The following is a 144,179-nucleotide window of genomic DNA, read 5'->3' as shown; positions in this document are numbered from 1 at the left end:
CTCCATACATACGCGGGTGTGGGTGCGAGCCGTACATACACGGTTGGGGTGGGGGTACGGTCCGTACATACACTGTTGGGGTGGGGGTACGCTCCATACGTACGCGGGTGAGGGTACGGGTCGTACATACACTGTTGGGGTGGGGGTACGCTCCATACGTACGTGGGTGAGGGTACGGGTCGTATATACACTGTTGGGGTGGGGGTATGCTCCATACGTACGCGGGTGAGGGTACGGGTCGTACGTACACGGTTGGGGTGGGGGTACGCTCCATGCATACACGGGTGAGGGTACGGGTCGTACATACACGGTTGGGGTGGGGGTACGGTCTGTACATACACTGTTGTGGTAGGGGTACGCTCCATACGTACGCGGGTGAGGGTACGGGTCGTACATACACGGTTGGGGTGGGGGGAACGCTCCATACTTACGCGGGTGGGGGTACGGCCGTACGTACACTGTTGGGGTGGGGGTATGCTCCATACGTACGCGGGTGAGGGTACGGGTCGTACATACACGGTTGGGGTGGGGGTACGCTCCATGCATACGTGGGGTGAGGGTACGGGTCGTACATACATGGTTGGGGTGGGGGTACGGTCCGTACATACACTGTTGGGGTGGGGGTACGCTCCATACGTACGCGGGTGAGGGTACGGGTCGTACATACACAGTTGGGATGGGGGTACGCTCCATACATATGCGGGTGGGGGTACGGGCCATACGTACGGGGGTGTACATACACGGGTGGGGGTACGTCTCGTACATACACGGGTGTACATACACGGGTGTACATACACGGGTGTACATTCACGGGTGGGGGTACGTCTCGTACATACACGGGTGTACATATACGGGTGTACATTCACGGGTGGGGGTACGTCTCGTACATACACGGGTGTACATACACGGGTGTACATACACGGGTGTACATTCACGGGTGGGGGTACGTCTCGTACATACACGGGTGGGGATTCGACTCGTACATAGGAGGGCTGGGGGGAGTGTTGGGCACGTATGCGGGCACATGTCTCCATGGTTGCTATGGGAGTTCGGTGCGGACGGTGTTTTTTCCATCCGGTTGTAACATCGGATGCACGGGATGGATCGTACTTGCGCGGTCGGACTTCACTTTTCACATTTGTACGGTAAATCGTCCGAGGATGTGTCGGACACATTTTCCGAGCCGAGGACGTGTGGGGAATAATTCCCATTGGGATTCGTATGGACTTTTTCCCATGCGAATCGTACTTGGCAGTTTGTACGGCACTTGTACGATTCGTACGGTAAAAAGACCGGATACGAGTCGTACGGGGAATTTTTTTACAGGATCGTAATCGGCACCTAAATCTGCTGCCTGAGACCAGAGAAGAGCCTAGAAGACTGGGCCTGCTCTCCCACTCATACCAAGGACAACGATATGGACTCCAATGGTCAAAAGGCTGACATCCTGTCAAAGCTACAGGAACCCGACAAGCTACAAGAGACCTTTTCTTGCAACTGCCCAGTGGAAACTGGACCTGGACTGAATCCTGCTGTGGCCTCTGCCTAACACGCTGTGAGTATGAGTGCCTCCTCTGAAGTTCTGCTGGGTTTTAGAAGTGTGCTCCTGTGAAGGATTGGGACTTAACGGACTAAAGTCAGAAGGTAAAATCTTTGACCAGAGCAAACCTGGTTAGTGTATCCACCCTTCACTCTATTGCGGTTAGCATCAAATTACGCCCATGTTCTGTTCTACCATAACCATCATTGGCACTTTGTGCTTCTTGACCCTGTTTCTACTTAAAACTTTACATACTCCTATATCTGGTTCTCCTTATTGGATTCTTGTTATTTTCTTTTTATTTATTAAGTTTTAGTCTATTTTCTTAATTCATTTGGCATTCTTTTATTGTTTTGCTTTTCAGCTTCATTACTGTTTGAGGTGGGTACTAACTCGTCTCAACTAATAATCCAATTTCTTACAGAAGGTACAATAGAATTGGATTTCTATAAGAACACATTTAAACTTGAGGTCAGTTTTTGACATAAAGTAAATGTGGTATTAGAAAGGCATACGTTTTTCAGGATCCAAGGAAAAATGAAAAAGTCACAAATTACGTTGCTATCTTCAGAGGACTATCAAACACTTGTGATTTTGTTACCCTATGAGAATCTTTGATACTTGACTAGTTGGTGAGATGCACGAACAATGCTTGCATTCAAGACAAATTGATATCCGGAAACCATGTTTAAAATATGCAACTGATATCGCTTAAAGTGTTGAACATACTGATGATGTGTTAAAGAGATTAAACAAAATGTTGAACCAGTGTTTGCAGTGCCCACGTGTAATAAAATACAGGAAGCTCATATCCTAAAAAGTACAGACTATAAATGTTAAAAGAAGGCATAACCAGGACAATTTAAAACTAAAATGTTACATATGTCCTGCATTGAGCGCAATGCTGCACAAAGAAAGTGTAAAAAACAAAGAGGACATTTTGCTACAGTGAGCAAAGAGCTATATTCAAAACAAATACAATATATTCTATCTATCTATCTATCTATCTATCTATCTATCTATCTATCTATCTATCTATCTATCTATCTATCTATCTATCTATCTATCTATCTATCTATCTATCTATCTATCTATCTATCTATCTATCTATCTATCTATCTATCTATCTATCTATCTATCTATATATATTCCTCCAAATTGCTCCTGCAGCTTTTGAAGAAGCACTCGACAAGCAGGTAAGTGAAACCACTTTATTGCAGAAGATGGAAATGTCTTTTCATCCGTTTCTTTTCGTCTTTCTGCCTACGCGTTTCGGAGTTGTGCACTCCTTCTTCTTGGGCTGGTTGGTGAGAAGCGGAATTAGCAGTCTTAGATGGCTTCCCGTGATTGGTTGCACTTAGTAGTGAGCAAGTCCAATTAAAACTGTAGTAGCTGCAAAGTATGCTGGGGCGTGTAGTTTGCCATCTATCATGCTTTCAACCCCACGTGGGTCCCGCAAGCCACCAATACTTTTAAAAGGTTTCAGGGATTAAGTACGAGTCCTCTGAATTTTAAAGCGCTCCAGTGCGCCCCGGATGAAAGGGCACATCCATTAGTGTAATGCCCCTGCTGTGCCGGTTAAAGCAGGACACTACCTGCTTTCACGGCCCCTGTTTCATCGGCTCCTGCCCTCCATAGGTGGTGCTCCTTCCACGACCAGAGGCAGCCGTGTTAACATATTCCTCCAAATTGCTCCTGCAGCTTTTGAAGAAGCACTCGACAAGCAGGTAAGTGAAACCACTTTATTGCAGAAGATGGAAATGTCTTTTCATCCGTTTCTTTTCGTCTTTCTGCCTACGCGTTTCGGAGTTGTGCACTCCTTCTTCTTGGGCTGGTTGGTGAGAAGCGGAATTAGCAGTCTTAGATGGCTTCCCGTGATTGCTTGCACTTAGTAGTGAGCAAGTCCAATTAAAACTGTAGTAGCTGCAAAGTATGCTGGGGCGTGTAGTTTGCCATCTATCATGCTTCCAACCCCACGTGGGTCCCGCAAGCCACCAATACTTTTAAAAGGTTTCAGGGATTAAGTACGAGTCCTCTGAATTTTAAAGCGCTCCAGTGCGCCCCGGATGAAAGGGCACATCCATTAGTGTAATGCCCCTGCTGTGCCGGTTAAAGCAGGACACTACCTGCTTTCACGGCCCCTGTTTCATCGGCTCCTGCCCTCCATAGGTGGTGCTCCTTCCACGACCAGAGGCAGCCGTGTTAACATATTCCTCCAAATTGCTCCTGCAGCTTTTGAAGAAGCACTCGACAAGCAGGTAAGTGAAACCACTTTATTGCAGAAGATGGAAATGTCTTTTCATCCGTTTCTTTTCGTCTTTCTGCCTACGCGTTTCGGAGTTGTGCACTCCTTCTTCTTGGGCTGGTTGGTGAGAAGCGGAATTAGCAGTCTTAGATGGCTTCCCGTGATTGGTTGCACTTAGTAGTGAGCAAGTCCAATTAAAACTGTAGTAGCTGCAAAGTATGCTGGGGCGTGTAGTTTGCCATCTATCATGCTTTCAACCCCACGTGGGTCCCGCAAGCCACCAATACTTTTAAAAGGTTTCAGGGATTAAGTACGAGTCCTCTGAATTTAAAAGCGCTCCAGTGCGCCCCGGATGAAAGGGCACATCCATGGAGGGCAAACTACACGCCCCAGCATACTTTGCAGCTACTACAGTTTTAATTGGACTTGCTCACTACTAAGTGCAACCAATCACGGGAAGCCATCTAAGACTGCTAATTCCGCTTCTCACCAACCAGCCCAAGAAGAAGGAGTGCACAACTCCGAAACGCGTAGGCAGAAAGACGAAAAGAAACGGATGAAAAGACATTTCCATCTTCTGCAATAAAGTGGTTTCACTTACCTGCTTGTCGAGTGCTTCTTCAAAAGCTGCAGGAGCAATTTGGAGGAATATGTTAACACGGCTGCCTCTGGTCGTGGAAGGAGCACCACCTATGGAGGGCAGGAGCCGATGAAACAGGGGCCGTGAAAGCAGGTAGTGTCCTGCTTTAACCGGCACAGCAGGGGCATTACACTAATGGATGTGCCCTTTCATCCGGGGCGCACTGGAGCGCTTTAAAATTCAGAGGACTCGTACTTAATCCCTGAAACCTTTTAAAAGTATTGGTGGCTTGCGGGACCCACGTGGGGTTGAAAGCATGATAGATGGCAAACTACACGCCCCAGCATACTTTGCAGCTACTACAGTTTTAATTGGACTTGCTCACTACTAAGTGCAACCAATCACAGGAAGCCATCTAAGACTGCTAATTCCGCTTCTCACCAACCAGCCCAAGAAGAAGAAGTGCACAACTCCGAAACGCGTAGGCAGAAAGACGAAAAGAAACGGATGAAAAGACATTTCCATCTTCTGCAATAAAGTGGTTTCACTTACCTGCTTGTCGAGTGCTTCTTCAAAAGCTGCAGGAGCAATTTGGAGGAATATATATATATATATATATATATATATATATATATATATATATATATATATTTTTTTTTTTTTTTTTTTTTTTGCACAGAAGTTCCTCTCCACAGGTCCCCGGAAAAGAAGACGAGCCACACCAGTCTTGCTAGAAAAGTGTAAGTTTATTTTACACAGGGGGCAGAAGACGCGTTTCGGCTGACAAGCAGCCTTGGTCACATATATATATATAAATATCGTCAAAACCTTCTATAGTAAAGGAGCCGGCACTCGTCATCATGGGTTTGCTCCTGTTTATTATGTCAGTCACATCAGACACAAGAAACAGAACAGGCACTGGAGGGACGCGTTTCGGCAGACACGCTGCTTTCTCAACCTATATATATATATATCATAGAATAAGAAACAAAAAACGGGCTGCAAGTTAAGGATATTGAGGAGATGGGAGAAATTAGTTACCCAAATATATATGGTGTCCACGGATGGAAGTAATGTTTCTGCATATGCTGATTCTTGTTCTCTGTTTACCGTGCTTGATCATGAAATGTTCATTAACGCTTTTTGTGATAAATGTTTCTTTTTGTTTTAGTACTGCCTGAAATGGGTGGGTATACCAAAGACCAACTCTGACCATACGGTATGGTTAGGATGCTTATTTCATTTAAGGGAAGATTCACTGTAGTAAAGATTTACATCACAAAGCAGGGTTCCAATTTGTTTGGTTGGTGGCATCAAAAGTAACTGGTGATAAAACTTGTTACCAACAATATTGAACAAGTTATTTTGGTTGGAAAATGCATGAGCAAAGACCAAATTTGTGAAGAATTTCCAGACCAATTTTCAGGCAAATTGGGTAATTTGCATAATTCCCAAAATAAAATAAAGCTGAAAACCGATGTGCTAACTGTAGGTCAATTACAGACGTTAATGGCAAATTGCTTTGAATGGTTGGCCCCCAGTTGTGGTATGAATAAAAAAGGCAGAGGAATCCAATTATGTGCAGATCTACATAATCTTAACACAAACATATGAATTAGGAGACCCATGTATCCCAGGATATGTTCAGTATCATGCTGAATGTAATCTGTTTTAGTGTCATAAATGGCATATCATCAGGTAGAATTAGATCCTGATTCAAGATCTCTCACCATTTATTATCACACCTTTGCAGGCATGTAGATTCTGCAGGATGCATTTTGGCCTTATTTCAGAAGATAATTCAAAAGCAGTTAAAAAAGAAACTATGTTTTCAAGAAGATATCATAGTGTATGGAGCTTCTGTAAGTTAATGTGATGTCACACTGAGAAAAGTATTACCCAGACTCTACAAGGCATGAGTCACTATTAATGCCAGATGGGTATGGGTTCAGTAGATTACTGGTGCCACACAATCTCAAAAGATAGTGTGAAACTTAAATGTGGTTGAGGCAGGCAGGAATTCCTCACAGCTCACCAATGTGGATTAATTGAAATCATTTTTGGGTTTAGTGGAGAACATGTCTAAATATATAAAGAGTGTTTCAGGTATGGCTGACCCTTTAAGAATGCTACTCTAGGAAGGAATCCAGTTCTCTTGAAAAAATAAATGACAATTAGCTATTGAACTAATTAAATAAACTAATTAAGGAGTCTGTTATCACAGCACCCTCACTGGGTACCTTTGACCTCAATCTTAGAACTATATTAACCACAGCTAGTAAAAAAGGTTAGGTGCCACCTTATCCCAAGTGGTGGAGAAAGAAGGAAGAATTGTAGCATCTTACTCCCTGCCCTAAAAAAAGTGTTGAGCAAAATCATTCTACGATTGAGAGAGAAGCACTTGCATGTTATTGGGCCATGAAACATTTCAGTTATTTTTATGGGGATAGAGATTCACTTTTAGAGCCGATCACAAGTGACATACATGTTCACCACCAAAGGAGCTGAACATGCCACTCTAGAAATTGCTAAATGGATACTTGTTCTGGAATAGTAGAATTTCAATTTGGAATTTGTTCCTGATATAAGGAACTTTTCAGCAGATTATTTGTCTCAGATGCAGTTAGAGTATCAGCAGGATGAGGACAAGAACAGAGAGATAAATGCTGTTCTAGTTATGAATATTCCAGCCATTATGAAGGAAAACTGTGAAGAATGTATGGAATGTTAGAGTAACTAAAAGAAAGTGCTCTGCATGGGTGGCCATCTAAGTATTGTGATGTCCCTAAAAATGTTCAAAAACATTTGGTAGATAAGAAATCCATTCAGTGTGATTGACAATGAACTATTCACAGGAGACAAATTATTTCCAGCAAAAGAGTTATGGAATACAATTGTGGAGTTATCACATGAGGGGAATTTAGGCAAAAATATGACAAAATCTAAGTTAGGAGCACATATCAGTTGAGAACTGCACAAAATGGTCCAAAGGGTCTAGGTAAAACAATGAGTCAGATGATGAAAGAATGTATTCAGAGAATCCGTGTATCGAATTTTTCGATTCAGGCACTTGTTCAGGAATTAGTATGGCCATATCACACAACCCCTTACAGTATTACGGGTGTAGCTTCTTTTGTTGCAATAAAAGTGAGGTTACCTAGCACGAGTTTATCGCCCTGCTGGTTGAACGGTGGGGACCAGGTATGGGTTAAGAGAAATGAAATTATTAAAAAGTCAATGAATCACCAAATTAAGTATAAAATTACGTTCATGGGATCAATTCTTACACTTTGAATATAAGAGATTGTGTGTTATTGAAAATACCAGAAAATTCTAGTGAAAAATGTTCTATATTTTCTAGTTTAATGCAAATATCTCAAGTCAAACTGAATGTAGTGATTCTGGACAATGATGAAAAATGTAACATGCACAGGTTGGACAAGTGGCCTTTTCAACCAATATCTAGTCAAGAACCAGTGATTGCAAGAGCAACCAACAACAGGCAAGGAAATGAGTGTCCAGCCAACCGCAGTTCTCATTGGTTGTACGACAGAACAACTCAGGGAAACTCATTGCATGCCTTTACCACACATTTTTTACCTCACATTTTTTTTACCACGAATATGCTTTTACAACACATGCCATTACAACAGATTGTTTTTATATATAAAAACAATTTATTTGCAGGGGGACACCCTCCAACTTAACTTTGATGCATGGTAAAGGCATGCGTTGTAAAGGCATACACGTGGTAAAAACATGCATGGTAAAGGCACAACCTAGTAAAATCCTTGTTGTAAAGGCTGTTTACCATCTCATCTACCTCCACACAAAGTGTCCCATATATTTGGGATGTGTTGTATTTTATCTGCATACTCTTACAACACATACTGTTGTCCTTTATTGAGAGCTTCTTTCATCGTATCTATATAACCGCAATCTGTGTTCGTTTGTTCCTCCCTTTCTCCCCCACCCCTGACTTTGACATTCCACAGCTTGTGGCAGTTTAGAATGTTGGTTGCTGTACCTCAGAACTGGCTGAGGAGTGCTTGGAGTTGGATGTAATAAATCGCTATTCTTCACTACAATCTGTGCCTTCTTCTATCACTGATCAATGACAATTTGTCCTGTGGCAGACTGCTTTCCTTTCCCCACTCAGAGCTGACGGTAGTGATGGATGTCTCTTTACTAGGCTGAGATGTTATTTGGGGGAGGTGAGGATCAGAGGCCTATGGTCTCTGGTGGAGAGCCAACTCCACATCAACCTACTGTAGCTATGGGCCAGTCGTCTGACCCTGAAGGCTTCCTGCCATCCATTAGGCGGAATCTGGTGCAGTTTCTCACAGACAACACCTCTCCCATATGGTACTTCAACATGTAGGGCATAGTAGAGTCCTAGGCCTGTGTCAAGATGCTTTGAGACTCTGGAGGTGGCTGGAATGGCAGGTCGTCTTCTGAGTCTCCAACCGCCTGACGGTGTCCCTGATGGCCAGAGCAGATGAACTGAGCATAAGTCACGAGGCAGATTACGAGTAGTGGTTGCATCCGAAAGGGCATTCGATCAATGCGGACAGCCCTGACCAGATCTATCCATCACTGTCTAGAGCATGCAGTGTCAATGTGTTTTTGCATTGCTGTTTCCTCAAGAACACTTGTTAGGAGATGCCCGACTGGTATGGAAAAAGTAACTCCTATATCCATCCACGCCGCTGTCTCTTCAACCACAAGTTCTGAAGAAGATTAAGAACGACCAGAATCAAATCATGATATCTGCCTGGAATTAAGCTGGGAGAGTTTGGTACCCTGAACTCCTGAGCATCTGTCCTCTGATGAGGCTACCACTCCGGGGGGGACTGCCTGCCTCAGCAACAGAGCAGAGGGTCATCTGAACCTCTGCAACTTACACATACAAGTGGAAATTGAGCTGGGGCAATTGACTGGTTTGATGTGTTTTATGAGGTGGTGGATGTCATCTTCGCTACCAGATACCCTTCCACAAAATCAATCTAGGATGGAGGTGGTGACAATTGCATAACTTGGTGTGGTCTCCAGGACACTGACCATTACAAGTGAAGCTGTCAGACATCCTTTTGCTTGTTCCCTATCTAGCCCAGCAAAGTATTACACTGACACTTAAACAAATTATTTGTTAGCCCTTTTGGTCTTTTTACGTTTTCCAGACCAAAATCGCCAATTGTGATGCAGTTTTTTAAAGGTTTGTCACACATGTTCCCTCCCAAACCGAATGTGATGCCCCAGTGGGGCCTTAACTTGTTCTTGACATTCCTTATATGTGTACACTTTTCAAACTTATCCACAGTTACCTGCTGTGTTTCTTGTTTCTAAAAATATCTTCTTCATTGAGATTATGTCAAGGTGTCACCTGAACAAACTGCAGGCTCTTTCAGTGCAACTGCCCTACACCACCTTCTTCCTGAAAAAATTGGTGTTAAGGGCTTGGTTGCTTTTTGGCCTAAGGTTGTGACTCCATTCCACTTTGGGAAGTTTATATATTTTACAACTATTCTTTGCTCCCTCTTATCCCACGAAAGAGGAGGATACTCAATTGGCTTGAAACCAAAAAAAGACTTTTCGTTTTTTTATTTATAGTATTTGTAGACTGCTCAATCATCTCGGAGAGATATCCTGGCACTGGGCCACACTCCAATTAAACTCCATAAATCACGAGAAAACAATTAATAAGGGAAAAATCAAGTCTTCATCATCCTCCAGTAAATTAAGAAATTAGAAGTCAAATGTAGGTTGAAAGGGATTGTGTTAAGCCCCATCAATTGAACAATCAGGCTTTATGGGGTTTTCTTCAGTGAAGAAAGGGAAGGCTGTGCAGATGAAGACCCTATCATGGTAGATAGTCCTCTACATCAACATCAAGAAACAGGCCCCTGGGGGTCTGAGAGTCCCTCCCGACATGGCTAAGGCTTCTACGACTGGGTTGGTGTGAGGGGTGCCTGTCCATGAAATCTGCTAGGTTGCAACATGGCCATCAATACATAGGTTCACAAAGCACTTCTGCCATGGAAGCCAGGTCCTGCAGGACAAAACTTTGCCTGCTTAGTCCTACATGATGTTTTGATCTGAGTCCAATCCACAGACCCTCCACCTTTGCTTTTAGAAGTATCGATCGGAAGAACAGGACACATACCTTCGATAACAATTCCTCTGATGGATACTCTAACGTCAAATTCCTCATTGCACTCCCACCTCCCCATTCTGTGAAGTGGTCTCTAATAGCTAATAGGATCCCAAGATAGAGATCAACACACTGTCACCACCAATTGTTTTACGCTTCATATTTGAGGCCATGGAAAGGGAAAAGACAGAAAATTATTTTGACGTGCAGGTGTGTGCTTAAATGTGGCTCTGCTCTGTCACGTCCGGACCGGTATCGAGTCAGTATGGAGCTGCGTGATCCCACTTAACCCTAACAGTGGGGTGTTGCAGCAAAATTCTCCAAATCTAGCCTCACCCCTTAGGAATATTTCACAGGTGAGGAATCCGCTCCCGCTCTTACCTGTGGCCGTCGTGGCAAACCCTGGGATTGCCAGCCCCCCACGACCCCCCTTCGGGTGGCAAAAGGTCTAGCTACGCCACTGGAAAGTCCCAAGTACATTGTGGACAATATATGTTAAAAAAAAAACAATAATAATAAAAACAACCATGGAGGTAAAAAATGAACTCTGCAGCAGGTAGTCGGTATTGTGAAAGGAAAAGCCAGGTGGCCATTTTTAAAAGGGGAGGGATCAGGAAGCAGCATTTAAAATGTGGAAGGAGAGCAAGAAGAGAAGGGAAACTGCTTCTAGCAGAGAATGGTAAGAAAAGCCCAATCATTAGTTTATTAAATTATATTTTTTATAGCTTGTTGATTTTACTAATTATTTGTTAAAGTTGAAAATGAGTCATTGTTAGAAGCTAATAATAATCTTTATTTGTAAATCATGAACATATCACCCCTTAAGGTTTCAAGGCCCTGGGGGCCATCAGGGAGATTAAGTGAGCTATTGCCCAGAGTCACGTGCTGCTGAGCTGCCACTGGCGCCGGGGATCGAACCGTCAGCCCTGCGCTTTGGAATCAGGCATTCTGGCCGCTGTGCCACACCTCACCCCACGTTCATTGGGATCATTATTTTTCATGGAGATACATTACTCTGACCCAAGCCAGACAGCAATAGTGAATAGCTAGTGATCTCTGTGTGGTGAATCCAGGAGAGGTGCCAGTTGGGGTATAGATGTGCAATGATAAAGAAAACTGCCAGCACTAACAATCTACAATCTAGGCTATATCACTTCCATAATTTCCAACAGGTTGGTCTCTGTGTATATGAAGAGGTGGCTACTTCTGCGCACGAGAACCCCTCTGTGCAAGCACCTCAGGCTTGAGGCATTTAAACGTGTGACGTCGTTACTGAGAACTTGTGTGTCCGGAAGTCCATGGTAATTCCTGATAGGTCTGGGCTAGGTGTTATAAAGAGTACAGGTTGTAGCCTACGGGTGCATATTTGGACAAATTTAACTTTGTTCAGCTCAGGTGACATGACCAAGTCCATGATATGTCAGCTCTCTCACAGAGAGGCATATGTACAAGGAAATGGCGTCGACTTCTGAGACCTTTGTGGATGCGATGCGACAGTTCCGCTGAACACAGGGTAGCGGTGCGTCGGCTCCGGTCTGTAGGGGGAAGCGAGGCGTCGATTCTGAGACTACTCCAATCTGTGGTTGATGCGTCGGGGAAAACTTGCCGCACAGGGACGATGCGTGGAAATCCGGGATGCGACAGCGAACGATGCAGTGGCATCAAACGGCGCTGCATCGGTTTCCTCAGCCATGATCCTTCGATGCGTCGATTCTTGCAGCGGTGACAAGCGCTGTGTCGGTTTCAGCAGCAGCGCAGCGGGCGGGGAGATTCTTCTCACACCACGGCGTTGCGTCGGAAAAACTTTGCAAGACGAGCGATGAGTCGATTTTCTTTTTGTTGCATTGCTTTCCACCTCCCAACAGCAGAAACAACCTCCGGAGGCCTCACACAGTCACAGGCACTCCTGGCAGGTCAGAACTCCCAGCAAGGAAGTTCAGGGGAGTTGGCGGTGAAGTCTTTGTGTTCCTGAGACTTCGAAATAGAAGGCAAGCTCCACTCAGGCCCTTGGAGACTTTCCTCAAGCAGGGGACACAGCACACAGCAAAGTCCTTCTCCTTTCCTTGGCAAAAACAGCAACTGCAGGCCAACCTCAGACAAACAGCAAAGGGGCAGTACTTCTCCTCGGTTTCTCCAGCCCTTCTCCTTGGCAAAGGTTCTTCTTGATTCCAGAAGTAGTCTAAAGTTCAGGGGTTTTAGGTCTAATACTTATACCCCAAAATGTCTTTGTTGTCATCTCTGGTGCAGCTGCCCGGCAGGAGGTGGAGACTGCATTGTTCAAGTGCAAGGGAAATATCCTCCCACCACTCTAAATGCAGACCAGGCTTATTAAGGTGCTACTCTGAATGTAGCCCAGGTCTATTCAGCACAGCCCTGACTCATTCAGGAAAAGCAGGACACACATCAACCCAACCCCCATGGTGGCTGTCTGAGAGAATGCACCTCCCCAGCGCCTGTCACTCCAAAACTAGACAGTCCATACACAAACAGGCAGAAGCACACAGAATGGTTATACAAGAACATGCCTACTTTCTAAAAGTGGCATTTTCAAACACACAATTTAAAAACCATCTATAGTAAAAGATGTGTTATTAAATTCTGAGTTCAGAGAGCCTAAACTTTATTTTTCTATCTTGTCCGTATGGGAAGATATGCTTGTAAAATGTTACAAAGCATTCCCCTTTCTGTCCTATGGGCCAAGATAGCATTTCAATATTGAAAAACGAAATTGGCAGTATTTCACTATCAGGACATGTTACACACATCAGTACATGTCCTTCCTTTCACATACACTGTACCCTGCCCAGGGGGGTAACTTGGCCCTACCATAGGGGTGTCCTGTATGAAAGAAAAGGGATGGTTAGGGCCTGGCAAAGGGGTGCACTTGCCAAGTCGACATGGCAGTTAACAACTGCGCACAGACACTGCAGTGGCCGGTCTGAGTTACTGTTTCAGAACTACTTATGTGGGTGGCACAATCAGTGCTGCAGGCCCACTAGTTGTATTTGATTTACCAGCCCCGGCACACTCAGTGCACTTTACTAGGGACTGACCAGTAAATCAAATATGCCAATCAGGGAGAACCAATCATAATAACAATTTACACAGGGAGCATATGCACTTTAGCACTGATTAGCAGTGGTAAAGTGCCCAGAGTCCTAAAACCAACAAACACAGGTCAGGAAAAAATAGGAGGAAGAGGAAAAAGTTTGGGGATAACCCTGCTAAAATGGGCAAGTCCAACAGTCGGTAAAAGTGATGTTCCAGTTGCGGAAACTCCTTATACATATGCCCCAGAGTGTCTTGATTAGAACACGCATTGTGAGTACAGGTTGGGTGGGAGGGCATCTCTTCTCAGTAAGCGGCACGGGGCATACGGAAGTGAAGCCAAAATACCAGTAGAGGCCAAGACTGCCTGATCTTTGGACCGCAGGTGATACCGGATGAAAGGATGGAGTTTGCACCGAGTAAATTTGGTACAAATTCCAAACTCCAGTATACCTTCTTGGATGAGTCTTTACCTCTAACTGAAGCCTAAAGTAACAAATATACCAACATATCAATGACAGTGAAGAATATTTTGCCCCACAGTAATAAGCAAGAGGAGTACATTTTCAAACCGTATAGGTTTATTAGCACATTAGTAAAGTTAATTTCAAATCTGATTAGTCATAAATCAATAATCATCTGAATACAGCAGATGTGAATGTAATCCAGGCAAGTCAAAAGGCAAATGCAAGTTTGTTTATTTAACAATAGAATGGGCAAATTATAACAGATTCTGTTCCCCTGATGAGAGACTCTCTAATACTAAACTAAAATTGCAGGCAAAGTCAGGCAATTCATAAGCAGCAGGTGTCACCAAATATACAATAGAACAAAATGAAGGTTCCAATCAGGCAAAGAAGAAGTATGCTCCCTCGAGTAGCTATCCCAATGACCAGGAGCAAAAGGAATATGGGATCTCAAGAGTGGGAAAGGAAACATCCGCCTGCAAGGATGGACAGAAAGAAGTCTAACTGTGTAATACCACAACATACAATTAAAACATAACATTCAGAAGAAAGAGAAAACCCCTACGGTTTCCAAGAAGATGGGAACCAATCAAAATAAACATTCACAATGGGCTTGGTATCGGCCCACTTCTCATGGTTACTACAATGCAGAGTTTTATGGTAAGGCCCGGAGGCCAATATTATGCACAATCCTTTATTGCTCTCAAACACAGCAGCAACAACAAAAACTAGAATTAGAACCACTTAAAACCCTAGAACACTGAACATGCATATTACATCAGAACAGGCAGCCATCTTCCTCTTTTGTTGCTGCTCAAGCACAGATAAGTCCATTCATATCTCATAAACTTTTTATTAATGTCTGGGATATGGTTTGAATGGGAGAAAATATTATAAATGGGAGTGAGTTGTTTTGACTTGCGTGTGAATGAAATTAGATAGAGATTAAGTTTTGAATCCATGCAGGTTTTTTTAAGATTAGTTTATGTGATTAGTCAGATTAAAACGCTTGAGTATTGTGTATTTAAAATTAGGCATCTGATTATGCTTCGGCATGTTTTAAGGTTGAGTACGTACTGAAAATGACTTGTTAGCCGAGAAGTAAGTTGAACTTACAGTTGCGGTCGGGTGGTTTGAAATTAGACAGCACGCTCTTGAGCGCGTGCTGAGGATGGCGTTCGCGAGGCTGGTCTCGAGCCGGTAATACGCTCAAGAGCAGGGAAGCGTTGTGGCATTGTCGCACAAGCGCGTCAGATCCCTCTTGCGTTTCCCGAGTTATGGAGCTCAAGGAAAGGGCTTAGAATAGAGTTTTTGGTGAAAGGAGGCCGCCGTACTTACGTTACGTGTGGCAGCCATCTTTGATCATTGGGAGAATAGGTATTGAATGAATTACACTGTGGTCGGACATATTTTGGGACTACACGATGATTGCAAACTGGCAGAGGTTTGTCAGTTTCAGTCATGGTTTTTTTTTTGCAAGAGTTCAAACGGAGTTCGTTTTGCACGGGGAGACATTCCTAGGTATTTTGGGTTTCTTAGAGAGCTAAGGTGGAAAAGGATATTATAGATTGTTTGGTTATTTGATTGGAGTGTTTAGTGGTGTTTAGCATTTTAATAATTTATTATTTTAAGATGGAAAATAGTGAGGTAGAGTGGCCAGGAGAGGATCAGGTGGAGTGGGCAGGAGAGGGCCAGGTGGAGTGGGCAGGAGAGGGTGAGGTAGAGTGGACAGGACAGGGTCAGGTGGAGTGGAGTGGACAGGAGAGGGTCAGCTGCAGTGGGCAGGAGAGGGACAGGTAGAGTGGGCAGTAGAGGGTCAGGTGGAGTGGGCAGGAGAGGGCCAGGTGGAGTGGGCAGAGAGTGTGAGGTAGAGTGGCCAGGAGAGGGTCAGGTGGAGTGGGCAGGAGAGGGCCAGGTGGAGTGGGCAGGAGAGGGTCAGGTGGAGTGGGCAGGAGAGGGTCAGGTGGAGTGGGCAGGAGAGGGCCAGGTGCAGTGGGCAGGAGAGGGCCAGGTGGAGTGGGCAGGAGAGGGTGAGGTAGAGTGGGCAGGAAAGGGTGAGGTAGAGTGGGCAGGAGAGGGTGAGGTAGAGTGGGCAGGAGAGGGTCAGGTGGAGTGGGCAGGAGAGGGCCAGGGGGAGTGGGCAGGAGAGTGTGAGGTTGAATGGGCAGGAGAGTGTTAGGTAGCGTGGGCAGGAGTGGGCCAGGGGGAGTGGGCAGGAGAGGGTCAGGTAGAGTGGACAGGAGAGGGTCAGGTGGAGTGGGCAGGAGAGGGTGAGGTAGAGTGGAAAGGAGAGGGTCAGGTGGAGTGGACAGGAGAGGGTCAGCTGCAGTGGGCAGGAGAAGGACAGGTAGAGTGGGCAGGAAAGGGTGAGGAGAGTGGGCAGGAGAGTGTGAGGTGGAGTGTGCAGGAGAGGGCTAGTTGCAGTGGGCAGGAGAGGGCCAGGTGGACTGGGCAGGAGAGGGTCAGGTAGAGTGGGCTGGAAAGGATGAGGTAGAGTGGGCAGGAGAGGGTGAGGTGGAGTGGACAGGAGAGGGTCAGGTGGAGTGGCGGAAGAGGGGGAAGTAAAGTGGACAGGAGAGGGTCAGGTGGAGTGGGCAGGAGAGGGTGAGGTAGAGTGGACAGGAGAGGGTCAGGTGGAGTGGACAGGAGAGGGTCAGCTGAAGTGGGCAGGAGAGGGACAGGTAGAGTGGGCAGGAAAGGGTGAGGTAGAGTGGGCAGGAGAGGGTAAGGCAGAGTGAGCAGGAGAGGGTAAGGTAGAGTGAGCAAGAGAGGTTAAGGTAGAGTGAGCAGGAGAGGGTGAGGTAGAGTGGGCAGGAGAGGGTGAGGTAGAGTGGGCAGGAGAGGGTCAGATGCAGTGGGTAGAAGAGGGTCAGGTGGAGTGGGCAGGAGAGGGCCAGGGGGAGTGGGCAGGAGAGTGTAAGGTAGAATGGGCAGGAGAGGGTGAGGTAGCGTGGGCAGGAGAGGGCCAGGGGGAATGGGCAGGAGAGGGTCAGGTAGAGAGGACAGGAGAGGGTCAGGTGGAGTGGGCAGGAGAGGGTGAGGTAGAGTGGACAGGCGAGGGTCAGGTGCAGTGGCAGGAGAGGGACAGGTAGAGTGGGCAGGAGAGGGTGAGGTAGAGTTGGCAGGAGAGTGTGAGGTAGAGTGGGCAGGAGAGGGCCAGGTGGAGTGGGCAGGAGAGGGCCAGGTGGAGTGGGCAGGAGAGGGACAGGTAGAGTGGGCAGGAAAGGGTGAGGTAGAGTGGGCAGGAGAGGGTGAGGTGGAGTGGGCAGGAGAGGGCCAAGTGCAGTGGGCAGGAGAGGGTGAGGTAGAGTGGACAGGAGAGGGTCAGGTGGAGTGGGCAGGAGAGGGCCAGGTGCAGTGGGCAGGAGAGGGCCATGTGGACTGGGCAGGAGAGGGTCAGGTAGAGTGGGCAGGAAAGGTTGAGGTGGGGTGGACAGGAGAGGGTCAGGTGGAGTGGCGGGAGAGGGTGAGGTAAAGTGGACAGGAGAGGATCAGCTGCAGTGGGCAGGAGAGGGACAGGTAGAGTGGGCAGGAGAGGGTGAGGTAGAGTTGGCAGGAGAGTGTGAGGTAGAGTGGGCAGGAGAGGGCTAGGTGCAGTGGGCAGGAGAGGGTCAGCTGCAGTGGGCAGGAGAGGGACAGGTAGAGTGGGCAGGAAAGGGTGAGGTAGAGTGGGCAGGAGAGGGTGAGGTGGAGTGGGCAGGAGAGGGCCAGGTGCAGTGGGCATGAGAGGGCCATGTGGAATGGGCAGAGAGTGTGAGGTAGAGTGGGCAGAGAGTGTGAGGTAGAGTGGCCAGGAGAGGGTCAGGTGGAGTGGGCAGGGGAGGGCCAGGTGGAGTGGGCAGGAGAGGGTCAGGTGGAGTGGGCAGGAGAGGGTCAGGTGGAGTGGGCAGGAGAGGGCCAGGTGCAGTGGGCAGGAGAGGGCCAGGTGGAGTGGGCAGGAAAGGGTGAGGTAGAGTGGGCAGGAGAGGGTGAGGTAGAGTGGGCAGGAGAGGGTCAGGTGGAGTGGGCAGGAGAGGGCCAGGGGGAGTGGGCAGGAGAGTGTGAGGTTGAATGGGCAGGAGAGTGTTAGGTAGCGTGGGCAGGAGTGGGCCAGGGGGAGTGGGCAGGAGAGGGTCAGGTAGAGTGGGAAGGAGAGGGCCAGGTGCAGTGGGCACGAGAGGGCCAGGTGGAGTGGGCAGGAGAGGGTGAGGTAGAGTTGGCAGGAGAGTGTGAGGTAGAGTGGGCAGGAGAGGGCCAGGTGGAGTGGGCAGGAGAGGGCCAGGTGGAGTGGGCAGGAGAGGGCCAGGTGGAGTGGGAAGGAGAGGGACAGGTAGAGTGGGCAGGAAAGGGTGAGGTAGAGTGGGCAGGAGAGGGTAAGGCAGAGTGAGCAGGAGAGGGTCAGATGCAGTGGGCAGGAGAGGGCCAGGTGGAGTGGGCAGGAGAGGGTCAGGTAGAGTGGGCAGGAGAGGGTCAGGTGGAGTGGGCAGGAGAGGGTGAGGTAGAGTTGGCAGGAGAGTGTGAGGTAGAGTGGGCAGGAGAGGGCCAGGTGGAGTGGGCAGGAGAGGGCCAGGTGGAGTGGGCAGGAGAGGGACAGGTAGAGTGGGCAGGAAAGGGTGAGGTAGAGTGGGCAGGAGAGGGTAAGGCAGAGTGAGCAGGAGAGGGTTAGATGCAGTGGGCAGGAGAGGGCCAGGTGGAGTGGGCAGGAGAGGGTCAGGTGGAGTGGGCAGGAGAGGGCCAGGTGCAGTGGGCAGGAGAGGGCCAGGTGGAGTGGGCAGGAGAGGGTGAGGTAGAGTGGGCAGGAAAGGGTGAGGTAGAGTGGGCAGGAGAGGGTGAGGTAGAGTGGGCAGGAGAGGGTCAGGTGGAGTGGGCAGGAGAGGGCCAGGGGGAGTGGGCAGGAGAGGGCCAGGGGGAGTGGGCAGGAGAGTGTGAGGTTGAATGGGCAGGAGAGTGTTAGGTAGCGTGGGCAGGAGTGGGCCAGGGGGAGTGGGCAGGAGAGGGTCAGGTAGAGTGGACAGGAGAGGGTCAGGTGGAGTGGGCAGGAGAGGGTGAGGTAGAGTGGAAAGGAGAGGGTCAGGTGGAGTGGACAGGAGAGGGTCAGCTGCAGTGGGCAGGAGAGGGACAGGTAGAGTGGGCAGGAAAGGGTGAGGAGAGTGGGCAGGAGAGTGTGAGGTAGAGTGTGCAGGAGAGGGCTAGTTGCAGTGGGCAGGAGAGGGCCAGGTGGACTGGGCAGGAGAGGGTCAGGTAGAGTGGGCTGGAAAGGATGAGGTAGAGTGGGCAGGATAGGGTGAGGTGGAGTGGACAGGAGAGGGTCAGGTGGAGTGGCGGAAGAGGGTGAAGTAAAGTGGACAGGAGAGGGTCAGGTGGAGTGGGCAGGAGAGGGTGAGGTAGAGTGGACAGGAGAGGGTCAGGTGGAGTGGACAGGAGAGGGTCAGCTGTAGTGGGCAGGAGAGGTACAGGTAGAGTGGGCAGGAAAGGGTGAGGTAGAGTGGGCAGGAGAGGGTAAGGTAGAGTGAGCAAGAGAGGTTAAGGTAGAGTGAGCAGGAGAGGGTGAGGTAGAGTGGGCAGGAGAGGGTGAGGTAGAGTGGGCAGGAGAGGGTCAGATGCAGTGGGTAGAAGAGGGTCAGGTGGAGTGGGCAGGAGAGGGCCAGGGGGAGTGGGCAGGAGAGTGTAAGGTAGAATGGGCAGGAGAGGGTGAGGTAGCGTGGGCAGGAGAGGGCCAGGGGGAATGGGCAGGAGAGGGTCAGGTAGAGAGGACAGGAGAGGGTGAGGTAGCGTGGGCAGGAGAGGGCCAGGGGGAATGGGCAGGAGAGGGTCAGGTAGAGAGGACAGGAGAGGGTCAGGTGGAGTGGGCAGGAGAGGGTGAGGTAGAGTGGACAGGAGAGGAGAGGGTCAGGTGGGGTGGACAGGAGAGGGTCAGCTGCAGTGGCAGGAGAGGGACAGGTAGAGTGGGCAGGAGAGGGTGAGGTAGAGTTGGCAGGAGAGTGTGAGGTAGAGTGGGCAGGAGAGGGCCAGGTGGAGTGGGCAGGAGAGGGCCAGGTGGAGTGGGCAGGAGAGGGACAGGTAGAGTGGGCAGGAAAGGGTGAGGTAGAGTGGGCAGGAGAGGGTAAGGCAGAGTGAGCAGGAGAGGGTCAGATGCAGTGTGCAGGAGAGGGCCAGGTGTAGTGGGCAGGAGAGGGCCAGGTGGACTGGGCAGGAGAGGGTCAGGTGGAGTGGGCAGCAGAAGGACAGGTGGAGTTGGCAGGAGAGAGCCAGTTTGCGTGGGCTCTTCCATACTGCCTACACGTAGAAGGCACTCACAGTTTCCAGCCATGAGAAATACCCGCTTAAACCGAAGCTTTTTAGGTTAAAAAAAAGTTACAGTCACGTGACCTACCACTGGACTACAAGATGGTCAAAGGAATGCTGTGCTATATATAGTGAATCACACGTCTCTGGAAAGTCGAGTATTCCGGCCTCTCTTAAAATGTCCTTGCTAAAATGTGGGCAGGAATCGCAAAATGAACAATCATTGGCAACACCAATGGACATGAATTTACAATTGGAGGATCAACAAAAGTAACAAAAATGCACGCTCCAGTCCAAAACAATTAAAACAAAACGAATGCACTGTTTATACATTGGAGGATGGGATGAAGAGGTAAATGAAGGTTGAAAGGGTTTGCTTTTCAGATGTTAAATAAATTCCCTGTGCATTATTAATAAGGCAAAAGACAACTCTCAAATAGCCAACAGAATAAGGGAGTAGATGAAGAAGACGCAACCAAAGAATATAACAGAGAAAATAATATATTTACCATGAACGGCACAAGCACAATTAAAAGTCTTGTCTAACAAACATTGGCAAAGTCAACGTTCTTGAGTTTAATACAGGTTTGTAGACATACTGGCTTTGCCATTGCCTGCTTGATTTGCCAAGCTTTCTCGATCCAATGTGGCCACGATGGGTAAACGTGTGTGCAAATGCACCGGCAGCCATCTTGCACAGGTTTTAGTCAGTCTGACAGAAACCGTTCCAAGACGGCCACCCATGTACGTGACCGCATGAATATGCCTGCAGCTAAGACTAACCTAGGACGGGTTTGTCAAACGATCACAAAATCAATGTACGATAGCAACAGCTTTTTTTCAAATGATAAATAAAAAAATTAAGTAAGTACATGAAACTGCCAAAAGGGCAAAACTGAGCAGACGGGTAGCAGTGAGCAGCTACTGGGCCATTATATAATATTTATTGATATATATATATTTATCATAAATGTTTTAGCTGATCATTCTGAAATAATAATATATACATATTTATATGGGTATTTTTATTCTTCAAATGTCTCTATTTTATGTCCAAAGCATTATGCAGCCCAAAAACGATTTGTATTTTCACATTATTCATAAGAAAAGCAATGTATATTTACAAAGTCCAAAACAAACAAAAAATACCGGTTGTTTTTTACAATATTTCTTCTATGTCTATGTAATTGTGATTGACCAATGGGTGGACACGTAGCATTTGAAAAAGTTGGCAGACATTTGCTTTCTCGTGTGATCAAGGGCACAGGGTGCTCGAAACGCGTCGCAGAGGGAGTTAATAAACTACATCAACTGCCTACCTGTTTGGGTCCGTCTTTCTCTGTTCGCCGCAAAAAGAAGTACGAGGAGTTTTGGAGCATATATATATATATATATATATATATATAATTATCTACAGATGTCATCAGTGATGTCATCAGTGATGTCACTGACCATGTCATGAGTGATGTAATATGTGACGTCATCAGCAGTGCATTGCGGGGGTGCGAGTTATAGTTAGCTGAACTAACTATAACGGGGGAATTTCTAGGGTTTTGTATGAGAGAAATGTTCAGCTAACTATAACGCCCCTGAAACCTATGTTTTTTTCAGTGAATTTCTAAGTTTTTTTAATGCCAATACCTAACTATAACGCCCCTGAAACCTATGGTTTTTTCAGTGTATATATATATATATATATATATATATATATATTCACTGAAAAAACCATAGGTTTCACACATGTTATAGTTAGTGGAAATTTTACTGATAAAAAACCAATGAAATTGCCCCGTTATAGTTAGTGCAGGCAACTATAACTCACGCGACCACAATCCTCTGCTGATGCTAATACTGTATTTAGACACTTATTTGCCCATGTCTTCTTCCATACATTTTTAGCTATACATATATTACAAATATTTTTTTTTCATAAAGACACATATGTCATCAGCAGAGGATTGCGGTCGCGTGAGTTATAGTTGCCTGCACTAACTATAACAGGGCAATTTCATTGGTTTTTTATCAGTAAAATTTCCACTAACTATAACATGTGTGAAACCTATGGTTTTTTCAGTGAATTTGCAAGGTTTTTTAAATGCTAATTCCTAACTATAACGTGTGTGAAACCTATGGTTTTTTCAGTGAATTAGTACGGTTTTTTAAATGCTAAGTTTTTTTCCCTTATAATAAGCCCTGTACATTTGGTGGCCTACGGCCACCAAAAGCACAGGGGGTGGGGTAAGTGTGGATAGTGTTTTTTTCCATTGTAATAAGCCCAGCACATTTGGTGGCCTTCGGCCACCAAAAATACAGGGGGTGGGGTAAGTGTGGATAGTGTTTTTTGCCCTTAACATAAGCCCTGTACATTTGGTGGCCTTCGGCCACCAAAAGCACAGGGGGTGGGGTAAGTGTGGATAGTGTTTTTTTTATTTTTATTTTTTTACCGTACGCTTACGGTAAGCGTACGGTAAGCGTACCCCGTGAAATTGCCGAAAAAAAAATAAAACCGTTTTTGCACTTGGGGGATGTTTGGGGACTCCCTCAACATGACTATGTGGGAGGGAGTTGTCAAAACAGCCCCGTAACATGTTTTTGGCCATCATGTTTGATAAACAACACTCAGTGCGAGAGACAAAATGGCGGCCGCCGCTTCCTGGTTTCGGCCGATTCGAATGTTTACTAAGATCTAAGAGCCAATCAGAATCGCGCTCGCGCACGCCACCGTACGCTTACCGTAAGCGTACGGTAAGCGTACCGTAAGCTGGCTCAGATATATATATTGATTTAAAGGCTATTTTCTCAGAATCTACTGAACAGATTTACACCAAACCTACAAAAGGCACTTCCTTGACCTAGGGACTACCTCTCTGCCAAATTTTGAGTAATTCTGTTCAGCCGTTCGGGCTGTAGCTCGTTCTAAAGGTCCTATGGAAAAATGCATGGGAAAAACGCGTTTTGGGACCCCCCTTTTATCTCAGCCCCCGCTTGACGAATCCCCCCGAGACTTTCAGGGTAGGAGCGGAGCGTAGCGCCCCACCTATTTTGAGAAATTCGCGAGGATTCGTCGACCGGCGCCAAAGTTATTCAAAATAGAATGTTGAGGTTTTCCTATGGAAACGTGGTCCTAACTATAACTACCTACTGGCTATCGCCAGTAGGTAATATATATATATATATATATATATATATTCAGTGAAAAAACCATAGGTTTCACACATGTTATAGTTAGCTGGACATTTTACTCGTAAAAAACCAATGAAATTCCCCCGTTATAGTTAGTTCAGCTAACTATAACTCGCGCGCCCGCAATGCATTGCTGATGACGTCACATATTACATCACTCATGACATGGTCAGTGACATCACTCATGACATCACTGATGACATCTCAAATGACATCACTGATGACATCACTGATGACATCATCCTTGTGATAGAGTGGCAGACCTCCTCTCACCCTAATATATCCTTTGATACACACATTCAAAAATAGAGACTAAAATGTTCAAAACAATGGATATACCAATATCAGTTACAACAACCTATTCAGTAATTCTAAGATCCACATACACATCCACTCATTCACCAACAGTCCTATACAGTCACTCATACATGTACTCACTCATCATATGTACTCATGCACCTATACATCCTGTTACAAAATGCCACTCATCCATAGAGTTACTCACACACATAGTCACTCATGCTAATAAGGAATCAAACATACATTTACTTGCATATACAGTTATACACACACCACCACACTTACTTCTACGGAAACTTACACATACTTAGTCTTTTAAACATTCACTTATAGAACCACGTACTTATTCATACAGGAACCCTTTCAATCTCTCTCTCTCACATATACTCACTTATATACACCAATAGTCACATATACTAGTTTAAAACATATGTAGTTACTCATAAAGACACTATTGAGACAGTCATTCACTCACTAACACACCCGTACACACACTCATCCACCCATAGAGTCCTGCACACATGCTGTCTTCAACACATACAAACAGTGAGTCACTCATTCATGCACCTATGCACTACGTAATACCCCCCACCGAACCATGCAGACACTCAGACTGATACTCAAAAAACCAACTAACACCTTTACAGACACCCATGTAGCTACTCACCAACCCATGCAGCCACTTATACACAAAGTGAGAAACTGATACAGATATTTACATATTTAAACATTACTCACTAAGCCATGTATTCACTAAGTTACACTTAATCAGTCAGTTACACAATCAATTTTTCAAAAACAAATCATCCATTTAGACACTTATATACTCATTTATTCTTCCATCGACCTGGAGATATACATATATAAAACATATGTAATTTTCAGAAAAACACACATTCACTGGATGATGTCATCAGTGATGTCATCAGTGATGTCATTTGAGATGTCATCAGTGATGTCATAAGTGATGTCACTGATCATGTCATGAGTGATGTAATATGTGACGTCATCAGCAGTGCATTGCGGGCACGCGAGTTATAGTTAGCTGAACTAACTATAACGGGGGAATTTCATTGGTTTTTTACGAGTAAAATGTCCAGCTAACTATAACATGTGTGAAACCTATGGTTTTTTCACTGAATTTGCAAGGTTTTTTAAATGCTAATTCCTAACTATAACGTGTGTGAAACCTATGGTTTTTTCAGTGAATTTGCAAGGTTTTTTAAATGCTAATTCCTAACTATAACGTGTGTGAAACCTATGGTTTTTTCAGTGAATTTGCAAGGTTTTTTAAATGCTAATTTCTAACTATAATGTGTGTGAAACCCATGGTTTTTTCAGTGAATTTGTATGGTTTTTTAAATGCTAATTCTTACCTATAACATATGTGATTCCGATTTTATTGATTTTGTATGATTTTTTTATTATAAATTCTTATATTAAATGTGTTTTTTTTTAAAAAAAAACAAGTTTTTTTTAAATCTTTTTTTTCTCTTAAAATACTATGTTTTTTTTAAAAAAAATCTGCAATATATCAATTTTTCTCTTTTTTTTTTTTACCAAACAGGTAAGATATATTAGTATAACTTAGAAAATATATATATTTTTTTTTTTTTTTTTTTTTAGTGCGCATACGGTAAGCGTACGGTAAGCGTACGGTTTACGCAATGTTCGTAATTTATCTACTCTGTTTGCGTATAGTTACGCAATTTGCGTAGCCGTGCGTACTGCGCGTGGGGCGCGTAGGCGTGTACGCTACACGCGCACGTTACGCGGAAGTGTTGTGGAGTGACTGTTTTGCGCATGCGCGCGAGCGCGTGTCTTTTTTACGCGCATGCGTACTTTTACCATAAGCGCACCGTAAGCGCACCGTAAGCGTAACGTACGCGCACGGTGGGTCATGTGATCATGAAACACAACTTTTGATTGGTTGAAACTACTTTCAGTTCTAGAACTCTCCTACACCACACCCATTCCCCTCATTTCTGCTTGTGATCCCTTTGGAGAAGGAGCTGAGTTGTCTTTGTGATACGATGGCAGAACAGCAGACCTCTTCAGAGAGTGAGGCTAGCAGCACTACCTTGAGGCAGAGAAGGAGGAAACAAAAGAGCTCTTTCATATGGGAGTATTTTTCTTTTCCAGAGGGTAAGAAAAAGGTAAATGCACCTTTAGTGACTTGTAAGCTGTGTGACCGTGTACTTTCAAGAGGGAATCCTAACAAGAAGTATTCCTTCGGGAATCACACTATGTTGAGACACCTTCATGATGTACATGGTAGGACATATGCTCGACATACTGGAGGAAACCCTTCAGTAAGTCAACCAAGCACATCCACAGCAGCTCAGCCTGGTCCATCATCTGCAAGGCCGAGTCCATCTTCGGCAGGTCAGCTGAGCCCTTCATCTGTGGGGGGAGCATCTCCTTTTTCTGGTCCTCTGGAAACTAACCCTCGGTTTGCGAGGGTTACAATGCGGTGTGCCCATTGTCATGGTCTAATTTGTCATAGGGAGACCAGTGTTGCCCTAGTTAACAATAAAATAGACCAGCACATTTGTCCTACCGACTAATATTCCCATTCTTTCTTTCCTCTGTCCCTGTACGAACACAACGGCTCTTTTAAGAGCCAACCTTACCTTTCAACTTTTTTTTATATATTTTTTTAAACTTTTTTTTGATGTTATTTTTTTACCGTACGCGTACGGTGCGCGTAATTTTATTTTTTTATTTTTAAAAAAACACTAAAAATCAATTATCACATTACAAGGTCCTTGAGAGATTACAATGAAAAACTGAAAATGTGATTGTGGAGAAGTGGAAAAAAGGGACCATAAAATTTCTGACTTACCATACCCACTCAAAAAATTATTTATTAATTAAAATTTAATTATAATTGCTATAAAAATGGTTCAAGTTTTCGTAAATTTTCTTTCTCAATCTGAAAAAAAAGAAAAAAGTATTAATATTTAATAAAACATTTTATAATACAGTACACATATTTACATATTTTCCAAAAACAATTTTTTGCCTTTTTTTGCTGTTTTCAGAATATATTGCATTTCACTATAAATCGCTGGGTGACTGACTACACTCCAGCAAGGGCAACCAGCCTTAGTGATGGTAAATGTATTTGCATTACTGACTGCAACCTCAAACCCCACTCGGTTGTGAATACTGTGCATGATGAGACAGGATAAGCAGCTGGCTGTGTGCTATGAGTCTGCTTCTGCATAAAAAAATAGCTCCCCCTTTCCATCTAATGCAAATGTAAAATCACCAGAGCAATACCAAAAAGCTTTCTGAGACCAGCAACATGTGTAACCTGGGTGACTGACTACACTCCAGCAAGGGCAACCAGCCTTAGTGATGCTGAATGTATTTGCATTACTGACTGGAACCTCAAACCCTAAAAGTATTCCTTATTTATACCAGTACACCTTAATTTATCGTAAAAACATAGTCCATATTATTTTACATGTTCCTCACATTTAAATTTCTCCCAAAACACAAAATAATAAACACAACTTCAACAAAAGGAATTCCAATTCTATTATAAATTTCTTAATTTACCATATACATCCCCTCTCAAACTCTTAACTCACCTTTAAAATTAGTTAGCTGTGAAAGAAATGTGGCACTCAAACAGCAGATTATCAGAGCCAGGATCTCTGTTCTGTACACCTCTCTCCTCTCAGCAGAACCAGATAATGGCAAAGTTTCCCTCTCTTTTTCCACACATATACATGTAAGTTTCAAATCTCAGTGCTTCCCCCTTTTTTTCAAATGTAATCACACATTTCTATTGGTTGAAAACCAACCCTTTTCCAAACGTACCCTTCCCCCAACTTGACTTCTGCCTAGTACCCTTCCCCCAACTTGACTTCTGCCTGCTACCATAGCAACAGCTCTTGAAACACTGCTGTGTAGAGTTAGGTCAGAAGTTCACCAAACAATGTTTCATTTCCAAAGAGCAGGAGTGCTTGACTTTTCAAACCTAACAGCAAATCCATAGTACTGTTCTTTGGTAACACATTTTTCTGTACCAATACAAAACATGCTTCTATAAATTTACACATACAGCCTAGTTTTTAGTGTAGAATGGTATGAAACAGCCAATGAGTTCATTTTATTTTTAAAAAATATGTATGCCTCCATTTCCAAACTGTCTTTCATTTCTTTTTACCATTCTACTGAATTACACCTCCTGAGTGCATCCAGTTCTCCTTTGAAGATGTTCACAGTGTGGATTGTAGGGCACAGCTATGTCTTCTGGAGTGAAAAGTATGCAGAGAAAACAGGTATGGTGAGAGACCTTGCTTTGCCAAATGTAGACATTAAATGGATTGGTCAGAGAGGGTTAAAGTGGCACCAATTGATGCCATTGGTGAAATCCTTCATGCAAATCCAACACCCTGACCTCATAATAGTGCACTGTGGTGGCAATGACCTAGGCACTTTGACTGGGGTAGGTCTGGAAATGCTTATGAAGGAGACCTTTGCACAACTGTTTTCACTTTTCCCTAAAACTGCCTTTGTGTTTTCTAACATATGCCAAAGGCAAAAATGGAACTGGTTCAATAATTTCTGTCCACAGATTGACAAAGCAAGAAAGCACGTCAACAAATCTGTTTCTCTATTCGCTCGGTTGCGTCCGGCAAGGCCATGGGCCCCAATGGTATTCCCATTGAGCTATACAAGCTACGCCCGGATGTGTTGGCGCCCCACCTGCGTGCGATGTTCCTGGCGGCCCACTCGCAGGGTTCCCTCCCGCCGGACCAGCGTCTGGCCACAATTGTTGTGATCCACAAGGAGGGGAAGCCCCGTGAACGGGTCACATCCTATAGGCCGATTTCGCTCTTGAACGCGGAGCCCAAAATCCTCGCCAAGGTGTTGGCCAACCGGTTGGTTGGCGTGGTGGGCGATTTGGTCCACCAAGACCAATCGGGCTTTATACCACACCGCAACACGGCGCTTAATCTGCGGCGCTTACACGGGGTGCTCGCGCGTGTCCCATTTGTGCGGGAGCCGGCCATCCTGGCGTCCTTGGACGCCACCATGGCGTTTGATACGCTTGAATGGCCATACATCTGGGCGATGCTGGCGAAATTTGGGTTTGGCCCGGGTTTCATTAGCTGGGTCAAATTGCTATATACGGGCCCATTGGCGCAGGTGGTGGTGAATGGGCGAGTCTCGGCCCCATTCGCGCTGGGGCGGGGCACGCGACAGGGTTGCCCCCTGTCGCCTCTCCTGTTTGCCCTGGCCCTGGAGCCCCTGGCGGAGTGGCTGCGGTGGCACCCTTCTATCCGTGGTCTCCGCTGGACCCCCGAGCATGAGGACCGCGTGTCCCTCTACGCTGACGATATCCTTCTGTATCTCGCCTCCCCGCGTAAATCACTGATCGTCCTGGTTGATGTGTTGCGCTCATTCGGTCGCAACTCAGGACTTGTCATCAACTGGGCGAAATCCTGTGTATACGTACTTTCCGGGGAGGCTCCGGCCTTGCCACGGGACTGTCCGATCCAGATTGCCTCCCAGGGGTTTCGGTACCTGGGTATATATATCACTCTCGACCCGGAGGCCCGCTATGAGCGGAATTTGTTGCCCCCCCTCCAGCGCCTAAAGGAGGACGTGGTGCGATGGCGGCGTCTGCCGCTTTCGCCGCTCGGCCGAGCGGCCTTGTTTAAAATGATGTCCTTGCCGCGCTTCCTTTACGCCCTCCAGAATACTATGGACTTGGTTCCGGCACGCTATTTCCGTGAGGTGGAGGGCCTCCAGCGGCGCCTGTTCTGGGACGGGAGGCCGCGCATTGCTTTAGCTAAACTGACGCTCCCGTGGTACGATGGGGGGGTCGCCCTCCCGGACATCAAACGGTATTACTGGGCCTCCCAACTAGCTGCAATCAATCATGGCCTTTACGGGCCCGCCTTGAACCCGGCATTTGAAATGGACAAGATGCTCCTGCCCGGTGGCGATTACAATCGAGCGCTCTACTCTGGCGCGCCCGACTCCCGTCTGACGGGACCGACGCGTGTCATGGTGCGCGTCTGGCACGCGGCCAATGCAGCTATGGGGTGGAAGGACCGCTTGACCCGGGCGTCACCGCTATATGCGTCTGAGAGGTTGGGCTCCCTGTGGACGTCGAAGGGCTTCGAGAAGTGGGACACGATCGGAATCAGCACGGTGGGAGATCTCTGGACGAGGGGGGGATTCAAAACTTTTGAGACGCTGCAGGCGGAGTTTCAGCTGCAGGGCAGTGAGTACTTTCGGTACCTACAAGTCCGCCATGCGCTGGGCTCCGTCTTCCCGGATGTCGCATCCATTCCAGAGTCTTCCCCCCTAGAGGACAGAGTGCTAGATGGCCATGTCCCGGACAGCACGATCTCCCTCATATACAAAAAACTGATCAACGATAGATCGTGCCTGCTGACTAGCCTCCGCGAGGCTTGGGTTGCCGACGGGCTGGAGCTGGACGACGAGGATTGGATTTCCGCGGTGGCCTCTCCGAAAGAGGTGGCCATCCCGGCTCGCCTTCGTTTCGTCCAGCTCAAGATCCTTCACCGGGTTTACGTGACGGGGCCAAGGCTTCTACGTATGGGTTTTGCTGGTGACGGAATGTGTAAGCGTGGCTGTGGTGCGTTGGCGACCTTCATGCATATACTGTGGGAGTGCCCGAAGGTGGAGCGATTCTGGCGTGGTGTGCATGAGGTTCTGCGAGTGGTCACGCGTGTCGTGCTGCTGCCTGAAGCGAGGAGATGCTTGCTGAATGTATGGGAACCAAATGACTATTCGGTCCAGCAGACGCGGTGGGTGACTCTGGGATACATGATAGCCAAGCGTGACATAGCCCAATTGTGGGGATCCCAGAGGCCCCCTGCGGTGTCGGCCTGGAAAGAGCATATGGATTGGTGTATGTTTCATGAAAAGGTGGTGTATGTGGCGAGGGGTAAGCCTGGGGCGTGGGTGAAACTCTGGGGCCCCTGGAACGCCTACCGCGGGGGTATTTGTGAGCCGCCACTGCTACCGGCTGCCTCGCCTGCTCCATCTCCCTAGACGGCCCCCCTCCCTCGGCCGCGGACGCGCGGTCCCCCAGTCCCTGATCTACTCCCATTCCCCTCTTCAGAGTTTTGCTGCTGGTTTGGATCCCCCACTTATGGAGCACGTGTTGTCATTTGGTATTGCGGGTTGCCTTGCGGGTGTGGTTTTTTGGTGTTGTTTCGCTTTAAGAAAATGGAACCGTACTGTGGACATGGAGCTGTGTGGCCTGCACCATTGATTACTCCTGTTTTACTACTCTGTACTGCTGAGATACTTTTATTGTATGTATGCACTATGCTTTTGACACTCTAGCGGCCGGCCGGGTGGTTGTAGGCCCATACCTGTAACTTTTACAAACTGCAATAAACGGTTTAAAAAAAAAAAAAAAAAAAAAAAAAATCTGTTTCTGCTTTCCTCCGAGACTATGGTATGGGTTCCATTTACCACAACAACTTGCGTTACGACATGCAAGACATTTATAGAGGAGATGGTGTACACTTCAATGATGAAGGGAACAGAGTCTTCCTCTTGAACCTTAGACTCTGCATCGGTACTTACTTGTAGCTACCACTAAAAAATCACTTCATAAACACAACGGCTCTTTTTAGAGCCCCCTAATATCTAAACACTTAAATCTGCATTTCATTTCTTTTTTTTCTTTTTTTTCTACCGTACGCGTACGGTGAGCTTACCGTACGCGTACCCCGCGATTTTTTTTTAAATTAATAAATGTTTTTTTTGTACTTTTCTGTCCTTCTTTGACCCCCTTTCAAATGTTATGGGGTCTGTAACTCTATTCCTTGCCCCCTTTTCAAGTTATCACCCTTTTTTTTCTGAGTGAAACACACAAAATGGCGGCCGCCGCTTCCTGGTTTCGACCGATTCGAATGTTTACTAAGATCTAACAGCCAATCAGAATCGCGCTCCCGCACGTCACCGTACGCGTACGGTAAGCGCACCGTAAGCGCACCGTAAGCTGGCTCAGATATATATATTGATTTAAAGGCTATTTTCTCAGAATCTACTGAACAGATTTACACCAAACCTACAAAAGGCACTTCCTTGACCTGAGGACTACCTCGCTGCCAAATTTCATTTAACTCTGTTCAGCCGTTCGGGCTGTAGCTGTGTCTAAAGGTCCTATGGAAAAATGCATGGGAAAAACGCGTTTTGGGACCCCCCTTTTATCTCAGCCCCCGCTTGACGAATCCCCCCGAGACTTTCAGGGTAGGAGCGGAGCGCAGCGCCCCACCTATTTTGAAAATTTGGCGAGGATTCGTCGACCGGCGCCAAAGTTATTCAAAATAGAATGTTGCGGATTTCCTATGGAAACAGGGTCCTAACTATAACTACCTACTGGCGACCGCCAGTAGGTAATATATAGACACACATATACATTTAAATATATATACACACACACATAAATATACATGTATAAATATATCTATGTATCGATATTGGTACACACACATACACACACAATATATATTAAGGCAGTGGGTGAGTAATGGGTGGGCGATAATGTGATGAGGGAATAGCGTGGGTTGGGAAGCAGGGAGGGATACAGACACTGGAAGCAAGGAAAGAGGAGACGGGGGAAGAGAGCGAAGAAAGTGATATATTTCCATGGAGTGTTAAAAGGCACTTTTTTTTAAACAAATGGTCACCCAGCATCATGGAAAGACACAACTCCTCCAGTCAGAAAGGACACGAAGCAGACATGCTTCATGGGTGAGGTAAACTCAAGAATAGGGATGAAAGCATCGAATCTTGAGCAGGGAATAAGACAGACATGAAAGCCACCCCCATGGAAATGACTGTACAAAACATGCTAACGACTCCACACACATGGATATTCGACTACTGAGCATTTTATAGTGCTGCGTGCCGTTCAAACGTCGCTTCATGGCACTCGTCCATCGTTATCGCTTTGGTACAGGGAAGGAAAACTAAACACAACCTGAACGGAATTCAGAAAATAATTTTGTAAAAAAAACAAAGCTAGAAGACATCAGTGTTCTAAAGCAAAACACAGACTATATATTTATAAATATTCGTGCAAAATATTATATTGCATTGCATTTTTTTACGATCTGTAGTCACCGAAACGCAAATCGATAACATTCTTATTTTCATTTCTTAAGTGTGTGTGTGGTAGTTTGTTTTAAAATGAATATTTACTTAGAGAAGACGCGCTGATGTGTAGCCCTGAAATCCTCAATCAGTTCTGTTTTTGAAGAAAAAAATTAAGAAAACAAGGATGCGATGTAAAGAAATAAAACCTGGTGCTTGCCATTAGGTTTCCGCTTTGCTTTGTTCGGAATGCCACTGTTTATTATATTGCATTTTCTCTATGTGGTTCAAACCGCCCTGGGCTGCATGTTTTTTCCGTTGATCCCTCGGTTTGTTCCTAATCATACATATTTTGGTCTTTTTATGTTACGCATTAATTAACACAGTTCATTCTTTTTCCGTTGCATCGTATGACCTGGCTGAACACGGAAGTGTCCGTGTGTGCCCTCCATCATATCTAGCGACACCTTGTTAAACTGAAATGATAAAAAGATCAGCAGGGCTCACATTGTTTTTTTGCGTTTTATTTCAGATACAGACAGAAATGAAGTCGGACGGCCCTGGTGGCAGTATGTAGTAAACAGAACCCTGAAATTTCACTGTACAATGTTGAGTTTTTGGTAGCCATGTACTGGAAAAAGAAACACCCCTAATGTGAAAAATACTGTAACGTCTGGTGAAGTCATTTCAGAAGCAGTTTGGCGGCCGCGAAAGTGAAAGTAATGGCCCGGCGGAAGAGATAAGAAAGGCAGATGGCGAAGTAATGGCGCGGAGGAAAAGATAAGAAAGGCAGATGGCGGCTGCGCGTGCACGCGAGCACGCACGCAAGCTTCAGGCCAAGAAAAGCTTGTGGGTAGCACTTTGAAAAGCCCCTTACTAAAAGTCGAGCGAGCAAGCAGTGCATGCGCTGCTCTAGGCTCGACCTAAAAAGGACACAAAAAAGGAAAAATGTGGAGAAAGAGGATGGAAAAAATTGCTGAACGTAAGGTTCAGAAATATGATGATGCTATAAAGGCAAAGAGTGGCGCTATAAAGGCGCAAAAGAGAGGCCACAGTGTTATGGCTTATGATTCGTACTCTGCCAGTGGAGATGTAGAGTTGACTTGCTCTACAAGTTTTGATGAATTGAATGAGGTAGAGATTCCGTACAAGAGAAGGAAGGTGGCAGAGAGGAAAATTAAATTAGAGATAGGAGATTTTGTGGATAATCACGGAGAAGAGATGTTTGATCCTCTCCTGATTCAACATTCTCTGTCCCCTCAATGGACTCCTGCAGAGCATGTTGCTAAATATGTGAGGTACTGGATTAGAAGGGAGATTCCCAAAGAGGTGCGGACAAGGCTTAGTTTGGATTGTAAGGTGGTGTGTACACCTGAATTGGACCCTAAAATGATGACCATCTTTAATAAGTCAGGTAGAGATCAGAGAAGGGGTCTAGATAAGGGTCTGAAGGGATGCCAGGCTGCTTGACGTGCTTGGTCCTCTAACTAAAATATTTGATTTATGTGAGGAAGCACATACAAACAACACAGGTGTGGACGTAGTGAAATTACATCAATGAGTGCAGAAAGCAATTTGCCTTCTAGGAAATTCTAATGCAGCCCTGTGTGTGTTGAGAGACGTAAAAGCATCTTGTTTAAAATTGACCCTAAGCTGAAAATAAAGAATTTGGAGAGCAAAGCGAGGGAATGCTATTCGGAGAAGAATTTGTGAAGGAAATGTCGAGGTATGTTGGTACCATTAATTCTTTACAGAGGGCTCAAAAAGATATCCAAAGGGTTTTTGGAAAGGCCAGGAGAAAGCGGGTTCGATTACTCGGCCATGGTCAAGGGATTACCAGAGGATCTTTTAATAGAGGTTATAGACCCTATTGTTCGAGTTACGGATATGGTTTCATGAGGACGGAACAGGGTAATTTCTACCCACAGAGGCAAAGATCCAGGTCGAGAGGAATGCGGGCAGAGAGAAGGACAAGAGGTGCATCAGGTAAGATGTTTCACAGACCCTATTTCTATCCATGAAAATTGGGCGGCAGACTAGCCCAGTTTGTTTCAAGGTGGAAAGAAATAACTCAAGATCCATGGGTCTTGGATACTGTGGCAGGTTATCATATAGATTTTTCTAGAGATGCCAGTACAAAGGAGGTGTCCCGCTGCTTTACGGTTCTCAAAGGAACTGGGAGATCTTGTTACAGAGGAAGTAGAAGCTTTGGAAGTGAAAGGGGCAATAGAGTTTGCAAGGATGGTACCAGGGTGTTTCGTGAGCAATATATTTTTAGTGGAAAAAAAGGAGAAGGGTATGAGACCTGTCATAAACCTCAGAGAGTTGAACGATTGGGTGTGTTACAACCATTTCAAAAATGGAAGGAATTCATATGTGAAGGGATTTGCTAAGGAAAGGGGATTGGTTGACCCGTTTAGATTTGAAGGATGCTTATCTAACTGTTCCGGTGTGTGTGGAGCAAAGGGATTTCCTTCAGTTCAGATGGAATGGAGTGCGATGGAGGTACAAAAGTCTCCTGTTCGGGTTGACGTCCGCTCCTTGGTGCTTTACCAAAGTAATGAGGCCTGTAGTAGCGTGGTTGAGGTCCAGGGGAATTCGATTCATTGTTTATCTGGACGACATTCTAATTATGGCCGAGGAAAAGAGTTTAGCAAAAGAGCAGACGGAGTTTGCAATGATGTTTCTGGAGAAACCAGGCTTTGTGGTGAACAGGGAGAAGTCATGTGTGGAGCCCGCGCAAGTGATGCCGTTTTTAGGTTTTCAGATTCAGACATTGGAATGTGTGTTGAGATTGCCAATGGAGAAGGTGAAGAAAATTCAGAAGGAGGTAAAGGGAGTGAAGAATGCGGAGTGGGTCACATTACGTCAGTTGGCAAGACTGCTGTGTCTATTATCAGCGTCTATTTAAGAGATTTTTCCCGCTCCCCTTCATTACAGAGCACTGCAGAGGTTGAAGACTTTTCATTTGAGGCAGGGGGTGAAATACTCACAGAAAGTGAGGATGAATCAGGAGACTCAGGAGGAGTTGGATTGGTAGTTAATGAGCCTTGAAGCGTGGAATGGAAAAGCAATATTTGGAGAAGTTCTGGAGATATGATAGAGTCGATGCAAGTCTGCACGGTTGGGGAGCAAGCTGTTGTACAATGTCGACTGGGGGACAATGGTCCAAGGAGGAAAGGGAGATTCACATACATTGTCTGGAGCTCCTGGCAGGTTCGTTTGCGATCAAGAGTTTAATGAAGGATCAAGTAAAATGTTGTGTTCCGTTAAAGATGGGCAACATTTCGTTGGTGCGTTATGTGAACAAGCTGGGGGGTCTTTGGTCAAGTGGGCTAGCGGAGTTAGCAAAAGAATTTTGGAGGTTCTGTTTGGAGAAAGAGATTATGGTTCAGGCCCAGTATATTCCGGGGTTGAGCAACACGGATTGGTATTCAAGGTATCTCAAGGATGTGAGCAATTGGAGATTGGGCAGGGGACTTTTCCAGAGGTTACAGCAGAGGTGGGGTCCTCTGCAGATGGATTTATTTGCGGACAGAATGAATGCGCAGCTGATGGATTTTAACAGTTGGAGACCGGATCCGGAAGTGAAGGGGATAGATGCTTTCCTTCAAGAGTGGAGTGTGGGGGGGCTTTATGCCTTTCCTCCGTTCTCCATGATTCAGAGAGTGTTGATGAAAGTAAGGAGAGAGAAGGCAGAGTTGGTTCTGATGATGCCGTTTTGGCAGGCCTAAGTGTGCTTCCCAGATGTGATGAGTTTAATGGAGGATCCTGTTTTGTTGCAGATTTTCCCAGAGGTTCTTTTGGATGCGCAGGGGAATGTAAACGTGTTGGTGGTGACAGGTAAGTTGAGGCTTATAGCTTAGCTGATTTCAGGAGAGTTTGGTAAGTGCATGGGTTATCAAAGGAGGCTTCGGATCTCATCGCAAGTTCGGGGGCTACAGGAACAATAAGGGTCTACAAGTCAGCTTGGAGATAATGGTGTGGTTGGTGTGTTGAGAGGGGTTTGGATCCCGTGTCAGCTCCTCTAGTGGAGGTTGTGAATTATTGATCAGATCAGTATAAAGGTGGTTTGGCATACAATTCAGTGAATTTGAGCAGGTCTACGATTTTGGCTGGGCATGTTTTGGTGATGGTGTGCCCGTGGTTCAGCATGCTTTGGTTAAAAGGTTGGTAAAGAGTGTTCGGTTGGAATTGCCACCTAGGGTTAGGGCCCTGCGAACATTGGAGGAGATGGCAGAAGAGTTTGTGATTAGGTCGGGGTTTCTGTTAAAGAAAGCTAAAACCCAAGTTTTGATTAATAGTCATACGCTAGCATCTGAAAGCAGGATCATAAGAGAAGCTACTTATCTTGGTATATGCATTACCCCTAAGGTGGGGCTTATAATTGATTTAAATTTGATCCCTTTTCTTGAGAAAGCCAAACAGGATTTTACACGGTGGGACAATCTGAGATTGTCTATAATGGGAAGATGCAACTTAGTTAAGATGATTTTTCTCCCTTAACTGATATATGTGTTTCGATCTGTCTCATTGGAATTCAATAACGATTGGTTTAAGAAAATTGATAGATTAGTAGCAAGCTTTATTTTGGCATATGGGAAAACCAGAAGAGCCAATGTCTTTATGTGTTTACCCAGAGAGAGGGGTGGGTGGGCACTTCCGAACTTCAGACTATACTATCTTGCTGCTGCTATGCAGTGTTATAAGATATTGTTTAGCTCTCAGGCAATGGAGCTGGCAATCGTGTACCCTCCATCTACGTGCTACTGATCGGTAAGGCTGCCCATTTTTTAAGTACTTACAGATCAGGGATTTTTTGTGTGAAAAAGATTGGGGGAATAGCTGGCTTTGTTCAAATACCTTTGCTGGAAGTGATGATAAAGAAAACTGCCCCTTTCATTTCTCAGTTATATGGATGTTTGTTGGACTTGGTCCCTGACGATCTGGAGAAACAGTGTGGGAAATGGCAGGAAAGACTTGAGCTGGCCAACTCTGGCTCTTTGGAATCATTGGAGCTAGGGGGTACAATGGTGTTTGCCTTGAATTTGCAGTCACAACACTATAAGACGCTGTTTGATCTTTATATAGCTCCAGCAAAGATTGCGAAATGGGGTGGCGTGGCGGGGACAAGGTGCCCTGGATGCCAGGCGACAGAGGTGGATCTGGCTCATATATTTTACTCCTGCCCCAGTTTAAAACTGTTAGAATTAGAAATTGTGGGCTTTTTAGGGGAGGTATTGAAAAGCAAAATCACCCGATCTCCGCAACTTATGTTATTAGGAGTGGACAAGACAGACCTAAGGCAAAGTATGCTGTTCTTTGGGATGTTTCGGTTGTTCTAAAGGAATTGGACAGTTGGGATGCAAATTAGACTTCGAATCTGAAGTTTTTGCCTTGGAAGTTGGCGATGCTTTTGTGTTTGGTCTCTTTTAGGAGGGTTTCAGATATTAGAACTTTGGAAGTGAAGTCTAGAGGTTACCACCCGGATGGGGGGTGTTTTGAGTTGCGAAAAAGAACGAAGACTATGTCTAGGACTATTTTTTATCATCTTTTAGAGGGGCATAGTTTTTTGTGTGTGGTTCGTTGTTTGAGAGAGTATGAGTTGAGAACAATTGGTTTAAGGGAGTGTGGGGGTTCTCAGTTGTTGATTTCTTACAGAAGACCTATTAGGGCTGTTTCTGCTCCAACCTTGGCTAGGTGGGTGAAGGAGTTGATGTGTAAGGCTGGTGTGGATGTGAGTGTTTTTGGGACACATTCTGTTAGGGGTGCTATGGCTAGTAATGCGTTTATGAGAGGTTCCAGTTTGGGTGGTATTTTGAAGGTGGCTGATTGGTCAAATGATTCAAGTTTAAAAAAAAATCTGTTTTAAACCTGTGGAAAATGTGTTGGGAAGAGTTTTAGAAGAACTTTGAATATGCATAATATTGGCCTCCAGGCCTTGCCATAAAATGGATATTTTCTACCGTTTTGATGGGAAGATAATCATGATTTTATTAAAGGCATGGAGGTTAATATTATCCCTCTGCTTGCCCACCCTTTTAATACTTTTTTGTTCTTTTTTATTTAAGTTAAAGCAGAGGAGATAGCTATCGAGTATGAGTCTCTGGAGTCTCTGGAGGACGCAAATGAATTGACCTTTTTGGATCAACAGATGGGACTTTGTTTATTTCGCAGCAGTTAAAAGAGGAAGATGGCTGCCTGTTCCGATGTTATATGCATGTTCAGTGTTCTAGAGTTTTAAGTGGTTCTAATTCTAGATTTTAGGTCTCGCCTGAGTCAGTGCATGCGCTCCTCTGGTGAGACATTTAGGAGTGGAGTTTTAAAAGTCCGACCACAGCTTTGTGTGGCATACAGTGTGCGGTTACGCGCACAGGCACGAGCAGAGGCGCCATCTGGCTTTTCTCTCGCTCGGCCAAGCGCGCTCACGCCTCGCCTCAATGCCCCTCCCCACCACAGAGCGTGTCTCGCAGCGTGTTTTTCCTTCTGCACGAGGCACCGCCTTTCATGTCAGGCATGCATTGTCTAACTTCCCACAAACATGCATCCCCTGTGTACACGCACCCATATGTAGCCCTCACTCACAACTTTTAGATAGGGCATATTTCGCTTTCACAGCCGTGCGGCCGCGTTATTTTCACGGCCGCGCGGCCAATGCTTGTTTTATCTTGCCTTGTTGTCGGCATACACCACCTCCTACTTTGCCCATGTGCAGGAGAATCGCATCATTGAAGTTACGTTTTTTCGAGCGAACCCTAAATCCTGTGTGAGTGGTTTGTCCTGTTAAATACTGACTAACTTTACTGTCTAGTGCATTTTAAATGCACAATTCCACACATATCACCAACAGGAAACTCCAGCATTTCTTCTCCTACACAGACATGCTCACTGACAGCCAATCGTCTTTCAGTCGTGGAATGGGTGGCTGTAACTGGACCATACCAAATCTATATGTGGGGGAAGATAATACGCTTTTTTTAATTCGCATTTACTATCACAGCATGCCTCTCTGTGAATGTTTATCATATAGATAGATACACGTCAATTAAAAGGCAACAAACTTGTGTCCTTGGTCAAAGGGGAGCAGTATTTTTAGCGGACTGTTGGAGCATCAGCATTTCACCTCCGCCTTAGTCTCCCTGCATTGGTAGATCCCGCAGCCAGCTCTCTTCTTCTGGGGACCTCTGGATCAGAAAGTGGCAGCTGGATAGCGTAGACTGACTTGGGTTTCTTGGCTGGGCTCTCACTGCTGTTGTTGCTCGAAGGTCTTTGTCACATAAAGGAGTCAGAGCTTTTCTATTCCTCACCTTCCAACCCACCGCAACCTCTGGTGAGTGGCAGTAGGGGTCAGCTGGAGAAAGCGCCGCCTTGTCATAGGTCCGTCCGAAAAGGCGTCTTAATGGTTTTTTTAATCAGAAATCTCTTGCAAGACTAATTGTAATCCACATTAACTGGTTTATTTTGGTTGATGGTCGTTTGAAGATTTGGGGGCTAATTTGATCTTTGCTCGCAAACTGGCATTTTGCTTTGATCGGAGCTGCGCTCTCTGGGGTTGGCTTGGCACAGTTGTTGGGGTGTGGCCAGCTCCTGCGTTGTGTGCCATAACAGCAGTAGAATTAGGAGAGACTTCCTTTGATGCTAGTTTGCATTATTGTTCCCACTTATTTGCATCTAAGTTGATTATTTTTTAAGCAAGAGAATGCTGATATAGTATGTTTGCTTGCTTTGCGATTCAGGAGTTTCCACAGCATCTCTCAGCACCACCACAACATTACTCAGCGCCACCACAGCATCACTCAGCACCACCACAGCATCAACCAGCACCACCACAGCATCACCCAGCACCACGACAACATCACTCAACGCCACCACAACATCACTCAGCGCCACCACAACATCACTCAGCGCAACTACAGCAACACTCAGCACCACCACAGCGTCACTCAAGCACACAACAATATCGCTCAGGGCCACAACAGCATAACTCAGCGCCACCACAGCATTGCTCTACGCAACCACAGCAACACTCAGCACCACCACAGCATCACTCAGCACCACCACAGCATCACTCAGCGACACCACATCATCACTCAGCGACACCACATCATCACTCAGCGACACCACATCATCACTCAGGGCCACCACAGCATCAGTCAGCACCACCACATCAGTCAGCACCACCACGTCATCACTCAGCACCACCACAGCATCACTCATGGCCACCACAGCATCACTCACCTTCACCACAACATCACTCGGCACCACCACAGCATCACTCAGGAAAACCACAGCATCACTCAGTACCACCACAGCATCACTCTGCAGCACCACAGCATCACTCAGCATCACCACAGCATCAGTCAGCACCACCACAGCATCAGTCAGCACCACCACAGCATCACTCAGGGCCACCACAGCATCACTCAGGGCCAGCACAGGATCACTCAACGCCACCACGGCATCAGTCAGCACCACCACAGCGTCACTCAGCACCACCACAGCATCACTCAGGACCACCACAACATCACTCAGCGCCACCACAGCATCAATCAGCACCACCACATCATCACTCGGCACCACCACAGCATCACTCAGGGCCACCACAGGATCACTCACCTTCACCACAGCATCACTCAGCACCACCACAGCATCACTCAGTACCACAACAGCATCACTATGTGCTACCACAGCATCACACAGCGCCACCACAGCATCACTCAGCACCAACAAAGCATCACTCAAAAAAACACAGCATCACTCAATACCACCACAGCATCACTATGCGCTACCACAGCATCACTCAGCGCCACCACAGCATCACTCAGCACCACCACAACATCACTCAGTGTCACCACAGCATCACTCAACACCACCACAGCATCACTCAGCACCACCACAGCATCACTCAGCACCACGACAACATCACTCAGGGGCACCACAACATCACTCAGCGCCACCACAACATCACTCAGCGCCACCACCACATCACTCAGCGCCACCACAACATCACTCAGCGCAACTACAGCAACACTCAGCACCACAACAGCATCACTCAACGCCACCACAGCATCACTCAACGCCACCACAGCATCACTCAACGCCACCACAGCATAACTCGGGGTCAGCACAGCATCACTCAGTGCTTCTTACACTTTTTAATTACAACTTCTCAGCATGCTGCACAGCAGCCACACTTCTCTAGGGTGCTTGTTTCCAGTCCAGGGAGGACCTGGCCTGGCAGTTCGGGCTGGACTGCTCCTATTGGGTGCAGGGTCAAGACTGATTTGCATATGGCTGGGTCCAAACTGGAATGGCATGGTGAGCAAAAAAACGATGGATTTAGGCCCAGATCTCTGTACTGGGGTGAATGTATGTCATTGTTCTGCATTCTGTCCATCAATAGTTATTTTCACACTTCTCTACAGCACAGCTTAGAAGCATTGCCAAAGTCAATAGCTCTACCTAAACATTTATAAGGCCCCCCAATGCATAGCCAATAGGTCTCGCCTTTGGGACATTATAAATGTTTCGTTATCCAGCGCAATATCCTAGATTAGACAACATCAAGTGTTGCATGGCTATTCACTTATTAGGTCCCAAAATCGAGACCTATTGGCTATGCCAATGCTTGTTGAAGTTGCTGCTGTGATTGAGAGCAATAAAGGATTGTGCATAATATTAGCCTCTGTGCCTTTAATAAAATCATGATTTTCTTCCCATTAAAACTGTGGAAAATCTGCATTTCCCCTCACTGTGGCCTTCATAGATATTGGACAAGGGAGGTTTCTCCTTTTCCGTCTTCCTTCTCACGCTGGTGCTGAGAATCACCATCCAACTCGTTAAACTGCAATGGCAATGACTTTCACACAGAATTCTAACAATAATATTACGATTAACAAGATCACAGCAACTCTTGGTGCCTGCAGCGAGAAAGTTTATGCACAACAAGCAGAGATGAACATTCCATTTATTATTGAGTCTTTAACTGAAGCCTGCAATGACTCCTGCTAACTTCATGTGGCTATGCTCTCTGTATAGTCATGTCCATTGGAATTATATGATTATGCGGCTGCACGTTCTTCGTATAATTTTGAATTTATTACATTTGCCATGTAGTCCATTATCTGCTGCAATATGTGCTGAGTTTAAAAAAATTGTTTCTAGCTCAAACGGATCAAAAGTTACTAAAAATGCAGCGAAACGTATCGCTGCACAGAGGAAGACCTAACACCAGTGGTTCTCAACCTTTTGACTTCTGGGGACCCCCAATTAATCCATCCTGGAACCTGGGGACCCCCTGAATCATTATTGGAATCTGGGGACCCCCCACTGAGCATGACTGCTGGGCGAGGGCCCTATCCTAAGCACTGTCGACGATTTGAACCTCAAAACAATACACAAAAAATACAGAAACAAGCATCCAAACAAATACAAAAAAGATGAAATTTTATTTCATTTGCAAACACATCTAAATAAAATAAAAAATGAAACATTTTAATTTTAATATGAAGGTTGGAACTTTTCTAGATTCAATTGAGGCCACTCATCATCCATATTATATTTTCTGATGCACTTGCACAGCTCCCGCAAATCAATCTGAGGAGTCTAATTTAATTTTTAGTTTCCAATTTCAAATTCCTTCACGTTTACAGTACATTTTAAAATTTTCAGTTGTACATTTAGTGTCTTTATATACACGTTATGAATCCGTTAATATTATTTAATTTTCTAGGTAGTCGCGCCCCCTTCTCCCCGAGGAGCCTTCACAGACCCCCAGGGGTCCCCCGACCACTGGTTGGGAACCACTGCTCTACCCAAAGGTTGACTGGTGACCTTTCAGTTTCTTGTTGCAGGATTTAGATACTAAACTGGTACTAATGCGATGCTAACTTCTAGAGCTCACCGAATCACCCGTGAGGGTATCCAGGCGCTGAGTGGGGCAGGGCTGAGGTGGGGGGTGTGTAGATCATGCCTGTTTCGTCTGGAAGAGCATGTCTTGAGGTTCCTTTGGAAGTCAGTGAGGAAGGGGGAGGTCCTGATGTGTGGTGAAACCTGTGCCTGGACAGTGTTAATATGTGCAATGATTGCAAAATAATAATATCACAAAATGTGCTGCATTATGCCGCATAATATTTTTTTCATACTGCTCGGTTTAGTGATCCCTGCCACCTAATTTGGCCCTCCCCTTACAGTTCTAATGGCCCTGACTATAGTTAACTGTTAATGTAAAAAAAAAAAAAACACACATTACGGTCAGTCAACATATAACATTAAACATGAGCATATGAAATAAATGGGTTTCAGTTTTCTATATTGGCATGTCATTAAATGAAAACGAAAAAAGTGACTGCGTCACCAGAGGTGAGCTGCGACCGGGCACCTACCGTCTCGGCTTTTTATGGGTAAGCTTGTTGTGGTGTGTCTGGTCAGAGGAAAACATGTGACTGAAGAAACCTGTATCGCATCTCAGTCTGTGAAGGCCCTTGCGCTGGCAAGATAACGAATAGGGAACGCCCCTTCACTTTGATGTTCCGGTGTTATGCATGCTATTGACGCACCAGTATATGTAGATCAGAGAGTCTTTTCCATAACGGGTCACGCAGCAGATTACTGAAGGGACAGGACTGGGCTCATTGGTGCGCAATCAGAGCGCGCAAAGCTCATTAGAGCCCACCCCGAGACTTAATCACATCTTACCGAGAACCTTTCTGCTACTGCTGCAGGAGTTGCACCAGACGCCATTTTCAAGAACGGATGATCCCGGCGCGAGCCCGGTATGCTGGCCACCATGATGACCGCACTCTTTCTCATGGTCCGCGTCTTCGGGCAGGTGAGTCGACGGCGGCTTGATTTGGAAACAATGCGCGTGTCTGAAAGGCTGGCAAATGGAGATTCTGTATGGAACATGTGTCTCGGAGGCCAGGAGAGTAGGGCAGTCAGCCCCATGCGAGGCTAGGACCTTTCTTGACGAGAAGGCGTTAGAACGTGGGCCGGTTCGACTACATGTGAAGTTGGGGAAGTCATTTGCGTCAATCGTGGCTGTGACAGAGCCCCTAACCTGTAGAAGCGAGGCTAGGTAATGCCTGGCCTTTCGCCGGACCCAGGTCAGAGCCAGGCAGGCGAATCTGGTGTGTTCTATGCGGGATCAGTCACATTATGTAGAGATTGTCTCATGTGTGAGTGTGACTGGTGGCTTCAGCCATACGAGCCCAGGCCGACCAGCCCATTTAGATGCGAGGCACCCCTGGTGTTCCTAAATGGTATGACCATCCACTTATGATGTTGCAGTGAATTGGATGAGGTTTGAAGTCCGAAACCGTAGTTCCCATCTTAGAGACCCCTCTACGTAGGTTCTGTTCCAGAGACCAGTTCTGTATGCTGCTAGACAGAGTTACACAGGATGCTTTCAACTGAATTCGTAATCCGGCTTGTGTGCCTGTAAGGATGTGCCAAGTAGGCGTGAATAAACGAGCGAGTTGAAGGTGTCTGCAAGAACATGCTAACAATCGGGTGCCCATGGATGAACTTACCTGCAGGTGTGTTTATAAGAACATGTTAACCGACTGGTGCATTAAAAGAATACCCCAGGAGATTTGTAAATTAAATGTAAATGTCAAGGTACTTATAGAGCGCACTGTCACCAGACGGCCACCTTGCGGTGTCGCCTTTGCGGTTTCCTGGCGCTGATACTCATACCGCTGTGGAACCCCTCCTGGCTTTCCCTGTGAAGTGTCCACTCCTGGGCACCCCCAGGGTGAAGCCAGGCATCCTTAGCGCTGTTGGGGCCGGTGTGGAGGCTAAGCAAGCTATTGCCCAGAGTTGCAGCGTGGGGCCCGTGATTAGAATAGGCACCGAGGCGAGAATAGACAGGTCCGAGGAAATTGAGCCTGAGCCCCGCCAAGGCGGGAATCGAACCCTGGTCCCTGGCCAGAACTCTGCCTCAGGGTCTGCCGCTCTAACCATTGAGCCACACTCCAGATTTGTCTGCACTAACCTGCTAGCAAGCAATGTGTATGTAAGAACACACCAGCAGGCATGTTTGTGAGAATGTGCCATGGAGGCACGTCGGTAAAACATGATACCTAGGTGTACCTGCAGTAACACGCTTAGCAAGGTTGTCTGCTCAGTAAAACATACTAAGCATGGCTTGTTTTTAAGAATGTAGGAGCAGCCTGGTGGCGTACGAGAGTAACCGCAGGCAGCCAGCAGAGGGCGCTGTTCTGACATGAGTTTAGCTGGCTGACTACTGGCCACTTGGTGATGTCTTGCAGAGTATGTGTCGCTCAGGGATGCTCACAGCAGCCCCTGTCTAAGCCCACGTCTGTCTGATGTCCCCAGATGCCTGTCAGTGATGTTTATTTCATTATAATGCATGGCATTCTGTAATCCTTGCATAAACAACTGTCAGTAATTTCTTTATATTCGGGGACTTGAGAGCGACCAAGCCACTGATTAATAAAGAAAAGAGGTCAGAACTCAACCCTGTCCTGTTCTGATGTCACAATGCCTACTGCCAGAGACAGCAGCAGAGGTGAAAAGCAGGTCATGTCAAGGAGTATAACTTGAAGCAGCTGTTTAAAGCAACAAACAGAAGATTGCTTTTCTTTCTTCTGCTATATTTTAATAGCTTACAGTGACAAGCAGAGAGAATATGTTTATTTTTTGCACTCCTTAGAAAAAACCTAGAATCTTTCTGCATGTTTCTGCACGTTCTGAGTTACTGCAGTATTTTTACTGAATGTATTGAACTGTTTCTAATATCCATTGCAACAGATATTGAACAGGTTTTTGATGTGTTTAATTTTGCAGTAGAGGTTTTATTTTTATGATTGATGTTTTCAAACATGCTCGCTCATTGTGAGAGCTATGCATCAAGCTTTTAAATTGTTTGTGTGAAAGGGGATGGTGTGACCATGTATTATAAAGTACCCCCTGGCGTACAAGAAAGGATATTGCAAGCTACCTTGGAGTTCCTTCACCTCACAAAAGAACGAGGCTGAAGGGGGTACTTTATCTCAATATACTTTTCAACAATCACATGTATCTGTTTCGCTGCCCTTTGGAATTCTGACCTTTCTTTGTGATGTTTCTTTGTGTCCCTTCCTTCTCACAGCTCGGCACACGCCTTTACCAGGAAGAACGTCTGCCTTATGTGGCCTATCAGCCCCACCCGTGGCAGTTGCAGTATGTGACGGCCAACCGGAGAGCCAGCAGAGACAGTGAGGTATGGCAGTGAGGTATTGTAGTGAGGTTTGGCATAGTGGCATAGCAGTGAGGCGTAACAGGCTGTGTCATAGTGTGATGTCTTATTGTGCTAGCATAGTAGTTGCGTGTTTGGCAGTACAATTTGGCATGGCTGTGTCATAGTATGGTGTGCCATTGTGCTATAATAGGAGTGGTATGTATGGTAGTACATTGTGGCAGGGCTGTGTCATAGTGTGGTGTGACTGTGCCATCATAGTAGTGGTATGTTTGGCAGCAAGGTGTGACAGGGCTGTGTCATAGTGTGGTGTGACTGTGCTATAATAGGATCTTAGTACTCTTTAAAAATATAGACAGATGTGGCTGTGGCCTCCCCTCGTGAGGGGGCCATCTCCTCCCGGCTCCGTTTGATCCAACTGAAGCTTCTCCACAGAACGTACCTGTCAGGGCCTCTGCTGGTCAATATGGGTTATGCTGTGGATGGAGGTTGTGTGCGGCACTGTGGGGAGGAAGGCACTTTTATTCACACACTGGGAATGTGCAACAATCGAGAGATATTGGGAGCGGGTGGTCCGCAGAATGGAGGAAGCACTGGGGCAACTAATTTACTGCAACATAAAATTGGCTTTCCTGAATATCTGGGATCCCACAGATTTAAACTCTAGGGAGCGAGTGTGGGTCACTCTTGGATTTATGGTTGCCAAAAGGAACATCGCGCGGCTCTGGCGGGCTCCTTACCCACCTAAAGTGGGTGATTGGGCCAATGACATGGACTGGTGTATGGTGACAGAAAAATCTATCTATGAAGCCAGGGGGTGCCCGATCAAGTGGACACAAATATGGGGGCATTGGAACACCTACAGAGAACAAACTGGTGACTACACTTATTAAGAAACCTACAGATAGGAACAAGGCTTTACATTTTAAGAGCAACCACCTGAGGAGTCTAAGAGACAGCCTGCCCTTTTGGCAATTTTTAAGGATCAAACACAACTGCTACTACAAAGATGAGTATATGTACCATGCTCAAAAATTGTCTGAAAGATTAAAAGACCGAGGTTACCCTAAAAAATTGCTAAAAAGAACTCTTAAAAGAGCATGGTGGACTCCCAGAGAAAGTCTATTGCAGAAAAAACAGAAAGGCACAAAATGGACAAAATCGTGTGCGTTACAACTTTCTGTCCTAATTCAAATTCACTGAAGAAAATTGTAAAACAAAACTGGCATCTGATTGAAAACTTGAACCCAGCATTTAAAAACCCTCCTCTGTTTGGAATGAGAAAGGAGAGGAGTATCTCCAATCAAATTGTAAGAGCATCGTTACCAAATAGTCCATCTAAAAATACGATACGGGACCACCTAGGATTACCACCAGTTTTAGGACATCATAAATGCGGCACGTGTATTTGCTGCGAGAAAACTATTGAAGGAACATTTTTCTCCCACAATAATATAAATTGGAAACATGAGAGCTTCACTAATTGTAAAATGAAAAATGTGGTCTATGGGATTCTTTGTACATGCCCGAAGTTGTATATTGGTAAAACATCTCAAGAAGTACGCCACAGAATTACCCAACATAAATCACGTATTAAGACAAATGTACTAACAGCTCCATTAGTCAACCATTGGCCTAACTGTGAACATCAAGAACAAGACCTTACCTGGACAATAATTTCTAAAGTTGAAAAAGATGCTTGCGGAGGCGACATTGAGCAAAAACTAAGCCAAAGAGAAGCCCTACTTATTGTGAAATTCAATACAGCCGTAGACGGTCTAAACGAACTCTCTGAAATTTACAAACTGTAGTTCCATGCCTATTGTTATTTACTCAACAAATGTAACCAAAAAGTATGAGGCACTTTCAGTTACTTTTTTTTAAATGGAACACTCCGTTTGGTCCTCACCTTTTAAACAGTGTTAAAGATCAACAAGTAATTGATATTCACTAGGTAGCATTTCTTCCATCGACTATGTTTCAATCAAAAAGTTGCTCACAAGATGAAAAATTCATCTACTTTTGATATGCTGTTTTTTTATTAACAACTTGAATCTCACACACCACTCTGGACCATGCAGAGTACAGCGCATTGAATAAACTTTATTATTCCTCACGAAGACATTCAGTCCATCTGGCCGTATTGCTTTAAGTTTCGTAGATATTTATTTCAACACCGGTAGGCTTCCCAGCCAATCACGCGATGGATACTTTCCCAGCCAATCATGCTACGGATCTGACCAATGACAGAGGTTTAACCCGGAAGTCTTTCTCATAAATAAAGTACGCGCCTCTACTCAGCCCGGCTATTTTTCGAGATTCCTCCAGACGCGACCCTTTGAAGTAAAAGGTATGTGAGCTTTGAAGTGCAACTTTCTCGATCGCGCAGCCATGCATATTATACGTGTTTCGGAATTAGGTCCATTGCAGACTAAAACATTCGTACTGTTTTTTCAGGCATTGTTTACCACAGGTAGGCTGACCATATGGCTAAAACGAGGAAAACAAGGTATGTCTCGTTACTCCCCTATACCAAACTAGAGGAGAAGATATTCAATTAACTAAGGGGCTCATGAGTTTATCTTTTTTACCTTCACAGGGCTTTGCTAGCCTCTAAAACATTTGCGAATCTACGCATGCCCCTTGCTTGACAAGTAAGTGCCTGAGTGCATGCGTTTGACAATTTTTATAGATGAAGATTCTTATAGACGAAGATTGGACAATTTCTTCTAAGACTTTTTGTTTGGTTATTTTTTTCTGTTTACTTCTCTTCCTATAGAAAGCTAGTGAAAACCAACATAACTTTTAAGTTTAAATGGGAAATCGGCTGATTTCGCCTAATAGGTAAGCGTTCCGCTTAAAGTTTGAGCAATCCACTAGGTTTATGCGATGCCTGGCGATTATGGCACCCTCACTCTAAACAATTCACACACACACACCTCAGCGGCGCACCACACACAGGCATGCATTGACGCCATCTTCGTTCCTTCGACGGACTCTCTGCTGATTCAAGATGTCTAGCTTCTCCCGAGAGGTATCTCTGACCACTCGCCAGTGATGATCCGCACGGGTCCCCCCCGCCTCTGTCTGGCAAACTTGGAGGTTCAATGCCTGGTTTCTTCAAGACAAGGGTTTCAGGAAGGTGGTGAGGCAGGAGCTAACACAGTACTTTCTCTCTAATGAGGGCTCCGTGTCCTCCCCAGGCACCCTATGGGAGGCGGGAAAGGCCACGATTAGGGGGGTCGCCAAGGGTCAACTCAAGCTCCAGCGACAAGCCCAACTGGAACAGATTACCTCACGGGAGGCACTGGCTCTGCGCCTCGAACATGCCTTGGCCCGATCCCCAGATGCTTCCGACACAAGACTTCTGACCCAGCTCTGGTCAGAGATCAAGCAGCTGTCGCTGGACGCGGCCAAACTCCTTTGGTGCTCCTCAGTGGCCAGGGTGTATGGATGGGCCGACAAGAATGGCTCGCTCCTTCACCGCCTGGCTAAGTACCCAAGGGCAAACCGTAAAATCCCTGAAATAGCGGCACCAGACGGGTCAACGTGCCGTGCCCCATTGGAAATGGCGCAAGTCTTTGCCGCCTACTACCGTAAGCTATACGAGGCCCGAGCCCCAACCCTGTCCCTTACGGATCTGATGGACGTGGAGGGTGGCCGCCTTCCATGTGTGGACGCCGCCGCTCAAGTCGATCTGGATCGCACCATTTCCCGTGAGGAAATTGGTGACGCAATTGCTCTTGTGTCATCTGGCAAGACACTGGGCCCAGATGGCCTTCCTCAGGAATACTATGCCCAATACTGGGATGTTCTCATCCTCCACCTGGACGCGTTATTTTGCGAGTCGGTGGAGAAGGGCTCCTTCCCTCAGGAAACAGACATAGCCACCATTGCAGTCCTTCCAAAATCCCAGCCCCCCTCACCACAGGGCGCAGAATACCGCCCCATTTCCCTCATCAACACTGAGGTCAAACTGTTCGCCACCCTCCTTGCCCAGCGCCTCAAACCCCATCTGTCTACGTTGGTCCACCCTGACCAATGCAGGTTTATGCCCTCTCGCGGCACCCAACACTGTCTTCGGAGACTGCACTCTGCCTTGGCTCATCGCCACCTCCTCACCCCATACCTAGCGCTTCTCCTGGTAGACTTTGAGAAGGCCTTCGACTCGGTGGACTGGGGCTTCCTTCAAGATGTTCTTGACATGATGGGACTTGGTCCCCGCTTTCGGGCCATGGTCAAGGTTCTGTATGTCCTCCCGAGGGCTCGTGTTCTAGTAAACGGAGTCCTGTCGGAGCCCTTCTCGGTCTGTAGAGGGACGAGGCAGGGCTGTCCCCTTTCTCCCCTGCTTTTTGCTTTAGTGATGGAGCCCTTGGCAGCCTTGATGCGGTCTTGCGGTCGGGTGCGGGGATGGGAATGGCCCAGCGCTGAACTGGATAAAATCGCCCTCTACGCGGACGACGTCCTCATCTACTTGGCAGATCCTGCCCGGTCCGGCCCCCACTGTCTACATATCTTGCAGTCCTTCAAACAGGCCTCAGGCCTCCTTTTGAATCCCAACAAATTGGTCCTAGTTCCCCTTCACCTCTCACGGGAATGCTTTGACTAGCAGTCCGAAATACCTCTACGTCGTCAATTATTCAAATACCTGGGGATCTGGGTGACCTTGCTGCCTGAGCTCATCTGGGCCCTCAACGTCACTCCACTGGTGAAGCGGGCCAAGGTGGACCTCCAGCGGTGGCAGTCGCTGCCCCTCAACCCCATGGGGAGGGTGGCCCTTTTTAAGATGATGGTGCTTCCCCGCTTTCTTTATATGCTTCAGAACACCCCCATGTGCTTTCCCAGGGCCTGGTTCCGTGAACTTGACGGCTTAGCCAGTAAGTTCTTATGGGGAAAGGGTAGGTCCAGGCTAGCGCTCAGTACTTGCAGAATCCTCTTGTTCGACGGGGGTTTGGGGATGACTCACCTTTACCTATACTACTTAGCCACACGACTTCTTACCATACATGACTGGTTCAACGGGGGTGGTCTTATCCGGCCTATAGGCTTGAACTAGGGGTGCTGGGCCTCGCCAGAATCCAATCCTTTCTATATGGGACCCTGATTCCCTCCCGTCTTCCGGCGGTGACGTGCTTGGTGTTACTGGCCTGGCGGGCAGCATTGCGACACACCAACTGGACACACACACTGACCCACAGTATACCCCTGTGGCACGGGACCTGGCTCAAGGAAGTGACCGGGCTTCGGGGCTTCGAAGCTTGGGACCTCATAGGCATTACGCAGCTTGGGGACGTTTGGGTGGGGGATCATATGTGCTCCTTCGAAGATCTCCAAACCAGGTACTTACTGCACCACTCACAATTTTTTCACTACCTCCAGCTGCGACATGCCCTACGCTCACACCTCACAACAGGCACGCGGTTGCCAGATCATAGCCCGCCTGAAGCCCAGATTATGTTTGGGAACCTGGGGAAAGGTGGCATTTCCCGCATTTACCGTACACTGATTAACAATACCCCGTCTTCCTTGGACTGACTGTGGACGCAATGGGTGGACTAGGTGGGCCCCTTGGAGGAAGAAGACTGGCGTGATGCCCTTATTTCCCCTAGAATGGTCACCGCCGCCGCTTGGCTTCGCTTGGTGCAGCTCTATTATCTGCATGCCGCATATCTCACCCCTGCACGCCTTCATCGCCCAGGGTTTAGTCTGTCCTCAGCCTGTACCAGGTGTGGATATGACCCTGCTGACCTCCTCCACATGGTCTGGGCCTGTTCCCTCTTGGCGGGATTTTGGCAGGGCATCGAAGAAGAACTCTCTGAGGTTCTGGGGTGGGGGGTTCCACACGACCCTTAACACTCGCTCCTGGGCATCACTGATGGACTGGATGGGTCACGCAACGAAAAACTGTTCTTTACTACAGCTATGGTGATAGCTAAAAGAGACATTGCGGCCTCTTAGAAATGCCCCGAACCCCCAAGTGTGGGGCATTGGCGGAATGGGGTGGACTGGTGCGCCACACAGGAGAAAGTTATGTATGCAGCATGGGGTTGCCCCAAGAAATACCGCAGAATTTGGGGGAAATGGTTGGGAGGGGGGGTCTAACTGAGAGGCTTTCAACTGTTTACATCTCACTTTTGCCTTATTAATGTCTGTACGTTGGGTATTGAGAAATTGTGATTGTAATCCTCGATGATCATTGCAATACGGTGCGGATTGGCTGGTGCATTCCTTTTGTAAAATGAATAAAAATTTGTTTATCAAAAAAAAGTCTGAGCAATCAGGTTATTTTAAATCTTCCCTTTAAAAACGCATGTGCATTAATGACTTTTCTATCCATTATTCTCTTGTAGTGATTGGTCCTGAAGAGAACCCCTATATGTTAATCTACAGGGTTTCGAAACACGTCAACCTTTGTTCATAGTTTGGTCTCGAGACTTGATTATCTAACAAGTGTATTGTGTATAAACAGGTTTTTTGTGCCTGGTTTAAATAAATTGGGAAAGAGTATCCCTTCAAGAGCACGTTTCAATACATCCTATTTAGAATACTTTAGTTTTCGTTGGGTCTTTTATTTAACTGTTTTGACTCTGTAAATATATTGCAAAAAGATCAGACCACTATGTCACAAGTTGTTGTTTTATGTTGTGTTTGTCAGTGACTTGTCCTAAATGTTTTGCACTATTAATGTATGTAGTCGCAGTAATTTATTGTGTGCTGTATGGTTATTATATATTTTTTTTGTGTGTATAAATGTTTCAAAAAATAAGAAATGTATAAAAAATTGAATTTCTGAAAAAACTCTGAAAAAGCAAAAACAAAAAAAATTCTGGATTAAATCTTTTGGTTGTCAGTATTTGATTTATTGACACCTATATGAGTTGATTCAAAAATAATTATCAGTACAGGCATTTCCTTTGTTGTTGATCTGGTACATGCATGGGCATCTTGATATATATCAATCGTTATAGCAAGAGTGATCCCCACCTGAGTTATTAGGTAGTGTTTTATCTCTTTAGCAAATGGATTTTTAAAGGTCCATAATGCTAAGAAATGGCATGATCTGTAAGAAGGATATCATTATTTACTCCAATTCCTCTGGGTTGTTTAAGAGAGATACTATTTTTATCATTAAGTCACAAATTAATAGTCCAGTATATGTTTGATAGCCCGTTAGACAGGCAACAGTAAAAAAGAAGGACCGTAACAATAGCTAATCATATACGAGGTGAGTAAACATTAAAACTTTACATAAAATAAAATAAAATAGATGGCACTAGAATTGGATTCTTTGTTCAATGTTGGTCTGCTTTTTATGTGGAGATTTTGGTAGTTTTGGCATTTTGGTTGTACTTGTAATCAATCAGTCAAATAGCATTTGTAAGGCTCAACACTGTCACCCCAAGTGGTATCTGGGCACTGTGTCTCCGTCGAAAAGCAATGTCTTGAGTCTCTTTCTTAAGTCTGCTAGTGAGGGAGCTGTATTGAGCTGGAGGGGAAGGTCTTCCAGGTCTTGGCAGCGATGTAGGAGAAGGAGCGGCCACCTCTGTTGCTGAGACAAATGCGGGGGGTGTGTTGAGAATAAGAGAGGAGCGCAGGTATCTAACCGGTTGGTGAAGGTGCAGTCGATGGTTGAAGAAGGCCAGCACTAGGTCGTGGAGGGCTTTGTAGGCCTGCATGAGGATCTTGAACTGGCATCTTTTCTAATGGGGAGCCATTGGAGGTCTCTCAGGTGGGGGGGCAAGGTGGGTTCGTTTGGGGAGATCCAGGATGAGTCTGGCTGCAGTGTTCTGTATGGTCTGGAGTCTTCTGAGGAGGTGGGTGCAGATGCCGGCGTAATGGGTGTTGCCGTAGGCAAGGGGGCTGGTGTCAAGGGCCTAGGTGACGGTCTTTCTGGTGTTGGTCGAGATCCATGTGAAAATTCTGCAAAGCATGCAAAGCGTGTGGAAGCCGGAGGAGGCGACTGTGTTAACTTGTCGTTTCATGGTCAGTGGACTGTTAAGGATGATGCTGAGCTTGCATGCCTGGTCGGTAGTTGTAGGTGTGGGTATCAGTTCTTCCGGCCACCAGCTGTAGTCCAATGCAGATATGTTCTTCCTGAAGATCAGTACTTCAGTTTTGTCAGAGTTGAGTTGGAGGCAGTTGTCTCTCATGCATTCAGCTACATTGGTCATGGCGTTGCAGAAGTTGGTTTTGGAGTAGGAGGAGGCCACTGTGAGCGAGAGGATTAGTTGAATGTTATTTGCGTAGGAGATTATGTTGAGTGTTTGGGATCTGACAACGTCTGAAAGGGGAGTCTTGTAGATGTTGAACCGTATGGGGCTGAGGGATGATCCTTGTGGTATGCTGCATTTGATGTCTTTGGGTACGGAGGTGAAGGAAGGTAGACGGATGCTCTGTGTGAATCCTGTAAGAAAGGAGGCGATCCACTTGAGGGCATCTTGCTGTATGCCTATGTTATAAAGGCTGTGGATGAGGTTGTTGCGGGAGACAGTGGTGAATGCTATGGAGAGGTTGAGGAGGACAATCAGTGCGGTTTCAGTACTGTGGTTGGCCTGGAATCCTGATTGTGTGGTGTCCAGGAGGTGGTTTTGTTCTAGGAAGTCAGTGAGCTGCAGGTTGATAGCTTTCTCAAGTACTTTGGCCGGGTAGGGGAGCAGGGAGATTTGGCAATACATTTTGAAATTGCTGGGATAGGCGTAGGCTTTCTTTGGGAGGGGTCTGACATCCGTGTGTTACCAACTGTTCGGGAAGGTTGCAGTGGAGATGGAGGTGTTGAGGATGCTGGTGAGCTGCGTACTGATTGGGTTTGTTGCGAGGTTAAAGAGGTAATGGTGTCAGGGGTCAACGGGCGCCCAAGAGTGTATGGAAGACATGATGGTTGAGGTTGTCAGGGCAGTGAGCGGAGACCAAGTGGTGATGATATGGCTGATGTCCGCTTGATGGTTGAGGGTCGTGGGTTGGATGGTGAAATTGTTGTAGATGTTGGTGATCTTGCTGTGGAAATATCCTGAGAGGGGGTTGCAGAGTTCTTGGGAGGGGTGGATGGTGTTCTTTATAGCTTTAGTGTTGCAGAATTCCTTGACCATTTTGAAAAGGTGCTTTGTGTGGATGGACACGGAGATGATGCGGGTGGTGATGGCTGCTTTCTTGGCTTCCTTGATGTGCTTGTAATAGTTGATGAAGGCTGCTTTGTGAGCTGCTCTGTCGGCAGGGTGCTTAGTGGTGCACCATACTTTCTCCAGTTAGTGGTAGTTGCACTCAGAGGTCCTGAGTTCTGGGGTGTACCAGCTGGCATGTTTGGAGATCTTGTTGTATTTTCTGGGTTTCATTGGGGCAACTCTGTTGGCCCAGTCAGTTATTCAGTCGGTGAAATTCTGGACACGTTGGTCGAGGTCTGATAAGGCTGCAGGTTGGGAGTTGGTGAAGGCCTGAGACCACTGAGTTTTGATGACCTTGCTCCAGTTGCAGAGGATCTGACGCCTGGTGATGGTGTTCAGGGCATCGGCGATGGTGAAGTGTAAGATGATGTGGTCAGTCCACGTGAGTTCTGTGGTGTGACTGAATTTGGGGTTGAGTGTGTGCCTGGCTTTGTGCGTGGGTTTGGTGACCAGTTGGATGAAGCCAATGTTGTTCAGGGTCTCTAGGAGGGTGATGGAATTAGTGTAGTTGGGGTCGTCGATGTGGAAGTTGAGGTCACCATGTAGGATGTAGTGGGGAGAGTCATTTGCTAGGGGGGCGATGAAGTTTGAGATGGTGTCGCAGAATGTTGTTCGGAGTTCCAGGGGTCTGTAGGCAAGGGTGCCTCTTATCGTGGTCTTCACGTCAGTTTGTAGTAGGAAGTTGAGGTGTTCCATGAGGGGCATGGGTTCGTCACTGATAATGGTGCATCTGATGGCTTCCTTGAAGATGATCGCAATGCCTCCACCTGGATTGTTGATGTGGTCTCAGCATATCACCTTGTAGCCTTTGCGAGTGGCAGTGGTGATGTCCGGGTTTGATGAGGGGTTGAGCTAAGTTTCAGTGATGAAGGCAACATCTGTGGAGAGGGTGGTGATTGTGTCCCAGATTTCTATGGCATGTTTGCAGAGGGAGCAGGCGTTGAGCAGGATATATTGGAGTAGTTGCGGGGTGTTCTTGATCCTGTGTGCACGAGAGGTGTGGGATCTTTCGCTGGTAGTGTTGCAGGAAAAGTGGCAGTGGCAGTGTCGGCAGGTTAAGGGTCCTTTGGTGGATCGTAGGAAGGAGGCAATGCAGCTGTCATTTTGGCATCCGGGGTCCAGGTCCAGGAGTTCCTTGGTGGTGTAGTGTCGGGTGGCGGTGTGGCCAGGGATCCTGGCACTGGGTGTTCTCCAACATGTGGTGCGTCAGCAGCACGCATGCTTGGCTTCCATGGGTCGTCCTAGTGGTTGGTCCTGCACGCTCGGCACGTGTCTGGGTGGGGGGTTGGCCACAAATGGCAGGGAGAGCAGGCAGCATGTGGCAGGCAGAGCAGGGGCAACAGGCAGGCAACGCAGGGACAGGGATGCTTGTTTCCGGTCCAAGTAGGACCTGGCTTGCCACTTCCAGGCTGGACTGTTCCCATGAGGAACAGGGTCAAGACTGATTTGCATATGGCTGATTTTAAACTGGGGTGGCATGGTGTTCAAAAGAAAGATATATTTAACCCAGATCTCTTGAATGGGGGTGAATGTATGATATATTCAGCATGCCGTCCATCATATGTTTGCCTAGCACAGGAAATGTAGTCAGCCATGAGATCTCTGATGCAGTGCGGGAGCGGTGCTGGGTTTTAAAGCACCTGGGCAGGAAGATCAGTCCAAAGGGCTTGGCTCTCGTCCTAGCAGCAGAGGCTGCTGGGAAATGTAGTCAAACAGGAGGGCTCCAGTAGGGTCCCGCGATGTAGGTGCGGCGCTGGGTTTTAAAGCGCTTGCGTGGGAAGATCAGTCCAAAGGTCTTACCTCTCGTCCCAGTAGCGGAAGCTGCTGGGAAATGTAGTCAGGCAGGAGGGCTCTGGTACTTCAAGACGTTTTCAGGAACAAAACAATGTGATAAGTCGTGGACACTTGTTTCTATAATCCATCATTGGCTGTGATGTGTATGACCGTCGCTGGAAATGTTATTCATTTTTGGGGTTGTTGCTTACAACGTAATATCAACATGGAAATTAATACAGGCCAAGCGTACAAGGGGTGGTACAGTATTCCAAAGGTTTATGAAGCTAGAGACAGCCAAAGAGGACGTCTGATTACGCCATTTGCTGTTTGCAATCAACAAATTAAGTTGCTTGAGTTTAGAAAGGTCCTGTTGTGGTATTTATTTTATTCTTTATTAATCAAAATATGATTGCTTCATTATCTGCAAGTCTTAGCGGTTCCTTTGGAAAGGATACATTTTTATGTCAAAGCCTACCAGACAGCGCACTTGTCTGATTTGCGAACGGTTTCTTGTGGAGACTCTGAAAGCTTCCCTGGGGATGCATTTCGTCCATTGCTTACAATTGGCCTTGTGGTTTGTAACTCACATTTGCCTGCTTTCTATTTGCTGGTTTAATTTGTTTTAGGCCAGGCTTCTCCAATTAGTAGCTCATGAGCTACAGGTAGTTCTCCAGCTACTTCTAGCTAGCTCTCCTCTATACATCCCAACTTGCTAAATTGGAACCTCTCGCTTGGTTGAATTGATGTATGTATTCTAAAATTGTGTATTCAAGAAGAACATGTGTGTATTTTCAGAACTACCAGATGATGTTTGGATAAAAATGGCTGAATTTCTAAAATAAATTAAAAGCTGATTTTTTTGTGATAAACCATACGGCAACTCTCTACTAATATTATGACTTTTGTGTCAGTGGCACTGTAGCTTTGACTGCATCTATTACCAATGTTGAGGCCTCCCCAATTGACAAATACTTTTTTACATTCATTGTGGCAACTGAACAGAGGTGATCACTGCTGGTAATCTTGCCTGTAGTCTTGTTTGATGTGGTCGCTATTACAACCCTACAACAGTAATAATATTAGTAACTTGCAATGATGTTCATTGAACCTAAGTAGCTTTGAATGCCAAAAGGTTGGAGACCCCTGTTCTAGACTGTCCAGCTTGATTTCCTCCGTCTGGTAGAGCATTGCTTGTTTACTGTATCCTTCATTTTCTGTAAACAGGCCTTTAAATTCTGTTCTTGTAACATTGTGCATTCAAACACAGAGATCAAATGTCAAGCTCTGTCTTCAAAGGGAGCTTGGTGTTTACTGTTCTTTCTCTGACTTAAAAGTGAACACATTTATGTGGCAATCTTGCAGTGAAATGAAAGGCTTTTTTCTAGCACTCTTTGCCACTCCACTCTACACACCGTCACTTTACGCTCCTCCACTCCACTCTACCCCAATCCACTCCAATCCACTACAAATTACTCCACTCCAATCTACCCCAATCTACTCCAATCCAATCTACTCCACTCAACTCCAAACTTCTCAACTCCAATCTACCCCATTCTACCCCAATCTTCCCCACTCTACCCCACTCTAATCTATCCCACCCCACCCCACCTTACCCCACTCCAGTCTTTCCCATTCCACCCCACTGCAATCTACCCAACTCCACTTCAATCTACCCCACTTTGCCCCAATCTAACCCACCCCACACCAATCTACCCCACTCCAAGCCAAGCTACCCCACTAAAGTCTACTTCAATCCACCCCAATCTAACCCACTTAAATGTAACCCACTTATACCTAACCCACTCAAATCTAGCCCACTCCACTCTACCCCAATCCACCCTACCACAATCTACCCCACTATACCCAATCTATCCCTCTCTACTCCACACCACTTTATTCCAATCTACCCCACTCAAATCTAACCCACTCCACTCTAACCCACGCCACCCCAATCTACCTTACTGCAAACTGCCCCTCCCAACCCCACTCTAAAGTACCCCACTTCAATCTATCTCACTCCACCACAATTTACCCCACTCCACTCCACCCCAATCTATCCCACTGTACTCCACTCCAGTTTAACCCACTCCAATCTAACACACTCCACCCCAATCTACCCCATTCCACCCCATCCTACCTTACTGAAAACTGCATCTCCCAACCCCACTCAAATGTGCCCCAGTTCAGTCTACCCCAATCTAACCCACTCTACTCCAATCTACCCCACTCCCATCTACCACAATCGTCCACACTCCACTTCAATCTATTTCACTCTACTCCAATCTACCACACTCCACTTTAATCTACCCGACTCTACTCTAATCTACACGACCCCACTCCAATCTACCCCAATCAACCCCAATCTAACCCACTCCAATCTACCACACTCGAATCCAATCTAACCCACAATCTACCCAACTCCTCTCCAGGACAATCTACTACCACTCCTCTACACCACAATCTACCCCACTCAACTTCACTCCAGTATATTCCAATATACCCCACGCTACTCAAATCTACCCCAATCCACTCCAATCTACTCCATTACAGTCTACCCCAATCTACCCCACCCCACATTGTACCCCATTTCACCCCACCCCACTCCAATCTACCCCACCCGATCTATCCCACATTACTCCAATCTACCCCTCTCCAATCTACTCCATTTCAAGCAAATCCAATATACACTAATCTACCCCACCCCAATCTACCCCAATCCACCCCACCCCACTCTATGCCACCCCACTCCACTCTACCCCAATTTACCCAACTCCACTCCAAACTATCCTACTTCACCCAGGGCTGGCTTTAGCGCTGGTGGCGCCCTGTGCAACAACGTCTGTTGGCACCCCCCTAATGACCACCTCTGCCACGGATTCCCGCACCACCTTCCTTTAACAGTGCCCCTCAAGTCTCCAGAACCACTGTCTCTCGGATTCATTTAGTTGTAAAGCACCACTTATACCAGTGTAAGGTGTCTATAGCACTTTACATCACACACACATTGCACAGAGGCTATCATATGTGTGTAAATCAGTGTATTGGAAATGTTACATCAGACAGGACTACAAGGTGTAGTGTAGGAGTAACATGTCATCGATACTGATAGGCAATATAGTTTGAGTCCTTATTCTGGAAAAGCACAAATTCAGAATTTAAAATGTAACACCATTGTCAGGGGTTCTCTTTAATAACAATAATTGTTTTCCACCCAAATGAACTCTTTTGGCAAGATTAGGATAATGAAAGACGGGGCTAAAAAACATATAGCTCTACCATATACCTTGCATTTTACACACAGCTCTTTGATGACAGTTAATAGCTCAATGTTCTATATTATGATTTTGACTTACAAACAACAAGTAACACAAGGAGCTCTCTTAAAGAAGCAGCAACCCACTGACCTATTTACATTACATGCACGTTGTTATCTGCATGGTACACCTTCTTAACAGCAGTCATTTTAACCCTCTGCACTACCATTGGTTTAGTCAAAACTTCCACTAGACAAACCTCTGGTCTCTTTCCAGGAAGACGATAAATCACAGAGTTATCTTGATGTTTTAATTGATGCCTACAAAAATTACTGGAGGCCAGGAACACACGTGCCAGCAGGTTGGTGCTTTTAAAATGATAATATGACTTGTAAAAATGACGCCCCCACCCCAAGTCAGCGCCCGGTGCGGTGGCACCGATCGCACCGCCCTAGAGCCGGCCCTGACTCCACCCTAGTCTACTTCACTTCACTCCAATCAACCCCACCCCATTCCACTCCACGCTCCCAAATTCACCCCACTGTGCCCCAATCGACCCCACTCCAATCCAGTCTACCTCTTTCCATTCCAATCTACTTCACTCCACTCAAATCTACCCTACTCCACCCCAATCTTCCCCAATCCAATCTACACCACTCCAATCTATCCCACTCCAATCTACCCCACACAACTCCAATCTACCCCGCTTTATCCCACTCTAAAGACTCTGCCCCACTACAATCTACTACAAACTACGCCGCTCTACCCCACTCCACTCTCCCCAATCCATCCCACTCCACCAACTTTTAGTCATGCTGAACAACTGCCTCACTGGTATACAACATGACTAAAACACATTTCCAAAGCCAATAGTACGGTGCTTCAATGGTGTAGATAAATTCCGTTGCCATGTGAGGCATGTCAAAATGGCATCCTCTCCGCAGGTGCGACGGGCTCTGTTGAGCAGGATCTGATATCTTTCAACCTGTAGCTGTTGCAGTTGGTGCCCTTAATCCTATGGTTTGCCTATAGGTACACTTTGAACCTATCACAGGAAACATGAGGGTGTTTACATGCTTGCACCCTGTAGCTGAAAAATGGGCTAAGGCCAGGGTCAGACAGGCCTATAGGGTAACTGGCAGTGCCCAACAGGTTGTCTTACAGGTCAGTGTATGGGCCGTTTTTTTGCCTGTTTGGGGGCTGGTTTTATAGCCTGATGGGCCGGTTTTACTGTTGATTTTCCTGATATTAAAACAACCATTGCCTGTAGTAAGTTCAAAGCTCTGCAATTTTCCGGATCATGCAGAACGCTTATGTAGTGCGTCTTTACAGGTTCACAACTGCCTCCCTTTGCGAACATGCATCATTTATTTTAGCTATTGAATTCATTAATGTGGGCCACTTTTATTTTGGTGACCAGGGCTATTTTCTGCTCCAGTTCAGCACTGGTGAAGACCCTGCCCTTCTTTGATCCCTTATCTAGTACAGCTGGTGAGGAACACTTGAAATTAATCCAGAACTGGCACCATTGGTGCGGGTTCCCCCCCTCCCCCCCAAAACTGAAGCTGGCACTGTTGGCGAGGTTCCTACATCCCTTTGTACCTTTAGCTCCTTTGATGCAACCAGTGTTGGGAACCTGTAGTTCCATTAGAAAACATCACAGTACAGCCCCTTCTCCTAGAGGGGTGCCTCAAACAAATCAGCACACCCATCACTCACAGGAGTCACAAGTCGCATGAAACTGGTAAAAAAGGAAACTGGGTCGTAAGTACCCCTCACTCCAATCCTACCCCACATCTGTGTCATTCTTTCTGCAGGGGGCCTTCACCACACACAGGACGCTTTGTACCCCATCAGTAGGCTTTTTTTTTGCAGTTTTTTTTCATATAACACAAACTCAATGCAAAGGTATTAGCGTGCTTTACATGAGCACATTCATTAGGGTCGAGCCTGCGAGAGGGTATGTCCTTGCTTGCGACACTATTGTTTGCAAAAAGGGCTTGGAGCCCGCCTGTTGCTCTCCATGAGCTGGCTTCAGCCTTCGTCTTCTTAGCAGCCTACGTATGCTGACCAAACATCACTTCCGATGCTTGCTATGGAGCAGGGACCAAGCACAGACTGATTAAACTTAATCAGTGCCCGTCTACTGAGCTACTATTTCTCCCCCCCTCCCGCTGTGCCTTTTTAAAAATTGTTTGTTCTTCCCCCGTCATCAGTTTCTCCTCGTCTTTGCTTGTTGAACTGGGCCCCCCTTTGTTTTTACGCTCCATCTCAGGTTTTGCTGCTCTCCTCTGCACTTGAAGTTTCTTGTTTTCTTCAGTCTTTGATTTGGTTCCATTAAAGGCCAGGAGCGGCCGATGGGGCCGGGTTGGGGGGGATTCAACAGACGACCAAGAACGGAAATTAAATAAATAATTAATTTTCCCTTGTCGTCATCTGTCGAAATACCCCTCCCTTCCCCACCGCTCTTACCTGCACGGGCCGCCGCTGCTTCGTCATTGAAATGCTTTATGTGAGCAACAGTTACATTGTAAAAGGTCATTTTTACTTGTTCTGCACAGATGATGTGGTCAGGATCAGAGGATAATGAGTCGACACGAGGAAATTTACTTTTTCACCCAGTCCCCTCCCTCTCCCAACCGCTCTCCATATTTCGTGTGTGTGCCTGTGTGTAAGAAAGCGGTAGGGTCGAAATGAGTGAGGCGCCTTTTTTCTCTTTTCATTTTTGACTACAGTCTCATTCAGTCTCATTAAAGGCAGCTCAAAGTGTTCTGGGGAAACATACCCGAAAGTCACAGACTCTCATGAGCAGACTTACAGCTCCAGTCACACTATACAGGTCAGCAGGGCTTTAAGGGGGCCGGGTCTGTCGGCGTCTGAGCACCGGCAGTTATTTTCAGGGGGCCTTGAAACGGGTCTCTATTGGGCTCTATTTTCGGGCCTCGCAGAGGTAGTTCGCGTTCCCTTTTTTTTTTCTTGCACCAAACTTATTTTGCTCTAGCTGGAATTGCCAGGCTAGATCCTGAGGCCGCTGACCTTTGTGCACTATGTAGATCCTTTTATGCAGATTTTTATCATATGATGCAGGACTGTGGGGAAGTATCACAGTTTAGGACAGAAAGTCCTCTCTTTAATTAATGACTTTTCAGGCACCTATCTCCGAGTCATTCTGAGTAAAGCTTTGTTTGTTGGGTAAGTTACCTAGAACTAAGGATAATTTTTAAAACTTGTAATTGCATAGATTTAGTGCCTTATTTTTGGTAAGCGTAAGATTGCAATCCTGCAACCAGCCCCAAACACACAGCAGCACCTGAGTACTTCACAGGTCTTTAAAAACCATTTGCTTGTTAATGAGGCTTTGTTGTTTTTCACCCCTTTGTAGAGCCCCTGCAGCTCCACTCTGCCTATTGCTTGAAGAATTAGCCCACCCCCGAAATGTTTTCATAGCGCCCCCCCCCCCCTCGAAATTTGGCTCTACTTGCGCCTTTGGGGAGGGTGTATGGCGTTATCCATACATATCTTTATTTAGACCACGCTCCTACTAGGATAGGCCACACCCTTTTAAGAGGTTTGCCCCGCCCCTTCTACAGCACCCCCAGTTTTCTTTTTCCCACTTAAAGCCCTGCAGGCCAGTATTCAGGAGAAAGTTACCTCCCAAAAATGAAATTTCTTTGTTGGGACTAAAAAACATGAAGAAAAGGTTCCTCTCCAGAACAGGACGGTTAAGAAAGGGGGGATCTCAGAAGGAGAAGGTATTTATCTTTAGTGCCTTCTTAGAGGCTTTAATGCAATGACAGTAAGGTAGAAGGCGCCTGTAATTGTTGCAGCCTCGCGTGCCTAGTGTTTTCACTTTATGGAATTCAATGTTGCCATCTAAATAAGGTTGTACTGTTGTCAAGACCTGTTTTATGCATATTTTGCCCGTTGTTTAACAGAATGCCGGTATTTTATAACGACTTGCCCCAGCTGAGCAGGTACAACTGCGAAGTGCAGCTGACTCTTGACATAAGTAAAAGATAAGCCTTTTTATTTTGGCATATTATTAATGAATGTTTTCATTGACACGTGTATGGCAGACACTAAACAGATCTCTCTCAAGTGACCACTTGTAATGTAGCCGTCTTCCTTTCACTAATTTGGACATGTACAGTTACTGCATTTTGCCAATTGTATGTCTTTCTCTTTTTTTTTTTTTTGAAAAACTTTATTGTGCAGAGAGTCAAAATTACAGACATGGGCCTACAACCACCAGGGCCGGCCGCTAGTTTGTGCCAGTCAATTACATAGCGTCGCAGAGCAGCAACTGATCTCCAAAGGCACAGCAGGAATATAGAATTATTCTCGGCAACTCAAAAGTTAGACAGGATACAGACATTTTTAAATTTTGAAGAGAACTAAAAAAAAAAATTAAAAAAAAAAAACTCAAGGCGAGAAACAATCTAAATGGTGCCGAGCGCCGACGGGGGGACCCCACCATACCAGATAAAAAATCAGGAGGTCAATAAAGTCAACCCGGGGGGGAGGGGAGGCAGCGGGGAAGTCAGAACCATCCACATAACAAATACAGTATTCCTGGAACCCCAGGATCAGGGGGACAGAGGAATGTCATAAGTATCTTCAAAAGGGGGCGTACAAATGTTACCTCGGTAGGCGTTCCATTGACCCTAAATTTTACCCCACGCCCCAGGCTTGCCCCGAACCAGATATACCGTCTTCTCTCTGAACATGCACCAATCCATGTTCTCCTTCCACACTGACACGGTGGGAGGCCGTCGGGAACCCCAAAGCTGCGCGATATCCCTCTTTGCAATCATGTTCCCAAGTGCCGCCCACCGGGCCTGGGCAACGTTGTAATCATTAGGCTCCCATACATTCAGCAGACATCGACGAGCCTCAGGCAACAGAGCGACCCCAGTGACATCCTCCATCACCGCATGCACACGGCGCCAATAAGCCGCGACCTCGCGACACTCCCAAAGGATATGAAGGAAGGTGGCACTCAATCCACAGCCGCGCTTACACAGCCCATCCGAAGAAAAACCCATCACAACCAACCGAGGACCCGTCACATACACACGGTGAAGAATTTTTAGCTGGACAAGACGGAGACGGGCCGGAATGGCGACCTCCTTCGGGGAGGACAGTGCAGACTGCCAGCCCTTGTCGTCCAACTCCAACCCGTCTCCGGTCCAGGCCTCCCGAAGATGCACAAGGAGGTCTGCCCGATTATTAATTAACTTCTTATAAATTAAGGAAATCGTACTATCGGGCAGATGACCATCAAGTATACGGTCCTCGAGTGGGGAAGCTGCGGGGATCGTGGTACCTGCCCCAAAGGCCGACAGCAGAGCGTGGCGAATCTGTACGTACCTGAAGAACTCCCTCTCACTCAACTCATACTCACTCTGAAGCACCGCAAAGGATTTGACCGCACCTTTCACCCAGAGGTCACCCACTCTGCTGATGCCAATCATATCCCAGTTCTCAAAGCCTTTCGTTGTCCAGAGGCATCCCAATCCGTCCGACGCAAACAAGGGGGTCGCTCGTGCCAGGCGCTCATTCCAACCCAAGGCAACATTAGCATCCCTCCACACACGTACTGCAATCTTAGTGGGTCCCGTTAGGTTCCTCCCAGCCGCCCGAGAATAGAGTGCTCTGTTGAAGTCGCCACCAGGCAACTGATATTTATCCATCTCGAAAGCCGGATTCGGACCCGGTGCGTAAGTAGCATGGTTGATAGCGGACAGCTGGGAGGTCCAATAATACTTCCTGATATCCGGGAGCGCGATGCCCCCGTCGTACCAGGGGAGAGTCAATTTTGCGAGAGCTATACGAGCGCGAACATCCCAAATGAGTCTCCTCTGCAAACCCTCTACCTCCCGGAAATAAGCCGCCGGAATAATGTCAAAGGAGTTCTGGAGTGCGTCGAGAAATCGGGGCAGTGACATCATTTTAAAAAGTGCCGCTCGACCGAGTGGCGACAACGGCAACCTACGCCAGCGGGCCACATCCAACTTCAAGCGCCGAAGAGGAGGAAGGAGATTATGCTCATGGCGGACCGCCGGGTCCAGCGATACATAGACCCCCAAGTACTTGAAACCGGATTGCGAAATTTGGATGGGAAACCTATTCGGCAGGGGGGGAAGGCCACCGGAAATGACATACACACAAGATTTGGACCAATTAATAGTCAACCCGGAGTTTTTCCCGAAAGAAGTGAGGACATCAAAAAGGACATTAAGGGATTCACGCGGGGAGGTGAGGTACAAGAGAATATCGTCGGCGTACAACGAGACTCGGTCCTCAAAGCCAGGGGCCCACTGAATACCCCTTATCGACGGTTCCCATCGGAGCCAGGCTGCGAGCGGTTCTAAAGCAAGAGCAAAGAGCAGGTGGGACAACGGACACCCCTGCCTAGTGCCCCTCCCGAGAGCGAAGGGCTGGGACACCCTCCCATTGACAACAACCTGAGCTAGCGGATCCGTATATAAAAGTCTCACCCAACTGATAAATCCCGCCCCGAAACCGAACTTCGCCAGTGCGGCCCAGAGGTATGGCCATTCGATCGTGTCAAAGGCCTAGTGGCGTCCAACGAAGCCAAGATGGCCGGCTCGGAAAGAAACTCCGCCCTGGCGAGAACGCCATGCAAACGCCGCAGGTTGAGAGCAGTGTTCCGGTGGGGAATGAAACCGGACTGATCCGGATGAATCAAGTCACAGATAACAGCGAGTAAGCGATTAGCGAGGACCTTGGCAAGAATCTTCGGTTCAGCGTTTAATAGGGAAAAGGGCCTGTATGAGGCACAACGATCACGTGGCTTGCCCTCCTTAGGAATCACAACTATGGTAGCCAGACGTTGGTCACTAGGGAGGGAACCGAGCTCAGCGACTCCAAAAACATATCATGGAGAAACGGCGCCACTTTATCAGGGCATAATTTGTACAATTCAATGGGCAAGGCATTGGCGCCCATAGCCTTACCAGTACGAAGGGAACGAATCGCGGCTGCGATCTCGTCGGCTGACAACGACGCATCTATGCATTCTTGATCCTCTTCAGACATGCAAGGCAGCGCAATATCCCTCAACAGGGAACAAGAGTCAGCCACATCTCTGTCGGACACCGGGGAGTAGATCACACGAAAATAGTCAGCAAAACACTCCACAATCTCGCCAGGGTCAGTCACACGCACCCCGTTGGGGTTCTGAAGCAGAGGGACCACGCGATTCACTCTCTCCTTCTTATCCAGCCAAGCAATCAGTTTACCCGCCTTATCCCCGACATCATACAGTCTACCTTGCTGTTCCCTGTACCATGTCTTGGCGGCATCAGTGACAAGGGATTTGTATTCAAACTGTTTCAAGCTAAGGGCAGGAAGCCCCTCATGAGTAACACCCGAGTCTAGCTCAGCCTCCAACTCCAGTATTTCAGCCTCAAGCCCCGCGACCTCCCCATTCCTAGATTTCTTGGTCTCAGCTATTAAAGAGAGGGCCTGGCCCCGTATGACCGTTTTAAAGGCTTCCCACAAGGACACTGAGGACAAGACAGACCCCTCGTTCTCCAAGAAGTAGTGGTCGAGCGACTTCAGGAGGCTATCGCGAGTCTTAGGGCTACGGAGATGCCAAGGGTTAATGGGGGCGATCCGCGACGCGGCCTGCATCCCCGTATCGAAATGCAGCCACACAGGGGAGTGATCTGAGATGCCCCGGGCCAAGTGTCGAACCTCACCAATGTGGGTGGCCTGGGCCGCGGGCATAAGGAAGTAATCAAGCCTGGAGAGACTCCCATGCGCCCCGGAGTGGAAGGTGTGCTGACACTGCGTCGGGTGCATCAACCTCCAACAATCCACCAGCCCAAAAGTGTCCAAGAACCCACCAAGCCATGATTGGGAAACGGGAAGGGCCCTGGGGGGATGACGATCCAGGTCACCGGATAGCACAGAATTAAAGTCACCACCCATGAAGAGAAGACTATCCGGGAGTTCCAGCAACATCCGACCAACATCAGAGAAAGTGGAGGTCTGGAGGCCCGGGGGGACATATATCGTGACTAATGAAAGGGTCCTACCCTCCCACCTCCCAGTTAGGGCTGCATAACGCCCTCTGTCGTCAAGGATGACGTTGTCAATCTCTAGTGGGAGGGAAGACCGAACAAGAATACCGACCCCCCCTGGAACCGGTGGTGAAACCGGAGTGTGCAACCAGTCGGTATCCCCACCTATTCATAGCATGACACACATTGCCAACCAAATGCGTTTCCTGCAGGAGTACAACATCAGGCGGCAGACGACGCAAATATTGTAGTACAACACCCCGTTTGATACGATCCCCCAATCCATTGACGTTCCAAGTTAGCAACCTCAACCCACTACCCCCCATCCCCACAAAAGTAGCAGGAGTCTCCCCACAGAAAGCAGGACACCGGAAACAAAGAAAGAACAAATATGCCGCCTTGAGAGAAAAAAAAACACCCCCAAACACAAACACCCCCACCAAAACCCGTTACAACTCCCCCCTCCCTGCACCCCTGCAAACTGTAAAACCACCCTAAAATGCAGTGTGCCTGTCGCCCTAACAATCCCATTCTACAAAAAGACCCCGGAGGAGGAGGAAGGCCAGCCACCACCCGCCACCCAGACGAGAGCTACTATAAAACAAAATATACAAGAGAGGTAGAACCCAACTGAGTAATGTCCGATTATCAAGGTTAGGGACCGAAAAGTCAATTCTGTGGAGGCTCACCACCCTCGGCACCGCCAGAGTGCCCCGCTCGATCGCCCCGACCAGGCAGGGAATCCAACCAGTCACTCACATTGTCCGGTCGTTCAAAAAAGAAGGTCCGCTCCTCATGCTCCACTCGAAGCCTGGCAGGGAAGAGCATCGCATACTTCAAGCCCAGGTCCCGAAGACGTCGCTTAACCCCCTGAAAGCCCATCCTCTGTCTCTGAACGAGTTAAGTGAAGTCCGGGAAAAAATTGACTGAGGAGTTTTCGAATTTCACCGGGCCGTGCACCCTCGAGGCCTGCAAGTTCGCATCTCGGTCCCTGAAATGGAAAAGCTTGGCGATGATAGGCCTGGGGGGAGCGCCAGGCCTAGGCTTACCGCCCGGGACACGATGTGCACGCTCCACAGCAAAAAACTTGCTAAGTCCAGACGGGGCAAGATGGGTGAGGATCAGCTCTTCGATCAGGAGGTCAACAGAACGAGTCTCGGGATTCTCCGGAACACCTATGACGCGGATGTTGTTGCGTCTTGCCAGGTTCTCAAAATCCTCCAACCGACGGGACATCAAGTCATTTGCCGATTTCAGGGCGCCAAGGTCTGTTCGAAGTTCCGACACATCGGCCGTGAGGCTGGAGGTCGTCAAATCCAATGACTTCACCTTCTCGTTAGTTTTGGACAGGTCAGCCCTGATTAAAGTGACATCGATGGCGACCGTGTCAAGTTTACGAGCCAGGGCCTCATACTGCTGGCCGATGGTCTCCTTCATACTGGTAATGGCGCCCATAATGTCCTGCAGGGACAAGTCGACAGGGACAGATGGGCCGTCTCTAGCATCCTCCGGGGTATTGCTGGAGAGCCCTAGGGATCCCTTGGCTTGAGTGTAGCGGTCCATAACATTTGTCTGGAACTGTCCCCCGCGAAGAGACGTCTTGGTCTTCCGCTTCTCGGGTTCACCCCTGCCCGTCATGGTGGGAGATACACCCCGGAGGGACCCGCAGGACCGAGTGAAAATGGCTGCCGGTCGGCCGGGCACCAACCGGCCGAGAAGCTGTGCCGAGGGGTCCGGAGAAAGTCACGACTTGACTGAGTACTCCGTAGGGAGAAAGCAGTGATGACACCAGACTGGACTGGTCCCCGGCAGAGCGGAACAGACCCTCAATCAGACCGTGTCAGAAACCAAAAGCGAAACTGAAAGTGGGGGTACGCCCACTGGTGAGGTCCCAATGCCGTTGTTATTCAACTACGTCCCGGATCCACAGCTCACCAAGTCCCCGGCACTGCCCCGAGATGGGCCTCGAAAGTTCAAAATGCTGTAATTTCGGTCCCCCAAGTCCGATTCAAATTCTGAAAGGAGTTATGGACTCAGTCTAGGTTCACCTTCAAAAGCCCCTCCAAGAAATCAGGATATCATCAGGATAAATTGCGAGGAGTGGCGAGGGTCCGGGGAGCCCTGTGCTCACGCGACCATCTTGGATGCGCGCTAAGCTCCTCCTCCTTTCTCTTTTTTTTATTCTAAAAGTCATCAGCTATGTGTCCCAAGGTATCAATTTAATGTGTCACTATGGCAAGATTGCTCCTAAAAAGGCTGATGTGTGTGTGTGTTTCAATTGAAAAAGGAACATCGAACTAACAAAATGACTGGATGTTTGCAAGATGTCTCAGCGAGTGCTTATATCTGATATCGCTCCTCTTAATTCATGGCAAAGCCTGGTAAGACTTCCTCCCAATACTGTAAATTCCGCTCCATTACATTTAATAGCAGGGCCACATTGGCAAAGCCAATAGTCAGCACTCCCCTGTTATGGCGAGACCTATTGGCATTGTCAATGCTTCGTTTTTGTAGGCACTGGGAGATTGCGTGGATTACCCAGAATCACAGGATGTTGAGCCGAAGCTGAGATTCAAACCACAGGGTGTTGAGCCGACCTGAGACTTGAACCCAGTTCCAAAGTTCCAAAGTTGGCACTCTTGTTGTGACGAGGGACATCTTAAGGATTTGGGGGGCCCTGGGCCAAGTGTATTTTAGGGGCCCTGGTTCAGAACAGCTTTGATTTAATGATCCAGTTTCAGCTCTTTCATGCACTCTTTGGCCAGGTCACCGACAGTTCACAGGCACAGGTCAATATTCAGGGTTAACAACTTGAGTTTTCATTATTGTAACACGGCAGCAGCTCACTAATACTGCAAATATTCTCTGTGACACCCTCCCATGTGAGGTCCTCTTTTGATGTAAAAGATTTTTTTTATAAATGTTGTATGAAACATAAACAAACATTTTCTGCCAAATCTCTGTAATATACTCTTGCACATCGCCCACGTTAGAAATAAACTAAAGAAAAACTGTATCTAAAACATTCGGTTTAAGTTGTATTCAAGGTCATCAGCAGGACAAGACTCTCCGCAAAGCAACGTTGTCTCTATCAGGACCCACCTGAAAGGCTGGGGCCATGGGCCAGAGCCCACTTTGCCCATGCCTAAAACGTCTCTGGTTGTTACGCCACATCCTCTTTGTACCATCTGTTCCCTTCCTCACCCCCTCCCTTCTTGGTCGTTCCTTGAAGGGAGGGGTGAGATTGATGATGCGCTGCAGGCGAGTGACTGCATAAGTAGGCATTGAAATAAAATAAAATCCAGTGTGAAATTGGCATGAAGGCATCTTTATGCCAGTAGAAAGGAGAGAGCCGGGGGGAACGGCAGATTGCAGCAATTACCAGCCGGTCGCCATGTCTGCAAGAGAACTCACAGGAGGCGGAGTTCTCTTTTGCATGGGCAGGGAGCCCCACCTCTGCCGTTCAGTGCAGAGACAGGCCTCTACCACAACACCTGAAGAGGGGAGACATGTCCCACACCCCTCAGTACAAGACTCTATGGATGATCATGTGAAGGGCATTAGAGAGCTTCACGAACAAGCATTTGCAATGCAATAGGTCTCGCATTTACGCGAGTTCGAGCTACTGATATTGCAAATGACAATGCCTTTTATTTTTGTTTTCCTTTTTAAAACATAACTAAAAGGCATTGTCATTTACAATGCCAAAAGCTTAAACTTGTGTAAATGCGAGACCTATTGCATTGCAAATGCGTGTTAGAACTGCTGGTGCTAAGCACCGGCAACACCCGGGCCATGTAAAGCCCTCCCGGTATTCATATCTTACTACGGCGCACGCTCTTTATAGCAGATCTCGTCAGCAGGAAGGTGCGTTTACTGGAAAAAATGCTAAATTCCCTTTCTAATTAACGTGGCGGAATCAGTTAAATATTCAGCGCTGTCTTCGAAAGGTGGGTAGGGCCGATTCAGAGCCCGCCACCTAGCGAAATGTTGCCACTGAAAGGCCGGTAGTGAGGACAGTATGTCATATGCAAGGAGGGCAGGTCTGGGGCAATGTTAATTATGTTAAACCAGTGCCTCCGAACGGCGATGGAGGCTAGAGCAGACATCACAGGATAGAGAAGTGGCTTTAAAAGGCAGAATGGGCTGGGGCAGAGTCTGTCATGTGCCATGCTCGTGTCTGTAATGGAAGCCCGTCCCTTGTGACACCTTTGCCTCTGAACAGTGGCGTTGTGAACCCCCTCGGGGTGTTGTTGACAGTTGTTTATGAGCCTTCCCTGTTTGCAGCTCTGTAAGCAAAGGGCTTCAAAGGAACAAAAGCAAGAGGAAAACTGTGACAGAGGTCAGGAATGCAAAGTTAACCACAGCAGAGAAATTAAAAGAAATCAAGAGAGAACAAGGCAAACGTGTCTGTGATTGATGAATACCTTTGAGAGATACCCATCTTTCTCATTCATAGGGGACTTGAAAGTACTACTTTAGGAGAAAACAATGTTCAGAGTATCCGCTTTAAAATATTTTTTAAAACCTGTGGGAGTAATTCATTGGACTACATTATTGATGCAAAGGAAGAAAAGGCTTTAGCATTGTGCTGTAAATTCAACTTCACTCTCGCTTCATTCAGTAAAACAAGCCAAGCCACGAAAGTGAAAGTTAAAGTGATAGGGCGGAGGCAGAGGAGAATGCAACTTAATGACCCGTGACGAAGGAGACAGATGGTGGCTGTGTCCGCGAAAGTGATCAGGCAGTGCTCTTCAGGCTGCCAAATGGTGCGCGCGCCCGGCGCACATGCACTGTATTTGGAGGCCTGAAAAGCACTAGTTTGCACTTCCAGATCCCCCTTTTACAAAAGCTCTCGCGAGAGCAGCGCTAAAGCGCTAGCTCAGACGAGACCTAAAAAGGAAAGTAGGTTACAAAAACCACAAAACCCATTTGCAATTTCAGTAAAAATCAACCAACCGATAAGAGAGAAGCTACAGTAGGAGAAGGAATGACTAGAAGACTAGCAAGGCAATGGAAGAACCAAGAAGAGTCAAAAGATGAAACCGGGAGAGGGTCTCAAAAACATAGAGAAGGCTATAAACATTCAGAGGGCATTGAAATATTTGAGGTGGGGATGAATTTGATGGTCCAATCCACGGTAAGCCAACAGGGCCAATGGGGCTCTGATTGAAGAAGGGTAGATCATTTTCTCAGTATCAGTCAAAGTATTTTTGGAAAAGAAGAATTTTCACCTTTTTTGGTTTCAATATTGTTTAGTAGACATTTTATAAGTGCACAAAAAACAGTTAGGCAAATGTACCCTACCCCACCCAGTTCTCTCCATCTACCACTCACAACTCTACCATTAAATTGAAACAGGTGTCATGTCTCACTCGTTCTGGCTCTCAGTGACCCAAAGTGAGAGATTGTCGTATAATCAAGTGTCCTAGGGCCCTTAACAACTGAGGGTATGTGGCACCCCTATAGTCTTTATTCAAATAGGAAAGGACTGGATTCTAAAATTTGTTGAAGTAGCTAATTCTCCCTGCTAAGTCATAGGAGACTGTAGTGTAGTTCCTATACCCCTGATAGGCTCTGCGCATTGGAATAATATACACTATAGATTTGACATAGGACTGAGATCAGTATGTCTCTATCGAGTACATTAAACTTAATTACTTTTGTGTGCCAGCTAACTAAGAGGTCACTAGAAACTTCTCGAATAAACAAGAAGGGATTAGTTTCTGACAAATGCATAAACACCACAACTTTGTTTCCCTTAGAGTCGGAACAATCTCAGAACCGTGGAAACAATAGATAACAGTTCTACTCAGTCAATCGTGTATGCTTCGTTTCTACAGAGCTGCACAGAAACAGAGAGACAGGCGTTTCAATAAAAAGGGTTTATTGAACAGTCTTATTTCTCATGCAAGAGATATGAACTGCTACAATCGTAAGACCGGCTGCGAAGTACAATATGTACAGGGTTAGCAGTAAGATAAAATAAGACTGCAATAGCATGCTTTGTAGCTATGACATATATTTATAAAATACATACATAAATAACACAGGCTAAAATGTGAATACTCATCTGATGCTTCTAAATAGTTCTACCCCAGTGTACCTAACCTAAGTGCAGTACGAGGTAAGAAGTAGGTGCTGTTTTCTAAAGTATAGCTAGCTATAGCTATAGTTTTCACAAGAGTTGCCAAAAGTTTCTCTAAGTTCTAGTCTGCTCCATACCTTAGAATGTGCGAGGTTGAAATCTCTTTCCGGGACTCGATATCTAACACCCCGCAAGGGGAGTCAGAAACACTGGAGCTGGATTCTCTGCGAGGAGCATGACAGCGTCTGGTCAGTGCATCAGGCTGGAACTCGATCTCCTTCCGAACTTGCCGTGGTGAACCGCAAGTAGGCAGTCGAGCTGGACCGTACCGGAACCGTGGTTTGCCAGGGCAAGTGCAGGTATATTTATACCTTGAAGGTGTTTAGGAATGCCTATATTGTCATAAAAGTCGGGCATCGGAACGTCATGAATGAAGCCCTAAGGAATAGATGTTCATGCATAATAAATGAGTTCTTGGAGAAATCAATATCCAAGCAAGGGAAATTCCTAAAGGCTTAAGAGTCTGGTTTTCCAAGAACTCGTTGTGACGTGGGTGGACGGATGTAGGAGACCATGCCTGTATTTGGTTAGCATGGACAATGCCTAAATAAGGGCTGGATTTTCTATGCTTAAATAAGGGCAATATGAATTGTACCTATATAAGGGCATAAATCGGGAAACCTATATACGGAATCTAAATCTACACACAACAAGACCTTTTCATGCCCAGTAACAACCAAAGTTTGTGTAGCCCAAGCTCACAGAATGAAGTAGTGATTGTTCCCAAAGCGACAAAATTGTATCTTTAGCTGCCAAAATTAGGTGTGAGATATGCTTGTCTGCCAGGAAGTGTAGGGGAAATATGTCTTCTTCTATTATGCCCAGTAGGGGCAAATTCGGACAATTGATCTATAGTTAGCCGCGAACCGGTGAAACTGCTAAGACAATTCTGTGCCAGTAGTCCTCCAGTCCTGGGCATGGCCAAAGAATATGTATCGGGGAGACAACCTCACCACAACCCCCCTAGCAAGAGTTAGAGGGGTTCTGGTTGATGACATTGAGCAGCACTGGTGTAAGGTACCGCTGGAACAGGTTTTAGTAATGGCTGTCTCTGCCTAAGCGTGGGCAAAATTGTTGGTACAAGTAAATATTTCCAGCCACTGTTTTACCTCAAGGGAAATACCAAGGTCCCTTTCCCCTTGTATCTGGAATTGGAGCTTACGTGTTTTAGTTGGCTGCTTTGAAGAGAGCATATATTTTAGACACGAGGTGTTTGGTAGAGGGAAGGTGTTGGAGGAATTTATTTTAATGCATTCATTCTCTAGTAGACCCATTTCTGATGCCATCCCGGAAATCCAGTATCTAATTTGTAGGTATGTAAAGCGTTCAGTCTCGGGTATCCCATATCCCTGTTTAATATATAATGATTTCAAAACGTCATTTGTAATCCTTTTGCCTCCAGATTTGAAACTTCAATGTCTACATGCCTGGTGACAAATCGAGTTTGCTGACTATCGCCATGAGAGGTGATGGGAGAGTGGGTAGACTATCCCTCTCTGCAATGGAGTCTTACATCCCTATTGTAGCTCTAGTTATTGGGGAGACATAGAAGATGACATTGATTATGCGCAGGGACCAATGGTACCTCCCCCCATGGCCTGGCTCCTAAGTTCTGGACAATAAAGCACCAGTGCTTGTTTGTTTCCTCTTTCAGCCATTCAATCCTGTATCTTCGGTGGGAGGCTGGTGGTAGCACAGTAGATGTAGAACCCCAAAACCCTGCCCTTTGAGTGTCTCATGCAGGTTTTGGCAGGTAATCTTGGCCTCCTGTTTGCCCAGTCATATGCCTAACAAACCGCTTGTCTTCTTTTCCTGGGGAAAGGTGTAGGGTTTGGAACATATGCAAGATTTGAGGCAGTAGTGTTAGCTTTAATGCGGTTACCTATCCACGTGTAACCATTTAATGTCCTTTTTTCTCAGGGGAAGAGCTAGGATTTGGAGCATTTACAAGATTTTTGGCAGTAGTGTTAGCTTTAATTCGGTTATCTACCCACCCAGAAGAGTGTGTGGTATTCCAGGCAGCCAAAGTGGACCTCGACTCTTGCAGCAGTGACTAAAAATTTGTTTTGGTGCAGGCCTGCAGCTTGGGCGTCAGCTGGATCCTAGGTATTTGAGAATATCTTGGTATCATGAAATGGAGTTGCCTGTGCTAATTTAATAATAAGGGTATTTCCTCCCACCAACTCCGGTCTTTCACATATAGTCATAATAATTTGAAGCCCTGGTACTGATTTACATTTCTAATATAAGAGGATAAGGGTGTGAAACGATTGTAAAGGCTTGGTGAGGATGAAGAGGATATCATCAACAAAAGAAGATAGTTTAAATGTGTTGTGGCAAAGTGATCGCTCTAATTTGGGGGTGTTCTCTGATTTTCTGCTAAAAGGAGTTCCAGAAAGTGGTCAAAAAGAAGTGTGGATCGAAGGCACCCCGTCAAGTGTCTCTGGTAATATGTAGAAATCCAAAGGGTTGGCCATTCATTGTAATCCTTGCCATATGGTTATGACGAAGAGCTGTGATCCTGTCAAGGAAACAAGTGCCCAATAGGCTCAAGACATCAAACGGCATTTCCTAGTCCACCTGATCGAACGCGTTCTCTGCATTCATTGTCTGGACGACTGCCTCCTTCCCCCTTTCCCTGGCGATGTGTATGAGGTGTAGGACCTTTTTGGTATTGTCTCTTGCTGTGTGGTGGAGTATGAAACAGATTGGGGTGTATTCAATCGTGCAAGAAGTTATCTAGCTGATCAGCCAGAATTCTAGCAAGTATTTTAAGGAACAGATTAAGCAAAGAGTGTTATGTCGTTTCCTGAATTGGGGAGCTATCTGATGCTGGCCTTGGTCATCCCTTCGGAGGAAGACATTCTTTGGAGTTAAATCACTGTATAGCGTGGTCAAGATAAGGAGGAATTGGGGCAAACCTCCTATAAAACAGGGCTGTGCTCCTTTCAGGCCCTGGGTCTTTAGAACATTTCATTTGCCTGATTGCCTTTAGGACCTCAGCTGCTGTGATGGGCATATGGAGCGCAGAGGACTCTGAGGGGAGTTTAGAGAGAGAGTGAATCCAAATATGCTGCTCATGGTAGATGTAACCTCTGGTGTACAAAGACTGGCACTATGTATGGCAGGCTAGCCCTTGGCGTCGGTCATGGGACATATCATGCCTGTGGCATCTTTGATCTCTCCAAGGCTTTGGTGAGCCTCAGAGGCTTGCAACTTATGTGCCAGGAGAGTGCCCAGTTTATTTCCCTTGTGGTGAAAGCACGTTTCCATTCTAGTCCGTGTATAATTTGCTCTTTCTATGTCTAGTGTACAGAGTTGTCCCCTTATGGTTGTTCCTTTTCTCCATTTCTTGTTTGTGGGGGGGGGGGGGTCATTTTATGTTGGTGTTCTGCCTCTTTCAGTTCGATTGCTAACTTCACCCTCGTGAGGACATGTATGCTTTTAAGAGTTACAGCTGCTTGAAGAGTCCCTCTAATGGTCTCCTTAACGTCATCCCAAATGACGCATTCCTCTAACTCTCCTGTGTTGTTAAAGGCCAGGTATTCTGTAAGCTTCATACGGACTTCAGCCAAGACTAGCAATGAATCATTCAGTTGCAAGAAGCCTCGGTGAAGAGATCCCACCTTATACTCTCTCTGAAGTGTGAGTTCCACAGGCCATGATCCCGAAATGTTTGGAGCAGTCCTTAAGAGAGGTTGATCAGCTTCCCCAGGCTCTTATCTAATGGGATTGAGCTTATTCTGGCATATGTGTAGTGCACATTGGACTAGTGGGAAAAACCTATGGAAAGTGGGTGTCTGGTGCGCTATGCAGTCACTTGGCCTCGGTCATTCACCCAACTTCACCTCTCGACTGATAACATTGTGGTTCTACCGCGGCGCTGTTGGGATCTGTCCAGAGAGGCGTTCAGAACCAGATTGAAACCTCCTCTGAATTTCAGAAGAATTTTGTGGGTGTCTTTCAGGAACTCCTGTCCATTATTAGGGGCATAGATGGACACAAAATTCGCTGGGCTGCCCTTCTAGAGGCCATTAACCATCTTCCACCAACCATATTTATCCATTTAATATTTCCTTTCAGTGAAGGAATTATAGTGCTAAGGAGTATTGCCACTGGGCTCTCTTAGAGGTGGCAGTTACGCGATGTTAGTTGGGACAAAGTTGAGATTATAACCTAGCGCTATCTCCAAGCAAGAGATGGGTTTCTTGCAATAAACAAATATTAGCTTTAGCTGCTCTAATTTCCCCCTAATTTGTTTCAAGGGGTTTAGAGGCCTCGGACATTATAGTGTACTACTTTTTGTGTTGTATGGCGGGCTCACATGGGGCAAAATTTAGTGATTGCGGGCAATTTATCAGGGCTGCAGGTATGTGGCATGAAATCATGCATTCTTCAGTCTACTTTTTCTCCCTCTCCCTAAATTCGGATCCAAGAATAATAGCAATCAAAATTATTAAACTGACTAGACAAAATGTCTAAACAGTGCCCACAAATGAGCAGTGTACCATATAAACCACATTGTGGGGGATCTCGGCTGTGTTGACATCCCCATAAGTTTCAACTCCTCCATCCCAACCTTAGTCCCTGCCCGACATTTATAGTCATAGGGGCTTATTTACAAGCCCCTTGCGCCACTTTTGTGTCATTTTTAACATGGGAAAAGTGACGCAAAAGTGGCGCAAGGGGCTTGTAAATAAGCCCCATAAATTGTAAGGCCTCAGCCTGGAATAGTAGTAAGGTGTGGGCCCAGTTCGGTTGGTTTTCAGTTGTTATTCAACTTCTTTTTAAACGTTGCAGGACATATAGTGGTAAATAAAGCTTGTGGAAGGGAATTCCAAATTCTTGTGGTGCTGCCAGAGAAGGATTGCTGCGTATACCATTCTGTTTTTAATGTAGGAGGCTAAAGGAGAAGGAATTCTGCATTTCTAATCCCGGTTGACTGCCTGAGATTTTCGATTTATCAGCCAAGTAGGAAGGTGTGGACCTGTGTAGGGCTTTGGTGGTTTTGTAGGCGTCTTAACGTGTGCTCCTACTTCACAGGTAAGCCACCGCAGTATTTTACTAATAAGTGCATTGTGGCCACATTTCTTGTATTAAGAAAAATATTGAGCTGCCCCATTGTGCACAGTTGATGAGCCTTTGATAATGCAATGAGAAATTAATCCCCATAATGCAGTCTGGAAAGCCCAGGCGACTGAACTATGACCTTCAAGTTTTGCTCAGGAATAAACTGCCAGATAGCGCCTAAGCTGGTAAAATGCGCTCTTGGCCAGATCAGTGGTTTGTCGATATTGAGGTTGAAAGATAAGAGTTTGGCATTATCAACAAAAAAAATCTACTATTTGGGAAGTCAATCCACCATCGAACAAGCAGTTTGGATTCTTTTAGGGAGATGAAAGTAACTCTTTTGTTCGGGCGATGATTAGACATTCGCCTCTGGAGATTTTCCGGTGTATTGAATGGCAAGAAAGTTTCCTTCAGAGGCAGAATGTTGAGCCAGGCCAGGGCTTGGTGTCATCAACATGTTGATGACGACGTATCCTGCAGCTTCGAAGAGTAGAACGCGTGGCTCTGGATACGTGGCGCCCTTGAAGCAGGCCGACGTGGCCAGGTGCGGAGTTACCCGTTTTAACTGCGTGGGTTCAGGTTGACAAACAGCAGTGACCTCCCGTGTCCAGGTATCGGGCGGGAGCGCGTGCGCGAGCCTCCGCCGGTATCAGAGGAGCGTCGTGTGGGAGGGAGTGTGCTGATAATGATAGGAGCATTGCTACAGCTGGGGGCTTTGCAGACAACGTGCATTGATTGTGAGAGGGGCTGTGCGTGGAACAGTTGTACTGGGTGAGAGAGGGCTTAACTACCATGCGCATTCAGGTGTGTGTGTGTGTGAGAGGGCTGCACAGCCAGGGAGGGATTGGTGCTGTGGGCACTCGGGCATTGGCCGAAGGGCCGGTGTTTCAGTGCCCTCTGTGGGCTGTTTTTTCCTCCCTTCCCAGTCCACAGAGGGCACTGGACAGGGATAGTAAAGCAGCCTCGCTGGTCAGCCATGTGATACGGCTGTTCAGCGATTATCAGCTGTGGCCTTTCCTTGACCCCCTGCCCTGCCAAGCAATAACGCTGTTTGTGGGCTGGGGAGCGGGGGATTGTGTGCCAGAATCGGCCTCCTTGGGGGCCAGGTGTTGCTCAGGCCATTGAGCCATTTTCACCTCGGCCGCCCCGGGGCCCAGGCAGCCCAGAAATAGTGTTTTCATTTGACACGTCGCCCACAGCCCTTCTCATTCAGGGTATAGTGGGTGAGGAAGAATGGGTCTCGCTGCGGGGGCCAGGCAGGGCTCCGAGGGGCCAAGCTGGGGTGGGGCGCTTAAAGCACACATGGTTTGGAGCTAGCAAGGTGCGTGCCAACTCGCCCATCTTTCTGTCCTTGAGCTGAGAGGCTGTGTGGGAGCGCTCACGCCACTCCTCACACCTGAAGAAAGATTACGACAGCAGCAGCAGTTTGTTATTTAGAAAGATAACCGGCTTGCTTGTCTTTCTTTTGGTGCGCAGCAGGGCAGGCAAATTGTGTGCGGAAGAGGGCCAGAGATGTCATTGGCCTGTCATGGGAGCACGAGACCCTTGTGACTCCACAATTACCATGCAGGGTGTTTTTGCCTCGAGAGAAACGACCAGGAGAGCCACAGCATTTACTGTTACATTTCTGACTGTGGTGTGTGCAGGGAAGGGCCCTGCCAATGCTAAGCACTTCAAGTAAATACAGCCTGCCATTGAAATGTCATTTTATGCTGTCTTATATTAAAGTCTTTAACTTTGCAAATAAAAAACTCTGATCTGGTTCTCGGCAAAGACTGTAAGAACCCTTACAGTAATTCAAGACAATCAGGCAGTCTTCTTTTACATTTCACCCGTTTTGGATCATGTTGGGGTATGCTCCCTTAACCTGTAGTAGTATTGCTCTTTCTCTGATGAGTTTCTGTAGTTTTGGCTTTCATGTAATATGAGTCTTGTAAAATGTAACTTTAGAGTGTGAATGGGTGTTGAGGATGGGACATGATTTAGAGCTGTGGAGCTGAGACTGAAACCAGTGTATGTCCTTGTCAGTGCTTTCCACAGGGTCAGAAAAGTATCCAAATTACATGATCATCTATTCATTGGCCTCTCTGCAAGTAGAGAGAGAGAGAGAGAGAGAGAGAGAGAGAGAGAGAGAGAGAGAGAGAGAGAGAGAGAGAGAGAGAGAGAGAGAATTGGTTACATGGGGGCCAGTGGGTACCCCCTTTCCTGTGTGTTCCCTCCTTATCCCGCACTCTCTCATCCATCCCATGTCCACTTCTCTCCCTGTTAGGGAGATCAGATGGAACACGTGCCCACTGCATGGCTGACAGCTCTGGAGACAGAATAATGGTCACATATGGACCAAGTGAAATTGTGATTCTATCAAAATTATGCGGGTACACAGCTGTGAAAGCACAGACCCCACCAAAGAAAAAAATGCATAGTTTGATGTGTGGGTAGAGGGGGTGCCACCAGTGATTGTTGCACAGGGCCAGGTGATGATGTGAACTCACACCATCTTCACCTCGAATGTGGGCCACTTTAATCGACAGTGCCCCGGCCAAATTGTGATCCCACTCCGACCCTGTGCAGCACAGCTAACTGCCAAGCGCATTCAGTGTGTGTCTGTGAGAGAGAGAGATAGCTGCACAGCTAACTGCCATGCGCATTCAGTGTGTGTGTGTGAGAGAGGAAGAGGGCTGCATAGATAACTGCCACACGCATTCAGTGTGTGTGTGTGTGTGTGTGTGAGAGAGAGAGAGAGAGAGAGAGAAAGAGAGATGGCTGCACAGCTAACTGCCTCGCACATTCAGTGTGTGTGTTTCAGAGAGAGAGAGGGCTGCACAGCTAACTGCCACGCAAAATCAGTGTGTGTGTGTGAGAGGGCTGCACAGCTAACTGCCACACACATTCAGTGTGTGTGTGTGTGTGTGAGAATGGGCTGCACAGGATCAGTGTGTGTGAGGGAGTTCTGCAGGTAGCATGATCATTGTAAGAGAGAACTGTGCAGGTCACAGGCGCGAGCACCGCATGCTTGTGTTCGGGGACAGAGAATGGAACATGCATTGTTCGTGTGAGGGGATTTGCAGGTAAAAAGGATGTGAATCCTGTTTGTGAGAGAGGGCTGTTTATAAAGCAAATACCGAAGCTTTACGTTCAAGAGAGGACTGTGCCGATAACAGGATCACTGTGTGTGAGGGGACTAGCGCAGCGCTTAGTAGGAGGGCTGTTGAGGTAACTGGCGGAAGCATTGTGAGTAAGAGTCTGTGTGAGATGGGCAGTGCACCTGTCATGGATAGTGCATGCGCGGAGTCCCCATGAGTGTTATATACCTTGGGGAAGATTTACAAGCCCCTTGCAACACTTTTGCGCTGCCTTGCGTCACTTTTGTGATGCAAAGGCGGCGTGAAAAATGCGGCAAATTTACAACGTGACGCATCTAGTGAGATGCGTCACATTGTAAAGCCCTGCATGAAATTATACCCGCGTCAGGTATAATGTATGCAGGGTAGGCGTTCCCACGCAGGAAAGCCTCGTAAAAGTGACGCAGTGAAATTTACAAGGTTTCACTGCGTGACTTTCAGGATGCCACTGCATCAAAACCTTACGCCTGCTTGAAGCAGGCGTAAGGAGTGACACACGGTGTATTGGAAATAGGCCACAACACGCATTGCTGGAGTTGTGTCGTGCTTGCGACACAACTCCAGCAACGCGTGACTTTTCCGCCAACAGATGCGTCATAATTTCTGACGCAACTGTCAATCCTTGCGCCATAGTTCACCGTATTGTAAAGATGGCGCATCTATGGTGGCGCAAGGGTTTTTCACGCAGGCGCAGGGAAACTGATGCATCTATACAGATGCGTCAGTTTCTTGTAAATCTGCCCCCAGGTATTTTGTGAGAGAGGCAGCTGTGCAAGACTGCAAGTAACAGATGGACGGCATGCATCTTGTGCAGTTAGACGTTTATTAAGTAGAATGTAACAAACATTACTTAAGTGATGAATATCCCCTTCTGCGTTGATTTCATTTTGAGTAGGGCCTGAAAATCACCTCATGTCTTCCTTTTCTTTTTCTTTCCCCAGAGAGGTGCCCGCTCTCGCAGGACCAGCACAACCTCCCGCGCGACCACCAGAGAAGGTGAAGGCGAGTATAATCCCAGCCCCCCTTCTAGGTACCCTGGCTGTGTTTCAGGTGCCACCGTGTGCCGTAAGTGACCGTTGAACGTCTCTCAAGGGCAAGGTGCACGCTCAAAGGTCATGGGAGCACGAGAGCTCCTTGCGCCCCTGTACAGAACACAAAGCCCCTTTCTCTTGTTGAAGCCGAAATGAGGCGCTGTTGTGGCCGACGAGCTCTCTACTGAACCTGTCACACCCCTACGTGCCCATGAAAGTAGTGCCGCTCTGCTTAGCTGGTATTAGGGGTGCGCACATTTTATTCTTATGAACATAGGATGTGCCTCTCAAAAACGACTGAAAATATGTGACTCTTGCAAACTTTCAAGCAATATGGGCTTCCGTCTGAAAATCGTGGGTACTTTGTACGCTGGTGTAATTTGCGTTGTCACTCACTAGGAAAACTTAAGCAAGGTAAAATGATCACGAGTTACTGGTGAGATAAGGATCCGACTTCCTACAAGAGCAAGCATTAAAAATGCAATAGGTCTCGCCTTTTATTAAGTTAAAGCCATTTGCTTTGCTATTCAATTCCATCAGCAAAGCAAATGGCTTTAACTTAATCAAAGGCGAGACCTATTGCATTTTCAATGCTTGTTCTATTATGTGGTGAAATCAGTGCATGTTCCTTTGTGGTATTCAATAAAATGCCATACATTAATTTTCAGTACTAAATAAATTGTGAACCATGTCACCATTTCTGGAGCAAAATGCTGGGTGCTGCTTTCCATTAGGAAATAAATCACTACACATTACATTTTCTCGCTGGGTTAAATAGGGCCCATTCGGAGCTGCTAAATGTCCTATGCCATATGTGTCTAGCTAATCCAGCCCAAGTCTGTCTTGTACATTCTGATACATGTAGTCATTAATTAACAATTGAGAAACAGGAGTACAAATGACAGTGTAAAGAAAAAACTGCGCTCCTCCTACATAAGGGCCGAGCAATGATACCCAAGATGGTGTATAGAGTTCCAATCTTGACTTCACAAGCAAAATGCATCCTGTTTGTAGAAAGGCCTTGGGGTTGGACGAGTCAATCTTAAACACAAATTCTAGCTACTTGTGATCAGTGTACGCCAGTCAAAACCACAAGGTGCCGCTCTCAGGTAGTAGTGTAGCTTGTGTGGAAGCTTTTCTGGGTGGTAAAGAGAAATGCCTGCAGCACGTCTAAACCCTTACTGATTTCTGCGGCACCGGGACACAGCCCTGCTGGGAAGCTAGAATGGCGATTGGAGGCTGAGTGAGACAGCGCTAAGACCCGATCGTTGCAACAAACTTTTTGAAGGCTTCTATTTCACAAGTGCAACGCTCAAATAATTACTGGAAAACAGTGTCCCTTTAAACTATACAATAACACAAAAGATTTGTAAATTTCATGTTTACCCTTGGGACAACTTTATACTATAATAATCCACATTTGTAAAGCGCGAACAATCACCCGTAAGGGTCTCTAGGCGCTGTGGGCCGTCGGGAAGATTAAGCAAGCTATTGCCCAGAGTCACATGGTGCTGGGCTAATCTGCCGCCGGGGATCGAACCGTGATCCCCAGATTCAGGAGTCAGTCGCCCTGGCGCCACACCTCTGAACAACAAGCGTTTATAGTTTCCCAATTCAATGGTACTCACTACACTCGCTTTCGAAGGATGAACGGCTGGATGTACCCGTCAGGATTTGTACGCGTGACCAGGACTTGAAGTGGGAGGAAAAACTGGGGGTGGGGGTCTCTCAAAGGGGCGTGGTCAATGTAGTTAAGGGGTTTGGCTTACAAGTCTGTGCTTAGGATAGTGTGATGCCCGGCTGGTATTTTGCTGCTTCTGTCATTGCACCCAGATATATAATGCAAGTAATATTACACCTGCAGCTAGCCAAAGCTATTGGCTTTGTCAATGGTCACTAGTTGCATAAGCAGAAACTATGACTTAGTTGAATATAATATGACAATCCATCAGTTCTGAAGTGATGAAACTGTGAAGAACTTTAACGAGTCTCTTCGAAGTTACCCCAAAGACAGTGAAGGGTGGTACTGCTGCAGAGTTAAGGTTTTTTTTCCACTCGGAGGGTGATGGCAAAAATGGAGAGCCTGATAGGGACCCGTCTCGACACCTGCTTTTTAGAACTGCCGGTGCTCTACAACAAACAAATGATGGACGGAATGCTGACAATGCAGACATTCTCCCCCAGTCAAGAGACAACGGCAGGACCCGGCCCACTTAAAGGCCTGTGCATGACCATGGTTTAACACGGGTTTCTATAGTGGATGCATTAGTGCACTAAGCAACCAGACCTGGCATTCAATTACTCAGAGAAGGCAACCACTGCTCATTCTCCTCTAAATGGACACTTGTTCCCACTACTAAACAAACCCGCACAGCGATTTCCAGGTCTGCTCGCTTCACAGTCACCTGGTGAAGGACCAATGTCACACAGCGGCAAGGGTGGTCAGCTGGAAATCCCAGCACTGAGTAAGTTTCCAGCTTGTCTTTGGAGACTGTAAGCAGCTGATATAACTATTAAGCAGTGTCAAAACACCCCTGAACATCGGATGGTTTATCAAGATTTCTTTTTAGGTGAGGAAGGGGGGGGTGAGGCTTGATGTGTGCATAAGTGCCTCTCAGGCAATACTTAGCATGAGTCCCTTCCCCTCCAAGAACACACACCCCAAAGAGATTTTTTTTAAGTTGGCAGAGCTGCATTTCATGTTCAGCGGAATACTGAGAATCATCATTTCTCATCACTGAAAAGAAGGGAAGTAGGTTTTGAAAATAACACAGTTTAAACAAACTGGAGTGCTCCCAATAAAATACATCTATATTATTTAAAATAACACCACTAATGTTTCAGGGCGATCATGTCCGTAAAGGAAAGCCATTTGTGTAACTGCATAAGCACTTAAAGAGCGTTGCAACTGTTCCAAGACTATTTCTATACCATTGCTGTGTAACGTCTCTCTCTACACTGACATAACCGCTTTACTCTCCCTCAGAAAGTGACATATGACATAAGGCATTGAAGTATCACACACGAGGACACTGAAAACATGCAAATGTCACACATAGACTGAAAACTTGGCAACTTTGGACAGTGAGGGGGTGGGGTGCCGTGCAGAGGGAATACCTTGTACCAGTCAGATCCTGGTTCAAGACTGACTCTTCGGCTTTGAGCCCTGGTTTGCAAGTCCCCGTCTCAATACCTCAAGGACTTGTAAATTGTTTGGACACAGGAAGTCTCATGTAAACAAAAGTCCAGGGCCGAATTACTTAAATCACAATCTGATGTCACTTTGACATTTTCTCACCGACTGTAGAATATTTCATCTTTATGAGAAACTACACGTGCAACTGACAGAAGATATGAGTGACAGCACCTCTAGTTTTTTCAACACATAGTTCTTCACTAGACTGCGCTTACTTGCAAACTCCGACATGTTCATGACACCATGAGCACCTCTCCGGGCCTACATTTAGTGACGGGTGCCATCCAGACTGTAAACTCAGGAGAAACCTCGTCCAAATATCCCTTAATACCACAATCAATAAACAGAACGCGGGTCCGGTAAGATGGCAATCTTTAAATTTGGCACTAAAGTAGAGCAAACTACAGATCAGACCGCCCCTTAAAGCAAGCAACTAGAACACTTCCCTTGAAGCTTGCTCCTGCGCTGCCATGTTCGGATAACTGTCTTACAGTAGACATAAAAGAAAGACTAAATCAACAAGGTTCACAGAAGATCTTGGGAAGGTGCATTTATTTGTATTCAGCAAGCAGGGGGATTGTTGACTTGACTGCACAGTCCAGGGGTCCTTTATAGGCCTAACACACAGGGCAGGTTATGGAGCCTGTCCCTAATGTGGTTGTCGCCCCCTCTTATCACAGGGTACGGATGACTTTCCTTCATAAAGAGAGTAGCACAGAAAAAAAAATGTTCGAGTCACTTTGATAGACATTATATACGCATCAAACTTGTTTTTTCAGTATGACAATCTCGTATTCAATATTATGCTGTCCCCTTGCTCACTAATGGAAGCTAACACGGATGTTGAAATCTCGTTGTATTGAGCAGGCCTTATATGCGACATCGTGGATGTTAAGGGAGTATTCACTCTCAAAGATGGCCGCTCTAAACACTATTTGCAAGAAAGATTGTCGACTTCTATCACCACGATTTCTACTAAAGTTAAACGGTCATGGCCTTCCATCTTTGTCACGTGACTCATTCTGTTCGCTTGCCGACTGAATTATTACCCAGGGCATTACGTTCAATGGACCACGAGTGACTTTGTTTTGTTCCATCATGAGTAAAAAAAGCCAAGTAGCGTTTGTGCGTCCCGCTGTACCAGCCTTCCTGACAAAATTCAAGAAAGATGTGGGGTTTAAAGAGGGGCCTAACATAGATATTAAGGTGAGTGTTGTTTGGGAAGTAGTGATCTGCAAAAGGAGGTGAGTTTTAGCATGGGTCTGCACGGAACATAACATAGCTAAAGGCTTAAGAAAGAGGACGGCCAAGTCGACCTTAACACAGGGAGAGATTGCACAAGGAGAGGAATAGTGGCTCGAGATTATAACCCACATGAACCAGCGGTACGCTTCGGGTGGCAGGGGGAAGTAGTACAAGCAGCTGTGTCTCTGAGAGAGACAGAGGGAAGAGTCTACCTGGGGAGAGAGACAGACGGAAGGGGAAACAAATAGTGCTTACCCTGTAATTAAAGGCCATAGTCTAACGCCGCCAGTAAAAGATCAAATCCCGGTGGGCGGGGCCAAAAGTGGACAGGGCGGCAACAAGGAGGGACTAAGAAGCCTCCTTTACAATGAGAAGCCTGCGTTTAGCCTAAGCTATGACGCAAGCCAATGGGAAGAGGTGCGTTGCTTCAAGTCCCCTTTCTCGACCATATTGATTTCAAGAAGCTCTCGGATGCTGAGAGCAGCATATGCGCGCTGCTATCGCCAGCCGAGACCTAAAAACCTGAGCAAGGTATGAACTCACATAAAAAAAATAATCAAAAATTACAGGCAACACTCAGAAGCACATTCGAAAAGCTGTAGACTCTGACCTACAGTTAGGTAAATAATGGCGGAACTCTGCAAGACTACTCTCGCATAAGAGAGTGTGACGTGTACATACCCAGGTGCACTGCCCTTCTTGAGTAGTACTTGCAAGAAACTCTACTTATTGAGTATAGCAAACCTAGTTATTTAGCCTTTCATGCATATTACCAGCATTCATGACTAGTGCGTGCCCAAGTGCTTAGCCCTTCCCGAATATCGGTTTCTGTTCAGGCCCTCCTCACTTGGTGAATAGTACCATCCATGGATACTCCATCCTTCATGGATTGTGCATGCCTAGGGACTCGGGCCCAGACTTACTAACATTTGGCGTGATGCAGTAAGACACCTTGTTGGGCTGTGTTCATTGGAGAGAGCAGGAATGCGCCATAATTTCTACGATATGGCACATTCCTGCTATCTCTCTGCGCTGGCGCGCTGACAACTGCCTAGCGCCAACGCTGGGACCCTTGCAGCATGGTACACCTTACTGCTCAAAAACAATCCTCAGAGGCATTTTCCCCTCTTGATGTGCGCTGCAGAATGCAGCACACGTAGAAAGAAGAAATAATGAGGAGAAATAAACATATTTCTCCTTGTATGCCTCTGTTGGAATGGCATAGCTTTTTGACGCATTCCCAGGTTTGCTACCCTGAGTAAATCTGGGAATGCTCTAACATCTATTGGTGGATGAGTGGGAGTGCCCACACTCCACTCAAGGAACGCCTTCCCAAGGCAGAGTAATGCAAGGCAGTGACTTGCGCTGCCTTGCATTACTCTGGGTTTACTAAGCCACATGGAGCCACAGAAGGTGGTTTTGTGTTGCTTAGTAAATATCACTTAAATCCTTGAGTTGCCATGTATGACACCATGGCAGCACAAGGGCTTAGTAAATATGGGCCTCAGTCTTTTGTTCACCGCCAAGGTAGTCTTCCCTCTCTAAGTAGAGTATATTTTGGTACTCGGCTCTTCATGAATAGTGCATGTTCAGGGTGCTCAGCCCTTTGTGAATAGTGGAACCTGAAACGTAGGCCTTCATGAGTAGTGAAAACTGCGGCGCTTAGTCCTTCGTGCGTAGTAGATGCATAGTATGCTTAGTTCATCGTTAATAAAGAAGGCGTAGGTGCTTCATCCTTCCTGAAGAGTGGTTGTCTAGTGTCCTGCACCATTTGTAAAAAGTGCATACGCAGGGTGCGCTGTCCTTCATGAATACTGCACACACAGGCACTCAGCCCTTCCTGAATAGTGCATGCCCAGGGTACTCTGCCCTTCATGAATAGTAAATTCCAGAGTACTTAGCCCATGGTGAATAGTGAACACTGAGTGTCTAGCCCTTCCTGAATAGTGCATGCGGAGTATGCTTAGCCTTTCAGTGAATGCCAGTTGTTTCATCCTTCATGGCTAGTGCTAACCCAGTGTACTCGGCCCTTTGTAAAAAGTGCATTCCTCAGGGTACACTGTCCTTCATAAATCCTGCATACCCACATAAACAGCCCTTCGAAATAGTGTGAATACAGTGTACTCGGCCCCCGATGAATAGTCCATGCCCAGTATACTCAGCCCTTTATGAATAGTGCATACCCAGGTACTAAGGAGTCTTTCATGAATTCTGCATGCCCTATTTACTTGGCCATTGGTCAATAGTGCTTGCCCAATGTACTCTGCCTTTCATTAATAGTGCAAACCAAGGTGCTTATCCCTTCATGAATGCTGCATGGCCATTGTTCTCAATCCTTTGTTTAGACTAAACACCCAGGCACTTCACTCGTCATTAATACTGCAGGTCCTGGTCATTTCTGAAAAGCGTACACCCAGGGAATTCTGATCTTTTAAGTGCTGTATAGGAAGTACTCAGTCCTTCCTGAACATTGTATGCCCTTTGTAGCTAGCCCTGTCTGACTAATGCTTGCCTAGAGTACTCCCCGTTGAGTATTGTACATGCCAGTGGTAGTCGGCCTTTCGTGAATATTGCATGTCTGTGGTACTCTGATCTTCATGAATAGCCCATCTTTCACGTAGAAGACTTATCCTTATTAGTTCATTCCCAGGATACTCTGCCCTTCGTAAATTGTTCAAACCCAGAGTACTGAGGCCTTCCTAAATAGTGCATCTGTAACACACACAGTTCGTCATGAAAAGTACATGACGGGTGTACTTATCCTGTGTCTGCTTGATCCTCTACTGGACAAGTTATCTGATATTTTGTTGTTTTTCTTTTCTTTTCTTTTCTTTGTTCCAGCAAAGCTTTGCAGTTCCACAGTTAAAGGTTTTATTGTCGCCTTTTTGGCCTTTTTGTGTTTGCCCAATCAGCCTTCGTTATTGAAATTACCAGTTGTGGCAAGATTTCTCCAAGGACTTTCTTCCATGTGCCAACAAACGCCTTTCATGGGCCTCAATGGGACCTGTTAGACCTGGCACCTTGGCGTGAGTCTCCCTCCCACTTTTTGTCGCTGTGCCTCATGTGTTTTGCTGGTGTTCGCTGCTCAGAGCACTGTGCCACTGCCAACCAGTGCCACAGTGCAAGTGCTCCCTATTTAAAATGTATATGTTGGTTGGATTTCATGATTTACCTACTTGGTTTACTGTCAGACCCCAGTAAAGTGCACCAGGAGTGCCCAGGGCTTGTAAATACAAATGCTGCTGGTGGGCTTGCAGCACTGGTTGTGCCACCCACAGAAGCGGCCTAGTAAAATGTGTCTAAGGTCTGCCATTGCAGAACCTGCGTGCAGTCTGGTACTGTCATGCTGACTGGGTAAGTGCACCCACTTCCCAGTCCCTAAACCTTCCCTTAAGTTCATATTAGTCACCCCTATGGTAGGCCCAAGGGCAGGGTGCATTGTAAGCATAAGGTAGGACAAGCCCTGATGTGTGTGGCATGTCCTAATAGTGAATTACAGCCATTTTCGTTTTTCACTATTGTAAGGCTACCTGTTCTCCATAGGCCAGAATGGGCTGTTAGAATTGTTACATCCTATGATCCTAACAGACCCAGGGAACATGGTAGAAAATCGAGTTTAGTATGCCTGAACTCAGAATAATAAAATACATCTTTTAGTAAAGTTTATTTTAATATTCTGTGTTTGCAAATGCCACTTTTAGAAAGTTGGTATTTCATTGCCTAACCATTTCAGCCCGCCTCTGCTATGATGTGTATCTGCCTATCTGGTTTGTGTGAGTGACAGGGCTGGGGAAACCCAGAGGGGCAGGGCTAGGTAGCCTGGTGGTGAATAGAGAGATTTACATCCAGATGGGTGGGAGGAGTACACCTGGACTCTGAATAGGGCTGTGCTCTGCCACCACAATGCTGGCTCCACCTCCTGTGGAGCGGCTGATGTCTCTGCCCTGCACCCTGAATAGAAAGTCAGAGTCATGTCAACAAAGTGCTCAGGAACTGGTTTGGACTGGGCAAGGGCCCCTCTACCCCAGAAGAACAAAGGAATTAGGGGTATAAGTATTGGGACCCTGGTCCCAAGAAATTAGATCCTGCTTGACAAGAAGAACCTCTGCCTGAGGAGAAGGAACTGGGAAAGCTGTAAGGAGGAGTACTGTCCCTGACCTGGGGGATTGGCCTGCAGTGGTTGCCTTGATGCTGAAAGGAGAGGAGAAAGACTACAAAGACTTTATTTCAACTTGTGTTTAAAAGATCTCCAAGGCCTTGTGCTGAGCTTGCCCCTGAACGAAGTCCCAGGACCAGTGGACTTCACCCCCCAGCTCCCCAGAGTTCTTTGGAAGTGCCTGCTGCTGTTGTTGGGCCTTCTGAGGGACTGCGTGTCGCAAGGAGATGGAAGCGCGACTCAAGAAGGAGAAGCGTGCCGCCGTCAGAGCTGTTGTCGTCGCACCTCGCAAAGGGTGTCACCGCTGCAGCATCGCATCGAGCGGAAGTGTCTCGCATCATTTCGGAAGTGTCTCGCAACGCCGAAGAAGCGTGTCGCCATCGCAGCCATCGTAGCTGATGCATCGCACCGCATCAAGAGAAGAGTCTCGCATCGAGGAAGAAGCGTGTCGCCATCGCAGCCATCGTAGCTGTCGCATTGCACCGCATCAAGAAAAGCACCTCGCATCCACGGAGAAGCATGCCGCCGTCGAAGCTGCTGTCGTTGCATCGCGTAAAGGGGTGTCGCCGCTGCAACATCGCATCGAGCGGAAGCGTCTCGCAAACGTCGGAGAAGAGTGCCGCTGCCAAGGCCGCTGTCGTCGCATCGCGTAAAGGGTAACGCCGCTGCAGCTGACGCATCGAGTCGAGTCTTCTCGCAACATCGGAGAAGCGTAACGCATCCGGAAGATCTTCACGTCTTTATTTCTTTGCACCAAAAACTTCATCGCATCAGCATCGTTGCAACACTTTCGTTGCCCTGCGTGTCGCATCTAAAAGGTACATTGACTTAAAGTGTCGCATTTAAGAACTGTCATTTAATGGTCTTTTGTAACTCTATATAAAGAATCCTTATTTTTAATATAAAAACCTGTGTGGTGTCCATTTGTAGTGTTGTCACTTGGTTACTGTATGTGTTCACAAATGCTTAACCTATAACGCTCTGAGATAAGCCTTGTCTGCTCGCGCCAAGCTACCTAGAGGGTGAGCAGGGGTTGTTTTAGGACCCTGACTAGAGGAAAGGTTCCCTGCTTGTCACAAGTACCTACCCGTGCCAACCAGAGAACCCGGATTCTAACAGGACCTTCACTTGGTCCTTGAAGTTTCTAATGTGCATGCATTTCAAGCTCACGCACAAGCTGTTTTCTGCGACGACTCACCACCAAGATGGTGATTCTTAGCACAATTACTGCTGTGCAGTGTATCAGTGAACTGCAGGTACGGTCAGTGCAAGAGAGGCTTCATCGGCTTGGCCAATATAAAGCTTTCAGGTTTTACATGGTGTATTGGAAAGTACTAGGAGGATGACCAGAAGGTTTGCGGTGTTTGCCAGTGCTAAGACGGGGAGGGTGGTGCATAAACAAACCCTGTCAAGGTGGATCACCCTTTTCATAAAGATGCTATGCACTGACCAAGACGGTCTATGGGCTCATTCCACCAGAGCCCGGCTGCATCAAGAGCATTGGCGAGGGAGTCCCTTATCTGCCATGCTACTATGTGGGCCTCCGTTCATTAGTTCACTAAACACCACTGCCTCAAAAGACAAGTCCTCAGAGAAGGCCATTTTACCCACCCTGTACTGCATTACATTTCGGTGTGAGTGTGCTCCTCTGACCCTCCATATTTCGGGAGGTAATGTGAGGGGCTTCAATCAAAACGTGAGGAATATGAAGTTAAAAGTTTCCATCAGAAGAACAAGTTACTTAGGTTCTGTAACGCTTTTTCTTATGGATACTCAATATAGTTGCAGATTCCTCACCACCCTTCTTCCCGATCTGTGGAGTAGACTGCTGTGATTGTGATTGTAAAATGGTCCCAAAGTATAATTGGCACACGGCCATCCCCAAACTGTTGATCCTTGTCTGACGGCATGGGAGAGTTCAAGATAAACTGAAATCAATATTCAGGGGCAGCACTTATATACAGCTCTGCACCATCACTTCCGTAGGTAGTACGAGGCCACTATCGATCCGATGGTACCACCTACATGCACGCATGAGCAATTTCTTGAAAGAAAATCCATTCTGGTGCCTGGGTGTATTCAAAAGGTGAGGAATCTGCAGTCAGATAGAGTATCCACCAGAAAGAGTATTACCGAAGGTAAATAACTTGTTCTGCATGAAAAGTGTATGCTCGGATACACTGTCCTACATGAATAGGGAATGCACTATGTTCTCCCCCTTTGTGAATAGCACATACCCAGTGCACTTATCCCTTTGTAAACTCTTAGACTTTTATTAACAGTGAATGCCCAGTATATTCAGCTGTTTCTGAACACTAGACACGGCCGGCACCGATTGGGGATGGGAGGGCGGGTGTTGGTGGGGGGAGGTTAAGGAAAATTAAAATAATTAAAAAAATATTTAAAAAAAAACAAAACTTACTGTACCGCAGTGTCTCTTCTCCATCCCTCTTTGCTCAGCACCACCAGAAGGATCAAGAAGCACACCCAGGCTCCCTAAGCCAATCACAACGCTGCAATGCAGCGTTGTGACTGGTAAGCACCCAGGCTCCCCTAAGTCAATCACAACTGTGATTGGTCTGAGTGCCACAATTCGGCGCTCAGCCAGGGAATAGGAGCCTGGGCATGTTCTCCACCCAGGCTGTAATGCAGCCTGGGTGGAGAACATGGTAATTGCGCATGAATGTTTGGCCGGCCCCAGACGGCTGGCCAAACATTCATGCGCACTAGCAAAGTGTGCTCGTCGCTACCCCATCTCCTGTGTCAGAGCAGCCCTGCCACGTCCTGCAGAGCTGCCGCAGCAGGATAAAATAAAATGATAATAACCTCAAGTTATTATCATTTTATTTTTCCTTTACTTCACTCTGCACAGCAGTGGGGCGACTCTCCTCCGCCTTAGCGTAAGAGCCGCCACTGGTGAACACTGCATGCCCAGGGACTGAGCTTTTTGTGAGGAGTGCCTGTCCCATGGATCAGTTGTCTTCTGTTATCAGGCAGGCTTAGATGGATTCAGTGACAATAAATTCATTGGCCAAAGGGTGATTTTGGTTAAACTATAAACTTGATTGTATTGCCCCCCTCGCTATCTGTTAAATGGGAGGAGAGAGGAAAACCTGTGCCATCTTGGTTGGTGGCCTGTTCCCCATTTTATGGCATTGGCTGGCTCCCCTCCCCAAAAATTGTCTTTGTTAAAAGTGAGGATAGGTAAATCGATATTTCGATTTAGGTGTACAGCTGCTAATACTAGTGTTTTCTCTTAACCATTTTGAAATTCAGGGCAAATCATTTTATGGCCCAGTATTTGAGTGTCCTTTTCTGTCAAAATTGTAAGGTGGTCATCATTGCGCATGTTCATATGTTCCTCTCTTCCTCTGCAGGTGGTAGAAACACCCCCGCATCCCACCGGTCGGAAGAGGGCCCATGTGATCCTGAGAGAGCTGCACTCACCATCCAGGCGCATTACCGAAAATACCAGCACCACAAACACCAATAAGACTAACATTTTTATGGTTTAAGCTGGGAAGTAGGCTATAAGAAGTCCTGCACTGAAATTGCCTCAACTGTGGCACTATCTGGGCGACCAGTAAAAGAGGACTCTTTTGTAACAAAGACTCTATTTGAATGAGTATTTTTGGAAATCACAGTCTATGCAATGCTGGTGTTGGATTGCAAAGTTGATGGTGTACTTTCCATAGGGTATGAACTGTGATATGTGGTTCTATCTGATGGGGAAGCGCCTGGCTGGGTTTTCAGTTGTATTCATATGTTGACCCTACAGAGATTAGATATAAGCTGTCTGATTGATTTTTTAAATTACAGTGGGTGAAGGGTGGCAGGCATGTGGGCCCATCTTAGTGCTCTCTCCTAACTCTGTGGAAATAGGACATAATGGGTTATTGGTGCCTGAGGTGAGCCCTAAGACTGAAAGGCTGCAGGAGATCTCTGTGCTTGAGGCTATGTTAAGCGGGTATTTAATTAATATAACTTGCAAAAAAGGCACACTCAAGGGAGGAGGGGGCAAGGGTTGATAATTTAAGTGAGCTTATAGTGACTCTTCTTCATAACTATAATTTGGTTCAAATTTGTTTCATTTCAGAAATGGGACTTCTACCTTGCTCGTCATGGCCGGGTCTACTGCTTTTCACTCTTTTTTCTGTTAATAGGAGATTGTCACGTTTTCCGAGGAGATGCTAAATCAGTGAGACATTTACTGTCTCAGGGTTGGAGTGCTTACCCTTCTTCCAAGCATGTTCTCATCCAATCAGACTCAGCTGTTTTCATTTATTTTTGTGCCAGTGTTCTGCCATTTCTGTAGGTCTGGCAGCATTGGCCCAGGGACTCTGCCTCATCACAAACCCGGTGGCTGTGTTGCAGCGTAGACGTTGAGGCTCAGTGTCCTTATTGGCCTGGAAGCCTATTCCCAGTGTTGGTCTGGTGGCAGTGTCAACTTAAGTCAACAGTCTCCTGTGCAGAACCACACGTCACAATGTTTTTAGTAACTTTTGATCCGTTTGAGCTAGAATCAATTTATCTTTGTTAAAATCAGCAGATTATGCAGCAGATGATGGATTATGTAACAAATGCGAAACCAATAATTATGTGGAAAATATTGCAACCTCAGAATCGCATAGGTCCAGTGGCCCTCTCTTTCATTCATCGTTATACAAAGTTTTGTTTTCCATTTGGTCAGTCCTCCCTTTGGAAAGGAATGCAACTGTTTCCTCCCTTTGTTTCATTGAGAACAGACCCATTGCAAGACCGGACTCTCCGTGGGGGATTAACCCCAGCCTGGGGCATAACATAAGCAGAATGCGATGAGGACACCTATATTCCCCCAAAATCATCATAAATAAATCTGATTTATAACATCCATCATGCATCAAGGCACAAATCTGCGATACACGTGGTGTCCACCCACTATTTTAAACAGGGTGGACGCTGTCCACCCTGCCAAGAAGTTGGGCCCAAGTGAAATGTGCTGGATTTGTCCCAGTGTCATTTTCCGACACCGGGACACGTTCAGCTGCGCCTGCCTCAATGTCAGCTTTCCTTCCGAGCAGCAACGTGCAGGACTGAGAGGGTTTTCTTATTTTCACCTCCAACTTGGCCCAAGACAAAGGCCTGATTTAAAGGGCTATCGGCCCTCCTTTTGGTTGAGTAGCATCCTGGCTGGGAGCTATCTGAAGCCTCACACCTAGATGCCAAAGCAATGGAGGAAAAACAAAGGCACACAGCTTGTTATCACTTCACAAGCACTTAAAAAACACTACGATTTGCAAACTTTTGACTTTGTTGAATCCCCGTAAAAAAGAGATATGCACGCACTGTAAAAACGTCAAATGGATCGGACAGTAAGAGTATTTAAATGAATAACAATCTAAATATGACACGTTTTTTATTTAATTATTTTATACTGCTACTTATCCTAATGCAGGTTGTTAGAGCACTTTACATCAGTGGTTCCTAACCTTTGGAATTCTGAGGAAATTGGTACCATTTGAACCTCAAAACAATAACGTTACTGAGGTGGAAGAACTAGTGTTCTTCAGAGGTGGTCATCATACCAGCATCCCATTCACATTATTTTCCTCTGCAGCCTGTCTGTGAGGCACTTACAATCTTTTTCCCTCCACATCATTCTGAAATCCTTCATTTGCATTGACAGCAATGCTATTAGTGAACTAAGAGGCAAGTCAATTGTCATAAGCACCCTATATTTGGCATAGATTCTCATATTACATAGGGCAACATTGTAGTTTACTAAATCAAACACAAGAGAAAAATGTGTCGAGGATAACACAATTTGGTCAAGTGTGGAATTTGGGATTGATCCCAGGTTTTCTGCTTTCACATTGTTTAGTTCAACCACTTGAAGGACATTTTTTTATTTCTCCTGTTTCACATCAAAGGTTAATGCTTTGTCTTTAATTTTTGGTGGATGTCATTGGAGCACTGGCAGCGGGCAGAAGCAACATGCAAGTCATTATCATGTGCATCGTATACATGGCCTAGATTCTTATTATCCATGGAAAAACATTATAGTTGATTAAGTCACTCAAAAGAGTTATCTGCCTACCACTCATAGCTAAGCCCCAGTTAAGCTTCTACCTATTGCTGCATCTTTGTGAAAGTGCAGAGTCAAATGTCTGTATGTTACACTTCTCAACATGAACTGATCATTTCACGTTTGGTCAGTACTACAGATTGATGTGGCACTTATTTGCCAACTTGTAGAAACTTCGTCCTTGTTTCTTCTCTCATCAACACTGCAATTGTACATTTTCCCTTCATATAAGGGCTGTCCCGTGTAATCCTGCTTGCTCCTTCATTACCCAAATATTTAATCCTTGTGGAGAAGTATCTAAATCCATCACACCATAACAAAAAGGGATTTCCAAACATTTGACATTATGGGGCATATTCTCAAGGACCTATCGCCGAGTTAACAGCCCTTTTATTTGCAGCCAAAGTCGCGATAAATGTATCGCCCCATTCACAAGCTGGTGCAAACAGCTGATATTACCAGTTTTCCAGCGATAGCATCGCCAAAAAACATCGCCACGAATGACCCCGGCAACTGTAGCTAATGAGATGCAGAGTAGGCGTTCCCGAGCAAAAAGCCGAGAACAACACCACACCTCAACATTCTCAACAACCAGCCAGAACGGAAATAAGATCACAAAACATGCGATAAGGCACGTTAGCAGCAGGAAATTAACACCTGCTCTGACCTGGTGCAAAGTCGGACGACAACCTGAACCATCAAAGAGAGCCCAGCCCAGAGCCACACCTGAAGACCGACAGATGCCATGGAGCCACTGATCATGCAGCACGGAGCCCCAACAGGGCCACAACACCCCCCGCCACCACCCCCAGGACTGCTACCCCCACCTCCGTACCCCAACCCCCCCCACAGGCTGACGGTACCAACACAGCGGACAACCAACATCCCTCCGTAGACAAAGCCGTTGGCTGTGCTGCACATGTTGGCCTCTGGGACCTTCCAACCAACAACTGCCAGAGTCGGAGGAGTCTCACAGCCAGCCCTATCAAAGTTCATCACACCTGCCCTGGCTGCCATCATCAGCTTGGTACCCCAGTACCTATACGTCCCCCACAAAGCGCAGGAACAGCTGGAGACAAAGCATGGACCATACGCCATAGCTGGATTCCTACACGTGTTAGGGGGCAATTGAATGCACACATGTCCTACTTGTGACCTTGCCGACACTGCACACAAGTACCTCAGCAGAAAGCACACGCATTTCATCAATGTGCAGGCAACAGTGGACAACCTGGGAATCGCCACCAACGTCGTCGCCAACTACCCAGGCAGTGTGCATGACTCCTCCTTGTACCGACAGTCCATTATCAACCAGCGCTAACAGGATGGCACCCATTGGCAAGTACCACATGAACACACCACACTCCCCAACTCCACAATCATGCAACTCATAACTCTGGGAATGCACACGTCACAGACTCACATCCAACATGCCCAACCACTAGACACGACAGCATAACTTACTGTGGCAACCTGGGCTAGCCATGTACATGAGCCATCAACATCATGGCACCTCAGCCACACAATAGCGGAATGTGGGGAGAGGTGGGAACCAGGCATTTGCAACGGAGGCAAGTGACCCATGAATGAGAAGGTACACAATGCCAAGTGTGGCCGAGATGTGCTGGACAGACTGCAGTATGCAGACCACAGATATATCCATGTCCACATTCACTGCTGGTGTATGGAGTGTTGTGGACAGTGGACGCAAGCATGTCAACGCTGGCAGCGGGTAAGACCTTGGATATGTAGCTTTGTCGTCACCCACTCAATACGTAAGAGGAGTGGACTGGGCCGTCGTACGGAGGTCCAGCGTGGGGTGTGAATGATAACTCCGGGGCTCTGGCCGTGGTTCATTGCAGGAAATGTGCAAATGCATGTGTATCTGTCGTGGTGTGGGCCAACTTTGTGGGGTGTAGGTGGTCCCTGAACACCCACGTATGTGATCTACTTCGGCTTCCATGAGCTCTGACCCCACCCGCACCTGTTCGGCCACCTCCTTTTGGCATTCTGACACCTGGCATTGGAATGCGATGTGTGCATAGGTGAAGTGTTGGGAGCCAGCCGTGGTGGGGGGTGCTTTCCTGCTGTGTGGTCTGTGCAGGGGCTGGGCTCGCCTCTGTGTAGCTTGGCTGCCCTACTCTTAGGGGTGGGTTGCCTGAGATGTCCATGGGCTGTTGTAGGGCATCGGTGTCGAAGGTGTAGTGCTCCTTTCCAGCATCACTGATGAGTAGTCTGGTCTGCTGTGCTGGAGGTATTATTTGTCCCTCTGCAATGTGAAGGGGAGATGTATGTTAACATTGTGTTGACATGTATGTTGGCACATTGTTCTTGTTTACATGCAGACTGTCTGACAATGTACATTGTGACTGTTTGGGAGGTTCTGTAAATTTGATGCGGGACAGTGGACATTTGGACTACATGACGGATGTGTGGTTGTACACGTGCATTTCCATCTCATAGTTTCCTGCTATGTTAGATGTGATTGGCCTGTTTCTGCGCATGAGCGGACCCAGTTGTGTCCTCTGTTCTCACAGTCGTGTCCTCTGTTCTGCAGTGTCAGTGTTGCACTTTGTACCACATTGTCATCGGATGTGCTGTTATTGCTATGTGTGTGTGCTGCAGTGTGCCACGGGGATCAGAGACATGATCCAGGGTCGTTGTGGGTGTGCAGTGTGCTACAAATTGTTGTGCATGTGTGCCATTGTGCCCATCTCCCCGAGCCCCCGACCCTGGTCGTTACTCACCCTGTTGATGTTGTGTCAGGTCCTATCGAGCTGTGTCCAGACTCCCAACACCTTGCGCCGTCTCCACCCTGATGACTGTAACCCTGCCTGGGTATGGCTGGTCTTCTTTTATGCCCATCTCACCAGTTTGCGATGTACTGTATTATAACAGTAGCACAGGGTAGTATTCTTGTTTCAATGCTCTTAGATGTGGCAGGCTGATGTAATTCAGAGTTATGCCATGTATAAGATGAACGAACATGTGTGCTTGCATAGGGCTGGCTCCTTCAAGATGAGGTTACAGCGGATAGGCTAGCCCTCAGGTCAGTGTTAAATATAAACAAGTAATCCTTCTCCAGTGTACCATGTTGGTAGTTAATATGTCTCGAATTGTGTTGCCCTCATGTTAGGGATTCAATGGATATAATTACTGAGTTGTCATCTTTATGCATCCAGTGGCAATATAGCATGGTCCAAAATGCGTGAATTAATATATGTGCAGAATATCTAGTTATAAATGTATCTTTCATGGGGAATGTCGTTTGCTATGCTCAGAATACCAAATACAGTGTGCAACTATTTTCCGATAATTCTCAAAGTATGCTAAAATTATTAGTGTACTTTATGGTGGTATGTTTGGTAGGATAATAAATTATATAGTTTTATTGCTTCCAATTTTAGTTTCATGCATTTGTAACACAATGCATGGATCGTGCTATGCTCTTGGTGCCAGGTTTAGTATGCTTAGCTTGTAGAACTTAGTGGCTTATCTACTGTAGTTAGTCAGACACAAAATCTCATCCATATTTGGGCTGTTAATTCCTTCAGACAGGGAACTCATTTTACATGCTTAAGTACTGATCAGCTTCCATTTGCTAAATCTCCTAATGCTCTCAAATGTATTCATAATAGACCTGCTAAACATATGTGTGAGGTCTTTAATCTGAATTATCTGCTTGTGATGCCACTTCCTGTGAGGTCATGGATCATGATGGTACTTCTTGTGATGTCACATCCAGCGTCACACACAGTGATGTTTCATGTCGTGATGTCATTTGCATACTGCCTAGCTTGGTTAGTCCCCCCATTATTTTAGGACTTGAACCCTGTTGTAATTGGTAAAAACAAGGGGCAAATTTACAAGCACCTTGTGACGCCGGTGTGTCACTTTTTTTGACGCACCAGTGGCGCAGTGTGGTGAGCCATATTTACTAGGCCACATAAAGCTACCGTGCATGGCTTTTGGGGTCCTTGTAAATACGGCCCCTTTTCACGTATCACTTTGCGTGAAAGGGGCATTCCATGGGTGTTGCTGTGGGTGTTCTTACACAACACCCATGGATTCTGCCGCATTCCCAGATTTACAATGTTTAGTAAACTTGGAAATGCGTCAGAATCCTACATCTCCCCAGGAGAGGCAAAAGGATGCACAACGAGGAGAAATACTTTTATTTCTCCTTGTTTTTTCCTCTTTCTATGCATGCTGCATTCTGCAGCACACATAGAAAGAGGAGAACACCTCCTGTGATTGTTTTTGTGGAGGAAGGTGTCCATTCCTGCATAAAAACAATCATCCCCGCAATGCAGGCACCCTTACACCATGGTTGCTTGCTTTGGTGCATGGTATCCAACTGTGTGCCAGCTCAGGGGAGAGCTCAGGGATACGTCCTACTGTTGTAAATTTGACGCATCCCTTTGCTTTGAAAGTAACGCAGCACAGTTAAATAGCTTGTGGCACAGCGCTGTATTACTTTTTTGTAAATAAGGCCCTACATTCCAATGCAGACCCCAACTCTTCCTCCCCCAGGGATTGTGAGGTATAAATTTTACCTGGCTGGTGCATGACAACCTGTTGGGGAGGTGTGGGGGTCAATGGGGGGGGGGGGGAGCGGTCATTTTTTACAGAATGTTTGTTATAATGTGGCTGATGAGTACCATGGCCCACACAATTCCAAAGTGAGCGTCCTTGACGATGATCGGATCTTCCCAATGAAAACTGTAACCCATCATGAATTGAATAGTGTGATGGTACTTTGACATCCTCCCCGAGGGGCGTGGCGGGAGCTCACATACATACACCTCCCCATGGTACATATGATCGCTCACTGAGGGGTGGACTGGTCCCCAGCTCACACTAATACTCATTGACTACCCGCCAATGTCACACACCCCTCTTACTGCTAGACCTGGCTGTATGGGTTTTCATTCTAACTGAGTGGATATGGATTCAGAAACGACCCTCTCATATCCCTGGTAGGCATGGCCCACAACATGGACCCTTTGGAGGAACATAGAAGCAGCTGCTTCATCCTCAGCCAGCAAAGAGGGGGCTTATCTTGACAGCGGAAAGGGGGAGAATTGGGCAAATACAACGGTGTGACTTTGATCTGACTACAAGGCAAAGAAACTGTAAATGTCAGGCTGGGATAGGACTGACTCTGACCCAGAACAATTGGCCTTTGGTGCACCAGTCTGCCAGGAACTCCCAGTTTCTCTAGGCCAGTCCATCTCGAGATTATGGAGCGCTGAGAGAAAGATGGGCTTGAGCCTCAATGTCATAGCGTATCAATGTATGGTTCTACCAGTGAATATATTAGCGCTGGTGCAGATGTCCTGAGGTATCCAGCTTTCAGATACTACTCGCCCAGTGGGTGGCCACACCTGATCAAATGGATCTGAAATGCATTAATTTGTGTCATATTACCACCATTTGTATAGTGAACTTCTACTCTTTCTGTGGCCACGTAGAACTTTCACAATCTCGGCATCATTTACTTATCTGGATTTGTCATTGGCCTTGAGTCGATGTGACCTGGGGTTGTGGAGTTTGTCTGGTGCATTTTTCATATTGGTGCTAATTGGTTAATGGCAGGGACAGAATGTGTGAGATCCTGTCTGTGTGAGGGAACTTCGCTGTTTTTTCCCGTCTGGGGTTAATGGTTGTCTGATGTCAGACTTGTGATGACTGGTCGTGAGGCATTGCTAACCAGCTCCATGGGTTTATAATATACCACACACATGCTGGTCTGGTAGGTTTGCACTGATGTTTTCTGCATGGTTCTGGTATGTGGGTTGATGTGAGGCTATAGACGTGCTGTTGAGGTAAAAATGCTTTACAAGCTATAATACTTTGATGCTGTATTGTGTACACAGGGGGTTGGAACGTCTGCCTCTCATGTTCTGTTGGTGTAAGGCTGGTTTTAAGTACAAGCGGATGGGACTGAATCAGACGCATTGTTGAATAGTAATTGCTTCTGTGAGTTTACTGTTGAATGTGCAAGGCATCGATTGTATTCTAGGTGATTGTTTTCACTTGGAACATCATGATCCCAGACTATCAGTTATATTTTTTTCAGGTTTTATGTATGCAAAATATGTTGTTTGGTATGTACTGTTCTATTTTGGCTCTCATCCAGAATGCAACCAAGCCTGCTGCATATACACAGATCACTAAAAAAGTCATTTAGATCAGATAAAACATTGATTAAATAAGGCAGTATGTTATTATCCCTTTCACACGAGGAAGGGGCAATGAGATGTTGCCTTGGACTTTGTCTCCCATGATAGTCCCAGCCGCCAGCAGTACTTGGCCTCTGCGTTGCTGTCATCGAGAGGCTGGCTGGAGTGTTGGTATCTGGGAGTGCTGGGATGGAGCTGCTGCTCGTCCCTGGTGGACCTTCATATGAGGAGGGAGAGGAGGTCTTGGGAACTTCAAGGATGGTGTTAATGAGTCAGCAGAATGGGACTATTGGGGAAACGTTGAGTGGGAGGAGCATGCTCAAATTGTAAGAAGCAGATGGGAGCCCTAGCAAGATTTACAGACCCTTTTAAAACTGACAGTGCCTAACACTGCAACTTTTGTATCTCACAATAAAATCTGAACTAGAGATGGTATCCTCGTCCCCTCATTATTTTTCAGTGGGGAGGTGGCACAACTGGCGCTGCACATGGTCACAAAGCCTGGTCGCCCTCCATTTATGGGAATCCTGTCCCAGTGCTTCTTTTACTGGAGGCAGGAATAGCCTCCACAGGCTAAGATAAGCTGCACTGCTATACAAATTGGAGAGATCCCTGTTTTCCATCTTGGGGCACTACCTTTGAAAAGTTACTGACACCCACTATGCACACAACACATGAGTTTAGGGAACTGGGGGCCCACAGCACAGTAGCACTCTTCACTCACACATGTCTGCTGACCACCTGCAGCCCAGCGTGCTCAGACTGCTCCCCAGCTGAGACCTCAAAGAGCCAATTACAATGGAGAGTAAAGTTTGCAGAATCCATCATCGAGGGGGGTGACCCAAACCTTGTCTTTGTCGGTACTATGTGTGTCCTCTTGGCCTGTCCTGGGCAAGCTAAGCAGAACGAGGGGTATCTGGAGAGAGGGCCAATTCTTCTGTACAACCCAGCTTGGAATGTGTTGGGGAAATACATTTTTGAGGCCTGCCTCTCATTCTAGCTGGTTACCCCCAGGTGTCTTTCTAAGCACTTTGGGAAGCGTTAGATTCCCTTCTGAGGAGATGCCACACACGGGGAGAGGTGTGAATACAAGTATTTTTTAGGGCTGGGGGTAGGGGTACTTTTTAGGGTTGGGGTATGGGTAGTTTTTAGGGCTGGGGTGGGGTTGGTTTTATGAGTGGGGTTTCGTGAGCAGATCACAGTATTGTTTATGATTGCTAAGGGAGTTTGAACATGCACATGTGTATATTGCTAAAAGTTTCGAAAACGTTTTAGAACATTGAAATGCATATTTTCATAATGTCTGTAACGCTTCACCAAGCACTGATGGTCTATTTTTACACTGCAGCTACCCCTGACGAAGGGCAAGGGTCCCGCAATGCATTGGGTGAGAGTGAATATACGTATGATTACCTGAGAATATTAAGTGGATTGTAACAAGTCTTTGGAAAAGGCCTCAATGGGCATTTCTTCTGCGCAAAAAGTTTGGAACCACTTGGCCTCCATTGAAAAAATCGAGATTAACCTTGATTAATGGATTTAATAAAAATGGATTGAAATATAAAATGGATTACAGTGGATTACTATGGTTCAGTTGGAATTACGTGATTTAATGCTATGACGCTTATTCATTTGGCTGTGCGGCTTGAGGCTGAGCGCGATGGCGCATCAGTTCAAGTTTGGATATTATGTCCGTGCTTGGGACGGAGCATGAGTCAGGCCTTGCACGCCCAACAATTTGCCTTTGGGCAGTTTTCAATCAAGATTTTCACGTGAAAAAATGAACAAAAAAAGAACTGTCTTTTGAATTCTCTCAAAAGTTGCCCTAGCGCATGCCGTGTCCTATGAAATTGGAAACGGGTGAGGGGGGGTGGACACAGTGTCGTCACTATCCAGATTATCCCAACTCCTTGCCACGCCGTCTACAAATAGGTCACCCACAGTCTGGACTCACATGGATCGAAGCGCATGCACCACACCCGTCTCCCTGCATGGAGGCAGCCATTGGCACCAGTCCAGCGGGGCCAAGGGCGAATACATGAGAGCCCCAGATCGAAACTTAAGGAGATGATGCCATGCATGAGCTGTCGCATTAATGGAATCCAATATACAAGTCCGTCGGTCTTGGGGAGAAAAAAGCATCATGGGCAGAGGGTGGGAGAGGTTACCGCTCTTTCAATGCGCAAATGTGGTGTATCGGGTGGACCATGCATCCGGTGATAAGCGTGTGCGCACTGTGCCGCCCTGTAATACAGATCAAAGTCAGGTGCGCCCATTCTTCCCATATGGTAAGGCAGTGTTAGTATTTGCCATGCAACTCTGGGTTGCTTACCTGCCTATGCCAGTTTAATCATAAGTGAAGTAAGTCGCGCAAAAAACACATCCGGGAGTACCATCGGGATATTGGTAAAAAGGAAGAGAAAGCGAGGGAGCACCACCATTTTCATTATAGAAATCCTGCCCAGGAGAGACAATGGAAGTTTTATCCAGCTCTCAACTTCGTACTCCAATTTGCTAAACAGAACCCCATAGTTCTCTCTGAAAATCACATCTGCGTCAGAATGGATTTGGATTCTCAGATATCTCACCAGGTCTGCCGTCCATTGTAGCTGGTAGTCAGGGATGAACTGTGTCGCGGCAGGGGTGAGGGGGAAAATGGTCGATTTATGCCAGTTGACGCACAGTCCGGAGAGCCTGCCAAACAACGCTATCTCGAGAAGGACAGAGGAAAGGTGGCGTACAGGGTCACGGACATATAAGAGGGTATCAACGGTATAAGTCGAGACTGTGATTTCGTAGCCAGGGATGCGGATGCCCTTGTATCGATGATACTCGCAAAGCGCACAGGCCAAGGGTTCCGCCACCAAGGCATAGAGGATCGGGGAGAGTGGACACCCTTGTCTTGTTCCTCCAGTGATAGGAATCGGGCTAGTCACCAAATCACCAATTTTTATTCTGGGCGTGGGCTTATAGTACAGTACGCCTAACAACTGTAAGTAAACCTCACCAAGCCCCATTCTCGACAACATCTGCCTCATAAAGGGCCATTCAACAGAGTTGAAAGTCTTTTCCATATCTAGAAAGACTGCGACTGCCGGGACTTCGGGCCTGGTATGTTGGAGCGTCCCAAACACCGTGCGTATGTTATAGGTAAGATTGCGTCCCGGTATGAACCCTGCCTGTTCGGGGCTATGAGCGTTGGTACCAAAGGCAGCAATCATTTCGGCAATATCTTTGCATAGATCTTGGTGTCTACGTTAAGTAGAGAGAGTGGTAGGTACGACGTGCACTCTTCGGGAGGTTTGTTAGGTTTTAATATAGCAGCAATTATTGCCTCTCTCATTGAGGGAGGCAACGTGCCCGAGGTGCACATATCGTCAAAGAGAGCAGACAAATGTGGCAGGAGTAGATCTATGTAAGTCTTGTAAAAGGCGACCGTCAGGCCATCTGCACCCGGGGCACTGCTAGGTTTCATGTTTGCTAACGCCAGAGTGATGTCCTCTTTCTCTATGGGGCGCATCAAAAACTCACGATGAGTGTTGGTAAGCCAGGGTAGCTTGACGTGTGACATGTAATCTGTTATGTTTTCCTCCATATCCGAGCTACGAGAGGAATATAGGGTCGAGTAGAACTGTCTAAGGGCCATATGTAGGTAGGCTAACTGAAGTAAGATGACAACTCAGGTGAGTGAGTAATTCTTTATTAAGTAATCAAGTACTGGCACCCTCAGCTTGCTGGATATCAAACTCTGGTGAAGGCAGCCTGTCAACATTCCAGAGCTGCCTTCACGGCAACATTCCGAGACATACCATTTAGCATAATGAGGGAGGGGGGTGCGGAACATACCAAGAGGTAACTTACAACACATCTTCCCCCTATAACTGCCATGAGAACAAAAAGTAACTGGGAGGATCCTGCTGGTGGTAGGGATGGCCCAGCGCAGGCCAGGCAGAGCCCCTACCCTTCATACCATTCTAAAATCCTGGTGCCAACTAGGGGGGTTGGTTTGTCTGCGCCCCCTTCCCTCTTGGGTCACCCTTATGCTGGTTCTGAGGTCCTGGTCATCCCTATGCTCCTCTGCTGCTGTCTCTCTCGCACTTGGGGCCACCCTATCCATGCTCCATTTCTTCCCATCTTCCATTATGACCACATTCCTCTTCACCTCTCTTATTTTTCCTGGGGCGTAGTACTTGTCCCCCTTGCCCCCCAGACCCACTGGTTTACGGATGCAAACATTTTCACCTTTGCTAAAGGACCTCTCCTTCACACCCCATTTGCAGTCATATCTCTCTTTGTACTTTCTTTGCCTAGCTTCAATTTTTCCTTGGTACTCCTCTGGGTTGACCCTCACTGGGACCTTGGGTTTCATCCAATTGGGGGATAACTTGGAACCCGCCTTTCTCCCTCTCAACAGTTCGAAGGGGGTGTGCCCCGTGGAAAGGCTGGGTGTAGTATGGTAGGACCAGAGCATGTCTCTAAGTGCCCCTTCTATGTTTCCCCCAGACTTGTCCGCCAGTTGGATACATTCCTTCAACATCCGGTTAGCTCTCTCCACTTTGCCGTTGGCTCTAGGGCAGTACAATGGGGTGCGTATGTGTTTTATGGACATGTCTCTTAGGAACTCTCTCATTTCTTCCGACACCAGCTGTACGCCATTGTCCGTTATCAATGTGGATGGTATGCCCTCCTTTGAGAACACATCACTCAGGAATTCCACTATGGTTTTGGTGTTGATGTTGTACACAAATTTGTGGGTGACCCAATTCGAGTAATAGTCAATGAGAACGAGAATGTACCATTGCTGTGGCCCTTTAGCTTTGATGGGGCCAGTGATGTCAAATCCGAGTTTATCCCACGGAGACTTGGGAATCTCCACCGGACTGAGCGGGGGTCGCCTTGTACATTTGGACTTGTCGCTTACCCCACACGCATAACACTCCTTGACCTTCTCTTCCATGCTTGAATCCATGGCTGGGAACCAATAATCTGCTCTCATCCTAGCCTTGCACAGACTCCTACCCAAGTGTCCCTCGTGGGTCAGGTCTATGATCTGCTTCCTCAATCCCTCCGGGGGGACTATCCTGCCCGCCTTGAGGAGATACTCTCCAGCTATGGACAGCTCATTTCGCACATTCCAAAAAGGTTGAATGTGCTCGGGTAGATTTCCACATCTGTTTGGCCATCCTTTTACTACCCATTTTTTCACCTCCCGGAGCGTATTGTCCTGTTCCATTTGTTCGTCCCATTGTTCTTTCACTATTGCCGGGAGTTTAATTTCCAGGACACTCGCCTGGCTACTGACTCCTTCCTCCGGACTCTCTACCGGGGCTCTGGATAAGAAGTCCGCTACTTTGTTCTGTTGTCCCGGTAAATACTTTGTTCTGAAGTTGTAGCCCTGCAGTCCTAACACCCACTTGGCTATGCGGGGAGTCATGTTTTCTAAGGCTTTGTTATCAAACAAGTTGACCAACGGTTTATGGTCTGTGCATACTTCAAATGGCAAGCCCCAGACGTAGAAGCTGAAATGTTTTATTGCCCAGAACACCGCCAAGGCCTCCTTCTCAATGGTGGAATAGTTTGCTTCAGCTCCGGACAAGGACCTTGATGCGAAGGCTACCACCTTCACTGTATCGTCCATCCTCTGCGACAACATGGCCCCCACTCCTTTGCCGCTTGCATCTGTTGTGATTATCGTGTCCTTGTTTATATCAAAATTGCCTATAAAGGGTGCAGCTACTATGGACTCTTTTATGTTCTCAAAGGCCTGTTCCTGCTCCTTCTCCCACTGAAAAGGCATGTTTTTCTTCAAAATCTCCCTGAGGGGATGTGCTAACATAGCAAAGTTCCTGATGAACCTGGCCATGTACTCCGCCAGGCCCAAGAACGACAGTACTTCTTCTTTACTCGATGGAGTGGGAGCCCGTCTTACTGCTTCTACCAAATCTATTTTGGGCTTTATGCCCTCCTCCGAGATGGTGTGCCCTAAGTAGTCCACGGAGGTGACACCCACCCTGCATTTGCTCTCTTTCGTGGTGAAGCCAACTTCCTTTAGTTTGGTTAGTACTTTTCTTGCGTTCTCATTGTGCTCCATGTCGCTCGACCCATAAATCAATATGTCGTCCTGGAAACACATGGACTTTGGGCAATGCCTCAATACATGTTGCATCGCTCTCTGAAACGCTGATGCCGCTGACGCCAGACCAAACGGCATCCTCAAGAATTTGAAATTGCCAAAAGGAGTGGTGAAGGCTGTCAATGGTTGAGACTCTGGATGCAGCCTGATCTGGTGGTAGGCTGATGATAGATCGAGCACACTAAACAACTTTGCCCCCTGCAAGGTGCTCAACATTTCGTGTATCCTTGGTAGCGGATGCCTGTCCACTACTATGTTGGCATTCAACGCCCTCAAGTCCACACATAGTCTGATGCTCTTGCCTCCGTCCTTGCTCGTTATAACAATGTGCGCCAACCACGCTGAGCACTCTATCTCCTGTATAACCCCTTGTACCACCAATTTTTCCAGTTCCATTTTTAAAGGTTCCCTCATCAAAAGAGGAATGGAGCGTGTTTTGTGCACGACAGGTGTTGCTCCTTCCCTGAGCTCTATTTTGTGCATGTAGTTTTTGAGTACCCCCAGATTCTCGTTAAACACTTCTGGAAACTCTTTCACCAGATCCGAGCCTGCTCCTGGAGGATCTATGAGAAGTACCTGCTCCTGATTGTTGGGATCCTGTTTTATCCCAAGCTCCTTCTGGTGTTTCCACCCCAACAGATTAGAGCCCGCCCTGGTTATGTATACTTTCCCCACTGTGTGTCTGTCTTTGAAGGCAATCCTCATTCTCACCATCCCTTCCAGTGGGATGGGCATTCTATTATAACCAGTGGGCGCTATATCAGCAGTCTCTAGCATGATGTTGTGCTTAGCAAACTTCTCTTTGAACACCTTCATGTCTACCAGGGTAAACGGGGAGCACGAGTCAGCGTACACTTTGAGCATTTCTCCATCTAAGCTAATCTCGCATGTGGGGTACTGTGTTTTATCTTCCGTACTTTCATCCTCAACTTGGCAAATAAAATTTTTCACCTCCCCCACTTCTTCATCATTGTGTTCTACCATGTGCACCTTTACACTACCCACATTACACGTTTTAGCAAAGTGACCCTTTCTGTTACATTTCCTACAGACTACATTCCTTGCAGGACACCGCCAATTGTTGGCCAAATGATTATGGTTCCCACACCTGAAACATTTAAAACCTTCCGTCTTATTACTCACGCTCTCCTTTCTCCTGTCCTCCACCCTACATACAGTCTCCTCTTTACTAGTCTCTTTATTCATGACTGTCTCTTTTCTTTCTCCTGACACCTTCATCTCTCTCATACATAGCGCTGTGTGTTCCAACCCTTTGGCTATGCTTATCGCTTCCTCCAGATCTGGATTCCTAGTGAGCAATTCCTCCTGTACCTTCTCCTCATTGGTACATCTCACTAACTGGTCCCTGATAAGGGAATCTGTGAGTGCCCCAAACTCGCATGTAGCGGCCATGCCTCTCAACACTGCTATGTACGAGGATACTTTCTCCTCCTTCCTCTGTGCTCTTTTGAAAAACTTGTGCCTTTCTAAAACCACATTGATCTTAACTTTAAAATGTGCCTCTAATTTACGTAAAGTGTAATCATACACGTCAACCCCTTCTTCTTCTTCAGGAACCTCATCGTCCACCAATCTCCCCGTTATATCCTCAAAGATTTTCCTGCCATGGGTTCCTAAATTATGTAAGAGAATGTGTTGCTTCCTTAGGTTTGAGAAGTTCCCACCCCCGATGGCTATCAGGTAGGACTTAAAGATTCCTTCCCATCTTTTCCAGGGGATATCTGGTTCCCCTAACTCATTGAGAAATGGTGGGGGTTGGCTCATACCTGCCCCTGCCATTATTCTAAAGATGTGCACTTATCACTATTACAGTGCCTGAGTCCTTCCCCCCCCGCAGGTGTAGAAGGCTGTGCCCCTTGTGATGCAAAAATAGGACAAAGGGTGCCCCTGACTGTGACAAAGTGGAGCTAATCACTCCTGAATACTCCTTACTATGCACTCACCCTTCTGTTTACCACCTCAAAATTCTGCCCAAATACTGAGCTACCACAGTACATTACAAATGTAGTTCGCACTGCAGCCCAACACTGCCTTTGTCCAGTCCCCTTTCTATATCTTTCAGAGGATTTCCCAGAGGCTCCCTTCACGTAGCTACAGAACTTCCTGTCAAGCCGTGAGGTGAACGCTCCTCAGATCGGATCCTGCGTCAAAACAACACTCGTTGCTCCGAGGGAGGAGGGTGGAACAGGCTGTGTACACCTCCGATTGGCAGTCTAGGAGGGGGGTCACCTTACGTGCTCTGTGAGATGTTTTTTTTTTTTTTTTTTATCCGCCTCACGAAGGATTCCTGACAGGAACTCACCGTCTCCGCGCTTTCCCCGCTCCCCAGCCGAACGGAAACCGCACTGCCAACTCCGCCTCCTCACCGCGTCTCCGCCGTTCCGCAGCGGTGCTGCTATGATGATCGCCTCAGCTGCCTCAGCGCTGCACTCGACGAAGGTCTTCCACACTCGATCGACGCCAATGCGCTTCCCCCGCACCACAGCCGAAAAGGAACCGCTGCCGACTCCGCCTCCTCACCGCTGCCAAACACCTCAGGCTCGCTCTGGAATCGCCGGCACCCAGCGTTATCCTCTTGTCTCCTGCTGTACGAAGGCGTCCGTTACACCAACGGTGCCGCCGCTGCCTGCTGTGAAGTTCTTCGCCCTGTCCACAGCCCGCGCCGCTCACTACGGCACCCAGCACCACCACGTCCACACTCCGGCCAGCTGTTAAGGCTCTCCTCTATGACTGGAAACGCTTCACACTGAGCCCCAGTGTTGCACCTCAGCCGCCAGGAAATGCCGAAGTCCCCCAGGTCTGCTGCAAATTTGCTCACAGAGGTGTCCATGGATTATACACCGCTTCTTTTGTTTTACGAAATGGTGGCATCGAAAGGTGAGAACAGCGACTTCACTCGCAGCACTAGAATCGCCTCGCAGTCCCAGCAAGCAGTAACAATTACAGGGGAGAGTGCCTCGCTGTCCCTGCCACAGCCGCTGTCATCCTCGTCGCCAAAATGAAGTAAGATGACAACTCAGGTGAGTGAGTAATTCTTTATTAAGTAATCAAGTACTGGCACCCTCAGCTTGCTGGATATCAAACTCTGGTGAAGGCAGCCTGTCAACATTCCAGAGCTGCCTTCACGGCAACATTCCGAGACATACCATTTAGCATAATGAGGGAGGGGGGTGCGGAACATACCAAGAGGTAACTTACAACACTAACATTTACCACTTCATAAATACCGAATTTTACCGATTCGGTATTTATGAAGTGGTAAATGATATGTAGGTAATGAGTCGGTAATTATTACCGATTCGGTAAAATTCGGTAATTACCGAATCGGTATTTACCGAATCGGTAATGAGGCATACCTTCCCATTGATGGGAAGGTATGCCTCATTACCGATTCGGTAAATACCGATTCGGTAATGGGGGAACACATGCAAGGGTGACAGGGTGTCACAATGACACCCTGTTGCACCCCTGAAACGGCCATGTGTGCACATGTGGCACACATACATGCCCTAAGGGCATGTATGTCTGCCACATTGCACACTTGTAGGCGCTTTGTAATGCATTTCCACATCCATTCTTCATTTACCACCAACTATTAGTTGGTGGTAAATACCGACTCTAAACATCACCCACACACTCCCCCTACATCTCATTTCTGTATTCGGAATTTACCGAATCGGTAAAATTACCGATTCGGTAATTTTACCGATTCGGTAAATTCCGAATACAGAAATTGTCCCCCTACATACCAAAAGCCTAAATACCGGTCGGTAACGGTATAATTACCGAAAATCGGCCGTTACCGACCGGTATTTGGCTACCTACATGAGGCCCTAAATCTCTCAGCTATATCAGCATGATCAGTAAGTATCTTTCCCTCTGCAGATTTAATGTCGGCTATAACAGCGTAGTTCCGCCGCTTTTTAAGCAGGCGGGCCAGCACACCACCCGGGTGCTCGCCCTCTCCGTAGGAGCGAGCCATTGCTTATTTACCAAGGTGCTTAACCTCAGTGTCCGCATCATGATATTCCTCTAATTGGGCTTTAAACTCCCGCATAAGGTCCTCATCCTGTCCCTCTAGCAAGCGTTGCTTCAAGCCATCCAGATCTTTTTCCAGATCGGCAAGCTTCTTGCGTAATGCTTTCAGGACTCTGGAGTGTTTAGACATAGCTACACCCCGAATATAAACCTTAAAAGCCTCCCACACTATCTAAAAACTCTCAACCAAACCAACATTTTTTTCGAAGTATAGTTCTATCTCTTCAGCTAGTTCTGCTTGAATAGTGGGTCCAGTAAGGAATACGGAGGGAACCTCCATGTAAACAGGGGGATCATTTTCCTGGGGGCATCGATGAGCAACAAGATTGGGGAGTGGTCAGAGAGAGTGCGGGGTAGGACCTCACACTTCTGCACTTGATAATACAATGGGCTCGAGGTCAACCAGTAGTCAATGCGCGTATACAAGTCGTGAAATGACAAGTAGTGCGTAAACCCTCCCTTGTCAGGCGTTTTACGTCTCCATACGTCTTGTAAGCCCTCCTGTGTCATAATCTCCATAAGTGTTTTAGCAGAGGCAGTAAGTCGTCTGTCCGGCCCACCCGAGCGATCGCGGGCGGGGTCCATAACTAGCTTGAAGTCACCACCCCAGAGTTGTTGTCCTATGCCACAGCTGGCGACCCTATTGTTCAGTGCTGTATAAAAGTGGGTTTGTCGTAGTTGGGACCGTACACGTTAGTAATCAATATATCTAGGTCGTGCCCTTGGCAGCGAGACACAACATAGCGGCCTTCAGTATCAGTGATTAATGGTTAAAGGGAGAGGGTTGATCTAGGCCTGATCCAGGTGATAACACCCAGGCATGTGTTGTGAATCCTGCAGCATGAATGGAGCCGAGCAGGCCCCTAGCGCAGAGCATGGGACTGTCTAGGGGGAGGTGCACTTCCTGAAGCAGTACAATGTCTATTTTGTGTCATGATAGATACGCTAAAACTTTCCGCAATTTTCTATGGTTGCTAAGACCCCTTACGTTCCACATGAGGGCACGCATAGTCAGCTGCGCAGATGTGGTAGGAAACAAGCCATTTGTTGAGTCAGGTAAAGGTGCTGCCAAGCTATTTGAGTCTGCCATTAGGTCTGTCAAAGTAAACATAAAACACAAGTACGGCACAGTGTCTATAGCATAAAAACGAACCAAACATTACCCCTGACCATCCATCCCCCCCACGCCAGTCAAACCCCAACAAAGCCCAGGCGATTAGCTGTCCGCCCACCCCCAGCCAACAGCAGAAAAAATAGTACATATAAGCAATCCATTGTAAAACCAATAGGAATCAACCTCCCTCCCCCACCCCGTTAACAAAAACTCCCCAAGTGTGTGTGACACGAGTGGGCAGAGGTAGCACGTTCCTCCGCAGTGCAGGAAAGCGTGTTAGTAAAGTTCTATCAATCCTCTTCTCCGCAAACCACCAGAATGCTTAGAAGCGTACATGTCACAAATAGAAATACTTCAGATCCTCCTAACCATCACAGTTCGATGCTGATAAAGTGCCAGAGGTCGATCAATTATCAGCAGTTAGCCCTGCCCTCCGACAAGCCCCAAACATCAAACGCAACATATACATACAGTGCATTATCAGGCAAGGAGAAACATAGCAATTTATCTGGCCACATCAGCAGTTCCAAAGGGCCCCACCACAATAACTATATATGAATTATGCTTATCTGAGCGAATGGAAGGTCATAACGTTCAGTCTTGGTCACTAAGGGACCCAACTTCTGCCCTGTTCGTGGAACATCGGTCTGGGCTGCGTTGCTTATCCTTGGACCAGTTCTTCAGCACCTTCTGAAGGGACTTGGGGTCTGTAAATATTCTTAACTGGCCCTGACGGTTCACTCGGAGTCTAGCTGGGCACAGCATAGCATAGTCGAGGCCCTGGTCCCTAAACTGCTTCTTCAAGGGAGCAAACTGTTTACGAACCTCCTGGACTCGCAGCGTGAAATCCGGGAACAGATTGTGGAGCCCTCGTATTGCAGGAGATGCTTGTTCCTGGCTACTTTCAGGGCCGCATCTCGGTAGTTAAGCAGTTTGGCTATGACTGGTCTCAGGGGAGCGCCCGGGGGAGGGCACGGGCCCAGGGACGGGTGGGCTTTCTCCATGATGAACATCTGGAAAAAGGTCTCCTTACCAAGCAGGGTGATCAACAGTTGTTCAACGAAGTGTTCCATGTTGCCAGTCGGGGTGGATTCTGGCAGCTCCGTAATCCACAGGTTACAGCGCCGAGACCGCGCTTCCAGGTCTTCTGTCTTGTCTTGGAGGATTTGCATCACCCTTCCCAGTTATGTTCCGCGTCACGCGTTGTCTGGGCTTCCTTCACTTCAGTGACTCGGCGCTCCGACATATCTAACGGCTCCGCATGCTTTTCCAGCCGTTCCGACATCCTATCCATGCGATAGGAAAGGGAGTCTATTTTGGAGCCGAGAACTGCAAGACTGCCATGCAAACCCTTTTCCATGGCGGCTAGGAAGGAGCGAATGTCGCAGTCAGCTTGCTCTTGGGGGGGTTCCGGTGCAGGGTCCGCATCGTCTGCAGTCGTGTCACGTCCCCTGGGCTTCCGCTGAACGAATTATATTTTCGGCTCTGCGCGATTTACTTTGCCCATTGCTGCAGTGAAGATAACAGTGTGCCAATCGAAGTCACCAGGTCCTGTGGGGGATACAGGACCGCTATGTCTTGGTTTCCCAGCCCAGTAGTGCCAAAAGTGACAGGGGGGGCCAACTAGGTTGTCGTGCCGTGCAGGGGCTATCACGGAGCACAGGACATCAACTCACAGTCCCAGTGCACTCAGTGTAGGGGCCCATGCAGATAGAGAGAAGGGTGTGAGGGCCTGTTAACGACGTCCTGAGACCACAGTGCAGTCAGCAATGTCTAGAATAGTGCCCCAATTGCTCCACACAGGTAGATACAGAGAAGAAGGAAGGGGGTGGGGCATCAATAGCTCACTGTGCTAGGCTTCTCCTCATGCATAGATCAGACGGCCGTAGGACCCCCAGACTTTACTCCAGGGTATTAGCGGTTCCTGCTGTCACAGCCATTCAGCTCTCAATTTGGTCACAGGAGCCTCCTCTGTGTCAGTCACATTGCTGTGTCCTGCGCTCAGGAGGCAGGAATCACACCTCACTGTGAGGGGCACGTGGACCCACCAAATACACACCGCCGACAAAGCAGCCAGGGCTCAGACCAGCAGCAGATCACTCGAGATAGGTCTCCAAAATGGCGGTGTGCGCCTTCCCCCCCAGTACCGACCTCTGGTCTTCTGGGTCCCAAGTAGCGATAACCCCGGTGGGAACAAGCGGCACACCGCCCCTGCCGGACCAAAACTCCACCGGTGTTGCGCAGTGTCGATGGGCCACACGCGGTGTCTCAGCCTCCGCACACAGCAGGCGCCACCACTGCAGTCGCAAGCTCCATATCAGGTGCAGCTGGCCTCAGCAGACCGCCGTTCGGCACGCAGGTACGTGCGCCCAGCCGGGCGAGCAATCTGAAGCGATGACCGCAGCACCCAGCACTCCCGCCGCTAGAGGATAGCAGCCCCCTCAGTCAAAGCGCAGCGATGCGGGCGTCCAAACCGACGCTGTATACCGAGCCGCGTCCGCATCTACGTTCCACGCAAGCCCGGGGATCAGCCTGGTTTGCGGTGTCTGGGAGGCCAGGGCCGACAACTACACCGTCCGGGCAGCCTAAGAGGTCGGGATCAGATCACTCAGGTCCGTGGCTCTGGCGTAATCTGCGGCTGTTGCTACGAAACTCGATTCTTGCTTTAAATGGCGGATAAATGACAAATTAGTCGGTGGTTACGCGGAGCTTCTTGTTTAGGCGGCCATCTTAGCCTCGCGCTAGCTCCGCCCCCTAGCATGGACAGACTTACCTGATCACACCGTACATGGACACATCTCTCTGATCTTCCAGATGTAGAAAACCCGTGCCTTCTTGATTTCAGTTTTCTTGTCTTTTTTCTCTCACTCTCATTTCATCACGCCTGATTTCATTGTGCATTTAACCTTTTGTATTGGTGAAAGGCTTGTAGCCAAAAGCATATTCAAATAAAATCCAAATCAAGTCAGCCTTCTGGTTACTTCAGCCTCCCCAGTCACCCGTCATTGCCTGGGGTATTTCCTCCAGGGGGTCCCATTCCATGCTCTCTTATGGGCCTATTCATAAACTGTATTTAGTAGTGCTACCTGTGCACTACAACGTGCTATACATAACGTATGACCGAAGACTTCCGCTTCTGCTATCTTTTCTGTATGGAGATCTGTCAGGTGGTGGAGATCTCCGCACACCTAGGTATACGTTTTAATGTTGGAGGGACAAGGGGGAGTTGCTGAAAAATGGGAAATGCTTATTATTAACAGAAGCGGCTTATGGAAATTTAAGGAGGCGGTTAGGAATGGACAGGATAATACAAACACATAACCACATAGAACATTGCTATTCACATGCTACACTTCTAAAGTTAAATATCTGTAAAGATGTGAAAACAGGCTCACATGTACTCCAGCCCAGCCTTGGAATAAGGTAAGCCCCCCCCCCCCACATGGCCACTCACAGGAACTACAACACACTCACTTAGTTACAATGGCGACAGGGGTGTAAAATAACACCTCATAGGAACTAATGTTAAATTAATTAAATTATTTTGACATTTACTATAAATATATATATATATATATATATATATATATATATATATATATTCACTGAAAAAACCATAGATTTCAGGCACATTATAGTTAGAAATGAGCATTTAAAAAACCTTATAAATTCACTGAAAAAAGCATAGGTTTTAGGGAAAGTTATAGTTAGTTGGACATTTCACTCGTACAAAACGAGAGAAATTCCCCCGTTATAGTTAGTTCAGCTAACTATAACTCGCGCCCCTGCAATGCACTGCTGATGACATCACGTATTACATCATTCATGACATGGTCAGTGACATCACTGATGACATCACTGATGACATCTCAAATGACATCACTGATGACATCATCCATGTGATAATTTCATGCATCTTCTCACACCCTAATATAAATTTTGATACACCCACTCTAAATTAGACTGTCATTCTCAAAACCATAGACACTCCACGGGAACCGGCATTGTTTTTCCACATGGGGAGCTGCTAACATGCAGTTCCCCGTGTGGAAACCAATTTGGTTTGAATTTTGAAAGAGAGAGCAGGTTTCCTGCTCTCTCTTTCAAAATTCAAACCAAGTTTGCAATGGCAAATATATATATATTTTTTGCTATGGCAAATATATATATTTTTGGGCCCCCCTAAGTAGGCCTAGGGGGTCAGGGTGTTTCTACCCTGCCCCCTTTTTTGCGTTCTGTGCGTTTTTTCTTCTGTTTTCTTGTGCCTCAGTTCCACCGAGGCAAAAGATGGCTGCCAACACTTCCTGGTTTGGAGTGTTGACAGCCAATTAGCATACAGCTTGTGCTCTGCAGGGTGCGCGGATCCAGCGCGGCCATAGATATATATGTGATTTTGATTCTCTCAGGAACTACTGAACGGATTTACACCATTTAAGCAAAAGGCACGACTCTGAACCAAGGTCTACCCTTCTGCCAAATTTGGTGTAATTCCGTTCAGCAGTTCGGGCTGTAGCTGCGACTAAAGGTCCCTATGGAAAATTGCATGGGGAAAACACGTTTTGGGACCCCCCTGTTTTTCTCGGCCAAATAGAATGTTGCGGATTTCCTATGGATAATAAGTCCTAACTATAACTACCTACTGGTGACCGCCAGTAGGTAATATATATATATATATATATATATATATATATATATACTGTTATTACATAATATTTTATTTCCATATGTAATAGATGTAATTAACAAACAAACTTAATTAAACTTAACTTGTATTAAATCATTAGGCATAATTGAAATAATTTAATGCAAAATGTAACAATATTTACAATATATGTTTTTTGCAATTATTGTTTACAAATTATTTATAAATTAGTATATTTAAATTAATACAGATTTAATTCAACAGGTTAATGCGCTGTAACATTTTGTTTATTAGTTTAAGCCAATATATATTCTAAATTAACTAACACAAGAAAACAACAGCCATCCAGGGCAAAAATCTGGATCCCAAAGGATACAATGAGTCACAAAGAAATAAAATATCCAAGAAAGAAGTGACTCAAACAGATAGATTCACCAAAGATTCTTTGGTGAATCCATCTGTTTGAGTCACTTCTTTCTTGGATATTTTATTTCTTTGTGACTCATTGTATCCTTTGGGATCCAGATTTTTGCCCTGGCTGGCTGTTGTTTTCTTGTGATCCTTCATCTTCAAGTATAATGTTTTTGGGATTACAAACCTGTATCCTTCCTGGATCTGATACTCAAGCCAGAAGCAACCACCATGTCAAGAACAAATCTACATCCTAGATATGCGCTGTTCATCCAGGAGAAAATCAGTAAGTGCCAATTTACAATAGCACATTTACAAATCTATAAATAAGTTAACATCTATCCTATGGGGTTGGAGGTTAAGTCGAAGCCACCTTTTAGACTAACTAGTTGTGAATGGTCTGCTACATGGAATATTTTACTGCATAACTCATCAATGGCCCTACTATTGGTATCTATTAAAGTAACCATTCAAAAAATGCAGATGCTGAAAGCCAAGCTACAAAAAGAACTGGAACTTTTAAAGAACACAAAAAGTGACTCTGAAGTGGCACACATACTACAGAGGATTGCAGTAGTAAAAAAGGTGACTGCCAGGAAAGCTATTGAAATTAAATCTGCAAAACTAAAAAGAGATATGTTAAGATTTCATATACCTCCTCTTCCAACTCACCACTTCATAAATCATTCTGTTTTTGGAGATTTTCTTGTCAGTGAAAGCCCTGTGAGTAAACAGCATAAAAATAATAGAAGATTTATAAGACAAAAAAGGCTGCATTACATCAGTCAGCTACAACCCTTCCAGACATCCGACCCAGTTATTGACTTGACTGGAGGGCTCCTATCACCAGGCGAATTGAACCTCTTGAGCAAAGGCCTCTATATCTGTCCTGTACCGAAGGACCATAATACTGCCAACATGATGAGAGACCTAAAAACCTTCGAGAGAAGATGCAGACTTGCAGAATACTTTTACAATAATTCTAATGTTGATCTGCCAAGCTACCATCCAGATCCATTTAAGAAGTTCCGCCATCCCAAATCATGGACTACTCAATGTGATAGAAATCCTGTCCTTGATACATACATTTTATCCATCAAGAAACTCATCAAGGAATCAACACCTAAAAGGATTTTTGATAACATCACCCGAGAAGAAACAAAAGCTCTCCACCTCCTTCAACGGAGAATGGATGTCATTATAAAACCGGCAGACAAAGGTGGTGCAGTGGTTGCCATGAAAGTAAGTGATTATATTGAGGAAGGAATGAGACAACTAATGGATACCAACACTTACAAACCTTTAGAAACTGATCCCACAGAAGACTTGAACAACGAAATTAAGATACAGGATCTCATTGATGAAACAACAGCAGATATACTTGTTCATCCCAAACCAAGACCTGGAAGATTTTATATGCTTCCCAAAATTCACAAAATGAACAATCCTGGCCGTCCCATCATCTCTGGCAATGACACAGCCACTGAGAGACTATCTTTATTTGTCGACCTGCACCTCCAGCCCATTGTACAGGAACTTCCATCATTTGTTAAAGATACCAGTCACTTCCTTCAGATTATTGAAAAATTAAACCAAACTTATACATTTGATGATGATATTCTTCTGGCTACATTTGATGTTACATCATTATACACCAATATACCACATGAGGATGGGCGTATGGCATTATCTGAAGCTCTTAATAAAAGATCTGTGAAAAAGCCATCAACAAATGTGCTTACCAACTTTGCAAGAGTTATCCTTAAATCCAACAATTTTACATTCAATGGTAAACGCTATCTGCAGATACAAGGGACTTCCATGGGTACTCGGGTGGCTCCATCCTATGCAAATATCTTCATGGGCAAACTAGAGAACTGTATACTTGCTACTTCTAGCATCAAACCACTGGTATGGCTACGATACATTGATGACATATTTATAATATGGAATTCAGGAAGTAGAACATTGGAACAATTTACAGCTTAAATCAACAATATCCATCCTACCATCAAATTTACCAGCAGCAATACTAAACAGAATCCTCATCTCCCTTTTCTGTATGTGCTACTCACCATTCATGAACACAAAATTACGACTGATCTGTACCACAAGCCTACAGATGCTCATTTGTATCTAAACTGGACTTCATGTCACCCACACCACACTAAACTGAGCATCATCTACAGCCAAGCACTCAGAATAAGACGCATCTGCAGCAATGAGGAAACCTGTAAAGACCATATACAGGAGCTTGCTACATTATTTAAAAGGCGAGGCTATCCTCTGCATATCATACAGCAATAAATTGACAAGTCTTTGCAGTTACCCAGAGAAGCACTTATTTGGAATACCAACGGCAGAAACAAAAGTGACAGAACTCCATTTGTAGTTGACTATCATCCATCAGCTCCTAACTACAGAATTATAATGCAAAAAACATTTCCCTTACTGTCAACTTGTGAAAAATTGCAAAAGGTTTTTCCAAAACCACCAGTCATTGCTTACTGCAGAGGTCCAAATTTACGATCTCTTATTGTGAGAGCTGAACTCAAGCAAGCTGTAACAAATGCAGGGGTTCATTGCTGTGACTCTAAAAGGTGCATCACGTGTGAATATCTTTTACAAACATCATCTGTAACTAGTTCTGTTACGAGAAGGACCTATGCAATAAGGCAGCATCTTACATGTCGCTCAACATGCATTATTTATGTGATTCAGTGCCAACGGCAAAGCTGTAAAAAGCTATATGTAGGCCAAACAGTGAATGACCTCCGTACACGATTCAGGAACCACAAATCTGCAATAATTAATAAGAAAATTGACCAACCTGTAGCCAATCATTTTAACCTTGTGGATCATTCACTATCAGATTTGAAGATTTTCCCAGTGGAACATGTTTCAAAGGAAGAACTACTGGACTCCAGGGAAAACTTCTGGATGTACCGTTTAAAATCACTGCATCCAGATGGACTGAACATTACTGACAACACAGCCTGATTACTGCATATCTCAAGAGCTCTCAGGACTGCATTGATTCCACATTCCAAATGTAATCTTCACTCATGATGCTTTTTGAAAATTCAGCTGTCATCTGTGCAGCCACAGAGCAAACCATCTTGTACTACCTGAGGAAGGCGGAAGCTGAAACGTTGTAGTGGAAATATATTTTTGTTCTTTGGTGAATCTATCTGTTTGAGTCACTTCTTTCTTGGATACTAAATTAACTAACATTTATATTATTTATTAAAATATTTTTTAGCATGCTTCTTAAAGAATAATAAACATGAAACATTTTCATACAGGGAGTTCTATGCCATGATGGCAGAGATCTCCACCTATCTGTGAAAAGTTACTAGTAGTAACTTTACACTCACAAATCATGCCTTAGGAGGATTGTGGGGTTGGAGCCATAAAAATCTACACCCATTTCTAAATCTACACTCTGAAATGGTGAATAGCAAAAAGTGTAGTTACACCTACGTGTGGTAGTCAATATACATGCGAGTAAATATGTATTGTACATTTATCTTTGTGAACAGGCCCCTTAGCATCTTGCCTCCCATTGTAGGTCTACCTTTGCAAAATCTATAGTAGTTACTTTTCATGGTGCTGCCCTAGTTGTTTCGTACTTGTGCTACTTAAAATCTTTGTCATACCTCTTTTCACTGCTATTGCACCCTTTTTGTATAGGGCAACATTAAGGGGCATATTAACAAGGAACAGGGAAGATTAACGCTAAGGGCGCTTAGCGTAAATTTTTTTAACGCCCGCTATCGCTGGATAATAGTGACTGGTTATCGCGTTATTAACAACGCTAACCGCCTAGGCGATAAAAAACTCCAGCGATAGCGGCATTTTGGGAGGTTATCGCTGGTAATGCAGCGATAAAACTACAAGGATAGGGATATCCTTGTTGATAGCCCATGGTGGACTTAGCCATGTAATCCACCTCCCACTGGATTACATGGCTAAGTCTGAAAATTAGCAGACGTAAAAAAGCAGCGTTAACCGTGGTTAGCGCTGCTTTTTTTTGTCTCCAACAGGGTTAGCGTGAAGCTTGATAATAGGAGAAATGTCGTGTAGCGACATTTCTCCTATTATTTTGCTCTGGAACGCCCACTTTGCATTTCATTAGAGATACAAAGGGAAGCGTAGTGAAAAAGGGTGCTAACATGCGATTTTGCATGTTAGTACCCTGTTGTTGGTAGGACGATATCTTTATCTCCGCTTCTTTGGCTTTTAAAGCCAAAAAAGCGGAGATAAAGCCCCTAAGATCTTTTTTGGAAGATTATTACAGACATAATATGCACAAGAGAATGTTAGGGCGTGATTTTGGAAGATTTTGCTCCGATTTACACATGACTTACTCATGCATTCCATGAGTAAGTCAAGAATGTTCCTGGTTTACTACTAAAAATAATGATTAAACCAGCAGTAGAACAAGAGTAAGTCTCAGTTACTCATAACAAAATCTTTGCGAACTGAGCCCCAAGTGTGTACCTATGCATAGGAGTATAGTAACATCTTTTTTGTAGGACAAAAAGAATATCTGCAGAGGTGATGGGGGACGCACCCAGAAAGGTTGAAGGGGAGTTCACGAGTGCACACCAAATGCAATGCTTATGACTTCACGGTATATTTACCAATAAGGAACCATACCTAAAATCACAACATCATTAAATAACACATACTGAAACAAATAAATACTATAATTATATTTGTCTCATTACCAGTCAGGGGTGGCGAAATAATTAGCAAATTAACATTTTTATTGGCTCCTCTTTAACTTTGTCCCCTTCCGTGAAGGCTCGCTAAAAACGTGACATACCTACAGAAAACTAGACATGGTAAATGGTTGCCTAATTTCAAGTGGATTCTTCAAAAGGCCAGAGTTATAAGCAAATGAACACTTGTTTTGGGACCGCCCTTTAACTGTGACCCCCCACCCCGAATGGCAGATTGACAGATACGCAGTAGTTTGTAATACAAAGGTTAAACTAAATATGGCAATATCTGTTAGCCAAATTCATCAAATGGCCATAAAGTTACAGGCAAATAGACATTCTCTAGCTCACCGCCGACCCCTGTGTTCCCCAACCTTCATTGCTTTCCTCTTTCCGGTCTCCTTGTTGTTAGGGGTCCCCTTGTTTCCTGCTTCAGATTTTAAGCCCTTTGGAGTCATTTTCCCTCTTTCGTCTGCAGCTCTTGAATCCCCCGGCTTTCATTACATCCTGAGACTGCAGTCTGGTACCCAGGACTGTTTGGAGCTCGTTTCAACTCCCTCCACCATTAAGAATGACATCATTTTCAATTGCTACAATAATATACATGCATTATCACCATTAATTCTAGTGATCTGAGTATTGTTACTTACTTTTAGTTGGTTCTGTAATTCCTGCAGATTCCAGTACAGTACGGGCGCTAAGACAATTCAGCCTGAGGGTGACTCCGGTCCAGTTTTTCCCTCCTACCCCTTTCCCCGTTTTCTTCTGATCCCTTCTGTGAGCGTATTGTTCTTTTCGTAACCCTTGTAGGAATTTCAAGATAAGACATTGGGGGTATGTTTACAAGGGGTTATTGTCACCAGAACATCCCTTTCTTGACATTCAGGTGGCGATAATCCCTTTGCTTTATTTACAAGGCGGCATTAAGCCACTTAATGTGAATTGAAGCCTCCTTGTAAATAATGCCCCTATTCACGCAGCACATAGCGTGAAAGGGGCAGGCAATGGGTATTGCAGTGGGTGTGCTGCTGGAACACCCATTGCTTTCTGCCGCTGCCCCCTATTTACAAGGCTGGCGTAAATAGGGGCCCACGCCAAAAAAGAAGACCGGGGAAAACCTGGTCTTAAACTTCCACAACGAGGAGAAATTATTAATTTCTCCTTGTTTTTGCTGTCTTTATGTGCGCTGTATTCTGCAGTACACATAGAAAGAGCAAATTGTCGTTAGTGATTGTTCATGTGCAGGGAGGTGTCCATTCCTGCACATAAACAATCATTAAATAATGACGAGTTGCAACTTCTATATGTGCTGCATTCTGCAGCATACATAGAAGTTAGAAATTGCCATTAGTGATTGTTTATGTGCAGGAAGGGACACTTTCCTGCACATGAACAAACATTCCCTGCAACACAGGCACCGTTGCACTATGGTGCAAGGGGGCCTGCGTTGGCACTAGGCATCTAATTTTAGCACCAGCGCTAGGGGAAACGCAGGTCTCCCCGTATTATTGTAAATACGGTGCATTCCTGCGTTTTCAGACTGTCGGAGCATGGCATTACCAGTTGTGGCGTAACACTGTGCTCCGTCATTCTGTTGTGAAAATGCCCCGGGGTGTTCTAAAGATCTGTCCACATATCCTGACAAATATGGCCCAAAAATATCCTTCTCAATCCAGATAACTGATTAATATCCACCACTCAAATTACTTTCATATTTCACTATACTAATTCACCACTAATCCTCATGGGTTCCGGAATAGCGTGCTACTCACCAAGAAAGTGCTTCAACACCCCATTAGGGGTAACAAGCGCTATATAAATGCAAACCTTTTTTTTCCCTCTTCTATCCCTCCGCTATCCTTCTCAATCCAAATAACCGACTAATATCCACCACTCAAATTACTTTAATATTTCACTATACTAATTCACCGCTAATCCTTTATGGGTTCTGGAGTAGCGTGCTACTCGCCGAAAAAGCGCTTTGACGCCTCATCAGGGGTAGTAAGCGCTATATAAATGCAATTACAATACAATACAATACGTGAATTATATTCTCAAAAATACATAGAACGTTTTTCAAAATGATCTAGCGATAGTTAGAAAAAGGCTACTAGGATGCTTAAAATATACATACTTTTATACCCAAAATGTGGCAATCATATTTCTGACATTTTACAGATGTTAATACTTAACAATACCCGATATAATGTACACAATGTAACAATATTGATCAATAAAATGTGCACAGTATTACCAAAAATAAACCTGTAATAATACCCATCATGTTCCAATGATATTGACACCATTTCTGTGCTTACAATAATGCCAGCAACATACATAAAATTATACCAAAAATACACCAGTCTAACCTGAGAGTTCCAGATGCACTTCATTGACCGCTTTCTAATTTGGATGGTGACGAAGCAAAATCTCTGAACTTTCTACAAGCCGTTTTCAATTTCCCTCACTGGTCACACACCTGCACTCTGGCACTGACGAAAAAAGAGAGCATGCCTAAGTGGCGCTGGGTTATTTATGGTTACAGATCAATGAAATGAGCAAGAGCAAAATTATGAGGATTCTCCTGAAGTGCTTATCAATAACCACACCATTTTAAGCACAAATTAAAACAACTTTTCCTTACGCGCCAAACATGAACAACTCAGTGTACTCCGATTCCATTCCATCCTTTTTGTCTCTATGAACTTATCTCTTCTTCTTTTAACATGTTTGAGACTTCATTTTACTCTTCCTCCTGCCTAATCATCGAGAGTCTTACTGCCTTTTTAGATGCTACACTGTTCCCCCTTTTAGGTCTTTTATAAGACAGTGTGCATGCGCTGTCGCTTGCAAGAGATAACATGTACAGTAAAGGAAATAAGGGGCTTGGAGCCCACCCATTACTTACTATTCTTTAGCTTCATTGTCAATCTTGTTTGCTGCCTCCTAGCTTCACTTTCTCTTCTTTTGTCTGGAGCATGGACCAAGTACTGATTGCTTCATCTTGATTACTGCCTTTCCGTTGCTCATGCTGTGTTTTCTTCGTCACCTGTCATTCTTATCTATATTGCTTCTTCCTCTTCCAAATCTCCATCTCTGGTTGTGTGACTTCTTCCCCTCCCACCCTACCATTGTCCGTGTTGCTTCTTCTCCTCCCACCCAGAGTTGTCCATGTTTCTTCTTCCCCTCCAACGTCCACTCTTGTCCATGTTGCTTCTTCCCTCCCACTACCCCACCTTTCCCCTTCTGTTGTGCATGTTGCTTTTCACAAGCCACCCCAACCCTCACATTGTCCGTGTTGCTTCTTCTGTCATACACTCCTGTAGCCTGTGTTGCTTCATCTCTTCCAATCCCACCCTGTTGTTGTCTGTGTTGCCCACCCCACCCACTGTAAGAAAAAAAAGCACTATGACAGGCATCGCTAGCAGCGTCCTAATGCTTTTCCCACATTTTAGCCATGCTGCTTTACAACAAGGCTAAAAGTCATCGGCAAAGCCAATAGCTCTCGCATATGCAAGACCCATTTGCTTTGCTAATGCTTGTTGTAATTAAAATTAATTTTATTATTTTCCAAAATGTTACAGCATACTTATGCTAATTTTGACTCCGCTCTATTTGTCCTGATTCCGCCCTATTTGTCCTGATTCCGCCCATCCTTGTACCTGGCCACCACAGCTGCTGAATGTGCCAGGAGGTGGCAAAAAAACAAATTGACACGACACTTTGGCACACACATTATTTTGTACAACTATCTTCATTGCAAAGCAATTTTGTTTCTTGAAATGTTTACATTTGGCTTTATCTATACTGAGATATAGATACCAACTCACACAAAATCCAGTGGCAGTCTCCTCTGGGTAGTTATAGTTTGGTCAGCGTTTCCATAGGAAATGTTTTTTTTAAAATTTGCTTATAACTTTGGCGCTGTTTGACGAATTGTCACAAAACTTTCCAAAAGGTTTCTCTTTTTTGCCTAGCTTTTGCATGGAAAGCTTCTGGGTGATCTGTCAAGCAGGAGCCGAGAAAAGGCATTTTCCATAGACTTTTTATGAACAGTACTATCCCAAAAACTGCTGAACGGAATTACAAAAGATTTGGCAGGAAGCTACATCTTGGTCCAGATAGTATACTTTTTGTGATTTGGTGTAAATCTATTCAGTTGTTTTTGAGATATTAAGGTACAAAAATATTTGCAATTCTGGATGGTTGGGCTCGAGGGGCTCTTGCGAGAGTCGCTCATTCCTGTCTCTTGCCCTGAACTGCGCCCTCAGGGCAGCAGTGGGCATTGCGGGAATGGAAAGGTCAAATTTACTATTCCAACTCTTAGAATATTTGGGGAAAGAGCAACTTTCCCCCAAATATTCCACGAGGCTTATTTACTATTCTAACTCCAACCCTGGAATATTTGGGGAAAGTTATAAATCCGCCAACTATTTTTAGAAAGGGTTGAAAAGTAGTATTTTTGAATGGAAGAAAGTGCTTCCCTCAAGGTACAACTCAGAGCAAAAAGCTGGAAATGCTGTGAGAGTCCCTCGAATCCCATTAAAAAAAAACTAGAGCATTGTGGTTGGCCCAGGGTTTTTTTTCTCTAAGGTCAATTAGCCATGGGAGACACGCTCCTGCGGGAGCAAGTGCTCTGATTGGTTGTCTACAACATGTATTCAAATTTTGCTGGCAACCATTACAGGAATTAGAGACTTAGTGGCCTGTCCTGAGTTTGAATTTAAAAAATAACAAAAGGGGGCAGCATAGGGAAAACCTGCCCCTTTATGCCCTGTGGGGGTGGGCATTGGGACATAATAAATATTTTTCTGAAAAGCCACACTCCTGCAGGAGTCCCTTGGAACCTCCGCTGGATCACAGTATTTAAAAAAATGGAATGGCAGCCAAGGGCCGCCATGAAAACTAAGGGGAAGGGGTCATGTGGCCTCCCTCTTGAGCCCCATCAATGCCTCAGGTACCCCAATCCTCTGGGGCTGAAGTATAAACAAAAGGGAGGGGTTGGGCAGCGCCCCTTCCAAAGCAGGTTTCAGCCCCTCCTATCCCATTCCTTGAGGCCATTTTGTGTTATAGAAGGGGAGGGGCCTCCTCCTTGACCTGTATAGGCCCCATGGATCCCATCCCTCAGGGCCAGCTCATACACTGGGTCCCAGTTAGCCCACTCCGGGACATAGTGGTTTTCCTGCCTGCGCAGGCAGGCAAAGCAAATGTGCTCCACTCAGTGGGAGCCAGTTGCGTAACAAAGGCCCCCGTAGTGTAGGGGGCACCCTGAGCTCCAGAACCCCCCAGTGCACTGCTCTGACCTGAGGGTTCTCGAGTAAATCTGGAAGGGGTCCCCTTCATGCACTTTGCAGGGGGGCACCCTAATTGTGGTTACGCCAGTAGTGGGAGCTTTGAAAATGCTCCAGCCGGGTGGAGTAGATTTCCTTGCCGAAGCTCTTTTGGGCAGGTAAACTCAGATTGCTCCCGCATGGTGGGAGAAAACAGAAACAACTGCTCACACCGTTTGCGAGCAACACACAGGATGGGCAAATGCGGGGAGCCGGGGGCAGTGGAGCCTGTTTAGTGGGTGCACCCGGGCATCTACTCAGAAGCACAAAAAGCCTGAGGGGATGGGGTCCTCTAGACAACTATAGGCTTGGGGATTGGGGCTGAGCGCCCCTTCACCTTTTTAAGGCCCCGGGGGATGGGACCCACAGTGGCTTGGGGAGGGGGTCCATGGCCCCTTCACTCTAAATATATATTTTCACCTGGGGGAATAGGGTCCTCAGGCTACAAAGGCCTGGGGGGGGGGGGCTGTGTGCTGAAGACTGTGCTCTGTAGGGTGTTGGCTGTCCTTGGGGGGTTTGATGCATGTCTGGTCGCAGGTCAGGTTTTGTAGCCAACTCCGAGCCGTGCATGGCCAAAGGCTGTGCGCAGTTGGGGTTGGTTGCCTGCAAGGGGTTAGCCGCAGGCCTTGACTGCACGCAGCGACGGCCCGTATAGGGCGTGTTACCGGGGCGGTGACGTGGTGCAGAGGAGGGGCAGGGTGGGGGGTTGCGAAATGCGGCATATGGCCGATTGCAGGTAAATTACGAAAAAAATAAAGAAAACTAATTTTGTTGCGTGCGCTGCATCGCATTTGGCGATGCTGCGTGCGCAAAGAAATTATTATTATTTTTTTTCGTAACTTACCTGCAATCGGCCGTATGCCGCATTTTGCAACCCCCCACCCTGCCCCTCCTCTGCACCACGTCACCGCATTGGTAACACGCCCTATACGGGCCGTCGCTGACTGCATGCCAAGCCTTGTGGCTGTAGTGTTGTGAGACTATGTGCGCTAGGACCCTAGGGGTTCTGGGCGGACTTAACAGACAAATTATGTAACTTGCTCGGAGGTGTTAAGGTGTGGTTATTACCGGTTATGATGTAATCAGAGTGCAGTGTAAGATCATTTGCTGAGTAATAAAGAAGTCTGTTACAGACCTCAGTGTATGGCATATTCATTTGCATGCTCCCGGGCTGGGGAGGATGCTACATCTGGCGGGGTGTAGGGGACATGTGCCCCGAAGAAATGAGACTGCTCTCCCTGAGAGTTTACAGTGGTAGAGCAAACTGCTCGTGCATGCCATGTGTGTGCCAACTCGATGCAAAGCAGTCTGAAGTTGGCATCTGTGGAGTCGCAGCCCCGCTCCAGCCCGGACACAGCCATTGAAGTTGGAGGCCATACATAGAAGCGCCTTTGAAAACCCAGCCAGAATCTGCTAGTATGGCTCAAAGAATAGATATTGTGCTGCACCATAACACAGAGCCATTATCGGTACAATGTGAAATGCTAAAGGTAGCCAAAACCAGGTATGATACAAAAAGCTAAAGGCAGCGATAATCAAGTGCAACCGATTAAACCGTTACTTATCATCAAGAAAGAAGATGGCACCAGTGCTTAATTGAGACTGTGGTTTCCGGTGCTTGGCACGGGCACTTAAATGTCAACACCGGCACTTGTGACAGTCTGCTACAAAGCGGTGCTGTCTGAGATGACCACAAAAATAGTCAATTATTAATTCAATATACATTAAAACGGACTATTACCTGCCACCCAAGCCATTCTTCTAGCTTTAGGGGCTTGGAATAGTCCGAAGTGTCACACTTGTAGGAGTATGATGGTTATTAGCTGTGTTTGTACTGACATTAGCAGCACTGTCAGGGGGTAATATGTGGTGCAAGCTGCAGTGGCCTCCTGAGAAGAACCCTGGCACTTATTGTTTTTTTACATATCAAGCACTGGATGGTGCCTTACGACCTCCGATTGGGCATTACAACCCAAGTGCAAGCACATGGCCAGTGCTTGCAGAAGTGATAGGTAAGGGTGAACAGCTCTCAATGTCAGTAGAAAAGAGTGCGATATACAATGCAGCTGCATTCCTGAAACGACGCCGCATTCGCCACGGCGAAGAAGCAGAATATTGGTGCCAGGTGGACTGCATGGATTGAGACATTCGATGATTTCATAGACACGCTGGAAGAAGCAGATGATAAGAAAATCATTAAGGGGCATATCAGCAACAACCAGCGATAATTATCGCTAAGCGCGCTTAGTGCTAGGATAATTATCGCCGGCTATCGCTGGATTTTATCGTGGAGATAGCACGCTATCAGCGACGCGTATCTCCAAAGCAATGAAAGAGTTAGCTGCCAAATGTGCGATTATCGCTGGAAATCCAGCGATAATCGCACAACGATTGGCGATACGTTGTTGATAGGGCAGGGCAGACTTAGCCATTATATCCACCTTCCATTGGATATAATGGCTAAGTCAGATTGAAAGCAGGCGTAAGAAAAGTAGCGATAAGCACGGTTAGCGCTACTTTTCTTTTTTCGCCATGCAAGTTACTGGGAGGTTTGTTGATTGGAGAAATGTCGGTTAGCGACTTTTCTCACGTTGTTTTTGTGCGGAACGCCCACTTTGCATCTCATTAGAGATGCAAAGCTAGGCGTTGAGGGAAGGGCGCTAAGGCAAGGATTCACGCAATAGCGGGACATTGCTGATAATGCGATAAAATTATCGCCACTTTTCGCCCGAAAACGGACGCTAAAGTGCCGATAATTTTATCGCGGTGCCTTGATGATATGCCCCTAAGTACTTAAAGAACCTTACTGGTGATGGAATGAAAGAAGTGATAAAGAAAACATCGCAAGCTGATGCAGTATCATATCGTCAAATCAAGGAAGTGTTAGCAGCCAAGTTCAATCTGATGCCATATGTTGACTATGAAAGGTACATTTTCAATCAAGCATGACAACTAGCTGGTGAAATGATGGATGAGTTTGTTGAGAGACCCGACGTGCTTATCAAACACTGCAAATTCAGTGACTTCAAAGATGAAGAAGCCATGCGTCTTAGAGTCATCAATGGGTGTCTTTCAGACTTATTTAGAAGAGGCATGTTGAGAGAGACCCTCAGGGCCTCATTTATGAGGTCCCTTGTGGCGCCGGAATGCCACTTTTTTGTGACGTTCCGTGGCTCAGGCGCCTGCTCCATATTTATGTGGCAACATTAAGCCACTTTTTTTTGGCTTAATGCTGCCTCATAAATATGGCTCCCTTTAATGCAGTTTTCTGCATTAAATGGGCCTGCAATGGGTGTTGCTAGGGGCATTCACAGCAACATCCATGGCTTTTTGACACTGCCCCAGATTTATGAGAAATCGTAAATCTGAGGCAGTGCCAAAAACTTACCCCTCCCCAGGGGAGGTGTAAGGGAGGTACAACAAGGAGAAATATCTTTATTTCTCCTTGTTTTTCCTTTTTCTATGTGTACTGCATTCTGCAGCACACATAGGAAGAGGGAAAAACCTCTTCTGATTGTTCCTGTGCTGGAAGGTTTCCCTTTCTGCACAGAAATAATCATCCCAGCAACGCAGGCACTCTTGCACCATGGAACAAAGGTGCCTGCGTTGGCGCACGGCAGCCCATTGTGCGCCAGGGAAAAGGACAGGAATGCGCCGTATCTGATAGATATGGCGCATTTCTGCCCTTTTCTTTCACTGTAGGGCAGCGCAGCGCCGCAGGAAGGCCTACAGCGCTGCCCTGCGGTAAAATCTCATAAATGAGGCCCTCAGTTTAGAGAAAGTGCTAATGGCCACAAGGGCAGAAGAATGTGCAGATCGACAGGCGGCTGATATGGAAGCTGGAATAGTGCAAGGTGAAACAGTGTTAATCATAAAAAGCAGGCATAAACACAAGGTAGATGCACACAAGTCAATGTCTCCGAAGAAGAAGAAATTGTGGGGCTTATTTACAAGCCCCTTGCGCCGGCGGTGCGTCACTTTTAATATAGGAAAAAGTGACATACCGGTGGCGCAAGGGGCTTGTAAATAATCCCGTGTTTCTGATGTTGATTTCCAATTCACCATGAAGGCAAATGTCCATCCATAGGACAGATGTGCTGAGGTTGCGGGAAAGAAAACCACTTGATTATGGTTTGCAAAGCAAGACAAAAACCAAATACGCCACAGCGAGAAGAGAAAATGAACGCCAGAAGGTTCCAGACACTTTCTGTCCATGTCCACAAGGCCAAAAAGCGACATCAGTTACGACAAGTAGAAACCAAACAAAGTTGATCGCCATCTAGTTCATATTGCAAAAGGCTCTTCAACGTCATTATCATGCGCCATTGAAGTGAATGGATGTGCGATGATTGTATTGACTGAGGAACAACAGGCACATATAGGTTTGGCTGCTTGCAAGGAAGAACAAAAGACAAAGGCAGACCATCAAATGAAACAACTGAATTCATTTGCACACTGCCCCAAGATTACAAAAAGTTCAATGGTTGCCCTATCATAGACAGTGGTGCATCGATTAACATTGTGCCAGTCGAAAAGTTCAATAGCCTGCCTCCTGTGCCATGCCTCAAACATGAAGGTATACATATGGGCTGCTTTTAAACCATTGCAGAGTCAAGGGCCATTCACAGCGACAATGCGATATAAAGCAGTATCAGTGCAGGCACCAATTCACGTTCTTCAAGGAACTTCGTCCAGTGCATGCCTACTTGGTTTTTGCCACTGCTCACGTGGGTCTTATATCTCTCGATTGCAACCTCCACAATCAATCTGAAATTGTGAGTCAGTTCCCATCGTTGTTTCATGGCCTAGGAAGGCTCAAGACAATGAAAGTGTTGCTTTACATTAATGAGGACATTCGCCCTGTTGCCCAGTGGCACCGCAGAGTTGCTTTTCACTTGCAAGAAGCCGTTGGGAAAGAATTATAAATGCTGTTGAAGCATGACATTATTGAGCACTCCCCCGGTCCTATGCTATGGGTTTTGTCCATAGTGGTGGTGCCACAAAAGGACAGTGGAGTTGCAGTGCGGATCTGTGTTGATTTGTGCCAGGCCAATAAAGAAATTGGGAGATAAAGACATCCTGGTCCACACATGACCAAGCAACTGAACAGTGCCAAAGTCTTCTCCCTTCTTGACCTCAACAAGGGATACCATCAACTCGAGTAGGAAGGAACTGTAGGTACATCACTAATTTTTCATCGTGTGTTGGTTTGTTCAGATACAAAAGGTTACGTTTTGGAGTGTCATCAGCTGCAGAAATATCTCAGGATGTAATACGTAAAATAATTCAACCTGTCACGCATGTTTTTAATTACCGTAATTACCTACTGGAATTTGCAGCAATGCAAAAGGTGCATGACAAGGCTCTTATTCTAGTGTGCCAGTTATTTGCTGATGTGGGTCTCACTCTGAACGTAGCAAAGTGTGAGTTTCACAAAACCAAACTTAAATTCTTTGGGCACATATTTTCTAATGGGGAAATGAATCCTGACTGAGATAAAGTGCAAGTACTGTCAGCTACTTGAACCCCACAAGCTGTCACCATGCTGTGATCCTTCTTAGACATGGCCAGTTATTGCTCAAGATACATTTGTGACTTTGCTACTGTGAGTGTCCCATTGAGAGACTTGACAAAATGAAATGTGTCTTTCCAGTGGTCTGCTAAATGTGATCAAAGCTTCAAAAGAATAAAACATGCGATTGAGAAAAGTTACATACTACGTAGATGAGAGCCCAGTGGGGCTGGGGGCAATTTTGGCTCAACATAATAGTCATCCGAATGCTCAGAGACACATTGTGCCAGTTGAAGCCTGTCTGACACAGAACGTGCCTGTTCTCAGCCGAAGAAGGAGAGTCTGGCTGTAGTGTGGGCCTGTGAACATTTTCATGTACAACTATACTGAAAACGTTACACTATCATTACAAACCACCAAGCGCTGCTCACTATTTTTGGAAACCCCGAAAGCCAAGATGCCCCTTCGCATTGAGAGGTGGGGGTTGTGACTGCAAGAGTTCGACTATGCAACTGTACACAAGACAGGTAAAGATCAAAACCCTGCTGATTACTTTTCAAGAGTACCACTGCATTGTCACAGTTCAACATTCAAAACAGCTGAGGAGTACATTAACTTAATTGTGAGATCCAGCACACCAGCAGCCCTATCAATTGAACAGATTATTGCTGCTTCCTACTAATGCTGATAAGAAAATGCATATCCTCAAAGACATCATTTCAACCGTGGAAGAAGAATGCCCATCCTTTTGCGGACCACGTTGAATTAAAAATATGTACAGGATGAACAGTCCAAGACCAGGGAAGGTGTTGTATTGAGAGGCTTGAGAAGCGTCATACCTGAGAGCCTAAGACAGTAACTAGCACATGAAAGACATCTTGGAATTGTAGCCACCAAAAGAGCCCTAAGAGACCGAGTGTGGTTCCCGCGCCTAGACAAGCGAGTTGAGAGAGAATTAAAAAAGTGCCATCTTTGCAACTGCTGTTGCCCCCATAGTGACGCAGCATCCATTGACAAAGTCTGACCTTCCTGCATGGGCTTGGGAAGGAGTTGCAGTTTATTTCTTTGGGCCCTTAGGAAACAGACATCATTTCATGGTAGTCCTTTTTAAGTAGTCACACTTTTCTCTTGTAGAGGAATTATCATCAACAACCCATCACATGGTCATTGAGCAGATGGATGACATCTTTGCAGCGCGGGGTATCCCTGCCATTCTCAAATCGTGGGTCCTGGGCTCACTGTGCCACTGGAATCAAGCTATCCTGGCTGAAGAGGGGTGAAAGTCTGAAACTGGTCCTAAGAAGCTTGTTTCCGGTCCAGGGAGGACCTCGCTTGGCAGTTCGGGCTGGACTGTTCCCATGAGGCACAGGGTCAAGACTGATTTGCATATGGCCAGGTCTAAACTGGGGTGGCATGGTGAGCAAAAGAATGATGGATTTAACCCAGATCTCTTGACTGGGGTGAATGTTTTGATTTGTTCTGCTTTCTGTCCATCAATTGTGTGTCTTTTGCTTTCTCGCCCTAAGTGCCCCATGTATGCCCAGACATGGGTCCTGGGCTCACTGTGCCACTGGAATCAAGTTATCCTGGCTGAATTGTGTGTCTTTTGCTTTCTCAAATCTGACAGCGGTCCACTGTTCAATAGCAAAGAATTCAAGGAGTGTCTAGTCGGACTAAATGTCAAGCATCAAAAGAGTACACTTCTGTGGGCCCGAAGCCAATGGTGTTGTGGAATGATTCATGGGTACTCTCAAAAGGGTAATTCAACAAGCAATAATGGAAGGGATCGAGTTAAACCAGGCCCTGTGTCAAGCCCTCTGTGCTTATTGTTCAACTCCTCACTCCACAACTGGTGAGAAGAGTCCTGCCACCTTGCTATTCGGGAGAGCCATCGGAGCCAAATTGCCACAGTGGACCGATCCTTGAATGCTGATAAGGTTTGTGTCATAGACATTTCTTGAAAGTGCAAAATGAAAACATATGCCAATGGGCATGGGCAAGCTCAGGAAACAGTCTTCGAAGAAGGTGACTGTGACCTGGTCAAGCAGAAACAAAAGTGGAAAAAAACCACTGAGTTTGCGGTAAATCCTCTGAGTGTTGTGACATGCAAAGGACACATGGTGACGGCACATCGTCCTGGAAAGTCCATCACATGGGACTCGTCACACTTCAAGCACCTACCTGGACGTTCATCAGCTCCTGCAATTATGAATGAGGCTATCACGCCTAACAGTCCATGACAAGCATCAGAACCTGTGCCATTGGTGCAAAGTTAGAGTGCATATCAACTATCTCATACCACTTGATCTGGCCGACTAGTGCAAGCGCCTTGACGACTTATTGAGGAAATGTGATGTGACTGTTGTTTTGTACAAAGTAGGAGATGTAGTGTCGTGAGACTGTGCTCTAGGACCCTTGCAGTTCTGGGCAGACTTACCAGAGTAATTACGTAACTGAACTTGCTGTGAGGTGTTAAGGTGTGGTTATTACCGGTTAATATATATATCAGCAAACTCTTTCCAAAAGGCCTTGGCATGGAGAAGGAGTCGGCACACAAAAAAAGTATCAGTGATTCATTTATTTCTTCTTAGCACCATAGCTTCATGACTTTGTGCTAGTAGGGAAACATGTCCGACACGTTTTGGCATTTCTGCCTTTAACTGGACCATAGAGCCCTGGCGTGTAAAAACTAAATTTAAACTCCTGTGAACAAGTCCATCTTTATTGAGCGTTCACGCTCTCAGTTCCGTGTTCCTAAACATGCCACCCTTGTTACTCCTCAAAACATCAACATGTTGTACACTGTCAATTAACATTATTATTTCATCCTTGCTGTGAAGTACATGTGATTGCATTACTAAACCAAGACATGTTACATGAGATAAAGAATGCCTGCTGCGTTTAGCATGTATATGGACAAGATATGGCATATATCTGTGCAAAACCAGATTTCAAAGGGAATGATAGGAAAATAACTATTGATAATGATAGGCAATATATTGTACATTTGCACATAATATCATTAGCTTGTCATACTGGTGCACACTTTAATCTAGGCACAACAAGGGGGGGAGGGGGCTTAAGGGCATCTCCGCTTACATATTGTAGCTCATTATCGGCTTTATTATTACAATTTCAGACTATCGCAGGTTAACTGGTGAAAATGTAGATGCTATGGGGAGGGGAGGGTCAAAGCGGTGGAGGGAACCAATGTATATAAACCAATGTATATAAATGTAAAGCACCAGTTAGAGTTTCACATCCCCTTAACCGGCTAATATGTATATGTTGGTGTTAATATAGAAAGTTCTGTTCTACATGCTAATAAAAAAGCTATCCTGAGAGTCTATAATTCATGACTAATTTGATATTCTCACTATGTCCCTTTCATTTCTCTGTTGTCCATCTAATTTTAGTCCTATGTTGTCATTAGAAAGTGTTGGTGGTAATAACGTACTTGAGAAATCTGTCTTATTGCTTCCTTCTTACATGACCTGGTAAAGCGGAGAGGATGTAGCCTTACGGCTTGAGCGGTCGACCTCCATGCCAGAATCAGGGTCGAGTCTCGGCAAAGACGCTCAACATCCTGTGATTCTGGGCAAATCACTTAATCTCCCCGTTCCTAACAAAAATGAATGTGGCCTTCTGTAACGAAACTGGTGCTCCTGTAAAGCGCTCTGATACCTGATGTCTCGGGTCTAGTTCGCGCTATATAAAACTAAAAAAAATAAAAATAAAATAAGAGCAAGTGCAATTAAGTGTGCCTTTCAGAATATCTAGAATACAAGCAGTGGGCCACCATTATCTGACGCTGGCTCGATATGGATCTTCCAATGAATCAATTTGTTCATGACCAGAGCTACACTAGCAATGGATGACTACCCTCCCTTTTAGCAGCGCCCCCTAGCATCACCCCCAATACTGATGAGCTACATGGTACTTTCCAGGGAGGTTGTAATGAGCGGTCACTTTGTCTGTGGTTACCCACAAGGGCCGGCTGAGGCCTTGCTGAAGGACACAGATCCTGGCACCACCTGTTTTTCTGTCTCCTTACAACCGATTAACCACACATCTTCTAAGCAACGTTCCGAGCCCTGCAAAATAATTCAACAGAGTTTTGCAGTAAATGTTCCACCAACAGCATTTATTTTCATCAAGCGTTTCCCAAACCTTTACCATGCCAACACGTGTTTCGTCTGACCTGTCGATAAGCCAATGGACTTCGTCAGGGCTACAATGACAAATATACAACACTTAATAACCATGGAAATGACCAAAGAACAGTCACCCAGGTCACAGTGACCAGATCTCCTCATGTGCAGAAAATAATAAAGTCGGATTTCAAGAGGAGCAAACTTGGATTACGTTGCAGTAACGATTTATCTATTTGACATTGACACAGTGGCAGCCGGCATGGCTCGCGGGTGGCAGGGCGGTGTCGTTTGTGTGTGTGTGTGTGGGGGGGGTCATGTGTGTGTGGGTGGGGGGTCAAGTGGGGGTTAGAGTGCACAATATATAAAAAAAATAATTATATTAACAAAAACGTACCTTGCCCCCAGTCCAGTGTCTCTGCTCCCTCCTGCTCTCCTCGCCTTCGACAGGAAGCACAGCCAGGCCCCACTGACAGATCCCAACCCTGCAGCGTTATGATTGGGCGGAGCGCCTAGGGGTCAGAGGGGTGGGCATGTTCTCAATGCAGCCTGCACGGTGAACAGGGAAAGTGTGCATGACTGGTTTGGGCGGCCAGAGAGGGATGACCTAACAGTCATTGGGCACTTAGAAGTGGTCACACCACTCCTCCCCAGCTCAGAGCAGAGCAGCTCCACCCACCCACCCCCAAAGCAGCACAAAGAATAAAATTATAATAATGTAAAGCTATTTATCATTTTATCTTTCGTGTTTTGCACTGTTCAGAAGAAGTGGGACGACGCTCATCCGCCATAGCGGAGGAGCTGCCACTGCATTGGCACTCACCAATAACGTATTCAACAGAAATAAGGAATTGGTACAGCATAGGAATGTCAGAAAGATTACAGTAGGTTAACATGAGATTATAGGGCTACCACCAAAAAAGGTGAACCAATAGAATGCCAGCTCGCCCAATCAAGAGTGCATCAGTGCTTGTAAGCAATCATAAATTCTCCAAATTAATAGTCATCTAAATCAGAAAAATTATTAATTCTCCAATTGCTATCTCATACTATAGTAATCCGCAAATTATACTCAGGCCCAAGCAAATGAATATAAAGTAAGCTCACCTATTGCGTACTCAAGAAGTATGAGTGTAGTATTGAAAATCCATAATCAATGATCCAGTCTCTTTAAGCAACATAATATACATACAATCAATCAATCAATCATTTGCATTTATAAAGCGCGCTACTCACCCGTAGGGGTCTCAAGGCGCTGGGGGGGGGGGTCAGTGCTCGAAGAGCCAGGTCTTGAGCTGCCTTCTGAAGGAGAGGTGGTCCTGTGTAGCGCGCAGGTGGCTGGGAAGAGAGTTCCAGGTCTTTGCTGCCAGGTAGGAGAAGGACCTGCCTCCGGCGGTGGCTTTGCGGATGCGAGGCACGGCTGCCAGGGCTTGTCCGGTCGAGCGTAGGGTGCGAGGAGCGGTGTAGAAGGAGACGCGGTGGTTGATGAGTTTTGGTCCGATATTGTGCAGGGCTTTGTGTGCGTGGGTGAGGAGTCTGAAGGTGATCCTCTTGCTGACTGGAAGCCAGTGAAGTGTCTTCAGGTGTCCGGAGATGTGGTGGTGGCGAGGTATGTTCAGGATGAGTCGTGCGGCCGCGTTCTGGATTCGTTGTAGTTTCTTCTGTAGCTTGGTAGTGATGCCGGCGTACAGAGCGTTTCCATAGTCCAAGCGACTGGTGACGAGGGCGTGGGTGACGGTCTTCCTAGTGTCGGTGGGGATCCAGCGGAAGATCTTGCGGAGCATGCGGAGGCTGTTGAAGCATGCTGAGGTCACCGAGTTGACCTGTCTGGTCATGCAGAGGGATGAGTCCAGGATGAAGCCGAGGTTGCGTGCGTGGTCGGTGGGTTGGGGAGTGCTGCCTAGGGCAGGGGGCCACCAGGAGTCGTCCCAGGCGGTGGGAGTAGGGCCGAGGATGAGGACCTCCGTCTTCTCTGTGTTAAGTTTGAGCCGGCTGTCTGTCATCCAGTGCGCTACTTCCTTCATGCCTTCGTGTAGCCTGGTTCTTGCTGAGGCGGGGTTGTTGGTGAGGGAGAGGATGAGCTGGGTGTCGTCGGCGTAGGATATGAGGTTGAGTCCGTGTTTTCGTGCGATGTTCGCCAGGGGGGTCATGTAGATGTTGAAGAGGGTTGGGCTGAGGGAGGATCCTTGGGGGACGCCGCAGATGATCTCCGTAGTAGTGGATCTGAAGGGGGGAAGGCGGACTCTCTGGGTTCTTCCGGAGAGGAAGGAAATGATCCATTCCAGGGCCTTGCCTCTGATGCCGGCGTTGCTGAGGCGACGTATTAGGGTACGGTGGCAAACCGTGTCGAAGTCTGCAGAGAGGTCCAGGAGTACGAGGGCCACGGTCTCTCCTTTGTCAGTCAGAGATCTGATGTCATCCGTGGCTGCGATGAGGGCGGTCTCGGTGCTGTGGTTAGCTCTGAAGCCGAATTGTGAGGGGTCGAGTGAGTCGTTGGTTTTCAGGGCGGTGGTGAGTTGAGTGTTGACGATTTTCTCAATCACTTTGGCGGGGAACGGGAG

At 46.4% G+C, this 144,179-nt stretch overlaps 1 protein-coding gene across 2 annotated transcripts; it reads left to right on the top strand.

Moving 5' to 3' along the window:
* Positions 1-44,346: 44,346 nt before the first annotated feature.
* LOC146856957 (uncharacterized) lies at positions 44,347-96,901 on the top strand. 2 transcript variants are annotated; one of them, XM_085646783.1, is made up of 4 exons: positions 44,347-44,713; positions 46,997-47,107; positions 84,604-84,664; positions 96,668-96,901. In XM_085646783.1, exons 1-4 carry the CDS (start codon positions 44,660-44,662, stop codon positions 96,781-96,783), a joined length of 342 nt encoding a protein of 113 aa, XP_085502909.1. In that variant the 5' UTR covers positions 44,347-44,659; the 3' UTR covers positions 96,784-96,901. The 2 variants fall into 2 exon arrangements, with proteins under 2 accessions (XP_085502909.1, XP_085502908.1); XM_085646782.1 differs by having other exon boundaries at positions 44,364-44,713; positions 84,604-84,658.
* Positions 96,902-144,179: the final 47,278 nt, after the last annotated feature.

The sequence above is a fragment of the Triturus cristatus genome, chromosome 3_2 (assembly GCF_964204655.1).
Source record: "Triturus cristatus chromosome 3_2, aTriCri1.1, whole genome shotgun sequence".
Taxonomy (NCBI): domain Eukaryota; kingdom Metazoa; phylum Chordata; class Amphibia; order Caudata; family Salamandridae; genus Triturus; species Triturus cristatus.
The sequence above is the reverse complement of the archived record's forward strand: the minus strand, read 5'-3'. Positions and strand labels throughout refer to the sequence as shown.

What these genes read in the sequence shown, in the direction of transcription:
- LOC146856957 (XM_085646783.1), top strand. Translation starts at nt 44,660, where the DNA reads ATGCTGGCCACCATGATGACCGCACTCTTTCTCATGGTCCGCGTCTTC. An exon ending in TGGTCCGCGTCTTCGGGCAG is followed by an intron (nt 44,714 to 46,996) that starts GTGAGTCGACGG and finishes TCCTTCTCACAG; the next exon opens with CTCGGCACACGCCTTTACCA. An exon ending in GAGCCAGCAGAGACAGTGAG is followed by an intron (nt 47,108 to 84,603) that starts GTATGGCAGTGA and finishes TTCTTTCCCCAG; the next exon opens with AGAGGTGCCCGCTCTCGCAG.